This window comes from Lycium barbarum, chromosome 2 (assembly GCF_019175385.1).
Source record: "Lycium barbarum isolate Lr01 chromosome 2, ASM1917538v2, whole genome shotgun sequence".
Taxonomy (NCBI): domain Eukaryota; kingdom Viridiplantae; phylum Streptophyta; class Magnoliopsida; order Solanales; family Solanaceae; genus Lycium; species Lycium barbarum.
Genome location: NC_083338.1, coordinates 134,981,697 through 135,125,875, shown reverse-complemented (window position 1 = coordinate 135,125,875; position 144,179 = coordinate 134,981,697). Strand labels below are relative to the sequence as shown.

The 144,179-nt window shown below is 36.6% G+C and overlaps 5 protein-coding genes and 2 pseudogenes across 7 annotated transcripts in view; 4 read left to right on the top strand and 3 right to left on the bottom strand.

The window, feature by feature from the left end:
• The first annotated feature begins 31,045 nt into the window (after nt 1-31,045).
• LOC132629622 (small nucleolar RNA R71) lies at nt 31,046-31,139 on the top strand (annotated as a pseudogene).
• Nucleotides 31,140-47,796: 16,657 nt separating this feature from the next.
• Nucleotides 47,797-98,305, top strand: LOC132627417 (midasin). 2 transcript variants are annotated; one of them, XM_060342760.1, is made up of 77 exons: nt 47,797-48,179; nt 50,271-50,614; nt 50,858-50,942; nt 54,133-54,407; nt 54,736-54,942; nt 55,214-55,374; nt 57,809-57,918; nt 57,999-58,118; nt 59,373-59,445; nt 60,174-60,296; nt 60,374-60,458; nt 60,531-60,627; nt 60,713-60,838; nt 60,913-60,969; nt 61,064-61,240; nt 61,323-61,448; nt 61,522-63,273; nt 66,272-66,339; nt 66,411-66,606; nt 66,767-66,871; nt 66,968-67,273; nt 67,712-67,905; nt 68,012-68,066; nt 69,053-69,203; nt 69,710-69,783; nt 70,230-70,377; nt 70,919-71,017; nt 71,165-71,265; nt 71,395-71,484; nt 71,561-71,626; nt 71,756-71,920; nt 72,008-72,215; nt 72,303-73,198; nt 73,352-74,848; nt 74,982-75,165; nt 75,243-75,311; nt 76,314-76,396; nt 76,483-76,734; nt 76,830-76,965; nt 77,045-77,130; nt 77,215-77,297; nt 80,434-80,572; nt 80,665-80,766; nt 81,252-81,378; nt 81,501-81,655; nt 82,989-83,102; nt 83,955-84,116; nt 84,302-84,481; nt 84,602-84,790; nt 84,912-85,013; nt 85,102-85,326; nt 85,440-85,559; nt 86,743-86,824; nt 86,915-87,045; nt 87,160-87,321; nt 87,532-87,607; nt 87,717-87,829; nt 89,503-89,582; nt 89,652-89,765; nt 89,921-89,989; nt 90,115-90,271; nt 90,809-90,969; nt 91,046-91,146; nt 91,253-91,485; nt 91,655-91,909; nt 92,227-92,445; nt 92,539-92,697; nt 92,821-93,045; nt 93,227-93,517; nt 93,651-93,797; nt 94,679-94,882; nt 95,005-96,708; nt 96,782-97,063; nt 97,171-97,350; nt 97,433-97,531; nt 97,647-97,772; nt 97,886-98,305. In XM_060342760.1, the coding sequence occupies exons 1-77, from the start codon at nt 48,075-48,077 to the stop codon at nt 97,916-97,918; spliced, it is 16,353 nt and encodes a 5,450-aa protein (XP_060198743.1). In that variant the 5' UTR covers nt 47,797-48,074; the 3' UTR covers nt 97,919-98,305. The 2 variants fall into 2 exon arrangements, with proteins under 2 accessions (XP_060198743.1, XP_060198742.1); XM_060342759.1 differs by having other exon boundaries at nt 85,437-85,559.
• A 1,252-nt stretch (nt 98,306-99,557) lies between these two features.
• Nucleotides 99,558-100,982, top strand: LOC132627416 (16.9 kDa class I heat shock protein 1-like). Its single transcript, XM_060342758.1, has 2 exons — nt 99,558-99,841; nt 100,469-100,982. The coding sequence occupies exons 1-2, from the start codon at nt 99,613-99,615 to the stop codon at nt 100,738-100,740; spliced, it is 501 nt and encodes a 166-aa protein (XP_060198741.1). The 5' UTR covers nt 99,558-99,612; the 3' UTR covers nt 100,741-100,982.
• On the bottom strand, nt 100,468-103,716 carry LOC132627415 (uncharacterized oxidoreductase At4g09670-like; annotated as a pseudogene).
• Nucleotides 103,717-104,264: 548 nt separating this feature from the next.
• Nucleotides 104,265-107,081, bottom strand: LOC132627414 (uncharacterized oxidoreductase At4g09670-like). Its single transcript, XM_060342757.1, has 2 exons — nt 106,551-107,081; nt 104,265-105,191 (listed from the first exon to the last, which is right to left on the bottom strand). Exons 1-2 carry the CDS (start codon nt 107,013-107,015, stop codon nt 104,571-104,573), a joined length of 1,086 nt encoding a protein of 361 aa, XP_060198740.1. The 5' UTR covers nt 107,016-107,081; the 3' UTR covers nt 104,265-104,570.
• A 14,558-nt stretch (nt 107,082-121,639) lies between these two features.
• LOC132627412 (uncharacterized aarF domain-containing protein kinase At1g71810, chloroplastic) lies at nt 121,640-139,151 on the top strand. 2 transcript variants are annotated; one of them, XM_060342755.1, is made up of 21 exons: nt 121,640-122,070; nt 122,364-122,408; nt 125,511-125,549; nt 126,368-126,538; nt 126,651-126,803; nt 126,982-127,017; nt 128,815-128,858; nt 130,128-130,218; nt 131,248-131,289; nt 131,374-131,482; nt 132,415-132,529; nt 132,616-132,665; nt 132,772-132,850; nt 134,375-134,425; nt 134,550-134,691; nt 135,361-135,405; nt 135,614-135,718; nt 135,850-135,891; nt 136,703-136,882; nt 137,841-137,957; nt 138,583-139,151. In XM_060342755.1, the coding sequence occupies exons 1-21, from the start codon at nt 121,711-121,713 to the stop codon at nt 138,685-138,687; spliced, it is 2,121 nt and encodes a 706-aa protein (XP_060198738.1). In that variant the 5' UTR covers nt 121,640-121,710; the 3' UTR covers nt 138,688-139,151. The 2 variants fall into 2 exon arrangements, with proteins under 2 accessions (XP_060198738.1, XP_060198737.1); XM_060342754.1 differs by having other exon boundaries at nt 121,641-122,070; nt 137,838-137,957.
• A 1,524-nt stretch (nt 139,152-140,675) lies between these two features.
• The window catches only part of LOC132627413 (NAC domain-containing protein 17-like), a 4,230-nt gene continuing 726 nt past the window's right edge, over nt 140,676-144,179 (bottom strand). The window contains exons 2-3 of the mRNA XM_060342756.1: nt 141,428-142,630; nt 140,676-141,139 (exon numbers count right to left, since the gene is read on the bottom strand). Of these exons, the coding sequence (XP_060198739.1) occupies nt 140,760-141,139; nt 141,428-142,630 (1,583 nt within the window). The 3' untranslated portion in view covers nt 140,676-140,759. The remainder of the gene's footprint in view (nt 141,140-141,427; nt 142,631-144,179) is intronic.

Here is a 144,179-nt window from a genome sequence, read left to right as displayed (position 1 = left end):
AACAAGTCCTTATTGGGACACATATGATGCGAACAACCCGAATCTAAAATCCACTCATCGTGAGAACTAAAATTATTTTCAGCTACTAAGAATATAGCTCCTTCAATCTCATCAGCTGCAACACTTGCTTCAGCAATGTCAGAATCCCCGTGCTCATTTTTCTTTTCTTTTTCTTTTTTCAACTTAGGACACTCAAACTTAATGTGGCCCTTTTAAAGACAATAACAGAGATAATAGGAGACAAAGATTTAACGTGGTTCAGTCAACACCACCTACATCCACAACCAAAAAAGGAGCAAATTTACTAACACCAACGAATACAAAAGAGAGTACAAAATTAAAGTAATTAAATATTCTAATATCCCAAAAACCCCAAGAAAATAACCTTACAGGATCACTCCAAAGAATGGTTCACACAAGTGTTTCCCAACACAACTCTCTTACAAAGTACTCTCTATAGAAGAACACAAAGTCAACTAAGTTCTTCTCAAATTGGTGTGTCTTCAACTATGGGAAGCTCTTCTATTTATAGCAAGAAGTACTTGGTCTCCAAGTTTGATGCCATGGGTAATGTCATGAACAAATGTATCCACCACACATATTAAAACTTGGTGCCCAAGTTCATTGCTAATAGGCTTATGCCTATATCAAAATAAAGGCCATATTACAAATCTCCACCTTGGCCTAATTTTGAGTGATATAGTAATTTTGCTCCACCTTCTTCAAAACGCTCCAAGGGGCAAATTTCACAATTTCATGAAGTCAGAATTAGACAGATCTCTGTCTGATGTCGAAACAGTAGCAATACCTGTAACAGCAGATCCCAACAACGTATATAACGTCCCAGACTTACTTGCCTTCATAACCACAAGAGCACCTCGGGAGACTTCAAGAACTCCACCTTCACCTGTGTATTTGCACCCAAGAGATTCTAGAGTGCCCAAAGAGATGAGATTTTTCTTCAACTCAGGAACATATCTAACATTGGTGAGAGTTCTCTGCACACCATCGTGCATTTTGATTCGGACTGTACCTTTTCCAATAATTTTGCAGGCAATATTATTGCCCATCAAAACAACTCCACCTTCAATAGAATCATATGTAGAAAACAAGTCCTTATTGGGACACATATGATGCGAACAACCTGAATCTAAAATCCACTTATCGTGAGAACTAAAATTATTTTCAGCTACTAAGAATATAGCTCCTTCAATCTCATCAGCTGCAACACTTGCTTCAGCAATGTCAGAATCCCCGTGCTCATTTTTCTTTTCTTTTTCTTTTTTCAACTTAGGACACTCAAACTTAATGTGGCCCTTTTTATGACAATAATGACACACTAAATTGTTGTATCTGGACTTTGCATCAGATTTACTCCTAACAGATAAACCAGCCGCCTGATTTCCACTATCTTCCCCAGTAATATCTCTATCTATCTGATCTTTAGATTTCAGCATAGATTTGATTTTTCTATAAGAGATAATTTCTTTCTCATAAAGTATAGTATCTCTAAAATGCTTAAAGGATTGGGGTAGGGAACATATTAACAAAACGGCTTGATCCTCTTCCTCAATCTTCACATCTATATTACTCAAATCCATAAGAATGGAATTTAGTGTGTCATTATTGTCATAAAAAGGGGCCACATTAAGTTTGAGTGTCCTAATTCTACACTATCCCGAACTCCTGATCCTAACATATATATATATATATATATATATATATATATATGAAAAACAGTGAAGTAACACTTATTTTGGTCAACGGGTAACTAGTCAATACTGTAACACACATACACACACACACACACACACATATATATATATATATATATACTAGACGGCCTATGCCCGTGCTGCGCACGGGATATATATGAAAAACAGTGAAGTAACGCTTATTTTGGTCAACGGGTAACTAGTCAATACTGTAACACACATACACACACACACACACACACACACACACACACACACACACACACACATATATATATATATATATACTAGACGGCCTATGCCCGTGCTGCGCACGGGCCCAACACTTTAGATTATAGTGCATTTATGTGTATGTAGTTGTTTTTTAATAGTGATAATATATATATATATATATATATATATATATATATATATATATATATATATATATATATATATATATATATATTATGTTCAAAACACGATTAATATAACATTGTAGTTTGTGCTCCGTATCTAAAATTTTATTATATTAATGTTTGCTATGAACACAAAATCAGCAAATTTATTAATATTTTTAAAAGAGAAGACTTGTTTAAAAGGAAACTATTTTCTTCTCTTTGAGATAAAACAATAGCAATATTTAAGCATCAGTTGATACTTTTAATTTTAATTCGATTAATTTAAAAGTGTAAAATACTTATTATTTTTTATCAAATTTTGATTTGGACAATTCTAATTCAAATTATTAAATTAATTTTACATGTTTAAAACAAAACAAAGTAGAAATTGATTTTTTATTTAAACGAAGAAATACTATTTTTTAATTTTTAGTAAATATTCTCGGTTTAACTCATTTTACTTGTCATGTTATCTTTTGCATGGTTTTTTAAGAAAACGTCGATTAGAATTATAATTTGACTAATTTACCTTATTCATTATTTGATCTGCCTTTGATATTTTTTTTTACGACATTAATTTCTTTTCACATTTATTAGAGTAAGAATAAAAATAGAAAAGTAATTAAATTATATCTTATTTTAAAATATAAATATTTTAAGTATATTTATTTTAGTAAACATAACAAATAAATGACATGGCGGAATAGCAAATACAACAGTTTAATATCTAAATTAGATCTCGGGCTAATATAAAAAAAAATTGTATGGTTTGACTACTTAACCTTTTGAAGAAAAGCAATTTCATCGATTGACATGCACGTGGTAATGAATTCATCATTATTGACTTAATGAGATACATTGGAAATTACATGAATATTGTTTGATTTTTTAATAGGGGTGCACCTTTTTTTTTAGACATTATTAATTTGCACTATTTTTATGCATATATATATATATATATATATATATATATATATATATACTATGTTCAAAACACGATTACTATAACATTGTAGTTTGTACTCCGTATCTAAAACTTTATTATATTAGTGTTTGCTACGAATATAAAGTCTTCACTTTTTTTTAACATTATATTTTTTTTAATATGGGGTTCACTTTTTTTTTTTTTTTTTTGATATTGCTTGATTTTGATATATATATATATAACTTTATTATATTAGTGTTTGTTACGAATACAAAGTCTGCAATTTTGTTTTGACATTGTTTGTTTTTTTAATATGGGATTCACTCTTTTTTTTATATTGCTTGATTTTGTTAATATGGAGTCCACCTTTTTTTTCCCGTGAGTTTGGAGATGGTGGGTTCCACTTTATTTACTTCTTTTTTTTTAAAAAAATATTGGTTGGTGTTTTTTTTATTTTTTAATATTGGTTGGTGTTTAATACGGGGACCACACTTTTTTTTTAAATGCTTAATTGGTTGGTGTTTTTTTGAATTTTTTAATATTGGTTGGTGTTTAATATGGGGACCACACTTTTTTTTTAAAGTATTTTAAGTATGTTGTTGTACAATAATTTCATTTGGTCCCACTAATGGGTTGATACGCATGTGGCAATAAATCCATCATTATTGATTTAATGAGATACTTTGAAAATTACATAAATATTGTTTGATTTTTTAATATGAGATGCACTTTTATTTTTTTGACATTGTTTATTTTTTTAATATGGGATCATTTTTTTAATATTGCTTGATTTTGTTAATATGGGGTCCACTTTTTTAATCCATCATTATTGATTTAATGAGATACTTTAGAAATTACATAAATATTGTTTGATTTTTTAATATGGGATGCACTTTTTTTTTACATTGTTTTTTTTTTAATATGGGATTCATTTTTTTTAATATTGCTCGATTTTGTTAATATGGGGGTCCACTTTTTTTCCGTGAGTTTGGAGATGGTGGTTTCACTTTTTTTTTTTTTTTTTTTTTAATATTGGTTGATGTTTAAGTGGGGCCGACAAAGTTGGCAAAAATTTATTAATAGACTTATTCAAAAGGAAACCATTTTCTTCTCTTTGAGATAAAACAATAACAATGTTTAAGCATCAGTTGATACTTTGAATTTTAATTCGATTAATTTAAAGGTGTAAAATATTCTATTGTTAATGTATGTAGATTGGGCCTAAACAATACCTATTATTTTTTATCAAATTTTGATTTGGATAATTCTAATTCAAATTATTATATTAATTTTATATGTTTAAAATGAAACAAAGTAGAAATTTGATTTTCTATTTAAATGGAGAATAGTATTTTAATATGGGATGCACTTTTTTTTTACATTATTTTTTTTTAATATGGGATTCATTTTTTTTTAATATTGCTTGATTTTGTTAATATGGGGTCCACTTTTTTTCCGTGAGTTTGGAGATGGCGGTTCCACTTTTTTTTTTTTTTAATATTGGTTGGTATTTAGTTGGGGCCCACACTTTTTTTTAATATTGGTTGGTATTTAGTTGGGGCCCACACTTTTTTTTAATATTGGTTGATGTTTAGGTGGCCCACACTTTTTTTTTTAGTGGAAACGGACGACGAAGCATGGGTGGTCTATGCCCGTGCGCACTTTAGATTATAGTGTATCGATATATATATATAGTTGTATTTAGATAGTGATAATATATATATATACACGAAGCATGAATTTTGTGCTCCGTATCTAAAACTATATACATTCGTATTTGCTACGAAAATTTATTAATACTTTTTAAAAGAGAAGACTTGTTTAAAAGAAAACTATTTTCCTCTCTTTGAGATAAAACAATAGCAATATTTAAGCATCAATTGATACTTTCAATTTTAATTCGATTAATTTAAAGGTGTAAAATACTTATTATTTTTTGTCAAATTTTGATTTGAATAATTCTAATTCAAATTATTAAATTAATTTTACATGTTTGAAACGAAACAAAGTAAAAATTGATTTTCTATTTAAACGAAGAAACACTATTTTTTAATTTTTGGTAAATATTCTCGGTTTAGTTCATTTTACTTGTCATATTGTTTTTTGCATGGTTTTTTAAGGAAACATGAATTAGAATTATAATTTGACTAATTTACCTTATTCATTATTTGATCTCCATTTGATATTAATCTCTTTTTACATTTATTAGAGTAAGGATAAAAATGAAAAAGTCATTAAATTCTATCTTATTTTAATATATAAGTATTTTAAGTATGTTGTTGTACAATAATTTCATTTGCTCCCATTAATTGATTGATACGCATGTGACAATGAATCCATCATTATTGATTTAATGAGATACTTTGAAAATTACATAAATATTGTTTGATTTTTTAATATGAGATGCACTTTTTTTTTTACATTGTTTGTTTTTTAATATGGGATTCATTTTTTTAATATTGCTTAATTTAGTTGGGGCCCATACTTTTTTTAATATTTGTTGATGTTTAGGTGAGGCCCACACTTTTTTTTTGTTGTTGTTGATGACGACGAAGCAGACCAAAATGGCCCCAACTCGTGCTTCTAATTAGTTGGGGCCCACACTTTTTTTAATATTGATTAATGTTTAGGTGGGGCCCAAATTTGTTTTTTGTTTGTTTGTTAATGAGGACGAAGGAGACGACCAAAATGGCCCCAACTGGTGCTTCTAATAAGTAGTAATATGAAAAACAGTGAAGTACCGCTTCTTTTGGTCAACGGATAACTAGTCAATACTGTAGTTTTAGTCAATGAAATTTGTTTTGACGGAGGAATACGTATAACAATATCTTTTGTCATGCCTTTAAAAAAAAATGTATCACCAAAAGTCATAGGATTAATTTCACGCGTTATAATTGAACTTTATCCGTTATATCAATAATCATGATTAAAGTTATTGGATGTTACTTGTTAATTGTTATATCAGTAAAGTTACAAAGTTGTTCTTCGATTCGTATCATTAGAATCACAGAACCATGCATCAATTTCTCATAAAATGTAATTCTTAATTTTTAAAAAATCTCTAACTTACCATTACCATATCTTAAACTATGAATAACTAAATAAAACATTAAAAATTAAAAAAAATTGCGTTTAGAAACTGAATTATTATGTCACAACTAAACATTTACTACCATTTAGCCCCTAAAGTATTATCCTATTACTTCGAGCCCCTAAAATTATCATGACTATTCTTGCATTGCAGCATCTGAATTGGAATACATCCGAAAACACCAAACTGCAATTAAATTAGCAGAATGCCTTTGTGAAAAACTACAAATTTCAAGCGAGAAAAGGATCAACTCTATTGTTGGTGGCCCTCTCCTTCAAGCTACACGTTTCAACAGTTACAAGCTTGTTGAAATTATTGTGAAAAAATTTCCTTCATCAATTTATTATTGCGACAAAAATAGGAAGAATATACTTCATGTTGCAATAGAGAATCGCTGCACAAATGTCTATAACTTGGTCGTTCAAATGAGTCAACATAGACATCACCTCATGACTTTAATTGATTAATCTAACAATACAATGTTGTATTTGGCTGGAAAATTGTCGGATTTAAATGAACTAAATTGTACTTTTGGGGCGGCTCTGCAGATGCAAGAAGAATTGCGGTGGTGCTACCTACACTGAGCAATATGGAAATTTAGTTTACAAAAGTTAATTACTAGTCCAAATTGCTTTTATTTTGACCGTGAATTCAACGTCTATTTTGCCTAATGTAGCAGAAATCAATAAACTATTTTTTGTATCAAAAAGTAATTGGATTTTGTCTAATTAAGTATCACAAAGTGTCACTAAATATTATTTTTACCAAAAAGTTAGACAATTTTGCGTAAATATCATATAAATTAAAATGTCTATTTTGTTTCCTCCTAATGACTATATGTGATGCTTAGACAAAGTTGAGTGAGTTTTTTTTTGTTACAAAAAATGTGTTAGTGACTTTTATGATATTTGGTACTTGGATGAAGCTGAATATTATTACGTTGAAAAAAATCGCTTAATGACTTTGATACAATAAAATGAAAATTTAGAAGATCATTTATGAAATTAAGCCCTTAATTTTTAGTCTGTTATAAATAATGATACTTTTCTATATTTAAGTTTGTTTTTACTTTAAGCTTTTCATTTTATCTTAACGACAATTAACAACCATGTAAATATGATGATATATTTAATATCACAAATTCTGGAATTTCTCTTTCTTTCTTAAAATCTTGTCCAGTCAAGTATGCGTCATATGAAATGAAATGGAAGAAGTATATATACTACATAATAACTTATTAAACACCATATTTAGAGAAGTGGAGAAGTGTAGGAATCCAGCATTTCGTGGCTGCAAATGTTGTCTAACATTGCATTTCTATATTATATGTTGTAGGTAGGGGTGTACATGCACTGGGTTGGTTCGAATTTTTTAAATACTAAATCAAATCAATTGCGTCGGGTTTTTAAATTTATACACCAAACCAAACCAATAAAATTTGGGTTGTTCAACCTCGGGTTTTCTTGGATTATTCGATTTTCTCGGGTTTTTCGTATTTTTTTGGGAATAATCTTGATACAAAACATAAAACTTTTACTTCAAATATTTCTTTAGTCCTAGTAAGATACAACTATATAATTAAGGTGTTTCATAAGAAAATAATACAAAATGTGAGAAGAGTGATGACATTGTATTAAAATATTCAACAAAAGATAATAAAATCGGTTAAAATAAATATTGCTAATTAATAAGCCATAAATAAAATGGTCATAATCTAAAAATACTAAGTCATGCTAAAATAAGTACGGCTAATAAGTATTAATTATATGACAAGAAAAAAAAACTTAAGTTATGTATTTTCACTCTCTAAACCAATTATGCAAATCTAAAGAATAGATATCCAACATTATTGTCATTCCTAGTGGTAAATTGAATTTCTTTTGTTAGTATTAGTGTTGAGTTGGTTTTGATTTGGACTTTATACATGTTACTAACATTCATAGGATATAAAACTTACTTACATTCAAAATTTTAAGTTCAAGCTTGAATAATATCATAAGTAATAGATAAAAAACTACAAAAAAAATTTAAGAAATATTTATAAATTACATTACAAATAAATATTTTTATGTATAAAATATTTTAAAAATTGAATACATGTAATGTCGGGTTAATTTGGTTCGGTTTGACTTTTTTTAGCTAAAACCAAACCAAACCAATTATGGTCGGGTTTTTTTTTCCAACACCAAACTAAGTCAAATCAAACCACTAATTTGGTTCTTTTCTAGATTTGATTCGATTTATCGGTTTGGTGCGGTTTGTCGGTTTATTTGTAAACCCCTACTTGTAAGCAGTGAAGCACATGTTACCACCTTCTTATTATGAGCGTTTAAACAACAAGGGTAAAACTGCTCATCAATTATTTACAGAGCAACATACAAATCTGAGAAAATAAGGAGAAAAATGGATGAAAGAGACAGCAAATTCATGCACAATTATAGCAGCCCTCATAGTTACCATTGCATTTGCTGCAGCAATAACATTTCCAGGCATCAAAAACTGCGAAACAGGGCTTCCAATTTTCTAAAGAAACGGATTCTTCATCCCATTCGCTTTCTCCAACACAGTATCACTCTCCACTTCATGCATTTCACTATTCGTGTTCGTTTCTATTTTGACTTCTCGTTATGTAGAAGAAGATTTTCTTTGTGTTATTCCAAAGCGCTTATTATGGGGACTTCTTACACTGTATGCCTCTGTAGAAGCAATGATGCTGAGCTTTGGTTGTGCTCTGTATTTTGTGTTGAAGGACAGCCAAATCGTGTTTTATGCAGCGTTTATAGTAGCTGTATTGCCCATCTTAGCGTTACAGCATTGGCGAGGTCCACTTATTAATCATCTGTTTTTTCTAGTCAAGAAACAAAAAAAAAAAAAGACAGTTCTTTGAAGGCATAGAAGATCTATATGTAGCATTCTGATTTCTAAATGTATTCTTGTTTATTTTTATCGTGTCTTTGAATTTGTGCGTGATTTAAGTAAGAAATTGCGCTTCACTTTTTCGTGAATCTTTCTCCTTTTGTGTTCTTTTCCCTTCCAAAGAAACCATAACCTTAGAATATATTGACCCTTGGTGTGATTGAATTTAACATTGACCCCTACCTTAGATATTAAGTTAAAATTCAAAAGGTAAATGCAAGGAGGAGAGGATAATAAAACCTAACCTCTTCAAAGCCAATGTTGAGTTGGACATTCCCAATTCTTTATAGTTGTCAAGTTTAGAGAAAGCAGCTTCTACAAGCATGAGAGTAGCTCTATTTACACGTTCCCATCATTTTATAGGAGCTCCAATTTTATAGAGAGCATCTGTTATTTCATTACCTTCTCCATAACACAGTAACACCTGCAATTGGTGCTGTTGGATCATATTATTCAGCATTTCCACCATATCCAACATATTTACCAACAGAAGATAGTCTATTTCAAGTGTGATATTTGTGAATTCAGTCCCAACAAAGGAGCTTGCACCTCAACAGTATGTTTATACATAATTGAATAGCAGGGTCACAAACAAAGGAATGGCTACCGGAAAACAACAATGCTAAATAAGAACTCAACTGCTATCCAAAAAACAGAAGGACAAGGTGCAAAACGAAACAAAACAATAAAGTCCCCAAAAGAACAACATGAAAACTTGACAAAGGCCTGACCATGCAGTGGGATAGTGAAGAATGCCAAAGACAACAAGGATGAAGATGGCTCTACTCAGGTGCTATTGCTGCAGCTGCTGCTAGAAAAACAAAAGGAAGCAGAAGGAAAAGGAAAAAGCAATCAGAAACCAAAAAGAAATAAAACCACAAATGAGCAGAACCAACAAAATATCCAGCAAACTGTCCAGCAGAAGCAGAATAAGAAAGAGAGCAAGAAAGACAAGGAGAGGAAGAAGAAAAACAACTTATCAAATCACTGTTGTGTCGTGGCAAGACACTGCGTTGAAAGCGATTTTCGGACCGACCGCAGTGCAAATCGTTTAGCCCGGTACGCTCCCCAAGGTTCCACAACACTTTCACTAGTGGCTGGAAGTTTGGAGTTTGCACAAACTTGTGCCCTGAAACCAGAAAAAAAGATAGAAGACAAGAAGTATTTTTCGGTGTATTTCTAAGAATACCTCCGAACCTCTTTTTATAGGTAGATGACAATAGAGTCAAGAACAGAAACGTAGAATAATGGGTGACTTAATTGAATTGGGCCTCACGTATCTCTCGCGCGCCGGGAGGGAGGGTGGGGGGGCATATTGACCCGTTTTGCTTACGCAGCCCAATTCTCATGTGTGGGCGACTCCCTTATTCTAGCTCATTTGGGTCCGGAACTTTTGTAACCCAAAAATAAAATTTTGGAACCAAAATAACCCATTAAAAAAAAAAAAAGGCTTCACGCACAGAATCTATGCGTAAAAGGACCAAAGTGTACATTTACACTTAACTTCTTTTACGCACAGATTTTGTGCGTAAAAGCACTGAACCCCTTCCTTCTTCCAGCCTTTGTTCTTTGAAAATCACTCAAAATTAAGTTTTTTTTTCATGCTTTGACCGAAGATTAGTCACATTTCTAAACTCCAGAATATAAATATTTTATATAGAACTTAATATCTTTTTTAGCGCACAATAATGTCGGCTCATTACATCAGGTATACTTATATGTTTGGATCGTCATTTTAGGGATTGTAAAGTGCTCTGAAGTAAGTTTGGAAACTTGTTATCTTTAAGTTTTTTTTCGTACTTTGACCGAAGATTAGTCATGTTTCAAAACGTCGGAATATAAATATTTTATATAGAACTTAATATTTTTTTTAGCATACAATAATGTCGTTTCGTTACATCAAGTATACATATATGTTTGGATCGTCGTTTTAGGGGTTGTAAAGTGCTCCGAAGTAAGTTTGGAAACTTGTTATCTTTGAGTTTTTTTTTTTTTCGTACTTTGACCAAAGATTAGTCACGTTTCAAAACGTCGGAATATAAATATTTTATATAGAACTTAATATTTTTTCTAGCGTACAATAATATCGTCTCATTACATCAAGTATATATATTTGGATCGTCGTTTTAGGGGTTGTAAAGTGCTCCAAAGTAAGTTTGGAAACTTGTTATCTTTAAGTTTAATTGTCATATTTTATAGGGTTTTAATTAATCTAGGACGTCGCATGAGTAATTTTTAATCAACAATAAATACTAAAATAACTAATTACCATTAAAAAAATAATACCCAAAAATATATATAATATTAATAAAATGTACATTTTATTTACAAATACACAATCTCCTAAGGCCTAAGGCCAACCCCACCACCCTCATTATCATCAGGATCATCTCTCCTCCTCTTAATGACATGATGATTTATGTCATGATCATCCTTTCTTCCCTTCTTCTGGCCCTTGGTGAAAATATGCTTCCTGTGGGAGACGGCGGCGGTCGAAACCTTAGTAGCCTCATTAGATGCCTCAGGAGATGACTCAATCGAAGGAGACTGGACCACAGGAGCAGAAGAATGAACCTGAAATAACATATAAACAATTTAATTTAGATTTATCATAAACTAAACATAAAATAGCATATAAACAATTATTTAATAAATTATTTCATTGTAAAAAAAAAACATGTGTGTCGACGGCCTCCTGAGATGGCTGGTTAGAGGACTCCTTAGCTGGCTCCTCAATGGTCTCCTGAGCGTAAAAGAAGCTAAGTGTAAATGTACACTTTGGTCCTTTTACGCACAGATTCTGTGCGTGAAACCTATTTTGGTTTCTTTATTTTTTAATGGGTTATTTTGGTTCCAAAATTTTATTTTTGGGTTACAAAAGTTCCGGTCTCAGCTCATTTATCAACTCAACAAAGGACTTTTCATTATAAAGTACCACCTATGAGGGACATTTTGCATTCATGAAGGATAAAAGATAAGTGAGTGGAAAAAGAACCCACGAGTAAACTTTCACTTTGCATGAAGAAATTACTAGCATAATTCTCACAGGTTTTGGCAGTCTTTTTAGTAGTGTTTCTTTCATAATAAATAAGGTAGGGGCCTAGGCCAAACTTTTTAGTAGTGTTTTTTTCAGGGTGGATTATATTAAAAAAAACAAGGGTTACGAAATACAATTCATGTTCTTATAATTCTAAATTCAAATACAGGTACAATATTGAAGAAACCAATTACTAAATTGTATCATATTATATTGTAACGTACTGTACTATTTTGATAAATATAACATTTGGATAGATTGTAGTACCTTTTTTCGTCGTTACATAATATCACACATTAGCAATTTAAAAGATTAACCTACAAGAAAAGTAAGGTACTGTATACGGTGAATACCGGATACGAGACAAACAGGAGGAACGAAGCCGGAGCAAGGAATGGGAATGGGGTGGCGATATCGTTCGCCCTAGACCGGGGTAATGCTTGAACCGGAGCTGGGCATGAGCACCGACAGGTCTGCCTTCGACATCGTTAGAACATCCAAGCTCGATGACCCGAGCATTTGTGGCCATTAGTCCGAGTAGCCGTTGGTCCGTGTGACCGGTGTATGCGGGCCACGCACCAGTAGCGTCCTGCCATAGTCAACTACCTACCTTGCGTGTGTCAGGCGGCGCCGTCAGTCCAATCCCACCAAATCCGTGCAGAACAGTCCTTGTTGTCATTATTTTATTAACTCATATTGTAGGAGAACCATGGGAGTGTCACTATAAATAGGGCATATCCCCCGCCTTTGGAGGGGTTGGCTCCTTTTACTTTCCAAGAACACTTGTAATAGAAGAATTCATATATACAATCTCTCTCATTATTTGATTCGGCCAAGGCCACTCGTTATTGTTGTTATTGCATTCCATCCATCAAGTATCATACATTATACACAGACATTTGTGTTATTAGCCAACTATCATCTTTATCCGTTTTACTAAGGTGCTCTCAAATATTCACTTTCTTTATCCAACATACATCAAGAACAAAGCACGTATCCTATACCCATTTACAAATTTAATTGATTATCCGAATCCGGGGTAAACAGTTTGGCGCCCACCGTGGGGCTAGGATAATAGTGGTCTTTGGCCTTGATTTCTACCATATTCATCAAAACCAAAAGCGTCCCTACCCATCTCTGTGAAAACGGTCCGAATGGCTGACGTCGAACAATCCGGTCATGTCAATAATACCGAGATCGTGGCGGAAAACGAAGGGAGCGGGCTGCGGGCATTGCCGAACCCCGTTGATCCGAACCCCGTTGATTCAAGGGAAGGACTCAACCGGCAAAATACCGTAGATCAAGAGAACACCGCCATACCGGCCACCGATCCTCTCAACACTCACCATTCCGTTACGTTATCCCGGGATCGGGGCCAGAGAGAACCGGGCGCGCCAAATGACGGCATTAACTTACGTTTAATTTTTGAAATGTTGCAGGAGCAGAGGGCGGCAATCGCCGAGTAAGGATTAGTAATTGCCCAACTGCAGAGCGGAAAGGGTGAAGCAGGGCCGGTAAAGGCTAAGGGTACAGTCGGGACCGGAAGAAACGAAGTACGAATGGTTGAGAGCGACGGCTCCGGAGCCGGCTCCTCGACTGAGGTCCTAAAGATGCTCGAGACTTTGGCGAAACAGGTGGATTCGACCGAAAAGAGGGTCGAGACATACAATTCTCGGGTGGACCAGATACCGGGGGCTCCACCTTTACTGAAGGGGTCGAATTCGAAAAGGTACATCCAAAGGCCTTTTCCACCGAGTGCGGCCCCGAAACTGATCCCGAAGAGGTTCAAAATGCCCGACATACAGAAGTATGACGGCACCACGGACCCGCACGAGCATGTGACCTCATATACTTATGCCATAAAAGGCAATGATATGGAAGAAGATGAGATCGAGTCGGTATTGCTGAAAAAATTTGGGGAAACTCTGTCGAAGGGAGCATTGACGTGGTATGACCATCTACCCGAGCACTCGATCACTTCTTTCGAAATGCTCGTCGATGCCTTCGTAAAGGCACATGCCGGTGCCATAAAGGTGCAGGCCCGTAAGGCCGATATCTTCCGGATAACTCAAAGGGACGATGAGCTACTACGGGAGTTCGTCACCCGGTTCCAGAGGGAACGGATGGAACTACCCCCGGTGCCAGAAGAATGGGTCGCACAAGCTTTCACAAAAGGGCTCAACATGCTAAGTTCAGTTGCCTCGGCCAAGTTAAAGGAAAATTTGCTGGAATACGAGGCCGTGACGTGGGCCGATGTCCACAATCGGTATGAATCGAAGATTCGGGTAGAGGATGATCAGTGCGAGCTCTCCCCGGTGAAGTTAAAAGTGGATAGAGGTTTCGAGAAGTCGAGGAAGGGTTATGAAATGAAGTCTGAATCGTCAAAAGAGAGGTTTCGGCCATACTCCCACTCGGAGAGACCAAACTTCAGGTCGGAAGGGTCGAGGGAGAGCCCAAATCACCTCTCCGGTCGAGGTAGCAAGCGGGTCGAGCGCCCGTCAAACAGCCGGGGACTCTCGTTCAGGAGCGACGCCGGGAGTTCCGTCAACCATAGGGGTCCACCGAAGATTTTGGAGTAAAACTTCAACGTCAATACCTCGGGCCTTGTATCAGCCATCGGCCGAGTACCGGATGTGCGATGGCCGAAACCACTGAGGTCAGACCCGGGACAGCGGGATCCTAGCATGGTGTGTGAGTATCATGGAACCCATGGTCAAAAAACTGAGGATTGCCGCCAGTTGAGAGAAGAGGTGGCCCGGTTATTAAAAAACGGCCACCTTCGAGATCGATTGAGCGAGCAAGCCAAAAATCGCTACAAAGAGCGCGAAGCTCATCGAAGGGTCGAACCGGTCGAACACCAGCATACGATCAACATGATAGTTGGGGGTATTGACGTCCCTCGGGGACCGGTAATGAAGCGGACCAAGGTCTCAATTGTTCATGAAAAACGCATCCGAGACCATTCGACTAGGGGCTCTATTTTCTTCGATGACGAAGACGCGGAAGGCATCATTCAGCCGCACAACGATGCACTGGTAATTTCTGTACTTGTCTTTAAAACTAAGGTTAAACGCATTTTGGTTGACCCAGGTAGCTCGGCCAACATCATTCGATGGAGAGTGGTCGAACAGCTAGGGTTGCTTGATAGGATTGTGCCGGTAGCTCGGGTACTCAACGGGTTCAATATGGCTAGCGAAACCACGAAGGGAGAGATCTCGTTGCCCGTAAACGTGGATGGCACCATTCAGCAAACAATGTTCTATGTGATCGAAGGGGATATGAAATATAATGCGTTATTAGGCAGACCTTGGATACATAGCATGAAGGCAGTTCCCTCAACACTGCATCAGTTGCTGAAATTCCCCACTCCGGAGGGGGTGAAAACCATTCGGGGCGAGCAGCCCGCAGCAAAGGAAATGTTCGCAGTAGACGAGACAGCTCCCCGGCCCGAGAAGCCGGCTCAGGAAGAGAAGGGAACAACTGGAGGGCAGGTCCCCCAATAGCAACTAAAGAGCACTGGACCGGATCCAGTACATGAAGAGGATGACTTCGGGACGCCCAGGTCCTTCGTCACTCCGGATGACTCGGACGCGACCAAGTCAACCGTGGAGGAGCTGGAGCAGATCATTTTGTTCGAGTTCTTACCGGACAGAAAGGTATACTTGGGCACGGGGCTTACCCCGGAGCGCAGGCGTAAATTAATTGAATTTCTTCAAGCTAACGCCGATTTCTTTGCATGGTCGCATATAGACATGACAGGTATATCGCCGGAAATAGCGTCACACAAACTCAGCTTGGACGAAAAATTTCAACCGGTGAAGCAAAAACGAAGGCCCATGTCAGAGCAAAAACACGCCTTCGTGAAAGACGAGGTAACAAAGCTTTTGAATATAGGCTCCATCCGGGAGGTGAAATACCCGGATTGGCTTGCTAACGTGGTGGTGGTGCCCAAAAAAGGTAATAAACTTCGAATGTGTGTCGATTATAAGGATTTAAACAAGGCATGCCCGAAGGATTCATTTCCATTGCCTCACACCGACAGAATGATCGATGCGACGGCCGGACATGAAATGTTAAGTTTTGTCGATGTTTACTCCGGGTACAACCAAATCTGGATGCACCCGGAGGATCAAGAGAAAACATCCTTCATCACCCGTTATGGGACTTACTATTATAACGTCATGCCTTTCGGATTAAAAAATCCCGGTGCAACTTACCAACGCCTAGTTAATGGGATGTTCGAAGAACAAATAGGGAAAACAATGGAGGTTTATGTTGACGATATGGTTGTTAAGTCCCTGGAAACAGAGGACCAATTATAGCATTTGCAGGAAACCTTCGATGTACTCCGCAGATACAACATGAAACTCAACCCGGAGAAGTGTGCCTTCGGCGTAAGGTCCGGTAAATTTCTGGGGTTCATGGTGTCAAACCGGGGAATTGAAATCAACCCGGACAAGATCAAGGCCATCGAGGACATCGAGGTCGTGAACAACATAAAGGGGGTACAGAAGCTCACCAGGCGGATAGCGGCGCTGAGTCGCTTCATTTCGAGGTCCTCGGACAAGAGTCACCGTTTCTTCTCTTTGCTCAGAAAGAAGAACGACTTCGATTGGACACCGGAGTGCCAAGAAGCCTTAAGGGAGTTGAAGAAGTATCTGTCCAGCCCCCCCGTTACTGCACACACCGAAGGCCGATGAGCCGCTTTTTCTCTACCTAGCAGTCTCCGAAATGGCGGTAAGCAGCGTTTTGGTCCGAGAAGAATCAGGTACGCAATTCCCTATCTATTATGTAAGTAGAACTTTGGGGGATGCAGAGACCCGTTATCCCCATTTGGAAAAGCTGGCATTAGCATTGGTAAGCGCTTCCAGAAAGCTCAAACCTTATTTTCAATGCCACCCCATATGTGTAATAACCACTTACCCTTTAAAAAACATCATGCATAAACCTGAGTTATCCGGTAGATTAACAAAATGGGCTGTAGAAATTAGCGGTTACGATATCGAGTACAAACCTCGAACAGCCATCAAATCCCAAATCTTGGCCGATTTTGTGGCAGACTTTACCCCGGCCATGGTCCCCGAGGTCGAGAAGGAAATTTTGCTGACCTCGGGAAAAATCACGGGCGTTTGGTCTCTACATACGGACGGGGCCTCGAATCTTAGAGGTTCCGGACTCGGGATTGTCCTTAGGACCCCGGCCGGGGAGGTCATCCGACAGTCCGTTAGAACTGCTAGACTGACTAACAATGAAGTCGAGTATGAGGCTATGATTGCAGGTTTGGAATTAGCTCGGAGCATGAGAGTCGAAACAATCGAAGCAAAGTGCGACTCGCTTTTGGTCGTGAACCAGGTGAACGGCGTATTCGAGGTAAAGGACGAACGGATGCAGCGATACCTCGAAAAAACCCAAGTGGTACTTCATCAATTCAAAGAATGGATCATGCAGCATGTACCAAGGGAGCAGAACAGCGAAGCCGATGCATTAGCAAACTTGGGATCCTCGGTCAAGGGGGAGGAAATCGACCTCAGGGCAACGGTGCACTTATCGAACACGGCCATAGAAACCGGGCACGCTGAAATATATACAATGGGCTTGACCTGGGATTGGCGCAACAAGTACATCGACTACTTGCGTGATGGTAAGCTCCCAAATGACCCGAAGGAGTCACGATCGCTACGGACCAAGGCTGCCCGCTTTTGCTTGGTGGACGACCAACTGTATTGATGCTCATTCCTCGGTCCTCTAGCCAAGTGTTTGGGCCCCGGTGAAACGGAATACGTGATAAGAGAGGTACACGAGGGAACCTGTGGCAACCACTCCGGTGCAGAGGCTTTGGTTCGAAAAATTATCAGGGCCGGTTATTACTGGAACCGGATGGACGAGGACACGAAAATTTTTGTCCGAAAATGTGACGGGTGTCAGAAACATGCTCCGATGATTCACCAGCCCGGGGAGTTGCTGCATTCGGTCATCTCACCTTGGCCTTTCATGAAGTGGGGAATGGACAATGTGGGTCCGTTACCTCGGGCACCAGGTAAGGCCCGTTTCATTTTGTTTATGACTGACTATTTTTCTAAGTGGGTTGAAGCGCAGGCCTTTGAAAAGATAAGGGAGAAGGAGGTCATCGACTTCATATGGGACCACATCATCTGTCGTTTCGGCGTCCCCTCCGAGATAACCTGTGATAATGGCCCTCAGTTCATGGGTAGCAAGGTCAACAGTTTCCTCGAGGGGTTGAAGATCAAAAAAATCGTGTCAACCCCGTATCACCCGTGTGCAAACGGACAGGCAGAATCAACGAACAAAACAATAATCCAAATGAGCACGAGTATGTTCGGTCTTTTCTTTAGACCGGGGGGATTGCACCGAATGCCGCTGACCCGAGATAAGAGAAGTGTATCCGTTGACCCGGTGTCTCCGAACCAAACTCAACGTGGTTGTTAGTCCTGTTTCTCCAAGTCAAACTCACGTGGTCGTTGGTCCGATTACTTCATGTCTGAATTGAACGTGGCCGTTGGTCCGGTTAACCAGTTGCGGTGCTGCCACGCGTCAAATTCGTTATGTCATTTTGTACTGACAACCGTACGGATGTCAGATCGTACGGTCCTATCTTATCCTTTTAGGGCTTCTTTATTCTAAAAGGCTTTGTATTGTATTCAAGGCCCATGAAGCAAACATATATATAGAGGACATTTTCCTACTTAGAGGGATTGGCTTTTTCAAATATTGAACATTGTAATAGAAAAATATATTGAATCTCTCTCTCTTTCTCTGATTTTAGTCCGGATCTGTAGTTTTCATTGACTGTTCATCCATTCAGTACTCTCTCTCTCTCTCTCTCTCTCTCTCTCTATATATATATATATATATATATATATATATATATATATATATATATATATATATATATATGTAGCTTAATCACCAATATCGATAAACCTATTCAAGGCATTAGCACATATATCGATATATGTTATAGCAAACAAATCCATATATATTTCGTATCAACCAAAAATAGATTAAAATTCATCTACATATCCTATACCTCGCTTACAAATTCAATTTTTACCGAAATTCGGGGTAAACGCTATGATTATTTGCTTGTGCTTTATGTGCATAACTTAAGTATTTACTAATGTGAGCCAACATGAAGAAATGTAGTTTACAACCCATCTGTGTTATATTTAATATTTGATATGTTAACTGATGACTTAATACCAACTCTAGCCTTCCATATTACTGTTATCTGTAATACTTGATGGCAACTAAAAGTAATTTGACATGTTCAACATGTGTGATTACTAGGATCCGTAGTTGTGTTATTGAAGTTGATGTTCATTAATAAGCATTAAGTATTATGAGTACTGACTATTGATTGTTACTTCATAGTTGTGCAGCTGTTTGAAGAAAGTTTAATGTGATGTTTATTATAAATCAAGCAACATTAAGTATCCAACAAGCAGCAGCTAACCGTGCAAATCAAATGACGATAGGATTTCTAACATTCGGAATATTACTCCTTTGAGCCTGTTTGGATGGGCTTATGCCTATAAGCTGCAAACAGCTTATAAGCTAAAAAAAATAAGTTGGGTAGTCTAACTTATTTTTTTTGGCTTATAAGTTGTTTTCAGCTTATAAGCTGCTTTAGATAAGCTAAGTCAAATGGGCTCAATTATTTTTTTGAGCTTATTTTAAGCACAAAATGACTTTAAGCTGGCCAGCCAAACACTCAAAAAAACTGAAAACAACTTATAAGCAACTTATAAGCCAATCCAAACGGGCTCTTTATCACTTAACTATTGAAGAATGAAACGTGATATTTGTCGCACTTCCATATTTTACTTTTCAGTTGTCTGCTTCAATTTGGATATGTACTTATAAAAGAAATTGATTACGTGTCTCCTAATCTGAGCCGTATCCTTTGCACATCTAATGTATCTTCTAGATTTTTCAGCAGTGTAGAACATTCTGGCTCTCACTTCTTGCTTAAAATCTCAAATTCATCTTTTGCTACTGCTTCTCTTTTGTTTATGTTGATAAAACTTCAGAAATTAGTCTTTAATCTCATATTTCATAGCTGTCTTCGATCTCTAATTTTGCAGCGGCTCCTCTCAACCCCTTCTTCTCTGAGGAACTTCTGGACAAGGTAAAGTATGTAAATAGAATTTTCTTTAAAGAGAATGATTTGAGTCTATTAAAGTATTTTTTACTCCGATATTGTGCCAGAAGTAGTAGGGCTATTTTTGAGTCTATAAAATTATTTTTCTGCTGTATGAGTACTCATTTGAGGTAATTTCTTTGACCTTTTATATGAAGTTCATATTTGTTTGACGCCCGACTGATTTTTGATTGATTACCTTTTAATTTCTACGGTCAACCAACTTATGTGGAATTACTGCTTTTTTCGAAGATTTATTAACCACTTTTGGTGTGCATTACAACCAGTGCGTCTTAGAACTGTTGCGTCCAAATGCACACGCAAGTGTACGTGGTCGTACAAGTAATAAAGTGATTATATAAAATCGGATGTCGAACCCACAGAGACTTATGACCAATTTTTCACGAAAATAAACTATTCCTTACTATCTATGCAAGTGAAGAATAAAAGTGTTGGTTCTTTTATAACTAAATGCTAGTATGTAATCGACTGATAATGTATCCAGAAATTGTGCTTAGAACGTAATTGAGAATGGCTTTAATCAAGATTTTAGAAATATTCCAGGGTCCTGGGTGATTCACCAATCCTATTGAGTCAGTCAAGTATCACACCTTAGCAACTTTGTTCACAATAGCTAATTAACCGGATAATTTGTCTCGTAGTATTCTTCCGAACCACTACTCGCCGATTCACGATAATTCTCCTCCTATATTCCTATGGTATCGACTTATCAAGAATGCAATAAGAGCACGGTATATAATTGATTGCGGTAACTAAGTATATTTCTATCCTAGTCACAAATCCTAGCCCAACTTTTAGGGATTTTCATATCACAATCTCATTACTTCTTCTCCAAATTAACAACGTCTCTCCCAAGCACGTATATCAATGAGTAAATAGAACTTAACTGTTGCGCAAACAATCAAGAGATTAAACACAGAAGTAGTGAAGCAATTGCATACGAACAAGATACTAAGAATGAAATACTTGTCAAACGTCAATATTCATGGCTACGCCACAACCCCAGAATTTAAGTGTTTAGTTACACATGATTTGGTAAACGAAAGAAGAATTCATGATTAACTTAGGGTTTTTATGAAAAGAAAAATAATAGAAGAGGAATAAAACCTAGAGAGAGTTTCACAAGTCTCAAAATTCGTCCAAGCCGTCGTTCTAATGTTAAAAACGGCTATTTATATCCTAGGGTAAATATGAGATAAGTTGGCCAAATCCCGATCTGAATAGGACAACTGACGCCTCTTGTGCGTTGGCTGTGCGTCGCATGACCAGCGCATGATCTCCTTTACGTTCTTCTCGTGCGGCGCATGACCACCGCCTGGTCCTTCTGAGAGTCAGGAAGGGTGTTTTTTGCGTTGGCTGTGCGGCGCATGGCCAGCGCATGAGGCCCTTCAGTGGTCAGATTTTGCCTTCAAGTGCTGGAACTTCCTTCGCAACGTTCAATCAACGTACACAGCCTCGGAATCACTCAAAACTGCCCGGAATCCCCTTCGTTGGTCCTTGTTGTACCTATTCATATAAACATACCAACATAAGCTCATATACAACAATTCGCATTCAAACTTGCGATGAAAGTGCTAAGAAGTAAAGTGTAAATGACACTAAATCTAGATATTTGTGCCAAATATCAACACCCCCCACTTAGACTTTGCTCGCCCTCGAGCAACCACTTATCCTACATTCCCTAGTACTTTACTTAGCCATGCCACTCAAACAGGTCTACATCAGAATTCGGTGGATATACAGGTTTCGAAATTGCATTACCATACACATTGAGCCATTCTTGACAATCATGCCACTGCTTCAAAACCACCATGTTCTTATGCTTCAAAATTTTAGCAACCAAAACTCTCAAGAAACGATACGTTCACAAACATGCATATGACTCCAGACACCACTCAAGACATAAAGGACCTGTTACTTGCCCGAGAGGGAGTACTTCATCCGTCTCCTATTAATTACGTGTCCTCACCCAAAAGAGAGTTGTCCATATCTCACACAAGGTAAACGACTTATTTCAATGGACATAAGATGCAACAATATCGCTCACTCTCACAAATAATATCTAATGCTCAAACATGACGAACCATAGGCTTGCCCTTAGTGTAACCGTTCAGCAACTTAGAGTGAGGTGAATTTAGGATCACTTAGGACTTGTATGGTTGCAATGTAGGCTTAAGGGACGGGTAGGTTATATTTTGGAACATAGTGACTAACCTCCCTAAGCACTTTTAATACCTTACAATCATAGTTTATTTCTACACCATCCTTCATCACCCATAGCATTCACCCACATGCTACCCATTCTATCTTATCAACACCCATTCATTTTCTCAAGTTTAAGCATCCTCTTGTTTTTGACAGCCTAGTGGGAGACGACATTACGAACGCAGATGACAAACATGGACAGTTCCTGTTTTGCAGTTCTTTTTTTGTTTTTTTATTTATTTATTTATTATTATTACTTCCCACTAACCATTATCTACCCTTCATAAACACTCATAGACTTCATTTTTAATCTTCCCTTAACTTTACATCCTAACTCCAATTCAATAAGTAACCATTAAAAGTGCCTAAGGATTAAACAGGGATCAAATCGGGTCAATAAGAAGAACGAGAGTAGGCTAATTGGCTGTTGTAAAAAGAAAGGCTAATGGCTCAATGGGGTTGACTAGGGATATACATACTCAAAGGGTAGGCAAGCAACGTTTCAGACTTTGGCTAACAAAGAAATGCCTAGATCACTTCCTAAACTTCTCACTCAATTTCGCTTCACAAACACCCCGGGCAAGTTCGCGTCATCATTATCAAGCATGGATCATACCAGAGTTTCCTCACATCACACACAGCACATAATCAACACAAAACAAATTCATACAACCATCCATTCAAGCAACTATCACAAATCGTGCCTAGTGGGTCATACATGAGTCAATGCAGTCTACTACAGAAATGTTTCGAGGTAGGTTGCCTATTTTTAAACATGTTATTTTTTTTTAAAGATGGTCAAGAAAAACTCATGGTTTCCACATTCCACCTAACCTGAGCACCTAGAATTCGAGTGGTCTAACAGGCTTGACTCCTACGACTCTTCTAAAAAAACTAAAAAAATCTAACTCGGTTCAAAGGTCCCCCCTTAGGAAAGAACCGAAGTCATAAGAAAACCCAAGGGGGTGGATGGTGTGTGCCACTAACGAGGGACTCAAGAAGCTACCAAGAAAATCTAACACAAGAATTTTTTTTTTTTTAAAGACTCATACACTATCAAAAAGAAAACCTATGGCAACTTGATCACCACCCTTAACCTCAAAATGTTGTTATAAGGGACGTATTTCCCACCCCACACTTAAATCATGCTTTGCCCTCGAAGCATATAGATGGAAAAATTTAAAAATAAAGTAAGGCAAGAAATACTCCCTGAGGCCCACTAGGGCCTAGTCATCATCTTCATCATCCTCAGCCTCGCCACCAGACGGCTCGGTATCTTCTTCCTCATCATCCTCAGCATCCTGTGCCTCGGATTCTTCTTCACTACCCTCCTCCATCTCAACGGCTATGAGATCCGCAGAACACAAGTCCTCATCAGCGGGCAGCCTGCCCTCCTCTCCAATGAGCACTCTTGAGTAAGTGGTATGGGGACACTCCGCAAACACACTTGAGATATCTAGCTCAAACTACTCACTAGCGAGTACCGCCATCTTGTATAGTTGTGTTAGCACGGTCGATTGAGCCGATCTTTCTTGTGCTGGAGTCAGGTTGAACTTGCTCTGCTCAGGGCCTTTGACATTAGAGATGTCTATCGGATTATCTGGGCATTCAAGCACCCTGTCATACTTGCTCTCCAAGTGCGGGACCAACTTCCTCAGATATGCTGTGAGTGTATTTCCGAAGCTGAGCTTGAGGGATTTGCCTTCTCTGATGCGGATCATATCCTGAAGCATCCAGTATCCAATGTTGATCGGCTGCCCAGTCAAGAAGAAGTACACTATTTCCACTCTCTCCTTCAGCACAGTGGTGAAGTGGCCAAGAGGCATAATGCGGTAATTTAGGAACCGCAGCCACACACGTGCCTCCTTCATAAAATCACCCATTAGCATCGTCTTGTGCTTCCTCGGATCCTCTCGGTATCTTGCCCACTTTGCCATGGATTCAGGGCCACACAAGGTTTCCCGAATGGCCTTATAGTCAGTCCTTTTTCTGAACTCGAGCAATGGGCCTACAGGATGGTGTGGAACCCCCAAGTGTGCACACAAAGTGGAGGCTGTCAACGGCACCCATTCACCCCTCAATTGCACGGAATGATGAGGCTCGCCACCCTCTGTTCTTGCCAAAATAATGTTGGAGTACAGCTCCAGAACCATGTCAATGTTTACCGGCCCTGGGTTATCAAATACCGCGCTCGAGCCCATTCCGACTATTTGATTGTAAATTCCCCTGAAATTTTTCTTCACGCCACCTTGTTGACAGGCCGTTCATGCACATATCCATCGGCCAAGGGGAACTCTTTGTACCATTCTTCCGCCAACCCAGTCCCATAAAAGGTAGGTCGAGGCCTCCGGGAAGAGGCCCGAGGGACAGGGACCACTGGTTGCTTTCCACTGCGAGTTGTTGCCCCTTTCTTCGTGGCAGTGTGCTTGCCACCTCTACTTCTCTTGGAACCTTGTGACGGGCCTGACTCGTCCACTTTACCCTTGCCTTTGTTTACCATTGTACCTGTGGAGATTAAAAACACAAACATCTAACTTCGTTAGCAGATTTTAAACCACGTGGGGTCGTGAAATGACCCCACACTTCTTGCAAGTCGTGTGTTTGTGCAAGGAATGATCATCTTTCTTGATGTTCGGGTATTCTCATGGCTTTTAATGACACTCCAATCACGACCCCACACTTACTTCCGACTATGATACACAAAACTCAAAACGAAGAAGTTAACTAAAAAAAAAAAAATAGCGTAAAACGACAAACTTAATGAATTAAAGACTATCCTACAAAACAATGAAAAAGCATGTTGAATGACCTATGAGTGTTCATGGCAGTACCCTATGGTTGAAAATGTTGTTTCATGTTGATTTGCTACTCAAGACTTCACAAAAATCACACGACAATTAATTTAGGAATTTCATCAAGCAACTTGTGGGCATAGAACTATCCCTTGAAGTTTTGCAACAATGGAGGGTTGTAAAACCCTCCCTTATGTTTGGGAATCATTGTTCTAGCATCCAACAATCTTTACAAACAACACAATACCAAAAACATCCATACAAATTCGCCCAACCCACAAACCCTAATTTCTCAATCTCTCAACACCACAAACAGGGGAAAGAAAGAATGGGATTTCATTGAAGAAAACACGCGAATTATTACCTTGTGTTGTGGAGGAGATGATTGACACTACTTCCCTTGGAGTTGGAAGGGATTGGGAGAAGGGCGTTTTGGGTGTGGGTTCGGGTGGGAGCAGGTTTAGAAAGAGGGGGGGTTTGTGAGAAGTGAGGATTAAATGGGGGTGGCCGCATCTTATTCTTTTTAAAAGAATTCGAACTGGGCCGACCCGTGCGTTGGCCATGCGTCGCATGGTCAGCGCACAAAGTCCCCCTTTCTGAAGTTTATACTTAGAAAAATTTTAGCTCTGATTACCCTTCATGTGTTGTCCATGCGTCGCATGACCAGCGCACAATACACCCTTTTCTGAACTTTACACTTAGAAAAATTTTGCTCTGAGTGCTACTCATGCGATGGCCATGCGGCGCCTTGTTATCGCACGATACACCCCTTTCTGAACTTTGTACTTAGCCAAAATTTTGGCCTGCTTTCCCCTTGTGCGATTGCCATGCGACGCATGGGAATAGCACACACAAACCTGTAGCTGTTTCATTAGCTACTTTGCGCGTTTCTTTCTCCTGCTCATTAGTTGGACTTGCAACATGAACACACAAATGACATATATGTTACAAAGTTGGGTTGCCTCCCAACCAGCGCCTTAGTTAAGGTCGTGGCACGACGTTTTTTTTTTTTTGATTTTAAATTGTTACATTACAAACTCGGGTTGCCTCCCGAGAAGCGCCTGAGTTAACGTCGTGGCACGACGCACTTCCTTATTTACTCATCATCGAGGAGCACTTGCTCCTTTTCCTTATCAAAATTTCTGCCCCAATATCGCTTGAGGCGTTGTCCATTGACAAGAACTTGCGCACCCCATCCATAGTTTGTATTTTGACGGCCCCATGGGGTGTGATTTGCGATACCACAAATGGGCCAGACCATAGAGACTTAAGCTTTCCCGGAAACAACCGCAGCCTAGAGTTGAAAAGTAGTACCTGCTGCCCTGGGGCGAAGTCACGATGCTGTATATGCTTGTCATGCCATCGCTTAGTTTTCTCCTTGTACAGCTTTGCATTCTCATACGCCGCCAGTCTGAATTCATCAAGCTCGTGTAGCTGCAACAACCTCTTCTCTCCAGCCAAGCTCATATCAAGATTGAGCTTTTTGATTGCCCAATATGCTTTGTGCTCTAGCTCAACCGGCAGATGACATGCCTTCCCATAGACTAACCTGTAAGGAGAAGTTCCGATGGGGGTTTTATATGCTGTGCGATACGCCCATAAAGCGTCATCCAACTTCATTGCCCAATCCTTCCTCTGAGCGTTCACATTTTTCTCTAAGATTTGTTTTACCTCTCTATTTGAGACTTCTACCTGTCCGCATGTCTGTGGGTGGTAAGCTGTAGACACCTTGTGCTTTACCCCATATTTCGCCAGAAGGTTCTTCAGCAAGTTGTTGCAGAAGTGGGCGCCCCCATCGCTGATCATAGCCCGTGGAGTTCCAAACCTTGCGAATATATTCTTTCGCACAAAATTCACCACCACCTTCGCATCATTGGTTGGAAGAGGGACTGCCTCTACCCATTTTGAAACATAAACGACAGCAAGCAGAATGTACCTGTTACCGAAGGATGGTGGGAATGGACCCATAAAGTCGATGCCCCAAACGTCAAATATCTCTACCTCTAATATGTTCGTCAGAGGCATCTCGTGCCTCTTAGAGATGTTTCCCGTTCATTGACATCGATCACAACTTCTAGCAAATGCATGGGCATCTTTGAAGAGGGTGGGCCAATAGAAGCCAGACTGTAATACCTTAGCCGCAGTACGATCACCTTGAAAGTGTACCCCATATGGGGAAGAATGACAACTCTCCAACACTTGACCCACCTCAGTCTGTGGAATGCATCTCCTCATCAGCTGATCGGTTCCTTGCTTAAACAAGTACGGCTCATCCCATATGTAAAACCGTGAGTCATGATATAGCTTCTTTCTCTGCTGTGAAGTGGCTTCAGGTGGGTACACCCCACTTACGATCAAGTTCACAATATCAGCGTACCATGGGACTTCAGCAACAGGAATTGCAAATAGTTGCTCGTCAGGGAAACACTCTCGAATTTGCACATCCTCCACAAAATGGTTATGGTTGTCCAATCTGGACAGGTGATCTGCGACTTGGTTCTCCACTCCCTTCCGATCTTTAATCTCAATATCAAATTCCTGCAACAGAAGAATCCACCGAATCAACCTGGGTTTAGCATCCTTCTTGTTGAACAAGTAGCGAATAGCTGCATGGTCTGTGTAAACAATAACATGTGTTCCCACAAGATAGGACCGAAACTTATCAAACGCATAAACCACAGCTAGTAGCTCCTTCTCTGTCATAGTGTAATTCGATTAGACAGCATCTAACATCTTGCTAGCATAGTAGATAGAATGAAAAACTTTCTCTCATCGCTGTCCCAGCACAGCCCCCACAGCGTTGTCACTTGCATCACACATTAACTCAAATGGCAAGTTCCAGTCAGGTGCAATGATTATTGGTGCAGTTACCAATCTCTTCTTTAGACCTTCAAAGGCCTTAATGCATGCATCATCAAATAGGAATTTCACATCCTTCTCAAGTAGTCTGCACATCGGACTTGAGATCTTTGAAAAATCCTTTATGAAGCGCCTGTAGAATTCTGCATGCCCGAGGAACCTGCGCACACCCTTGACTGATATGGGGGGTGGCAGCTTCGCAATGACCTCCACTTTTGCACGATCAACCTCCAGCCCTCTCTTTGAAACCTTGTGCCCAAGGACTATTCCTTCTCGGACCATAAAGTGACATTTTTCCCAATTCAAGACCAGGTTAGTTTCTTCACATCTTGCCAGCACTCGGTCTAGATTCTGCAAGCAAACCTCAAAAGAGTTCCCGAATACCGAAAAATCATCCATGAACACTTCGACGAAGTCCTCAACCATCTCTGAAAAAATAGCCATCATGCACCTTTGGAAAGTCGCAGGTGCATTGCACAACCCAAATGGCATGCGTTTGAAAGCATATGTGCCATACGGGCATGTAAACGTGGTCTTCTCTTGATCCTTCGGAGCAATAGCTATCTGACTATATCCAGAGTAACCATCCAGAAAACAATAAAACTCTTGCCTGGCTAACCTGTCAAGCATTTGATCTATGAAGGGAATAGGATAGTGATCCTTTCTGGTTGCCTCGTTCAGCTTGCGGTAATCCATGCAGATTCTCCACCCAGTGATTGTTCTAGTAGGGATGAGCTCGTTTTTGTCATTTGTCACAACTGTCATCCCTCCTTTCTTCGAACGCATTGCACCGGGCTCACCCACTTACTGTCCGAAATGGGAAAAATAATGCCTGAATCTAACCACTTGATCACCTCTTTCTTGACGACCTCCTTCATCACCGGGTTTAGTCTCCGTTGATGCTGTGCGCTAGGCTTATGATCATCCTCCATGAGTATCTTGTGCATGCACAGCGCGGGGCTAATTCCCTGAATATTAGATATATGCCACCCCAATGCTCTTTTGTAGGACTTCAATACTTTGAGACAAATATTAACTTCTTCGATGGTCAACTCTGCTGCCAATATCACTGGCAAGGTATCCTCCTCGCCCAAGAATGCATATTTCAGATGTTTGGGCAGGGGCTTCAACTCCAACTTCGGAGGCTCTTCAATTGATAACTTCGGAGTTACCCCCATTGTCCTGTCTAAGTGCTCAAACTCACCTCCCCGAATATAAATACTCGCCATATCCAGACTCTGCACCATCTCAAACGCCGCAGTGTCACCAAAAATATCATCCCCCACCAAGGCTCTCTCCAATGGATCATGAGAAGTGAAGAGTGGCCTTCGTGTATCATCATTCAGAACAGTGATGGCGGACAGCTCCTCATAGATTGCAGGCATCTTTAGAGCTTGGTATACATTGAAGACCTCTACTTTATCATGTACTCGCATGGTAAGCTGCCGAGCAGCTACATCAATAAGTGCTCTCCCTGTGGCCAAGAACGGACGCCCCAAAATAAATGGGACTTCCGGGTCTGGCTCGAAATCCAATATCACAAAGTCAGCAGGAATTATCAACGACCCCACTTGGACCAATACATCTTCAATAATGCCTTCGGGTCTTGCTAACGATCTGTCTGCCAGCTGAAGAACTATAGTGGTTGGTCTAGGCACTCCCAGACCTAGCTTCCGGAAGATAGACGAAGGCATCAGATTTATACTTGCACCTAGGTCACAAAGTGCTCGAGCAACAACCTGTGTCCCAATAGAAATCTCAATAGTGAAACTTCCGGGATCCTTCAATTTTGTGGGCAACTTGTTCTGAATACGAGAAGTGCACTCCTCAGTAAGTGCAACTGTGGCATACTTTGTGAAACGGCTCTTGTTTGCAACAATATCTTTGATGTACTTAGCATACTTTGGAATACCTTGCAGCATATCAACCAAGGGGACGTTCACGTTTACCTGCTTAAGCAAATCAAGAAACTTCTTATAAGTAGCCTCTTCTTTCTGTCTTGCCAGACGTTGAGGGAATGGAGGCGGTGGCTTTGCAACCACAACCTGTGGTTTCAAAGCCACTGGTGCCTCGACTGCCTTCTATTTTTCACTTGTTTTTATGGCAATCTTCTCTTTTTCAGCCTCCACTCGACCAGTTCTCTTTGATGTCACTTCCTCTAATTCTCGCCCATTTCGCAGAGTTACAGCATTGCAAGGCTTGGGATTTACATCTGTGTCACTTGGAGGTCCTCCAAGTGGTCTGGTATTTTGTGCACCAGCTATCTGTCCCATCTGCCTTTCTAAATTTCGTACAGCCAAATCACGATTCTGATTATCTGCTATCAACTTCTGCTGGTCTAGCATCATCTTCTGCATGTCACCCATCATCTTTTTCATCATCTCTTCCATACTGTTTGTGGGAGCTTGAGAAGCAGGTGCTAACTGATAGTTCTGCTTCTGATTACCTGGGTTGTCACTCCACCTGAAATTCGGATGGTTCCTCCAATTTGGGTTGTAGGAATTTCCGTATTGATTGTTGCTTCCTTGCCCCTTGCTTGCATTACCCACAAAGTATATGGACGCGGGATTTGCAGGGCATTCATCACTGTTATGACCCTCTCCGCAGACATCACAATAGGCTATGGCTTGCTGCACTGCATGTACCTGTGGTGGTGCTTGTGCCACAGCCAACTTCCTGAGTTCGGTGCGCATGGCATCAATCTGTGCTGATAATGTTGTAAAATTGTCTACTTCGAAGACACCCGGTGCTTTCCTAACTGAACTACTAGCTGCATCATCCTGCCAGTCTGGAGTGCTCTGAGTAAACCTGTTCAATAATGTGAATAATTCTTCATAGCTTAGATCAAGAGCCTGCCCTCCTGCAGCAGTGTCAAGTGATGACTTATGTTGGGCATCCAGACTCTCAATAAATGTGTGTGCCAGAACTTCATTCGTCTGATGGTGATGAGGGCAATCTCTGAGAAGACCTTTAAACCTCTCCCAGGCTTGATACAAATTTTCTCCATGTTTCTGCCTGAATGACATGATCTCCCTTCGGAGGCGAGCGGTCTTTGCTGGCGGAAAGAACCTAGTCAAGAATTTCGTCGCCAAGTCATCCCACGTAGTGATAGAATTGGCGGGCTCTGCTAATAACCAGTTACTTGCATTCCCCAATAGAGAGAAGGGGAACAGTGTCAGTCGAACATATTCTTTCGTGACCCTTCCAGTAGCAAAAGTATCCACAATCTGCAGAAAGTATGGATGTGACGCTGAGGATCCTCATGTGACATTCCCGTGAATTGCCCACTAGAGTGAAGAAGTTGAATCATAGGATGTTTCAGCTCAAAGTGCCCTTCGATGGTGGGCTTGACAATGCTTGAAGTGACATCTGCCACCCGAGGCACTGCAACCTCTCTCACTTTCGCCGGTTGATCATTAGCCATGACCACATGTAATTATGCGACAGCCTGCGGGTTCTGCAATAAATTCAAATCTCTCCTACGCCGATTGAAAGTACGTTCAGGCTCAGGATCGAATTCCTCAAGATTGTTTTGACTCGCAGTCCTTCGCATTCGAGTAAAGTACTTGTAATCAGGAAAAAGCTAAGATCAAGACGTTAACACTTGGATAAAATAAAGCAATAAAATTTATTATGGCAAAAATAATTGATTTCTAAGTCCCCGGCAACGGCGCCAAAAACTTGTTGCATCCAAATGCACACGCAAGTGTACGTGGTCGTACAAGTAATAAAGTGATTATATAAAATCGGATGTCGAACCCACAGAGACTTATGACCAATTTTTCACGAAAATAAACTATTGCTTACTATCTATGCAAGTGAAGAATAAAAGTGTTGGTTTTTTTATAACTAAATGCTAGTATGTAATTGACTGATAATGTATCCAGAAATTGTGCTTAGAACGTAATTGAGAATGGCTTTAATCAAGAATTTAGAAATATTCTGTCACGACCCAACCCCGTAGGCCGTGACTAGTGCCCGAACTGGGCACCCGAACACACTCATCCAATCCGAATCACATACAGATAGCGTATACAGGCACAAATATCACACGCTGCCTCACATTATATCAAACTGTCTCAGACACATTTCAAACGCAACCAAATATGTACATATATATCAAAAGCCGACAAGGCTATCAAATGGCGCAACGGCCCAAAACATATACAAATGCACGTCGACAAGGCTGCCATGGTGAGTGGGATCATACAAACACACCTGTACAGAAGTAGGCACAACCCACATATACGTCTACAGACCTCTAAACAGACCAACCAAATCATATGGCGGGACAGGGCCCCGCCGTACCCCTGAACAAATATATACATATGCAAATAACGCATATATATACCAAAATGCAGGCTCCGGAATGATAGGAGCACTCCAAACAGCAGAGGAGGGTGTCCTAAACCGGAGGATCACCAAACTGTGCGTCTGTACCTGCGGGCATGAAACGCAGCCCCCGAAGAAAGGGGGTCAGTACGAAATATGTACTGAGTATGCAAAGCAGAGGATACAGGAAACAAATCTGAGGCATAAACGAAATAGAATTGCAGAAAATAAGTGCAAGCCCAAAGTATCAAAATATTTATTATCAAAATATAAGTCATGCATAGGGCACAGAGAATATGGTCGCCCGCCCGTCAATGGCGCCATAACACAGCATAACACCAGAAGGTTTCAAATCTCCGTATCCCCGACACACATCATAACACACCCTAACGCCATACACAGCATAACACCAAATATAAGTGGAACCCGACCCTCTAGCGAGTGGCTCGGTGGACCATAAACACAGCATAACACCGGAGTATATCAAAGTACGCACGACAACAAAACTGGCCCGGGACTCGGCGAAAGATATAACAGAACGCACGAACAGAGTAGTGCGGAAACCAAATGCATATACATAATTAAATTCCAAGTCTCGACAAATGAATACTTATATATATATATATATTGAGATCGGAAAGCTCAAGGTAAGTAACGAGTCTGTCGGAATTAGTATATAAAAATATGAGCCTTTCAACAGCTTATGGAGCAAACCAAACGAAGCCTTGAATTCATAAGCGAAAAATCCCCTCTTTCCATCATACAAAATAGATTAAATAAAACAAGCAGAAGAAGACTCGGGCTAGTGGGCCCGCCTCGGGTCAAGTCGAGGTGACGGAGGTAAATCATGAACATTCAACTTTATGAAGTCATCTAAGGAAGTTTCAAAGAGATTCGGTGACGTTTATGCGACTTTCGAATATTCGATCACTTTTCCAACTAAGCATAAGTATTGTAATTCAATTCTATTGAATGAATAGTACCCAAATTCTAACTCGGTTTTCTAAGAATAGAATTACCCCCGAGACTCAAATCTCAACTTAGTATAACTAAGACATGCCAAAAGAAGATGAGGGATAGCTTTACATACCTTTTCCGCCTCCTATACGTCTCCAAAGTCAAGTCCCAAATTCGCCAAAATCTACAATTTGGTCACATTTACCAATTGTGAGTTATAGCTTCTAAGAATTCAACTTAAATTCATATTTGTCTACCGAAATTTCGGCAGCACCTCCCCTATAAATTCAACATCCCGAGAATTTGCTCTGCCAAAAATATCAACAACAACAACACCACAATACCAACAACATCAACAATCATCACAAAATACATTATAACATAACTATTCTTCCTTTCTACATAATTCAACAACTTCCATTCCAACTCCACAATTTCAAACTAATATCAACATTTCCATGTTCATTTACTAATTCAAAGTCATTCAAACATAATTCAATAACATTTCAAGCAATGCTCATAGATTCAAGCATTCCCGCCAATTCCATATTCCGTCCAAAATCTCCACAATTTTAATAAAACTACCAAATCACATTGTCTTCTTCATAATTCACTATCAATAGCAATAACTCACATTCTAACATCTTACTTTCGCAATTATATAAAAAATCATATAAAAATCATATAATTTCCCATAACAACATACAATCAATTTTCCATGCTAACTCAAATCGTTAAATCTTTATTTACGTCATACATACCATAACGACGCCACTAACCAACTAAATGAACTTCACTCCAACCTCCCTCCACCACACCATGGCTCACGGCCATGTCACACACACACACACACACGGCTTCACACACCCACATCACAACTCTAAAATTCTCATCTAATTCCAATCATTTCAACATATATGCTTACTTCATAACACAAAAGAATAGAATTCTTACCTACCCATACCCACATATATTCGGCCATATACATACATACACACCCACCAAACAAACTTTCATTTTACCACAAATTCTACCCATTTCCATACACTACAACATAAATAAAACTTTATAACATAACTTAAAGGAATCAATTCTTACCTTTCTCTTCAACTTCAACTTGTCGAAACGTTGCTCTCCCGCTAAACTAATTATGCCAAGTTGTAGAGGGCCTTAAGCTTATCAAGAATTCAAGATGGAAGTGATTCTTGGATCAAAATCTAAAGGCTTGATATATATATTTTTTTTCCTTTTTCCCTATTCGGCCGAATGGCCATGGAGTTCTTGAGAGTTTTTTTTTTTTTTTTTTGTGAGAACTTCTTGAATCTTCTACTAGAAGATGACTAGAGATCCCTTTATTTTAATTGTCACATGCAAAGCACATGACCATCCTTGTGGGCTTGGGCCAAGCCTCTTGGCCGGCCACCCCCTTAAGTCTTGGGCCTCATTTTTCTTAAATTTTGTTGAGCCCAATTTCCTTCTTCCGTATTTCCGCTTCAAAAAAATTTCATGAATATCACACATATGTTAAATAGAATACAAACATAGCCTTATTTCTTACAAGGCAAGATTAGTCCAAATTTTCAAATACGCAAAAACACGGGATATAACATATTCCAGGGTCGTGGGTGATTCACCAATCCTATTGAGTCAGTCAAGTATCACACCTTAGCAACTTTGTTCACAATAGCTAATTAACCGAATAATTTGTCCGTAGTATTCTTCCGAACCACTACTCCCCGATTCACGATAATTCTCCTCCTATATTCCTATGGTATCGACTTATCAAGAATGCAATAAGAGCACGGTATATAATTGATTGCGGTAACTAAGTATATTCCTATCCTAGTCACAAATCCTAGCCCAACTTTTAGGGATTTTCAGATCACAATCTCATTACTTCTTCTCCAAATTAACAACGTCTCTCCCAAGCACGTATATCAATGAGTAAATAGAACTTAACTGTTGCGCAGACAATCAAGAGATTAAACACAGAAGTAGTGAAGCAATTGCATACGAACAAGCTACTAAGAATGAAATACTTGTCAAACGTCAATATTCATGGCTACGCCACAACCCCAAAATTTAAGTGTTTAGTTACACATGATTTGGTAAACGAAAGAAGAATTCATGATTAACTTAGGGTTTTTATGAAAAGAAAAATAATAGAAGAGGAATAAAACCTAGAGAGAGTTTCACAAGTCTCAAAATTCGTCCAAGCCGTCGTTCTAATGTTAAAAACGGCTATTTATATGCTAGGGTAAATATGAGATAAGTTGGCCAAATCCCGATCTGAATAGGATAACTGACGCCTCTTGTGTGCTGGCTGTGCGTCGCATGACTAGCGCATGATCTCCTTTACGTTCTTCTCGTGCGGCGCATGACCACCGCCTGGTCCTTCTGAGAGTCAGGAAGGGTGTTTTTTGCGCTGGCTGTGCGGCGCATGGCCAGCGCATGAGGCCCTTCAGTGGTCAGATTTTGCCTTCAAGTGCTGGAACTTCCTTCGCAACGTTCAATCGACGTACACAGCCTCGGAATCACTCAAAACTGCCCGGAATCCCCTTCGTTGGTCCTTGTTGTACCTATTCATATAAACATACCAACATAAGCTCATATACAACAATTCGCATTCAAACTTGCGATGAAAGTGCTAAGAAGTAAAGTGTAAATGACACTAAATCTAGATATTTGTGTCAAATATCAACAACATTCTATTTTACCATTATCTGGGTGTAAATCATGTGGGAGTATAATGGACAATGTCACATTGCATATGTCGAACTATTTGCCATTAGCATTAGCATGTACGCCTAATCATTTGAATAATAACAAACAACAGGTACGCCCAATGCCTTTCTAATTAAGGTTAGAAAGGTTAGCAAAGTTTCAATGGTGTGCATATCTCCAGTTGCATGTTCTTATATGTATGATAAGTTGCATAAATGCTAAGTTCCTTTCCACTTTAACTGGACCTTTGTGCTTTATATTTATTGCATCTTCTCATTTTTTCCTAAACATAAACTTTCTCCTTTCTGTTCCTTTTCTCTGTTATGCCTTTGCAGTTTTTCACCTTATTTTTTTGGAAAGTCTTTCACATGATCGTAGCAGCTTCATATGTGAAATGCCTTCTCAAAATTTACCTTTTTTGTGTAGTCATATTAGCGATCTTCTTACAGAAACTTATATAAGCAGAAGTAAAGATAGAGTTGCTTTCACACTCTGTTGCTAAAAATTAATTTATTTTCCCTTGACCTTGACCCACATCAGAAGCATAAATATACTTGCATAAATTCATCTATGGTGCTTTCCAAAGAAATCTTCTTTCCGGCACGCAGAGTTCTATGGAGCTCTTAAAAGGCCTCAAAAGCTATAAACTTACATTTAACTATGTATGTTGTCTTGATGCTATGAATTGGAATTATTTTCATGGTTATCATGCTTGCATTTTAATTATATGTCGACAGGATTGATTATTCATTACAGAAGAAAAGGGTTATGTAAGCCATTGATAAGCTGGAGAGTAGAACAAAACACTTTGTTTACCTCTAGATTAGCATTCAGCAACTTAAAAGGGTAAAAAAAATTCAATTCTTTGAAAATGTGTGTGTGTGTATTTCTATATATATATATGAATGAATTCCTCCTCTTCACAAGAAGGAATTCTCTAGCTGATCAAGCTTTCAGTAGTTCCTTCTTGTTAACACCATAACTTTGTTTGGTTAGAAAGCAGCAGGGTGGCTTTTGGATTTGTCAAAAGGGACACAAGCTCATCTCTTAGCTTCTGACCAATATGAAATAACTGGAATTTTTCACAAAATTCCCTCCCAATAACAAACTTATAAAGTTCATCGCAATGTGCTCAATATTTCTCTTGATCCTTCCGTTACCTCACCAGTTATCGATACAGTAAAAGACTCAATCAGAAACCTGAAATATTCCGCGATTAGAAATACTAAAAAATATCAGTTGTGAATGAGGCTTACTTCTTGTAAGAAATCAGCTACTCCTTTTATTTCAGGGCAATTGAATCCATGTACTTGAAGAACTCTAAATTCTAAACTGTTTTCACGAGAATCTTGGTGAACAATTTTTCCATCTGATAGAAGAGCTATGTCATCAAATAAGTCATAAGTTTTTGGTGCAGGCTGTAGGAGTGAGATCACATTAGTTCTGCGAAGATTGTGGATTCATTGCCTAATTGATTTCATTATGTGATTCGTTCCTCGCATCACCACCAGGGTAATTGCACGTACATTTATAATAATAATTAAGCTTAATTATCACATTTTTATTTTATTTTATTTTATATTGTTGGTGTTCCGTAGTTAAATAGACAAAATATTTATATAATCTAGGCAAACACTATGGGCAGGGGTGGGGTGTGGGGGTTGTGGAGGTGGGAGCTATTAAGGGTGGGGTGGGGGTGGGATGGGTTATGCTAGAGGAGGGGGTGGAGTGGAAGACTTATGAAACTTGTTTTCTTTACTTTCACCAAGAAAGTCATTTTCCTCATTTTTAATGAACTTGTTTTCATAGAGAAAATATTTTTCAAAGATATTGATCAACCAAACTTAAAAAACTTGGAATTTTTTCCCTACCAAACACACCCTAAAGGTTAAAGATCTGAACTTTGTTAAACATTTGAACTTTTTTGTCTTTTCTTTTTGCAGATTTTTGGTGATAGCCAATGGATTAGCTGCTGCTTACTCTCTGATTCAAGTTTTAAGGTGCATTTTGAGTATGATTAGAGGAAGTGTTCTTTTCAACAAACCCTTGGCTTGGGCTATTTTTTCTGGTGATCAGGTACAAGATATTCCTATTTAGTTTTTTTGCTTCCCTTTGATGAAAAGGGTTGATTAGTTAGAGTTTATAATGGTTTTGTTGTTCTACTTTCTTTTGAAAAAATTGATATTCCAAAGGTTCCTTAATTTTAGAACAAGAGATGATCTTTTAAAGCTCCACTGTTGGTGACTCTACTTTAAAAACTCAAGAGGTGGTTATTAAATTAGCCCTCTTATAAACAGTTGAATCTTTGCATTGTCTTTGAGAAACTGAGGCAGCTGAAGTCAGGCATATCCTCTTGCACCTTTTTTAAATAACCATGGTGTCCAGGCTAGCTTCATATCCAGAAAATTCAGGTGCTTTCACTGCTACATAAAATGTGTGAGTAATTTGGTTGCACTCTTTCTATCATTTCGTTTTTGTAACCGAAATGAACTCAATTGCTGACACCATCATCAAAGCAAAACAAAAATCACTTCCAGTTCAAATAGTTCCTTGCATTCTCCTTTTAGAGCACTTAAAGAGTTAGAGCATATTCATGTTTTTGCTCATGTCTCGTGAATGTTCCCCTTCTTTGCCTTTTCACTTTACTTGATATTCTCATCTTGTGCTAGAGATTGTTTCATGTTGTCTTCGCTGCTTGGTTTGAACAGTTGTGAATATTAACAGAACTGGAAATCCCATAAATTCGGGAAGAGATGCACTTGGATATGGTGGTGCATGATTGATTTTTGTTACAAATTCATTTCTCATTGAGTTCATGCACGTCAGCCACTTATTGCTATTGTAAGATTAGTTGATATAAAGAATGTGACTCTTACACCTATTAGTATATGATGTAGCCATCGACGTATATTTTGTTCCAAAGTGTATATAAGTAACATCTAACAATTGCTACGTGAATGATGTATATATCTGATTTATCTGCAATGTCTTATCAAAATAAAGTTGATCTAAATGAAAGTTCCTTCACGTGTTACGGGCCATCACTATTACTTTACTTTACTTTACTTTACTACTATATAGAAAGGTGAGTGTGGGCACCTTTGGTCGTCCGTTAGCACTTTTTCGTCGTCCGTTTGTGGGTCCAAAAACAATTATGAGCCCACATATTTTAAATAACTACTAATATTTAAAAAAAAATTGTGGGCTCACATATTTTAAACAACTACTAATATTTAAAAACAACTACTAATATTTAAAAAAAAAAAAAATTGTGGCCCACATATTTTAAACAACTACTAATATTTAAAAAAAAAATGTAGGCCTCATATTAAACACCAACCAGTAATTGGAACCCACCGCATCCAAACTCACGGGAAAAAAAAAGTGGATTCCATATTAACAAAATCAAGCAATAATTAAAAAAAAAAGTGAATCTCATATTAAAAAAAACAAACAATGTTAAAAAAAAGTGCTTAGAAAATTAAACAATTAAATCAATAATGATGGATTCATTGCCACATGTGTATCAACCCATTAGAGGGAGCAAATGAAATTATTGTACAACAACATACTTAAAATACAAAAATGCTTAGAAAATCAAACAATTAAATCAATAATGATGGATTTATTGCCACATGCGTATCAACCCATTAGTGGGAGCAATGTTATATTAATCGTGTTTTGAACATAGTATATATATATGCATAAAAATAGTGCAAATTAATAATGTCCAAAAAAAAAGTGCACCCCCTATTAAAAAATCAAACAATATTCATGTAATTTCCAATGTATCTCATTAAGTCAATAATGATGAATTCATTACCACGTGCGTGTCAATCCATGAAATTGCTTTTCTTCAAAAGGTTAAGTAGTCAAACCATACAATTTTCTTTCTTTTTTTATATTAGCCTGAGATCTAATCTAGATATTAAACTGTTGTATTTGCTATTCCGCCATGTCATTTATTTGTTATGTTTACTAAAATAAATATACTTAATATATTTATATTTTAAAATAAGATAGAATTTAATTACTTTTTTATTTTTATTCTTACTCTAATAAATGTGAAAAGAAATTAATGTCGTAAAAAAAAATATATCAAATGAAGATCAAATAATGAATAAGGTAAATTAGTCAAATTATAATTCTAATCGACGTTTTCTTAAAAAACCATGCAAAAGACAACATGACAAGTAAAATGAGCTAAACCGAGAATATTTACTAAAAATTAAAAAATAGTATTTCTTCGTTTAAATAAAAAATCAATTTCTACTTTGTTTCGTTTTAAACATGTAAAATTAATTTAATAATTTGAATTAGAATTGTCCAAATCAAAATTTCAACCGTCGGTCACAAATGGGAATAATCATACGCTATCATAAGCGCTTCTAATTTCTTTGGAGATTCTCAATGTTTGATAAAAAATAATAAGTATTTTACACCTTTAAATTAATCAAATTAAAATTGAAAGTATCAACTGATGCTTAAATATTGCTATTGTTTTATCTCAAAGAGAAGAAAATAGTTTCCTTTTAAACAAGTCTTCTCTTTTAAAAAATATTAATAAATTTGCCGATTTTGTGTTCATAGCTAACATTAATATAATAAAATTTTAGATACGGAGCACAAACTATAATGTTATATTAATCGTGTTTTGAACATAATATATATATTCTGTCTCTCTCTCTCTCTCTCTCTCTCTCTCTCTCTCTCTCTCTCTCTCTCTCTCTCTCTCTATATATATATATATATATATATATATATATATATATATATATATATATATATATATATATATATATATATATATTATCACTATTTAAAAATAACTACATGCACATAAATGCACTATAATCTAAAGCGTTAGGCCCGTGCACAGCACGGGCATAGACCGTCTAGTCTAGTATATCGAGCGGGACTAGGCCCATTTTTTGTCAATTTTTTTTAGAAAAGGTGTTGTCTTGATGGTTGGCGGTACTATGCAATATAAGTACACCATATAGTTGGTTGCATGCATGCACTATGTAGTACTTCAATCGTACTCGTGTTGACAATATACATTCATGTTATACAAAAATAAAAGAGCACAAATAATAGATAAATTAAAATAATGATGATAAGAACATAAGGTCATGATTGGGAAAATAAGATGGTGTTTTTGCATAATTTTTATCTATAATAACGTCTGAATAAGATTTAGACATTAAATGCTACTATAAACATATAACATTAATTCACTATAACAATGAAAAAAAAAAGTTAATAACAACATCATTATAGAGAATTCAATGTCAATATTCAAGTTTTCACATTAATGGCTTGACAAAAAAATTTACACTTACAATTATCTATTGAAAAGAGAGAGAGAGGAATGACGTTGTGAGGCTAAATTGCAAAATAACAATAACATACCCAGTATAATTCGACAAGAGGGGTCTGGGAAGGGTATAGTATACACAGATCTTACCCCTACCTCAGTAGGTAGAGGGATTTTTTCCAATAAACCCTCATCTCAGGAGAAAGCATATCAAATTAAGTCAAAAAAGGAAATAACGGAAGTGAAGAAACCATGGCAAGATAACTAGAGTAAATATGTACTCTAGACTCTAGAGATCATAATAGAGGACATTAATTTCTTCTATACCTCAATAGTCGACCAACCAGCTTTGCTCTTTCTGCTAAAGACGCTGCCAAGTCCAGGTGTTGAAGAAGACACAGCGGAAAAGAATGGGAATAGCGATCGCACAAGTGAAAAGATAGGGACCAAAGCAAATAGGGCCAAAGGAGGAAGAAGCCATCTGTTCTTCCCGATGAGCACAAGATACAACGTCGCACAAAAGCTAATGTTCATGAATGTTATGGAGGCATGCATGCTTTGAAGTCCCATAGATAGACTGTCTGGCAAAACGTGCGAAAAAGCCTCTTCCGCTTGACGAGAAGTTAAAAGAGAAACAAATGCTAATAAAGAATTGAAGAGTGATATTCCGTTTGAAACGGCGAATAAGGTGAAAGCCCAATTTTTTGAGAAAATGGGATACCCATTGTCCTCATAATAGCCGCCTGGAACTGTAACTGCTGCGGCAAATGCAATTGTAGCAACAAGTCCAGCTATCAGCGAGCATCCGCTTGCTGTTTGTTTCAACCATACGTCTCCTTGTCCTTTTAATCTTACATGTTCCTCGGTAAGTACTTCATGAGCAGTTTTGCCTTCATGGTTTAAAATTTCATAGTAAGAATGTGGTACCTTCTTCACTTCCTACATATATTACATGCATAAAAAACACAATATCAGTCAAAAAGCGGCAGCTAGGAAAGGTCGTATTCATATGCCTCACATCCCCCACCCCAACCCCAAATCTAAATATGGTCCCTGAAAATTTTGAGACTAACATTTACTCTGCTCATTTTCTGTGGAGTCTTCCCTTACTAGTAAAGCTGTTGCCATATAATTAATTATATTTTGAATTTCTAAAATAACAAGTTTTTAGACTAATTATTTTTAATAACCATGATTACTAAAAAAGACATAAGGAAATAAAGTCAAACTCTCGCAATTTTTAACCTTAATGACATTCCTACTTTTATAACCGCAAAAACATCATGATATGTTTAATTAAGATCATAAATTCTAAAAATTCTTTTTTCCTTTCTTCAACTTATACTCCCCTCCAATGATATCTTTTTCATGACCACTAGTAGAAAGTATTTTTTTTTTTTTGACCTTCAAATGCACTGGTCTTTAATTTTTGCCCCTCAAATTGGTGGTCTTTAATTTTTGCCCTTCGCCTAATACCATGAGGTTTGGGATTCGAATCCCGACTCAGTAAAAAAAAAAAAAAAAAAGAACCGCAATGTAGAGTTTCGTAGCAAAGTTAGGCCTTAAGTCGGAGTTTTACAAAATTCCAACTGAGTAAAAAAAAAATTGTGTTAATGCAAACCTCTATCTCAAGGGTAGAGTTTGGCTTATGCCTGATGACAAAGAATCGATCAAACTGATTAAGAGAGTTTGACTGCAAGCTCTTGCTTAAAACAGAGTTTCAAACTATGTTTGAAGGCTTAACTTTGGTCAGAATAGGCCTAACTTGGCTACGAAACTCTACCTTGTGAATTTTTTAAAAATCTTTGACTGAGCGAGAGTTCGAACCCGAAAGCAAAGGGTTTTAGCGAATGGCAAAACTTAAAGACCACCAATTTGAGGGGCAAAAGTTAAAGACCACCACTGAATAAGTACAATCGTGCAAATTGCCTGTAGAAAGTTGGATCACTTGCTGAGCAAGGATACTATTTCTTAAGTTATCACCTTAAAAATGGGAAAATTGATATGTATGCATCACTATGAATACTTATTGAAAGAGTTTTAGCTAAAGATTAATTGTAGTCCAAAAAGAAAGATAGTAAATAGTCAAATCCTGATTTTTAGCAATACTGCAAGATTTATGCACCCGACACTTTATTGGATTAATTCCTTTGATCATCTATTGTCACATCACCTCTGGAATTAGTGAATTTCAACGTTGCACCACAGAGATCCTGTTAATTCATTAATGGCAAAATCATACAAAAATCTCATTCTTGGAATCACAATTAAACTTGAATGTGAAACTTTAATAGTATATTTTGAGTGATGTATTTGAAATTAGTTGGAAACACCTAGACAAAGTTATACGAAAAAACTAAGGAGGATTGAGGTGTTCTCAACTGGTTTGGAGTTAAAATCCAGATATGAAAACGTCATTGTGACATGTGTATATCATACAAAGATTTTCATGGATATACATTAACTAGTGGCATTTAGCCCGGGCTTCCTAAGATAAAAAGTTAAATTTGTAATTATTTTTTAATTTTCCTTGCTCTTTGTGACATTAAGTTATACAAAGATTAGTTTGATAGTTTCGGCAAACCCTAGCACGAGCCCAAAACTAAGATTAAAAGTTAAATTTGTAATTCTTTCTTATTTATTCTCGCTTTTGTGATATTAAGTTATTCAAAGATTACTTCGATATTTTCTGCAAACTCTTAAAAAATAAAGACTTCCCGTATATTTAGATTGCATAAAAATATTTAAAAATTGAACAAAATTTCTTTTTTTGCCCTTAATTTAGACCTTTTTTTACCTTCAAAGAACTACGTGACATAAAGTCCTTAATTTCTAACATCATCTAATATGAACTACAGCGTTTTCTTCCAAAAATAAGAAAAAGGCTTAATGCATATGCAGCCCCCTAAATTTATCTTCTTTTTTTCATTTTGGCACCTCAACTAAGTGTTGTTCCTATTAAACCCCTAAACTCATCCTCAAGTGTGACTATCAAACCCTCTAAATCTGATTTTTATTAGAAGCAAAAATTAATTTATGGTAATGAAGGTGAAGTAATATTTTGGACGTGTGGTAATCTATTTTTTAGGTCATGCATGTGTCGGTTTCTACTGGTTCTGCTCTTTCACTGCCAGTTTAATTAAGAGTTTACTCTTTTTTCTCTCTCAATTGCTGCTAGACTTAGCTAAAAGATGACATAATTAAATTAGAATATATATTAGCATGTTGCTACATTGAAGATAGAATACTATATAAGTCGGATTGTGTTTGATAAACACACTTGAGGACGAGTTTAGGGGTTCAATAGGTACAACACTTAGTTAAGGTGCCAAAATGGAAAAAAGAAACAAGTTCAGGGAGCTGCATACGCATTAAGCCTAAGAAAAATAGTATGGTTCTAGAGACATCAATTATATATGCTATATTTATTTTTTTGTTGACATTTTAATGAGGTTACTTATAAACAGAGACAACTTTCAAATAAATAAAACTAAAATTTTACACTTTACTAATATTTGCATATGGCAATTAATTAAATTATAAAAAGTATATTGAAAATGAAGAAAATTAATTACTTTTCTTAATATAATTAGACTTTCGTTTTACTTTCTAAAAATCTACGGATGAGAAAATCCATTTTTTCCTTCTGTTAGTTTAGATGGATTTTTTTTAAAAAAATGTACATTTTAATTATTTTTTTAAACACAAATGAAGAATCAATGCTTCATGATTCATTTAATCATGTTCCTTATGCTAACAAACACTGCCTAATATTTTTTTCACCTACCCAAAAAAAAAGATACACAAAAAACATATAAAGTTTACTCCCTTTTGTCACAAGTTGTTTGACATTATTACTGCCCGGAAAACTAAAAAAATATTTCATTAACTACATATTTTTCAAAGATGTTCTCAACATTTAAACTACCTCATCAATTTCAGATTATAATTTCTTTTTATGTACTTTTAAGTGTCAATATATTAAAAAATATATTTATGAATTTATACCAAAAATTAAACTGACTGACCGCGTAGTACACCTTGCATTATTTTTTTAAGATGAATGGAGTATAAACTACAACATACATTGTTCGTTATGCATAGAAAATATTATTAAGTATGCGTACATCAAATTTTAAAAATAAAATATTATAACACACCAAATAATATCCCAAAAAAAGTTAATTTTGTTAAACATGACCGATATGGCTAATCAACGTACAAACCAACACAACACAACACAACATGCCAATGAAAAATTCGAATTTCAATATTGTTAAAAAATGATTAGATAAAAATAAATATTTTAGGTAACAATATCTAATCCAAATGAAGACCAATTTTATCTGTTAAATTTTTTAAGTTTCACAAAGAGTTGTAAATTAGAGAAATTTCAATTTTTGTGTGCAGAACATGTTTTAATTAAGGTAACTGCAAATGTGGTGTATTCTCTCATTCAAATTATGCATAGTGACATGTTTTTTTTAATTGACTTCATGACAATTCACAATTTCTTAAGCGTTTTAAAAGGACTTTAAAAGTTTCTAAATTTATCAAAATTAGGTGTGGCACCTCAAGTAATTAAGAAATAAAGTGGGAGTAAAATAAAATATATGAAGAAGTTAGTACATGTTACACCACCTTAAAAAAAAGTCAGTCTAGGGAGTTTTGTATTATTCATTTTTTTTGAAGTGCCTAAATATTTTTAAAACACCCTATAATAGATGAAACAATATAAGACAAATATAGAGATAAATTTGGAAGAGGCAACCTTTAGTTGACAACTCTTAGTTGTAATGTAATCAAGACTCTAACTAAGGATTACAAAAAAGTTACATTAACCCTTATTATATATAGTAATATACTTTGATAAATGACGCGATAAACAGACATACTTAGTGATCTATACTAACAAGCATGTTGATATATACAGACATATAAGGGTTGATCCACGAATAAAGTATTCTTCTGCCTTGGTTTTCAATCTGAAAATCATCTCTAATTCACCTTAAATCATCTCCAAACTTCTCCGACAATGATATTCATGCTCCTTAAAATGATTCCAATAAAAGTCAATATCACCAAATATAAACAAATCTTATATACACATATCTAAAAAATTGAATCAAGCTTTAATGATATTTAATGGTGTTTCAGTTCCTTCTTCAAAATTCTTTTTCACAAATTAGTAGAAAACTCTCGTTAGGAGAGAATATTAAGTAGCTAACACATATATTTTGAAATCCTACACAAGGTATTAAAAACGAAGAAGCAACACATTAATTTCTTTAATCCCGTGAAACTGATCCATTAATTTCTTTAATCCTGTGAAACTGATCGTGTAAATTTATCATTGCCAAAATGTGAAATTAAGTCCGATTTTGATGTTGAAAATTTGAAGACAGCGAGGTTAAAAAAAAGATGAACTTCTTTGGAGGGTTAAAAAAAGGGAAAATGATATATATCGATACTTTTCGTTATCTACAAAACATTACAATAAATTTACAAAATATAACGGATCTTCATTTTTCATACTTTTTTTAATTATTTTTTTTATTTAAAAAAATGATTTTTTTTCCGCTCAAGGCTTGAAAAATTCAGTCAATTTTTTTGTGTATAAAAACTATATGAAAAACATATGAAATGTGTATATATATGCGAAATTTTTAATACAGCTTTCATACACAAATTTTGAGCGAACTTTTTAAGCCTTGAGCGAGATATACACATTTCATACACAAAATTTTGAGCGATTATTTTAAGCATTAAATATTGTGTGAAAGTCGTATATAATGTTGTTGTAGTTGTGTTATTTCTCCAGAAACATAACATGAACTTTATACACAAAAAATGTGAGCAAAATTACAAGCCTTGGAGATATACATATTTCATACCATTTTTATACACAAAAATTTGAGCGAAATTGTTAAGCCTTGAACCATTTATACATATTTCATATAGTTTTCATACACAAAATTTTGATTGAACTTTTTAAGTTTTGAACGAGATATGCACATTTCATACACAAAATTTTGAGCAATTTTTTAAGCCTCGTTTTTTTTTTTTTTTTTTTAAGAAACCTTGAGTTAAATTTTATATATATTTTGTAAGAAATCTATTGCTATGTTTTGTAAATTGAAAAATTTCGTTATATTTTGTAAATACGTTTCTTAATTATATTATGTATATATATAGGTCAATCACCCTTAAAAAAACGACAATCGTACTAATAATTTTCCTTTTGAAGGTAATTCCCTATAGTTTTCCATGTTCATGGTCTATAAAAGGGGAAAAAAAAAAAGTTGAGCTATTTCGTTCCATTAAATAAACTGATTGGTGCTAAAATTTCTCAATATTTTCCTTCGTAACGAACAACCAAACACTCCTTTAATACTTCACCGACCCAATTCGTAAAACCCTTAAACCCAGCCGAAACATATAAATATAAAAATCAAACTAAAAGCGGCAAAACAAAAATCGTTAAACCCTAAACCCTAGTTACTGCCCAAAGCTTTTTATCCCCTTCATACTTGTCCATTCAGCTGTAACCAACTTAGAAGAAAGAAAAAATTGATTTTAAATTAATATCAGTTCATATATATCAAGAAACTTCAAGAATCAATAGAGAAAAAAAAGGAAAGAATGTCTTTTGATGGGAGTTTTCGTGTGGATTATGAGCTCCAGCGGTTTCTTTTTCGTTGCCCTGAGCTTGCTTCTATATCCCAATTCGATTCTTTATTAAACAGGGTAAAGAAAATCTAACATAATTATTTAATTTTTGTGTTAAATATCTTTCCTTGAGTATGAAAGTTTCAGTCTTTGTTAATTAATACAACAATATAGTCAAGTCTAACATAATCAACTAATTCTTATGTTCAGTATCTTTTCTTGAGTTAATCTTATGCTTCTATATCCCAATTGGATTACTTATTAAACAAGGTACTGAAAATCTAACATAATCAACTAATTTTGCGTTCAATGTCTTTTCTTGATTATGAAAGTTTCAGTCTTCGTTAGTTTTTTTTTTTTAGTCTTTGTTAGTTAATACAACAGCATTGTTAAGTATTTTACATAATCAACTAATTCTTATGTTCAGTATCTTTTCTTGAGTTAATCTTATGCTTCTATATCCCAATTGGATTACTTATTAAACAAGGTACTGAAAATCTAACATAATCAACTAATTTTGCGTTCAATATCTTTTCTTGATTATGAAAGTTTCAGTCTTTGTTAGTTAATACAACAATATAGTCAAGTCTAACATAATCAACTAATTCTTATGTTCAATATCTTTTCTTGAGTATGAAAGTTTCAGTCTTTGTTAGTTAATACAACAATATAGTCAAGTCTAACATAATCAACTAATTCTTATGTTCAATATCTTTTCTTGAGTATGAAAGTTTCAGTCTTTGTTAGTTAATACAACAATATAGTCAAGTCTAACATAATCAACTAATTCTTATGTTCAGTATCTTTTCTTGAGTTAATCTTATGCTTCTATATCCCAATTGGATTACTTATTAAACAAGGTACTGAAAATCTAACATAATCAACTAATTTTGCGTTCAATGTCTTTTCTTGATTATGAAAGTTTCAGTCTTCGTTAGTTTTTTTTTTTTAGTCTTTGTTAGTTAATACAACAGCATTGTTAAGTATTTTACATAATCAACTAATTCTTATGTTCAGTATCTTTTCTTGAGTTAATCTTATGCTTCTATATCCCAATTGGATTACTTATTAAACAAGGTACTGAAAATCTAACATAATCAACTAATTTTGTGTTCAATATCTTTTCTTGATTATGAAAGTTTCAGTCTTTGTTAGTTAATACAACAATATAGTCAAGTCTAACATAATCAACTAATTCTTATGTTCAATATCTTTTCTTGAGTATGAAAGTTTCAGTCTTTGTTAGTTAATACAACAATATAGTCAAGTCTAACATAATCAACTAATTCTTATGTTCAATATCTTTTCTTGAGTATGAAAGTTTCAGTCTTTGTTAGTTAATACAACAATATAGTCAAGTCTAACATAATCAACTAATTCTTATGTTCAGTATCTTTTCTTGAGTTAATCTTATGCTTCTATATCCCAATTGGATTACTTATTAAACAAGGTACTGAAAATCTAACATAATCAACTAATTTTGCGTTCAATATCTTTTCTTGATTATGAAAGTTTCAGTCTTTGTTAGTTAATACAACAATATAGTCAAGTCTAACATAATCAACTAATTCTTATGTTCAATATCTTTTCTTGAGTATGAACGTTTCAGTCTTTGTTAGTTAATTCAACAATATAGTTCATATAATTTGTTTTCAATACCTTTTATATTGAGTATATAAGTTCTATCTTTTATTGTTGATAGAAGGGGGAAAAGGGAAATTCTTTTTTCTTAAATCCTGCCGTCTTCGATTTTCCAACACTGAAAAGGGACTTCATTTCACAACTTGGCAATCATAATCAGCTAATTTCTGTGTTAGCTATCTTTTTTGAGTATGAAAGTTTCAGTCTTAGTTAATACAACAATATAGTTAAATCTTACTATAATTTTTGTGTTCAATAACTTTTATATTGAGTACAAAAGTTCCATCTTTATTGTTAATGGAAATTCGTTTTCTTAAACCCCGTCGTCTTCTATTTTCCAACACAGAGAAGGGACTTTATTTCACAATTTGGCAATCATAATCAGCTAATTCTATGTTCAATCTCTCTTTTGAGTATGGAAGTTTCAGTTTTTATTAGTTAATACAACAATATAGTTAAATCTTGCTATAATATTGTGTTCAATACCTTTTATCTTGAGTATGAAAGTTCCGTCTTTACTGTTATTAGGGTGATAAAGTTACAGAAGAAGAAGTGGTGAATGCCGTGGGAGAAATTGTGATACATCCAAAGTATACAATCCCTCTGGTTGGATGTTTTCGCCCGCTAGCTCGGAAAATTGTGGATAGAGCTGTTTCCTTGCTTAGTTTGGTACCGAATTTGAGGTGCAATGATGATGGTGACTTGATGGAGGTCGATCAAGAAGAAGATGGTGGAGAAGTTGAAGATTTAGATATTGAAGATAGTATTCATATAATTGATGTTTATGCTAAAAGAGGGAAGGGGTTTAAGCTTCATGAACTAGCTTGTCTCGCTTTTTGTAGAGCTCATGATTTGGTCCGTTCGTTATTGAGGTAAAGTATATTCTTCTGTTTGGTCCTTGAATCAAATCATGAAGTTTATTTTGAACAATGGGATATCCTACTGAATATGGATGATATACCATAAGTTAATAATCCACAGCACTTGAGTGCTGCCTTATTTAAGTATTATTTGTTTAGCTGTCCGCGGTAATCGAGGATAATATTGTATACCTATGAATTGCTTATGCATTTCTGTCTCAATTGTTATAGTAACAAGTGTTTCCCTTGGCGCAGGTCTGTCTTGGGTTATTTTGAGTTTGCTCCCCCTCCATTCGAAAGGTTTAGACAGAGGAAATCAGTTATGGAGGCAGTTGGTCTGGTATTTTCTTTCTTAATATATAACTTTTGCTCCATAATTTTCTCTGTAATTCTCATTCTGAATTTGTCTTCTTCTGTCTTGTCATTAAAAGCTAATTTTTGACACCATCCCTCTCCTTAGTTTTCTCCTTACTCCAATGCGACTGCTTGGTCGTTACATTCAGAAAACACTATGCTTGTACCAAGACTGTAGATGTTGATTGCTCCTGAGCTTTGAGGATATCAGTGAATTCTAACTTGAGAATGATGACCAAGATGTCTATGGTGTTTCTTGATTTTACAAAATTTTGATATAAACCAAATTTAATTGATAAGAGGAGTGTGGCATGACCTGGATTATGAGCATTATTTGTTGTATCCAGTAATTATATACTTATATGAGTTGTTGGGTTAATAAAGACTTCAAATTTGGCTTGCGTATGATATGGAGTATGTGCTAGTTGTGTCAGTAGCACTTGATGCAGTGTATGAGTTGCAAAAGAAACAGATAAGAAAAGGAGGAAAAGCTCCAATTTCTTACTAGAAGCATGAGAATAATTCAGAGGTGGGTGATGAATGAATAAAATAATACTTCCTCACTCCCACCGTCCCAGTTTATATGGCCTCAGAGTTTAAGAAAGTAAGGACTTTTGAAACTTATGGTCTAAAACAAGTCAAAGACATTTGCGTGGGGTAGGGCTATAATTATCTCATTATCTCATTATTAAGGGTAAAATGAAAATCTTTAAGTTAAATTATTTTTCTGATAAGGTAAATAATTTATTAATTAAATGATTTTTTGACAAGTTAAATAATTTTATTAATTTTAAATTTAATTGTTCTAAATATAGAAAGATGTCATTCTTCTTAGGACACACTAAAAAGAAAAGTGTGCCGCATAATTTGGACGAAGGCAGTAGCTTTTGTTCCATCAGTATGGCCCTTTCTGAAGTAAGGAGATATTATTGTCTTGGTTGTGGACTTGTGGCTTCTATGTCCTTTCCTAAAGTTCGTAGTTATTTACAGTGGTGGGTGGGTGTTGTGAATGGGCTTGTTTTTTTCTAGTGCTTTTTTCTTGTTCCCCTTAGGTTTATTTGAATTTGTCCTTGTATGATAAATATTTTAAATTTTATATGAAGCAAGTGAGTGTTTCTCACTTGCCTCCTCATAAAAAAAAAGCGTTTCTCGCTCGCCTAATTTCTTTTCTTCTTGCATTTTAAGCAGTCAAGTAGCCCACTTTGGTTTTGGGATGGTTTGTTGTCTCTTTACATGATCTGAGCATCAAAGATTGTGTTCTGTAAAATAACATAAAAAGAAGAAAATAATAGAGCTAGGCCCAATCATAATGTTGATTACAGAATGTTTGAGCCCCTATGTTATATTGTCCACGTATCAGATTCTGGGTGTGCAAGGGTTTTTAGGTGTCCCAAGTTCGCCCTCACCTCATGAGCTAGTTTGAGGTTGTTAGGCTAGAGCATTGGGATTTGCCCAATGAAAACAATTCGAAATACCTCGAATTTTTTAGAACAGGTCCAAGTCAAATAGCAATGATTCGAAGCACTTCTTTTTACACTATTTCGGAAACCCAAGGACTCAATCGTATGGATATGTAAAATACAGGATTTCCAATCCTAGCAGGAAAGGGAGGGAAACGGATACTCAATTTAAAGTGAGTAAACAGAATTCCATACTCGATCTCATAGATACATATAGAATTCTGCGGAAAGCCGTATTCGATGAAAGTCGTATGTATGGCTTGGAGGGAGATCTTTCATATCTTTCGAGATCCACCCTACAATATGGGGTAAAAAAGCCAAAATAAGTGATTTTAGCCCTTATAAAAAGAAAACTGATTCTTGAACTCCTTTCACGCTCATGTCACGTCGAGGTACTGCAGGAAAAAAAAACAGCAAAATCCGGTCCAATTTATCGTAATGGATTAGTTAACATGTTGGTTAACCGCATTCTGAAACACGGAAAAAAATCATTGGCTTATCAAATTATCTATCGAGCCGTGAAAAAGATTCAACAAAAGACAGAAACAAATCTGAATCTACTAGTTTCTTCATTATTTGCAACAGTTCTTTACTTGGGAGGTTGGAATCTTTCTATTCCATACATATTTGTTCCTGAGCTATTTGGCATAAATAAAAGGGGTAAAGTCTTTGGAACACTAATTGGTATCTTTATCACATTAGCCAAAACTTATTTGTTTTTGTTCATTCCTATTGCAACAAGATGGACTTTACCGAGGCTGAGAATGGACCAACTATTAAATCTTGGGTGGAAATTTCTTTTACCTATTTCTCTAGGTAATCTATTATTGACAACTTCGTCCCAACTTCTTTCACTGTAAAAGACCACAATATTCTAGATTCACGACTTGTCTCAAACAAGAGAAAGAAACAAGCATAAAATCTTTTTTTATAGATATTCTAAATATGCTCCCTATGATAATTGAATTCATAAATTATGGTCAACAAACAATACGGGCCGCCAGATACATCGGCCAAGGTTTCATGATTACCCTGTCCCACGCAAATTGTTTACCTGTAACTATTCAATACCCCTACGAAAAATTGATCACATTGGAACGTTTCCGAGGCCGAATACACTTTGAATTTGATAAATGGGACCACTCTGAAGTGACGTGAGGTACCACTTGAGTTCTTTAAGTCCTTAGCATAGGATTGGACTTTCTTTGTGGGAGCGGGCTATCATCAATAGGTATTTGCATTAACTCCTTCGTTCAGAAATATTATGGTGCAACCATAATAGCAGTGGAGCTTGTTTGTTTTAATAGTCACTTTTTGCTTCAAAATTTTCTCATCTATGAAAGTTTTTTGGCAAACCTTGCTGGTAATGAGGTATATGTGTGGCAAATACAAGCTGAAAACTCACCTATGGTCTATATACTAAGCGCTCAAGATTTTGTATATCTAGATTAGGATGGCTGCTAGTTGTCTTTTGAGCTTTACATTGTTTACACATTGCTAAATTGAGTACCTTAATTATTATTAGATTGTTTTCTTATGCAAGTTTATGATGATAAGTTGCTGTTAGTCCTAACTATGTGGTAATTATTTCTCCATTTGGATTCAAAATTTCCTTATTTTCTGTGGCTTTCTTCTCTCTATTTTTGGGTACAAGTATTATTTTAACCCAATTTAGCATAGCAAATTTTATAAGCTACCTAACTACTCTCTTATTAGGATGGAGCTGGTTTGCTGAATGCAGTACGAGTTTCACATCGTCTCCTTCTAGCAGAGCCTGAAGTTTTCGCCACGATGTGGGACTGGTCTTGCCTTTTGGACAATATAAGTCAGTTTCATGATTACTATTTGGGTAAAGATGAAGAACCAAATAGAAGTACGTGTGACATAATATGGTGTGGGATAAGAATACTGTCAATACTTTTGAAGTTAAATGACCGAGCTATAGCAAAATTCAATCTCTGTTCTCAAGAAGCGTGTTCCTCTTTACTGCGGTAAGTTATTGCATTCTAATTCATTGAGTAAATGTTCTCAACTGCTTGATGTAAGTCACAGCAGATCCTTTGTTTGAAAAGGCTACTGGAATTGGAGTTAGATATTTGATACCCGATGCCTGCTAGTTTCTTGGTTAATGCTCTAGTTTTGTGATATGAATAATATTTCGACTTCAAGAGTAGTTTTTCCTTCTTTCTGGATTCATGCTATTCTTCCATGCCAAGATTTGAGTAGTATGATATGCGGCATTTCATCTAATTATTAAAATTTGGATCTGAAACTTCTCACACGTTTTCTCACGTTTGAATTGATCTTTCAAATCCACAGCTGGGAAGAATATTGCCAGGATGTAGCACTGGAGAAAGCTGCCTGGTATCTTGAATCCTCACATAAAAATAATCGTGACTTAGCTGGTGGAAGCATGGGATTGAACAGATGTCGTTCATTACAATCTTCATCCTTTGATTCTTTAGTTCCATCCTCCTCAACCATTTTGGAGAATGGGCTGTTAAAGGGGGACAAGAAGGTGACATGGTAAGAGCAGACCTAATAATAGCAATCTCTGTTATAATTTGCTTGTAATTGGGCTGTATGCGTTTAAAAGTTGGCATTTACGTTGGTGATTCAGCAATTGGGGATAGTTCGGAAGTGGGTCAATTACAAAGTGGGGTCCTTGAGATCCTTTCTATCATTGGGGTCCTTGAGATCCTTTTATCATAGACCTGTAACTTTCTGGATTTCTTTGTCCATGCTGCTGCTTTGTTCCATAAATAGCATTTAACGTTGATCTTTTTAAAACATGCAGGGATTGTGGGAAACCTTTCATCTTGACTTCTGCTATGCGGAAGAGCTATGAGATGGTGTTCCTGGCTTTTAGTCAGAGGTGGCCAGTTCTTTTGTATGGCCCTGCCGGTGCAGGAAAAACTGCATTGATTTCAAAGTTAGCAGAACTTCATGGGGCTCGAGGTATTGTTAGCTGCTCCTTGTGAAATCAATCATCAATAGCATATGTATATTTTAGATAATGGAAATATTTTTTGTTGCTTGATTGTTGGCTGTGGATGTTTGGTTGAGCTTGTAAAGTTAATGTACTCGACTTCAAGACCAGAGGGATGTAACAAGTAAAAAAGACAAAAACTAGTCATGAAGTTTTTGAAAAAGGTTAAAGTTCGTGTTATTGTTCATTTCAGATGTTGATATCTATGGAAAAAAGTCTCATGTATTCTTTTCCCTCATTTAATGTGGTTAATTTGAGTCTTCCAAAAGAATTAAATAAAAAATGGCAGCATGCATTTTAGTAATTAAATTTAGTTTATTCCTTAAGTGACCGTTTGTTTCACTTTATTGAGCTTCGAATCTGAGTCATTCGGATCTCAACCTTGTAAATGCATTGTGCCTCTTTTAATTTCATAACTACACTTATTTTTCTGAACAAGTCTGATTCATCCGATCTTATATGTGTCTTAAAATCATTAAGACTTTCAGTTAAAGTTTCATGTGAAGATGTGCTGTAACCACTGCTTTATGAACCTCCACCTGCACCTCCAGCTTTCGCAGCTCATCCCACTGGCAACAACCACCACCATTGATCATCTCCGTTTGCTGCTAGCCACACCCACCCCCTGTCACGATCACCATATAACCGACAACATTAATCAACCAGGCACCACCACACAACCACCCCCACCAATCACCTCCACCTCCAGTGATCCATTACCATCACTCGCCACCACCACCAATCAACTCTATGAAAGAATTTAACCATCTGATGCTAAACGTTAAGGCGATGGGTCAGAGTAGCCCAAGATTATTTAAATTCCTTTGAAAACCCTTGCACAATTGATGAAAAACAAGTGTAACATTTTCTAACGGCCTTCCTTGCGTATAACACAGTTGTGGGACTTGCACTTGGATTTGAACTTTTTCTTCTTCTCATTTCTCTGTCTTTTTTTGAAGTAGAGAGAGATAGGTCAATATGAGTGAGCCTGGAGTAAAAGCAGATGAATTATGCTCATTAGCCTAATGAGGGGCCTCTAGCAATTTAGATGGTTCGATGAGTTGAATATACATATATGTGGGGTGGGGTTGTTGGTTGCAGCTCCATTGTTTGAGTTCAGAGGGAGAAACCAAAGGGATAGAACACGAAGAGAGAAAGCGATCGTGCAAATCGGCGCACCAAAATTTCTCTGCGGTACCTTGTGAAAGAGCCATAACCTTGGGACTTGAGTAGCCTAATTCCGTTTAAGTACCTTCAGAAACCCTGGATGACCGATGAGGAACAAGTTAAACATTTTCTGACACCTCATTGCCAGCCTCCACTTCACGACCTCCACCAGCAATCACCTCTGCTGCTAGCTACCGCTACCAATCACCACTGCATAGTCATCAGCTCTGGCCATTATTGCACTACCAGCACCCCTGGCAGCTACTCCCCCCGCTACCGTTGACCACAAACATTGCTAGTAACTTTTAGAGTGTGCTTCATCAAATGTTTGAGTGAACAGTCATCAAAAAATGTTTGTGAGTGAACCAGTAATTCATGCTTCAAGTTCTCTATTTCAAAATTGAAGTTGAAATACTGGTCAAAATTGTATAACATATATTCATTTACAAATAATATTTCATTTCCGAAACTGCTTTGAAATGCGTTCTTTTTCTTTATTTGAGCCGAGGGCATATCATAAACCTCTCTACCTCCGCAAGGTAGGGGTAAGGTCCGTGTATACACTACCCTCCCGGACCCCACTTGTGGGATTACACTGGGTATGTTGTTGTTGTATATGCAAATGGCATCTATGTCCAAAAGTCTTCGAAAATATAAATTAAGATTCAAACATCTTAATCTTAAAAAGAAATCAAACGTGGCCTTAATGTAGCTAAATGTAGTATAAGCTTCTGTTCATGAAGTCAAAATTAGTCAAACTGTACCGAGGAGGCATCTGATAGGGTAGCTAAATTTAGTACCGTATGACCCTTGAGTAGGTTTTCTTCATCTCATCATTCGCTTTCTATATGTTCGTGGATCTTTGTTGGTCCAGTCTGTTGATATGGCACAATTTGAGGACCAGAGTTGTTTTTATATTCTTAAACATATATTGCAAAAGACTCATTATATCTTTCACAAGCTGAATGTGGTACCATCACTGGATAGTCAAGTTGACATTTCTAGATTTGGAATTGATTTATGCATTGTCATAAAATTTTGAAAATTGTAAGTTGGATAGACATTTGATTCCCAAGTTTGAATGTGTACTGGTACAACATGCGAGTATGATTGTCTGTAGTCATCTACTTGCATAAACTGCTAACTACGCTTTTGCTTATGGTGCTTTGAAAAAGCTCTTTGTTCGTTCTGACTGTGTCTGCTGTTTTCTTCTTGATTTTTTTTCAAAAATACAAGTTTTATTCCTTCACATGGATGAGCAAGTTGATGGTAAGATGTTAGTTGGCACTTATGTCTGTACGGAGCAACCTGGTGAATTCAGATGGCAGCCTGGTTCACTTACCCAGGTTTCTTACTCGTTTGAGAAATCAATAGGTATTTCATTATTCCTACCTTGTCATGGAGTGAGGATTATTATGATGTGCAGGCTGTTTCCAATGGATTCTGGGTTGTCTTTGAGGATGTTGATAAAGCACCTCCTGATGTTCAATGCATCTTATTGCCTCTGTTAGAAGGCGCAACTTCATTCTTCACTGGGCATGGAGAGGTATTTTGGAATATTACCTTTATCTGTTCTAGAAGATTTAGTGTTATCATGGTTATCCTTTGATGCTTTTGACTGCATGCTGCTTTGTCTGAATTTGCTAATTAGCTTGATAGTTTATGTTTGTAATATCTTGACTCTCTTGACTTTACAATCCGTTAAAAAGCATATTATGAAGGTAAGTGGTGCCCTACTCTTTCTTATTGTGCAGTTTCGTATAGCTCTTCAACTAGCTTCTTGGAAACATCTGTTTTATTTCAAGTTAATTTTTTTTTTTTTTTTTGTAATTTTCAACCATTCATATGGAGTGCTAATATGTATTTCTTAATAACATTATTCTTATGCATATTTATGCGCGTTTAAATCAATTTGATAGTGATATTGAGTGTCCACTTTGATGATTGAAGTAGGGAGTGTCCACTTTGATGATTGAAGTAGGGAAGATGAGTCAGAATATTCTTTAGTCTTTACTTTTGAATGGAGGTGATATTATTTTTCTTCCCAAGCTGCCATTCATTGGACAAGTTGTGATTTTCTAAACTATATCTTTCCCATAAGGAATATATTCAGTAGCTTTAGCCATCATTATTCATATTCCATTTCTTGACAAATCTCAGAAAAAAAAGGATGTTAACAGACAGTGTGTCCATTTCATTCTTCTGTATCTTGCCTGTTTACCGGGGACATGTCCCTAGATAGGAGGGTATGGAGGTCGAGAATTAGGATAGAAGGGTCGTTGGTAGGTTCCCTTGCCAGTATTACTGCTATTATTGTCTTACTATTCTATTCTTCCATTATATTTATTACCTATTGTTCCCTTTGCTTCAATTATTGTATTATTTGTTGTTGCTACTGTTCTTTTCTCCATTATTTTCTATATGGCCCCTCCACTGCTGTATTTCCTTTTCTTACTGATTTTGATACGCTTTACTTGAGCCGAGGGTCTATTGGAACAACCTCTCTACCTTCACAATGTAGGGGTAAGGCTGCGTACACACAACCCTCCCCAGATCCCACTTGTGGGATTACACTGGGTATGTTGTTGTTATATCTTGCCTGTTTAGTTAGTTAAACAGATGATGTTGCTGTTTGCCGCCACGATTCTTCGTTCAAAAGGCTAGGCCCTTTTTTTGGCCTTCATGTTCTAATTGGCCCTTGCATCCTAGCATTCACAAGTTGATTGGTGAAATGCTATACTGCTTCTTGTGCATATTATTCTGATCATGAAAGAACGCCAACACGTATGAACCACTGCAGGGAATCCGAGTGCATGAAGGTTTTCGGCTATTTTCCACGATGACAAGCACTAAGATAGATATATTTATGGAAGGTTGGTATCATGACTTATAAATTTTGGTTTACTTATCCATATTCTATGTACCTAACAAAAAAATAACATTCTTCTTATACTTGTCTGATTTTTTCCTAGTTGCTAGTATTTGGATTCTGTCGTTACCCCAATCTTTCCTCAGCCTATTTGTAAAAATCAGCACGTGCTCATGGTTTCGATGCTCGCTGAGAAATAGATTCTGCATTCTATAGTTGAACTTCTTTTGCTGCTTGAGTGCCTCTCAAAAGTTCTGGTCGACTTTCTTTCTACATGTTCGCACTGTGATTACCTTCAATTAGAAGTAAGTTTGGGACCTCGAAGTTCTCAAAGCTCTTTCCAAAAATACCTTCACCACTGTGTCAGTCACTTGTGTCTTTGGGTGGTCTGGTCTTCTCCAACAATTGTGAGTCTTTTTCCAATTGTTGGCTAGCATTCTCAGACCATGAGTGAAGCTAGCTCCAAATTTAGAAGTGACAAGATTCTGATATATGACAACTACAAGCGCTTGTCCTTAGAATTTGTCAACTTTTTTTTGTAGCTCCTGTTAAAGATGGTCTCTAATGACCGTTTGCCATGGTACCAATACTAATGTTTTGCTGTTAATGTATTGGTGTCGATAAGACTTCATTTTATTGCAAAATGTATATCTTTTTATTTATTTTGCCCTTTTCTCATTATTTTTGGGTTACTCTCCATTAGAAGTTGAAAGTGGCATTGTTCTTTAATAGGTAAGAGTTCTGTTAGTGCACTTTGGCGGAGAGTAACGATTGCACCTTCAAGTCATCAGGACTTGCTGAAGATTGTGAACAAGTGGTATCCAGAATTGGAGTCTCTGGCAGCAGAGCTTATTGGTATAATAGATCTAGTTGTTCTTGATAAGTTGTCTACCTCTACAATGTCTATTTAATTCTTTGGCCACATCTTGCAGGAACGTTTGATAGAGTTAATGAGCTAGTAGGATGTCATTTTGGAACTGGTGCCTTTTTAAGTTCTCATGGAAGGTTTTCACTAAGGTAAGCTTTGTCATGATCCCTCATCTGAATTTGTAGAATATTATTGGCTATAACCTTGCGTTTCATTTGCAGAGATCTTCTCAAATGGTGCAAGAGAATTGCAGGTTTAGGTTTTCATTTTGACGGGGATGGTCTTTCAGCTTATGCACGCGAAAACATATATAAGGAGGTCTAACATGATAACTGATGCTCATTTCATCTTTCCTTGCCAAATATTTCAGTTATGCTAACAGGTGGATGATTTGACTCTGTAGGCTGTAGATATCTTTGCTGCCTTTTCAACTGCTGAAAAACGGTTGGCTGTAATGAAAGAGATAGCTAAAATATGGTCAGTAGGAGCCGTGGAGACTTTATACCCCATTAATAGGCCTGTTATTCAGGTATTTGTTATTTTGTAATGTGATATTTTCATATCTATAGCAGCTTCGTTTTCTTATTTGCAATGTCTCTGCAGGAACTGGCATCTGATTTACGTATTGGGAGGGTTCTACTTAAGCGTAACCAAAGGGCTGTGAGTGAACGAACTCTGAACTATTTTTGTTCGTTTTTGATAAAGCATGATATTTTCTTTTGTTCCTTTCTGAAGTTCCTTCTGATTGTTATAGACCTGGGAAGAGAAGAAGCGTTTCGTTGAGATTCGTAATTTAATCCACGTTCTTGAGAGAATAGCTTGCTCTGTCAAGTATAATGAGCCAGTTCTTTTAGTGGGTGAGACTGGTACAGGGAAAACCACTCTTGTGCAGAGTCTTGCGTCGAGACTTGGTCAAAAACTTACAGTCCTGGTATGTTCGGGAAAGATCTATGAACAAGAAGATTTGAATTTGCATTTAACAGCCTCACTGACTGATTTATATAATGTTGCAGAATTTGAGTCAGCAAAGTGATATAGCAGACTTGTTGGGTGGATTCAAACCAATAGATGCTCAGTTCATCTGTATACCCCTTTACAAGGAGTTTGAGAACCTATTTACTACTACATTTTCTTCCAAGGTAATTTTCGAGATTTTACTTTTGTAAATGTTGTTTCGTTCAGCTTAAGCAATATAACATTTTATTGTTTCAGGAGAACGGAGATTATCTTGTACGTTTAAGGAAGTTTGTTTCTGAAAAGAATTGGAAGATGTTATTAAGCGTATTTCAGAAAGGTGTCCGAAAGATGATTGAAATAGGAAGATCTGGGTCCGGTACAAAGCGGAAGAGACCTTTGGCTGATGAACTGATAAAGGCTTGGGAAACCTTTTCCGTGAAACTAGATAAAGCGCGTATGCAGATTGGTGCTTCTGGTGGAATGATATTTTCTTTTGTAGAAGGAGCTTTTATTTCTGCACTTAAGAATGGTGAGTGGATACTGCTTGATGAGGTGAACTTGGCTCCTCCGGAGACCTTGCAGCGAGTTATCGGTGTTCTTGAAGAGGAGACTGGATCTTTATGTTTGACTGAAAGGGGTGATGTTGATTATGTAAATAGACACTCGAACTTCCGCATATTTGCCTGCATGAATCCTGCAACTGATGCTGGGAAGAGAGACTTGCCCATTTCGTTAAGGAGCAGATTTACAGAATATTTTGTTGATGAGTTGTTGGATGATGAAGACCTTTCTTTGTTTATTAGTCAGTTTATTGATTCAGATCATTCAAATAGAGAATTGGTCAGTAAAATTGTGCAGTTCTATAAAGCAGCCAAGAAGCAATCTGATGATAAGTTGCAGGATGGTGCTAACCAGAAGCCCCAGTATAGTTTAAGGTCTCTTTACCGTGCGCTAGAATACACAAAAAAAGCAAAGAGAACTTTTGGACTTCCAAAAGCCCTTTATGATGGTTTTTGTATGTTTTTCCTGATTGCATTAGATGAATCAAGTGCAAAATTAATGAACCAATTGATTGCTAAATATTTATTAGAGGGCAAAATACCTCCACAGATCTCCTTTGATGCTTACTTATTAGATAGAGGAAATTCAAGGTCTGATGATTTGGTGGAGAGCTATGTTTTGACTAAGAGTGTCAAGGAGCATATTAGGAACCTGGCGCGTGCCATATTTGTTGGAAGATACCCAGTTCTACTTCAGGGGCCAACATCTAGTGGAAAGACGAGCCTTGTCCAGTATCTTGCTGCGATTACTGGTCATGAGTTTGTGAGGATCAATAACCATGAACACACTGATCTGCAGGAGTACCTGGGTTCCTATGTTACTGATGCAAATGGGAAGCTTGTCTTTCATGAGGGCGCACTTGTTAAGGCGGTTCGAAGTGGTCATTGGATAGTTCTAGATGAGCTGAACCTTGCCCCATCGGATGTGTTAGAAGCTTTGAACAGGTTGCTAGATGATAATAGAGAGCTTTTTGTCCCTGAGTTGTGTGAAACTGTCCGAGCACACCCAAACTTCATGCTGTTTGCCACTCAGAATCCACCTACCTTATATGGTGGTCGCAAAATGCTTTCACGAGCATTTCGCAACCGTTTTGTGGAGATCCATGTTGATGAAATTCCAGAAGATGAGTTGAGCACAATATTGACCAATAGGTGTAAAATCCCAGAAAGCTATGCTAGGAAAATGATTGCTGTCATGAAGGAACTGCAATTGCATAGGCAGAGTACTAAAATTTTTGCTGGAAAACATGGTTTCATTACTCCACGCGATCTGTTCCGGTGGGCTAATCGTTTCAGGGAATTTGGGAAGTCCTATGAAGACCTAGCTCGTGACGGTTATTATTTGATGGCTGACAGACTGCGAGATAATGATGAGAAAAAAGTTGTCCAGGCAGTTTTGGAACAGCAGTTGCGGGTTAGACTTGCTGAGGATGACATGTACAAGCAGGTTTTATCTCTTTTTCCTCTCCCTACTAATGCTGCAAAGTACATAATAATAAGTTTTTAACTCTTATGGTTGTTATTAATGCTAGGGGGTTCTCTAATTTAATGGGGTTTTCAGTTTTACCTCCCTTGACTTTTTCAAAAGATATTGCAGAATATTCTCATAATGAAATCAGTTTTTGCTTGATACTGACTTTTTAAATGTTCAAGAGCAAGTGTCAGCACACCCTTTGTGCGATGATATATACAAATGCTGCCTTTCTCAAAAAAAGAGCAAGCCTGTTGTTGGTTTTTTTTTTTTTTGGGGGGGGGGGAGTGGTGGTGGGGGAACTGCTTTCCTTTTTTTATTTTTATCGATTAAATACGATTTGGGCACAAAATCCACCCTTATACAATATTCCCCCCCCCCCCCCCCCCCCCCCAAAAAAAAAAAAAAGAAAACCTTACAGGATGATATGGTTTACTACGAATGAACAAAATCCTTCTCTGTTCCATCAAAGGCTCTTCTATTTCTTTCTATCTAGGGGGACTGTATTATTTTCTTCCTGAATTACTAGCAATACTCAATGCAGTATATTCCTGGTGATGTTTCGAAGTTCATTACTTTTCATGAAAGAGTAAAAGATGGAATCTATGTGGGTGAGAGAGAGAGACAGGGAGCAGATAAGGCTGCTAGGCGGACAAGCTATGATGGGGTGGGGAAGAAGAATGAATAAAGAAATGGTATTCGATTAGATGGAAATTGGTGTGGCGGGGTCATCACTCCGTGATCAAATTTTATTTTTCAGAAGCAGGTGACAACCTTAGGTGGGAAGAAATTGTAGTTAAGGAGCTCTTGCATTAAGCGCGCATGAGTCTATTCTTATTTTAGTTGGCATTTGATAACACTTCGTATTCTCATTTTTTTTAATCAACTACTAAGACCATGATCAAAGGGAACTTTGCTGAACTATGCATGCAGTTGAATCGTTGGATCTGAGTTATTTATTAGGTCGATCTCATATTCTTCGATTGTCTTATGTCACTTGTTTCAAATCAAAGACATGTCATAATGACCTTTCGCGTTTTTGTGTGGATAAAGTAACTATTTACTGAAGTTGTGAGAAAAAGACATCCGTAAACGGTAAGTTTACTAAAAAGTAAAGGTTGCCTGCATAAAAATATGGTTCTCTACAAAAAACATACAATCATATATGCGCATGGGAGTCGAGTTAATCAAGATAAATGTCATGTCATAATCTGTTCAAAGTCGTATTCCACCGTTTCAGATGGCCTTCTATTTGTTTGTGTCCACAGTACGACATGAGTGCCAAGGGGGTTACATTCCAAGCTATATTTCTCCTCCTATTCCTAAGTGCTCTGTTGTTCAGGATTTGATTTGATATTATTTGTTATACACTAAACATTTAGAACTATCCACCAAAGCTGGCTGGTCTGCAGTACGCAAACATTTGCACATGAAGCACCAAGTAACTTACTAGTTTGCCTTTTCAGATTTTTTGCTGTTATTATTTCTCATCTTGTCTAAGATGAACTTAATTGTAGCAACATGATCAGTAGTAGCCACAATGATTTATATGGAGAACGATCTCCTCCTTGATTAACCTAGTATAGGACTTCATGGAGAAGAGGCTGCTCTCCTTCACCTTCCATCTCAAGAAGGTGCTGTTCTGATAGGATAATATTCTGTCTATAGAGCAAGTGCCCCATTTGACCTTGTAATTCCTCCATTTCCTAGGTCTCGTAAGTTACTCCTAAACCTTAAATTACATATCCTTTTCCTGTTTTGTTCTTCATAGACCTAGTGAATGATTACCTCTCTCTGGCTCGAGTTATGAAAGTCCACATGTTATTTGAAACTTATCGAGTCACCACAGCACCATTGATGTCTACAGAAACTAATTTTGTGTCCACTACATGCCATGTAAGTGAAGTAACGGCTGAACTCTTCCCGTTTCTTCATGCTGCTTCTCCACAGACCACATGCAGAGAGTGTGGTGACGTTGCTCGTCCTCCATCCCCATTCCCAATAACAAATCTTGCCGCGATTACGGTTCTCTAAAGTGCATGATCTTTATTCTTGGACTTCCATAGCCACTTCCCTAGGATTGTGTTGCTGACCGTCATTAAATCTCATGCGTTAAGCCTTACTCTCCTGATGGGTTAGGTGACCACCTTTCAGTTCACGAAGTGGAATTCCTTGTTCCATCGTTACTGTTTCATAGAAATTCCACTGAACTTTTCCAACTTCTCAGTAACACTTGCCGGTGCACTCATAAATGACAAGTTGTACATCGTGAAGCATGAATGAGTACTCTTGGTCAGCCTCCCTTGCCTCCTTTTTATAGATATATCTTCTATGATCCCTCGAGTCTCTTATCAGCTCTCTAAATCATTGGAATATCTTGCAATTGAACACCTCTGCGGAGCTGCTAGTTTCTCAGTGTTGTGCACCCTTCCTACCGGGACAATCTCATAATTTATATTGATTTCAACCTGATACTATCTGGAACAAAACTAGTACCTTGACTCGGGTAGGATAATTGACGTGTGTCAGATTTGCTTTCATCTCTCTTCTATACTCCCCCCGTCCCAATTTATGTGGCACTGTTTGACTTGGCACAAAGTTTAAGAAAGAAAGTAAGACTTTTGAAATTTGTGGTCTAAAGCACACCTTAGACATTTGTGTGGTTGTAAATCATTTCATTTATTGAAAGCAAAATTTTAAAGTTAAGTTGTTTCTAGTTATAGAAAGGTGACATTCTTTTTGGGACAGACTTAAAGGAAAGTGTACCACATAAATTGGGACAGAGGGAGTACTTGTTTAATATTTCACCTTTTTCTGATTAGGGTTAAATGTTCTAAGATTTTTATATGGTACAGTAGAAATGTAGAATGATCCTTCTAGTTTACTTGGTTCTGTATACGCCCATGATAGTATGTGAAAACTGATTGCTACCAAATTGCTTGAATACACTGAGTGCTAATTTTTTGGGGTGCAGGAAGGAGGAGGCGGAGATAAGATCTTGGAGTCCGGCAAACATTCAGGAGTCACAGGACAGCTGGATAAGTATGTTCTGTAAAGTAGTTAATCTTGAAGTTCTTTTGGCTGTGGTTAGCTTCAACTCTTTTTTGTTGCAGAATTGTTTGGACTAGAAGTATGTGGAGGTTGTACTTTCTTGTTGAGCGTTGTTACAAGCTGCGTGAGCCTGTTCTCCTTGTTGGTGAAACGGGGGGAGGGAAAACTACTGTTTGCCAGCTGCTAAGTATCATTTTGGGTTCGAAATTGCACATTTTGAATTGCCATCAATATACAGAAACATCTGATTTTCTTGGGGTGAGCTTGCTTGCCCTGTTTCTTCTTTGATTGCAAAATTTGAGTTTATTGGTCGTCGTAGATTCTATCATCTGATTTATTGTCACTGTTTATGTATTTCATTTCATTCTTTCTATGTTTATCTTACGACAATGGCTGTTTATTGTGATACCCTTACCAGGGTTTCTATCCTGTACGAGAAAGATCGAGAATTGCTACAGATTTCATGCACCTTTGCGAGAAGTTGATGCATTCCAAGGCCATTGTCAACTATCCTGGAGATACTGTATGTTTATTTCCATCCCATATTCTGGTATGAGAAGAGATTCTTTTCTTTCATTATATAGACACTGATGTTTCTTGTCACATATATGCTCTGCAGATAATTTCTTCAGATATTAATCAAGCTTCTTCCACTCTTCATAAGCTGTCTGTGATTTTAAGTAGTTACAGGCAGTGTCTAGTTTGTCATCCTGATGTAACTAGTCAAGACGTCGACTACATTGGACAATTGAATTTGGACTTAGTTCAACTGCATCAGAAATGGCAGACCATTTTTATGTGGCAAGATGGACCTCTTGTTGAAGCGATGAAGAAAGGAGAGTTATTTCTTGTGGATGAAATCTCTTTAGCTGATGACAGTGTACTTGAAAGACTAAACAGCGTATTGGAGCCAGAAAGGAAACTGGTGGGTAACTTATATGGGTTATACAGATAATGCACATATGATTTACATTTGAATTCGACTGCCATCCAAAATTAAAATGCTAAAGTCAGGTCTTATACTTCATAGGTTGAAATTAGATATTACTGCATTTGTATCAAATCTTGCATCATCTGTCATATTTCTAGGAGGGTCCGGTGCTGTTGTTTTGATGCAGTTTACTATGCTTTTTTTTTTTTTTTTTTTTTTATGTTCTAGACTTGTACATTTTTTATGACAGAGCTAGCTTATGCTACTGGTTTGTTTCGGCCCTGTGTTCCCAGCTTGATTCTCTTGCTTCCTCATCACATCCCACCATTTCTTATCTATCTTGTTAAGTCTGGTCAAGTTTCTTTTGATTATCCGTTTCCTTTTCCTTCAGTGCTAATTTGCTCAGTCATTCTATATCTGGTATTTCTGCAGTCTTTGGCTGAGAAAGGAGGGTCTGATCTCCAGAAAATAACTGCTCATCCCGACTTTTTTCTACTTGCAACAATGAATCCTGGTGGTGATTTTGGCAAGAAGGAGTTGTCTCCTGCTCTTCGCAATAGGTTCACTGAGATATGGGTACCACCTATTAGTGAGTTGGATGAGCTTAAAAGTATTGCTCTAGAGAGGTTTGTAAATGCTAGGTTTTTATTGTCCATCAACTCCTAAAGATGGCTTGCTTCTCATGGCTTGAAATAAATGGTCTTATTTAATTTGACAAACTTCGTTTTGCAGCATTTCAAACGCAAACTTTAGTGTGCTGGTAGATCTTATGATGAAATTTTGGGAGGTATGCAGTTTCCTTATATTATATAATCATATTTTGTCGTAAAGGCTTTGCATGCCTGCATAGCCAGTTCTACTTTTATCCAAGCACCACTCGGGCTTATAGCACGTGAAACTCATCACTACCTCATAAGGGCGTGAGACCATAGCACGTTACACAATGAAATAAGAGGTCTTATTTGGGGTCAGACGTAGTTATTTACTGGCCAACTGTCTGAAGGTCGCATATATTTGTGTCGATTTCCTTTATTCTTGGTACCGAATATGTAACCTCTTTTTGCCAAATTAATTGTCCTGCTTCTTTCTGGGTTTGTCCAAACTATGCTTGTTGCTTGATAGGTAAATTTATTCCGACACGATTCATTACTTCTGGTCTGTCATCAAAAGGTTGTTACCATACCTGCCTTATACTAATAGACGCTCAGCCTTTTCAAAAAGATTATTTCATTTTCACTTTTATACTACTTTGATTGAACTTAAATAACCCTTTAATTCTAATTTTTTTAATTTTACCTTTATAGTTGTATTAAAACAAAAGTAGGCACCTGAATTGAGATGGAAAGAATTTCTGTTATCTTTGTCAAATTAAAAGCAGTCGGAGCGTATTCTTGCTGCCAGTGTTATGTCAACTGACAACATAACCGCTTCAAGCTTAGAAGAGGTAAGCTAGAGCTTATGTCAAATCGTCAAGTCAAGCTGAAGCCCTTTGGTTCTGAGCTGAACCATCTTGTGCTAAATTGCACCTAAAGCTATACTTTGGTTGTGGTCATTGTATTTTTGATGATTCTTTGTCATTAGTTTAGTTAAGTTAGCTTGATTTCTGTTACGGGTGTTACTCAGTTAGCTTGATTTCTGATACGAGTGTTACTCACTTGACACTGTTTGCAAAGGAAATCTAGTATTAACAGATGCAGTATCTCCCCCTTGTCCTTTTTTAGCACCTTTTAATCTTCATGACATTTAGTTTGACATTCTTTTTCTTAAATTCAGTGGTTCAACAATTTACAAACGGGAAGGGCGCTTACCGTGAGAGATCTTCTATCCTGGGTATCCTTTATTAATGTGACAGAGAGAATTCTTCAACCAGAATCTGCGTTCCTACATGGGGCGTTTCTTGTTCTGCTCGACGGCCTAAGTTTGGGTATGTGAACTTGCTAGCTTCTCCACCATTAAAGCTTTCTGTTATTTGGTTTAGCAGTATTTGAAATGTAGGTTTTGCATGTAAGAGTCATGACATCAACCATCTAGTACTTACATCTCATCTGTTGATGCACTGTTATCTCCTCCACTGGTTTTTTATTTGCCTGTGAAAACTTATTGCATATGCATGCTTGGGGGTGGATGCCATTCTTATAAACATGGCTTCTGCGTTACAGTTAACCAATATCAAAAAAAAAACAAAAAACATGCCTTCTGCTCAAGTTATCTTCTTACTATCTTGTTGCTCAATTATATCAGCCCTACCACTAGTTCAATTTCTAGAGATCTTTTCTGTGTATCTTGAGAAAGGATGTGTATTCTTGTATAGGTTACCATGAGCCTTTTACAACGTTGTTCATATGTTCCTGCTGGTTGACAATGTCTGTTCTGCTACCGGGAATTTTGTTTCTCTATTTTGCTCATTCTGTTAGTACTTATTTTACTCAGGTACAAGTATTTCAAGGACAGATGCTTCAGGGTTGCGAGAGAAATGCCTTTCGTTTCTTTTAGAGGGACTAAAGGTCTCATCTTATACTTCTTTACATAATAAACTATTTCCTTTTTTTATCAATCTATTTGAAAGATTTTACAGATTTAAACGTAAAAAACATAGATACAGTTAAACATTATTTTGCAGTCTTGAATGGTGGCTCTTCAAATTCCTGTCATCTCTAGAAAGGTTAAACGGATGAGGGCCTTCTAGAAGTGCTTTCTGTTCTCACAGAAGAGTTAGCTGGGATCCACCTTTTCAATAGGAATGATAGGATTAGTCTATTGTGTCGAAAGCCGCAGAGAAGTGGAGGGGAACAGAGATGATCATAATCTAGTAATTTTCCCAAGTTTGCTGTCCCTTGGGAAATGAAATACTACTACTAGATCATCCTGGTCTTCACATGCTCTTTCGAGGTACTTGTGCTGTTTCTTGTGACATTTCTTTCGTAACAAGTATTGCCTTTCCCCATTGTAGGAGCTCAATCTAAGTTTTGATTGCTCAAATATTTCCATGCTGGTGTCTTATGGTTGGGCTGATCCTGGAAGGTCTGCTGTTATAGGGTGCACTGATACAATGCAATGTGACAATCGCTTTGGGATTCCTCCCTTCTATATTGAGAAAGGTATGGTGTACTGGGTATGATCTAAACATTATCATGAGAAGTTCGGATGCTGATAGGAAAATAACATAAAAAGAAATCACTGCTCTACTGCTTTTAGTCACTTGGGTGGAGACGGTGTTATGATTTGTTAGTACTGTACGAGGAAATAGCTATATTGAACAAAGGGCTCTAAATTCCAGAGAAAACTTTATTAGTTTTTTAATGATTGTAACTTATTATAGCTACTAGCACTTGCTTCTTCCGTGCTCCACCCACTTTTTTCACGTCAAAGTCTTGTCAGAGTAAGGCTTAAGATACTCCAGATGCATTCTGGACATTCTGAAAAAAATGGGCTGAAGTAGTGATCTCTCAAGAGATGCCAATTCCTGACTAATTTTAGTTCCTGCAAGGTTTTTCCACTCAGATGTGTGGCAAAACCTTGTACCTCACTATTTATTCATTTTGGATTGTCTTTGTGTGTTTTCGGGCTGACAGTTAAAGGTGGAGACAAACACTTACGCGTTGCTTCCTTTTTAACTTTGTTACGCTTAAATCTTGCTAGGTGGCGATTGTTTTGCGGGTGAAAAATTCGAGTTTCTAGCACCAACGACCCGCAGGAATGCATTGAGAGTGCTACGTGCCATGCAGCTTGCAAAACCTGGTACACTTTATTGAATAAGGGAATTGTTGTTCCCTTTTGTTTATGTATAATATATACGCATGCCATATTTGCTGCCACTCTGAAACTCATTCCAAGAAATCCACTGGCCTTTGAAGTTCTCTGACTTTGTAATTTCACTCTCTCTAGTTCTGTTGGAAGGGAGCCCTGGCGTTGGAAAAACAAGTCTAATTGTAGCCCTTGGCAAATTTTCCGGGCACACAGTAGTACGGATCAATTTATCAGAGCAGGTCAATAAATCTATTGGGTTCCCACCTCCGATTTTTAGTAGTTCTCTTTTTTTTTTTTTAAAAAAAAATGTTGAAGTATCTCTTGGGTAATTATGTATTTTTACTGTATTTGGACATTGACATACACAGACAGACATCATGGACTTGTTTGGGTCAGATTTGCCTGTTGAGGGTGATGAAGGAATGCAATTTGCATGGTCTGATGGAATTCTTTTACAGGTGTGTTTATATGCCTTCAGTAGAATGGCTTGCTTACTCAAATCAAAATAATCTGCGTAAATTGCTGTATTTCCAGGCTCTAAAGCAGGGATCATGGGTGCTTTTGGATGAACTGAATCTTGCTTCACAGTCTGTCTTGGAGGTCGAAATCTACACTTTACCTTCATAATGTGTTAACTATGCAACAAGTTTAGTTTCTTTTCAGTTGGTATCTTATTCTCTTGACTCCCTCAGATAGTTAACCAGGTTTTTTATTTTACAATGAAAATAGGGGTTAAATGCTATTTTGGACCATCGGGCTGAGGTTTTCATTCCTGAGTTAGGTCGCACTTTCAAATGCCCACCATCTTTCAGAGTTTTTGCTTGTCAAAATCCTTCAAATCAGGGTGGGGGACGGAAAGGTCTTCCGAAGTCCTTCCTCAACAGATTTATGAAGGTCTGCCTCGCCACTGTTTAAAATTGTCTGCAGTACATAAGTTAATGAATGAGTTACTAGTAACTATCTTATGCTTCCTGGTTTCAGGTTTATGTCGATGAGCTAGTTGAGGATGATTATCTTGCTATTTCTAGTTCGCTCTATCCAACAATTTCACGTTCTCTTCTCTCTAAGCTGGTTTTATTTAATAAGAGATTACATGAAGATATAATGTTGCTTCACAAATTCGCTCAAGAAGGATCCCCTTGGGAGTTCAATCTTCGAGATGTAATTCGTTCCTGTGAAATCATAAAAGGTTTGTTTTCTTGTTCTTGATAGCCAATTCTCATTTCAGTCACACTCACACAGGATTGACCTCAAATACATGAATCTCGCTTTACAGGTGCCCCCAGTATATCAGAATCTGATTGCTTTCTGAATCCTGTTTATGTTCAAAGAATGCGCACAGCTGGTGATAGAGTGGAGGTCTTAAAGCTTTATGAAGAGATATTCAAAATGAAGCCCAGCATAAACCCTCATCCTCGGATTCAGCTGAATCGCAAGTATTTGATTGTTGGGAATGTTTCTATTGAGCGAAATTGTTACCTGTCACCTGGATTGTCCAATAGCGAGCTTAAAATTTTGCCTGGCTTCCGCAATAGCTTGGAAGCTGTAACACAGTGTGTTAAGAACCAGTGGCTATGCATATTAGTTGGACCTGCATCCTCTGGTAAAACTTCATTGATACGGTTACTTGCTCAACTGACAGGAAACATACTTAATGAATTGAATCTTTCCTCTGCAACTGATATTTCTGAGCTCCTTGGAAGCTTTGAGCAACACAATGCTGTTCGAAAATACCGTCTTGCCATTGCTCGGGTTGAGTCCTTTATAAATGAATATTGTGGTCTGCAGCTGGAATCTTCATGCAAGGAATTTATGAGGAGAAAACAGCTGTTTATTCTGTGGCTGTCCTTCTTATCAAGCATCAAGCATGACCCTCCAACAAGTTCTTGCTCTTCGTATGTTGATACTTGGAGGACAAAGTATATTGAGTCTGCTTCTACGTTGGTTAACATTATTGAACATCTGAAGTTGGTGGTTGAGGAAACATCATTGCCTTTGTCTTGGTCGATGAATGACTTGGATACAATTCTTGCAATGGTTAAGAAATTTGAAGTAGTTCACTCAAAAAGGACACATTCCTCAAAGTTTGAGTGGGTAACTGGCATGCTTGTAAAGGCTATAGAAAATGGAGAGTGGATAGTATTAGATAATGCAAATCTCTGCAACCCAACGGTTCGTACTCTCTCTCCCATGTCTTCTGTTCTTCTTTTTAACTTTTCTTTCCTTTTTTTTTTGGCAATCTCTATGGCGTGTAAAAATATTTATGCTTAAGTTGCTGCTTCTTGTTTCCAATAGTTATTTGGGGCCTCCTCTTGATTTGTGCAGGTTCTTGATAGGATAAACTCTTTAGTTGAACAATCTGGATCCATCACTATTAATGAATGTGGAACAGTGGAAGGAAAGCCAGTAATTCTTCAACCCCACCCTCAGTTCCGGATGTTTCTAACAGTGAACCCTTTAAATGGTGAAGTTTCACGTGCAATGAGAAATAGAGGGGTTGAAATTTTCATGATGGAGCCTGATTGGTTGTTTGATGACAAATGCACTGCAATTGAAATCGAGCTTGAGAATGCAAAGAGATTTATTACCCTTTCTGGGGTACCTTCTGGTAAGTTGGTTGATTTTATGGCCAATGCCCACATGAATGCAAAGGTTGAAGGTGCACTGCTCAAAATTAGGATCACACTTCTTGAACTTGCACGCTGGGTGCAGTTATTTCAGCAGCTTCTTACAAATGGCAACCAGTTCTCATGGAGCCTGCAAACAAGTTGGGAGCATACCTATGTTTCTTTATTTGGTGTTGACCGAGGGAAGAGTATTGTTGATCAAGCGGGAGTTCCTATTTCTCTAATACCAAAGTTTCAGGACCTTAACTCCTCTCAGGCTGGCTTGTTATCTTTACCAGGGGGATGGCCAGCACCCTTGAAATTGAGGGACTATCTATTGTATTCAAAAGAAACTTGTATAAGGCAAAATTGCATGTACCTCGAGTTCCTGGGAGCGCAGACTGCCTGTTATTCAACTTCTGCTGCATTACACAATGCACTGCCTCCAACTTCTGTGGTTAGCTCACTCGTGATGGACACAAGGCTCTTGCATGCCCTGATGTTTCCTAAAGATTCAAGCTGTCAAGCTGCTGTCTGTGGCGGTTCAAAAGAACTTAACTTTGATTTAGCCAGGGAAATGTTGTTGTATGCTGCAAATTGGGCATTTGAACAGGCTACGGAAAGTGATTACAAGCTTTATCTTCTTTGGTTTTCCCATGTTGGTTCTCTGTTACAGCAACATTCTTCATTCTTTAGTTTTTATGCCTCTATTCTGGCAAAGGAATTGGAACATCCAATATGGAATCAGATTTTTGGTTGTCGCCGTGAGATTGTCTCTCATACTTTGATCAATATGGATTCTTGTCCGATACCTTTACTTTCATTAGAAGTGGTTGATTTAATACCAGCTGACAATGTGTTGAAATCCTTCAGTGGAGTACTTGTGAACGCCATTAAGAGTGTTAGATTACTGAGGCTTAGCCATCTGCAATGGAGCACCGAGATAGGTTACAAATACAGTAGTGAAACAGAGCTCTTTAAACCTGTTTTGAGATCTCTTCAGGAGTTGGAGAAGAAAGTGCTTGAAATGTTTGTCCAGTCACCTTCTTTTGATGTGCTGTTCCAGTTGTATAGTAACCTCCTTGAACATCACACTATACTATGGACAGGCATTATTACTTCTCAAAACGAGTGCTTGCTAATTTCTTGGAGATCTTTGATGAAGGAAGTTTCAAAATTGTTGGAGTTTTTCCCAAAAGAAGTAGAGATGTTTCAGGTAAGTTGTCTTGGTTTAGCTTGTCACTTTTTGCCCTCTTTGCTATGCCTAATTCTTAATTTATTTGCTTCTTTGTTCTCCTTTTGTTTTATGACAATGAATTTTCACTCTGTTTCAACTTCTACTTATGTAGAGAGATGTAACGAATTTGGATAAGTTCTCAGAAAAATGGCCTTCACAGTCGCAAAAGTCCTTGTTGTGGGTCCATGGTGGTCATCCGTATCTGCCTCCTTCTGCTGAATTATATGAGAAATTGTGTCAGCTACTAAGCTTTTGTGAACGACTTTGGCCGGGAAAGAGAGAGATCTGCGAGCTAGGTAGTTTTTCTTTGATCATTTGGCTACACTTTCTGTTCTACTTTCGAGTTCTATGTCTGACTCAAATACTTTTGTAGCAACGGATGATGTAATTATTGAAGCGGCTCCATATTCTAATCTAGAACTACGGTTCCTCGCCATGCAAGGTACACTTCTTATGATTTGATACTGTTGCTATCTCCTGTGACCTGGTCGCATTTCATTGCCTCACATTTTATAATGGTAACATTTCATTGCCTCACATTTGTGCTGTGCACAAGGGCGAGAAGTGGGTTTTCACTATTTCAATTGATTGTTCTTGTCAAAGTTTCTTGTCTTATTTTGTTTTGGTAATACATTCATGAATCGGTTAGTGAAGTAACAAGATAAGGATCTAGTGGTGGTGTGGTTGGTTGGTTAGTTATATATAGTTGTGGCTCATAGCGGTTAGTAATTTGGCTTGATTTTAGGTTAGCAGAAAGCTTTTAAAGGATTCTGCTGTGTATTTTAAGCCTCAATATTTTTGTTGTAGACCTACAATAAATAAATAAATGTGTCTCTGTCTATTTTTTTAAGCTTTTAAATCACATTTCAACATGACAACAACATACCAAGTGACACATTTCAACATTGTAGTAAACAAATTCTTGGAATCAATGTAGACTTAGCTAAAGATAGGGCATAATGGTAGAAAATCCTTTTAGATGATATCTTCTAGTTGGGAATAGGTTTTAGTCATATTAGAGAACATCTGTTGTTATCATTATTTATATATATTTAACTTGTTTTTCACTTTTATTTTTATTTAGTATTTAAATCTAGAAGTGAGTATTCATATACCGACCCCAACTTGTTTGGGACTGAGGTGCAGTATATCAAGGTAGACTGGGTTCTGAGGTTCAAATCTCATTGCCACCCGTTGCAAAAGAATTTTCACGCGCTTGGCGCAAGAAAAAAGATTCAAGCCCGCATGTGAGCGGTTGTGTTGAGAGCTACAATAAACAAATAATGTGATGACCTCTTCTAAAATTGATTTATGTGTCATCAAATATTTGTTATGTCTGGTGTTTTAATCTCTCCTTGCAAACTTTAGATCATAATATACACTTGGTGATAGGATGTTTTACTCGTGCTGGATCTTTATCTGACTAAATATGATTCTTGTTAAGGTGTCTGTATGTCATCTTATGTCATGGCAAAAGTTGATGAAAATGGTGTCAGACCTGTTGAGCAGTTGGAGGAGATGTACCAGGTTTGTTTTTTTAACCATTTCCTTGTCTTCATGTTCATTGTGTGGATTATTTAGTATTATGGTAAGTGTATTCATTTCTTATGCAGATGCTTTCCAGAAGGTTTGATTTTGAAAAAGAGAAGCTGGAAGAGAATTTGAGGAGCATTAAGCAAGCCCCAAGAACATCCATTCTACCTGCTTGTTGTGTCTTTTTACCTGACATGTTCTGTCGAAGGTCTAGCTTTGATTGTTGGCTAGAGACTCTACCCATAGTTGATGATGCCAGTTTTTTCCTTGATACAAGTCTACTTCAGCAACTTTCCATAATCGCTTTAGCTGATGGGCAGGAACAATACAAAGTAAGATTTTCTCTTCAATGTGCTGCTCTAACTACCCTGATATACATTCATGTGGTTCACCCTGTAATATGGTATTGTCTTGTCCAATGAAACAGGGTTTAACTGCCTTGGCTGGCCTTATTGAGTCTGCAATGACTTTTTCTTTAAACTTCTCGTCAAGGCCTCCAACTGACTTTTCACCTCACCAAAAAATTTTGTGGACCTTAGATGCTTGGGAATCTATCTATAGAGGTCAGTAAAATCTTTGTAAATTGATCATTACTTTATTATAATATCTACCTACATAATTCCTTTTCTCTGTTTCAAACAGTGAGTGAGCAGATATCCAGTTTTGTTCTTGAGATGTGGTATATATGGCATTTATCTTTGTGGGCATTGTTGCCATCTGTTGCTGAGGTAAACAGTTTGATGCCTATATACTGCATATAGTTTTACATCTTCCAGTATAACATCTGTATTTATGTTGTTCCGGTCCTGCAGAACCCCTCATGGCATAAATGTGATGATATCCTACCTGATGAGCTGTTTAAGCCTTCAAAAATGACAGCAATTCAGAAAATCCTGTAAGTTGATTATTTGTTAGATTTGTGGGCGGCAATTCGGCTTGGCTGCGCCATATTTTTGTACCAGTAGCTAACTACGTGCTGAATGTAGTACACATGAGAGATACATATATAGAGTGGAGAAAGAATGAGAATTGAGAAAGAGATATATGTGTGTTTGTGTGTGTATATATATAGCGCGAGGAGACGGTGTTGCTGTTTATTTTTCAGTATGGTATTTTGACAAGTTTCATGTATCTTGGATCTGATGTCTTATATTTCTGTGTGCTACAGTTTCTCATGGTACTGCAAACACTAAAACAGACCGAACTCCAGATTCTTTAAAACAAAAATTTAAGTTTTATTGATGAAATCAGCACTAAGCTGGTGTTATAGATTTCATCCAGATAAAGCAGAAACCAAAAGATAATCCCCTTCCAACTGTGCAGGGATCTAAGAAAGTCTACCAAGGTTCAACATCATATACCAGTTCTCTATTAAACCAATAAATGATCTGCAGTCAGCTTTTATTTTAAAAAACATACTATAGTATCTTTTTGCCTTCAAACGCCTTCTGTTTCTTTCGTTCCATGAAGTCCACCAAGTTGCATTTGGGATAGTATGCCAGGTATTCTTCATCTTCTTACTTAGGCCCTTCCTGTTCCTCCAGCAGATAAACTCGTGTTTAGTCTTGGCATTCATTACCCATGATAGTCCCAGAAAGTTGAAAACTAGCCAGCATAGTTGTGATCTAATGCTGCACTGCAAAATAGGTGGCTGATACACTAGGTGATCCGCTTCCATGGCCATGAAGAAATAGATCTGCTTATGGCCTTGTAGCATGATATATAGTGAAGTCACTTGCATACCAGAAAAGTTGATCCACACCTCCTCCATCTCCCAGCATTGAATTGTCTTCTGAAACATATTTTCCACCTGTTCCTTCTCTGTTGTGTGCCACAGTTAAGTTTGATTCTTGTGCCATGTTGAACGAAATTGGAATTGCATCTTTGATTCTAAGTGGTGTACCTATTGTCTTGCCAAGAAGATGTCTCCTTCCATTGCCAATCTTGTATCCAATGTTCTGAAGAAAATTAACCACAGTGATCTGATCTGTTTGTGATTGTGGGCATTGCTTGGGCCAATCTAGTGAATTCTCAGTCCATAAGGTCCACCCACGGCCCAATCTTGTGCAGCACTTATTCATTAACCCAAATTTCCCTTTAACCACTGTCCATCATAGAGAATTTCATCCTGTTTAAACCCTTCATAATCATTTCATTAAAAGAATTGTGTTGTACTTGCCACAAAAAGTCTCTTCTCACTTTGGGAATTCTATTCCGTACCTCATTGGCTCTGGGAAGAGGTACATTACAAATGTTGGTATCGAGTCTGGGACACTTTTTCCGAGTAATAGATGAGCTTCCAGTTTGTCAATATTTTTCGCATCTTTCTATTACCTCTGGGAAAATTGTTACTGGCTTTTATCTTGCCTCTAGTTTAGGAAGCCCCAGCTACACTGTAGGGAAGTTTTCTGTCTGCATCCCAACAGCTGAATCCTCCATGCCTGCATCCTCGTCGCAGCAAAGCCTGTCTCTCTGAGTCTAGTAAAAATGAAACTTTCACAGGTCCGATAGGAGCTCATCAAACTGAACATGTAGATAAAGTCTTGTGCTTGATAGGTTCATTTCAGTGCTTTTTCTTTGAGTGTGCTTTACCACACCCCTTTGAGCTTCATTTACTAGAGTAGTGTGCTTTTCTCCCAGTTATATGCAATACTGAGACTACTTTTTGAGATAAAGGTAACTAATGTTATTAATGATCAAAACTCAACTTCCAAAGTGAAATTGAGCTGTTGAACATTACAGACTCCAAAAGTATAAGAGTTATCCTGTCCAGAAATCTACTGGCTCAAACATTGCCAATTAAATCTGCTAGTTGTCCTACATCCCCCCACATATTCTGTTTACACCAAAAAAAGAATAAACTAAGACAATTCATCCTAATATTCTGGAGGGGATTGCTAGTGTCTTGAGTTCCTTTCCTTCCAAATTGCCCACCAGTCGTCCTGACTATTTCTTCTACCCGCATTCCTCCAGCTGCACAGAAGCTCCATAGTGGAACTAGGCACAGCCCAATTTATCCCCAATATACAGAAGTACATTTGCCACGGATTTGTAGTTGTCTTACACTGTAGGAAAAGGTGCTCATTAGTTTCACTTTACATATAATGAAACATCTTGAACAAATCTGAAGACCTCTTGTCTGTAACTTATTTTGAGTAAGGCATGCTTTCCTGACAACCAACCGCACAAAACAAGATACATATACTGGAATATTGACTCTCCAAATAAGCTTCCAGGGCCAAATCACATTTTGGTGACTTCTGCGATTACATACTGAGACTACTACAACAGGCAACGAGCATGATGCACCTTATTTGGTCTGCTTCTGCATCATAAAACATTAGTGTCTCGTCATTGAGTAAGTATGAAATACTTGAGCTGCTTTGGTCTCCACATCTCTAATCCACCCGCTGAACAGCAAACTTTAGCATTTTACTTGGGCCTTCCATGGCTAGAATGAATAAGAAAGGGGAAAGAGGATCACCCTTGTCTTAAACCTCTCTGTGTTGCAAAAGCCTTCAGGTGAGCCATTATTGAGCACTGATCTCTTCACTGTGCTAGTCCAATGATTTACCAGTTCAACTGTTCCGTCTCAAGGCAGTTTGATCAAGAAGTCTCAGTTTACATATTAGTATTCTTGTCCTAGGTGAAGTTGGTGATACATTATTTAATCATATCATATACATTCTGGATATTATTTGCAATTTAGTTCTTCGTCTGTTTCATTTTATATGTTGGTGTTTGACTAGCTATGGAGTTTAAGCAATAAAGAAAGAGTTTAGGCCTTAGAAGTCTTAAACATGCCATGACATTTCGTCATTATAAAAGCATTTCTTTAAGGATAGAATGGGAAGTTCAAATTTAAAAAGTTTTTAGATAGAGAAAGGTGTCTTTCTTTTGGAACAAACTAAAAAGGAAGGCGTGTGATATATAGGGGAAAAAGGGAGTACTTTTTATTTGAAGACTTCAATACTCTTCCTTTTGAAGCTGAATCTTTTTTTTCCTAACTTCAAACTTTTCATTGAGCTCAGGAGTGGTAGATTTTGTATCAGAGATTACCCAATGCATAGCCTCAAAATGAAAGCTGCTTCCCGTTATCTTTGGCAAGGTTCTGTGGAAGTAGACACAAAGGATTTTCTTTTCTCGACTGCTCGGTCCCTCTTCCAGCAGGTATAGTCTCCTTTAGTTTGTATGTGTACTCTTCTCCAAATTTGTGTGATGTGAAATTTGTAGTTTATACTTCCTGCTGCTTGTGCTTTCAGATGATATTTGCTCACAGAAAGTCTTTCGAAGCGGAGAAGTTTGCTAAAATCAAGGCTTTCTTTCATTTTGCTGCCCAAAAAACAGAAAAAAGGACCATCTCGGTAGTTCTTTTCCTTTGGACCAATGTCATTATTTTCTTCCAGAGCTGCTATTCTATGAGATAGAAACTAAAGATCCTTTATCTTATTTAAAAGAATGTTCTTGTAACTGAATATGGAAAATTGGTTCCAGTTGAATTTTCAAATCTGGGATATCCACTTATATATTTTTATTTTAAGAGCCCGTTTGGATTGGCTTACAGCTTAAAGCTGTTTGCAGCTTATAAGCTGAAAAAAATAAGTTGGGGTAGTCCAACTTATTTTTTTTGGCTTATAAGCTGTTTGCAGCTTATAAGCTGCTTTAGATAAACTAAGTTAAATGGGTCCAATTATTTTTTTGAGCTTATTTTAAGCATAAAATGACTTTAAGCTGGCCAGCCAAACACTCAAAAAAGCTGAAAACAGCTTATAAGCTAACTTATAAGCCAATCCAAACGGGCTCTAAATCCTAAGTTTATTCATAACCACTTTCCCTTTTTATGTCATAGCAAGATGATGTACAGATCATGCTTTCCCTTCTAGCATCATCAAATCACAAGACAATCTCCTCAAAGAAGATGAAACCTTTTATTGTGCCTCTGCTTGAAGGATTGTATCTCCCATGCTCATCTGAGGGTGAGTGCGTTGGAATTGTCTTTTCGCGGAGTTTCACAACACTTGTTAGTCGTGTCTTTTTTTTTTGGGTCTAATGTCTATCTTTTTTTTTTTTTTTGGTTTTCTCGCTGTTTCTCTTGCAGGCTTCATGAATAGGATAGGACGTGTATGGTTGCTGATTGGGGCCTTCCGCTACCAGCTTCTGATTTGCTGCACTGATCTGGATCCAACTGCAAAATACAGATTAAAGTACTCAAGAGTGGTGGAAAAGATATCTTCTCTTCAGCTTGAAACTCAGGTAGGGGATATCTTCTCTTCAGCTTGAAGCTCAGGGATCAATCATTTTTTCTCTGTTCTGGAGTTGTCTGTACTCTACCCTAATTATCATTCTTGCTATATGCCTGTTTAACAATGTGGGAGGGTATAGTGTAGAATATTTAGACGTTTTAATATGCGTGACATCCATTGAGACATTTTCTATTTGCTAGAGTTTTCACCAAATGGTGTTGGGGAGTTAAACAATTATATTGGAAGAATTATAAATCTAGATGCATACATATTTGACTTACTAGACTCTTTACATGTTCAGAGGAGATGGGTCCAATCGCACTGCAGACAGTAGCACCCTGGTGCTGCATAGATCAATAAAATATTATACTTTCTTATCGCCTTCAACCCCCCTCCAAAATAAAAAGGAAAGAAGATGCATCTTGAACCAAATTGGTAAAATTTAACATAATTCATTAAAGGGGAAGGGTGGAGCTTTTAACTCTTTATTCACATTCAATATGTTGTCGCCAAGGCTCTTGGCTACAATGTTTGCACTGTTCCAAAAATCTTAGTTTGACTGTATAGATAATTGAAAGTTTGAGTATGTAACTCCGATAAAATATATTAGATAGTTGACATAATTCAGATTAGGGGGGTAATATAGTTGTCTCCGGTATATAGTAATTCATACATTCGTCCATGGATTATAATCAAGTCTCAGCCATGCTAATCTCATCTGTGAATTATGTTACCAAAAACCACCTTTTAGCCTTAATTTCCAAAGGATGTGCAAAGCCATTTTTTCTTTTGAGCCGAGGGTCTTTCGGAAACAGCCTCCATATCTTCCGAGGTAGGGGTAAGGTTTGCGTACACTTTACCCTTCCCGGACCCCACATTGTGGGATTTCACTGGGTATGTTGTTGTGCAAAGCCATTTCGTGGGCTAGAATCGACCAGATTTTGCAAAATGTAGTAACGGAGTTGGTACAGTGGAACAGTAGAAGTACTAAAAGGATTGATTGACATGAAATTGCTAAACTGTCATCTGAACGTGTGTGTCTTTTCCTGGCTTAAGAATTGAAACGGGAAAACAATGTATATGCGTTGAATAACTTTTCGGCATTCGTTAGGATGGCTTATGTGATATAATCATTCTTAGGCTAAATCGGGGAAGTACCCCACAGATGTTAAACTTTCCTCTATTTTAAATGTTTAGTGTAGATCTTAAACTTAAATATTTTACGTAAATAAGAATGCAGGTTTATTTTGATCCCTCATTATATGGGATGGATTACATTCTAAAAATAGTGTGCCAGTGGTATGCCTTAATATATCTGTATATTTTATTGTTTCGACATCCAGGTACGCAGTGATTGTGTCCATTTGGCTGGATCTTTTCAGTTGAGGGAACAGGATAGAGATAGATCTATGTTGTTGGAAGATCTCCATGCTGAGAGGAAAAAACTGCAAAGCAAGGTTAGGAACTTCCTTAATTATTTCAGTTTGTTCTTATCAATTGTTGTGTGTGTAGTTTTCACCTGCTTGCAACTTTCCATACAGCATCTTGTCTAAGGTAAGTTAAGTATTTGGCGACTGATAAAGGGAAAAAAGGGGTAAAAATGAGTATCTATCCGCACTTACCCCTGGTCCTTGTGCCTTAATTTACAGTGTTTGGTGACCCGAACACATTCAGTAGGCAGAATATTTCACATTTACAATAAGAACAATGCATTCCAATGTTCAACAGTTTGGGGTCATCATAACTTTACTAGTTTTGTGTTTGTTGTCTGCCTACAACCATCATTCCCTTTATGTAGGCTCGGGACTGTTGAATATTGTTGAACATAATTGGTTGTTCACAGCTTGAATCTTTTTCAAACTAATGACCAGCTTCAGTCTTACAATTCTTTACACTCAATTTTTTTTTCACTCTCTCTAGCAACTTTCGTTGTCGCTGTTTTTTATTTCTCACTGATCCCACTTGATCACTTACTTCTTGCTTTCTCTTGTTTTCTCAACTCAAGAGTGATTAAAATAAGTTTGGCTCTGGGACCAATTTTAGAAAATGGACCCAGTGGCCACTTTTTAACACCAAAAACTAGCTCCTGAGGTAAGAATTGTCCAAGACCATATAAAGTCTCAACAGGCATTCCCTTAACCAATGCGGGACACTCTAACAAAGTTACACATTTATTTTTTCTGCTGGTTGTTTGGTAGTGTATATATATGAGCAAGTAGTTCTAATGAATCTTTATCATTTCTTGGAAACATGATTTTACGTGGTCCAGATATATTCATGCCTGATGGATTTAGTGTGCCTTCTATCAGATTGTTTTCCGCTCTGAACCTGAGAAATTCAAGGGAATGATGGCAGAATGCAACAGCTTCTTTGAGACTGTCGTCAAAGAAGTTATGACTGCTGTTGGTTGGACGCAGAATTTTAAAAGCATAAGTGTGGAAGAGATATCTGGCGAAGTGTGCAACTGGCAGGTAATGCTTGTTCCTGAAGTAGATAATCGTCTATTGTTTTCTATTTGTTTTGGTATGTTTCCTACACATGTTATCACTGGAAAAAAAATAATCTTGTTTACTCTAATCTATTTCAATTGATTGGATGAGGCTGTGTTGGAATAGCAATTTATTGTACAATGTCATACACTGAGTTCATATTGCAGCATACGGCTACAAAAGTAATAGAGAAGTTATCAAATGAATACTCCTCATATATGGATGTAGTTCAGCCAGTCCAGACGGCTATATATGAAATAAAATTGGGATTGTCACTGGCTTTTTCCGGTGCCTTGAGTGAAAAGTATCTGGAGGAACTAGGGAAGTTTGATATGGAATCTGTTATGGTATTGTCTTTCATTTCTTTTCTCTTCTTTCTTTTTTGATAAATGCTTTTCAATTCTTTTCCATTGAACTTTATTTTCATTTGTAATTTCTTTTAATACTTTTTCTGCTATGGTCGAAAGGCTGTGGTTTATGGCTTTGTGAGATTCCCAAGGGGGTGTGCAGAAAAATCTGTTTCTTTTAATGTTGACAAGAAGTGCACTGAGCTTTTGTGCTATGATATTGAAGTTCCAACAAGCATCTCCGCTCTAGATTTAAATTTGCTGGATAATCTTGTCAACCATCAACGGAGAGTCAATACTGATAGTAAGGTATGTGACTCTTTTTTATTCTTGTGACTGAGTGTATCTTATAACGAGAATTTTTTTGTAATGTCTTCTTCTTTCGGCTTCTCATGCTATGCTCATTGCGTTACACTTCCAATTTTTCCAGGTGTCATCCTTGCAACTGAGAACTGAAATGTATCAAAATGTTCTGGTTCGCGTGTTGCATTCTGTTGTTGATGCCCACTTCATGGATACACCCTCCTTTAAGGTGAGGACGCTTGTTGCTGATTGTTGGATGTTTGTGCTTTGTATTTTTTATCCCAACATCATATGAACATAATTTGATATTTTTTCAGCTAACGGATAGGATATTTGATGAGTTAGCAAGCAACTGGATGCAAATGAAACTTCAAGTCAGAACAACAGAAGAGAATAGAGCTCAACAATTTAGGTTCAAACCACGTGCATTCAAGATAGATAACATTCTTGAGACTGACATATCAACTCTTGGTAGTTCAACTTCAAACGAAAGTTTCTCAGAATGGCAAGAGTTCCACTCTAGAGAAGAGTCTTCTGAGAAAGTACGCATACACTGCTGCTTTCTTGCTTTTATGCATCCAGTCATGGATCTTTGCTCTACTGTATCTCTTTTCATTTGATTATCAGTCTTAATGTATCTCTATCCATATAGCAGAATTCTGATGAAGAACCAGAAGCTGTCATGGACGATTGGAACTATATAGAAGACTCCAGTTTGAACGACATGATCCACGTTCACAATGAGTTATTCGGTTCGACTGATATTTATCAATCTGTAAGTATGCTACTTGTATGTATCGTCTTTCAATCTATCAGAGAGGGAAGCTTTAAGCTGGACAAAGTTTGTCTTTAGAATATATAAATATTAAATTACTAAGGAGCTAGAGTTCATTTGTTGCATTTTTATGTGGAGGTGGAATCATTTCATTGTCTGTGACATGTTAGGTTCTGATTCGACGATGAGGTATCTCTCTTCAAGCATGTAGATGCAACTTTACCTGACTGATAATTAGTGCCTTTTGATTTATTAGCACTCCTTCGTATTAGTCTTAATATCATCATAGATGCCCTGCACTACAATTTCATATAATTGTTTCCCACTTTCCTTTATGGTATGTTATATAGCTATTTGGAAGTATGTGTCTTAACCATGGGGAAGTCAATAAGTGTATTCTGCCTGTATGACTGAACATGATATGGTTCTTGTCCGTCTCAACGCGAGGAATTATTTTATGAATCCAAGATGACACAATTTGTACGAGAGCTATCAAACCTTCAGATATTTCAATGTTACAATAGTACACGAGCTATCAAACTCTCAGATATTTGGTTGATACATTGCCGTTCAGTAACTGAATTCACTTTTATTGTCATGCTTGAAACTAACGCTCATGCAGGAAGTTCTAATCTTATGTCTAATGCCTATTCATTCTGTACCATCTTTTCCTATTTCAAAAAGGATTAGCTCGTTTCTTTCAGTAGTCCAAAACATTTAGAATAAGGTAGAGCTAATGTTTCCATTCCTATTGACCTAAATTATTAAGCTAGATGAAGTTTAATGAAGACCTGCTCCTTGCTGTTTTCTTATTTCAGCCTTACTCGCTATGTGCTAAGTTTTAATCTCTGAACTTCCTTACGGGGCATGGCATGAATTATTTAGATATTTCTATTTGCATCAGAAGCTCAATTAGGCACCTATAGGATGTCCTTAGAATTGCAGACACGTATTTGTAAAATGCTATTCTTTTTGTTTTTGTTTCTCTGTATCCATTACATACTGGGGAAAAGCTGTTGATCACAAAATGTATGTTCTCTGTCTCTTCCTTAGAAATGCACACACTTGCGTTTGTAAAATGCTATTCTTTTTGTTTTTGTTTCTCTGTATCCATTATATACTGGGTAAAAGTTGTTGATCAGTATTTTTATGGTTAAATACTGATCATGGTGCTTGAATTCAGCCTGGACGTTTCCATGTATCTGATGCGAGCAGATTGTCTTCCTTTACTGACTCTTACTTGCTGGGAACAAAAATGATTAAAGGTAAAAACCAAGGCAACGGTTATTCTGTATGCTTTGGTTGTCATTATAATGGGAAATTGGCTAAGCTCTGTGGCATCTTTATGTTTGCAGATCTAGAAGGTTTATCATCTTCCTCTTTGGACGCGAAAATTGCACCAGAACACTTACTTCGCCTATGCTTAGAGCATGAAACGAAGTTCTGTTCATCAAATAAGTCAACCCTAAGATACAATTTTTACAAGGTTTTGATTGTTGATTTCATACTTCCTTTAAAATGCGTCTGCTTCTTTCCCCTCCTTTTGTTACACCTTATCAGGACATTCACTTCAAAAATGTTCTTCTGAATGATGTATTAGGAACCAAATTTCTCTATGTTGGCTAAAATGGTGGATCCATTAGCATCTCTTAAACAGAGAATTACTCTACTTTTGGAAGAACGGGATGAATATGCTCTTCAGAGAATCTTGGATATAATTGCAATGATCTTGGCTATGCCTCTTAGCACCCCATTGGCTAAGGTAGTGTATTGTACTATCATTTTTTAGTTTTGGAGAATGGGTTTTCATATTAAGGTGGAGAAAAAAATTGATATGTTCATTCTCTCTCTTCATCGTCTCCCCCTTTATTCTTCTCTTTTGGGGTGTTATTTTGGTTATCTTTTACTTGCATGCTCATGATGTCTTGTGAATTGCTGGTCAAATTCTCATTGTTTCTTTCTTCCTTTGAAGGCACTCTCCAGCTTAGAGTTTCTGCTTAGCAGAGTTCGTATGTTACAGGAAACTGTAGCAAAATTTCCATTGTCTGGTAATTTACAAAGCCTTTTTTGGATAACCATCTGATGATGTTGTATCATACTTTAGCTTTATACCTCTCTATAATCTTTCTGCCTTTTTTAAAATGTCTGTTTCCATAGATTATTTGGACCCCATATTTTCTCTGGTGTCCTCATGGTATAAGTTGGAATTTGAATCCTGTCCTGCTCTGCTTGATGAAGTTGAAGATCAGTTTGAGAAGAATGCGGGGAAGGTAACTTCTTTTTCAATTTTTTGCTTTCTTATTTACTCAACCAGTCTCCCAGCATGCATGATTTCTGCTTTGGCTCTTTCTCTCTGAAAGACTTCAGAGCACTTGAACTGCTGATATGAAATGTTGCTGGTAAACCAAAAGCTTGTTGTCACAACTATGCAGAGTAAGTCATGATAATGATGTGAGCTGCGAGTCCAGTGAAATTTATGTTATGCAGGTCAAGTGAAAAAGCTACATCTTAAGGCTATTATGAAATCTGGTGATTTCCACAATATATTGTTTTTAACTCAGGTCTGCCTGACTAACAATGCATATAACAGAAACTAGTCACTTCCACAGTATAATGCCATCCAAACTTCAGTATGCACTTCTGATGAAAATAATTCTATGAGATAAGTTGATAACCTTGGGTAGAATTTGCATGGACTTATAGGTTACGCTATTGGAAGGTTGTGGACACTCCTGAATTTGAATTCTACGATAAAAAAGGGCAGCCCGGTGCACTAAGCTCCCGCTATGCGCGGGGTCCGGGGAAGGGCCAGACCACAAGGGTCTATTGTACGCAGCCTTACCTTGCATTTCTGCAAGAGGCTGTTTCCACGGCTCGAACCCGTGACCTCCTGGTCACATGGCAGCAACTTTACCAGTTACGCCAAGGCTCCCCTTCAACTTATCTCATAGAATTCTTAATATTAGAGTGAAGTAGCCAATACTATTCTCTTGGATGGGTGATGTAACGGTCAATCAATGGAGTAAAAACAATATGATATTGTCCTATGACTTTAAGTTATCAATGAAATTCTTTGAGACTTGTTTCAATATCTATGACTATTATCTGCTAGCTCTTGTCAAGGATGTGACAGTAAGTTCTATTGCATCTTCCAAAAGGGTTAAGTGGCAACGTTACCTTTATCCAAAAAAAAGGGTTAAGTGGCAACCATGAGACTAGTTTTTGACACCGATGTTACTTGTGGTCTGCATTCTTTGATAACTAGGAGTTGGGAATTTCAACAATTTCATGTGGCACCGGTGAAGTGCCACATAATCAGAATTCTATAGAAATCAGATGTTGAGGTAAACGGTTTTCCGTGCCAAGTAGATGATAATCACCTCTCCCCCTCGCCAACTTAGATGCATAAGCTGTATGCTCGATTTGAATTTCTTTTGTCTGTGTAGTGTCGGTGTTACCAGAGGACTTCTTATTAAGTTACTTGGTGGCTTAAACATATTTGATTTTGATTTAACCATTAGCTCAAAGCAAAGTGCCACATAATCAGAATTCTATAGAAATCAAATGTTGAGGTAAACGGTTTTCCATGCCAAGTAGATGATAATCACCTCTACCCCTCGCCAACTTAGATGCATAAGCTGTATCCTCGATTTGAATTTCTTTTGTCTGTGTAGTGTCGGTGTTATCAGAGGACTTCTTATTAAGTTACTTGGTGGCTTAAACATATTTGATTTTGATTTAACCATTAGCTCAAAGCATGTGACTGTGCTTATAAGCAAATGAAGTTTTACTCATCTGTAGTATGGTCTTTCTATCTGCACATCTGTGTTTCTTTCCACAGTTGCAGTGTCTTTTGGATGCTATAAAATTGAAGAATTTGCAGTTTATGTTGTTGGATCACTTTTTCCTTGTATCATTTGTTGATTTTATCCTCAAAATGCAGTTGTGGTTCCCACTATATTCAGTTCTTCGACGTGAGCAATGTGCTGATACTGATGAATACAACCTATCTACAATTAGAAGGCATGTACACTCTTGGTTTTCTCCTAAAATTTAATACATTTTCGTCGCTAATGCTTGTCAAACATTCAGCCTGAAGGAGTTTATTGAGATGTCCAGCATCGGTGAGTTTAAGAAGCGCCTTCAGCTGCTGGTCGCTTTTCATGGGCATATAAGTACTGGTTTAAGGAACGGAACCTATTCAAGGTAGAGATAAAATTCTCTTTTATGTATGTGAACGTGCTTCGATTCTGTAATTTCAAGCCACTATATGGCATAATGAAACATGATAATCTTGCACGAACTCTGTACTTGTGTGTGTATAAATAGTTGAAAATGCTGATTGGAGAAAAATTGTGCAGCCTTTTTCTGGAAGAAAGTGTTAAAATCCTCTACAACAGCTTTGGCTTCTATGCACAATTCTTGCCAATGTGAGTTCTCTACTGGCCCGTTATAGAAGTTGATAATCCACTTCAGTCTCTTTTCCATCATGTCTATTTAAAGTGATATTTCTTGTTTATTCTAATTTTTCTTTTCTGTCTTTTTCTTGGGCAAGGATTTTGGAGCACATTGGAACCAATAGAAAGAAAATTGAGGCGGAGGTAAATGAGCTTGTTAAGCTATGCAGATGGGAACGCCTTGAAGATTACTTAAGCATAGAAAGCTCCAGGAGAACCAGGCAGAAGCTCAGAAAGATCATGCAAAAATACACTGTGAGTCATACTATTTTATTGACTCATCTCAAAGTTGATTTGTTGTCTCTCCATTTGTTGCTGCACTATTGGGACTGGAATAAGTGAAATCCACGGTAGGTGTGTCCCTTCTGGCTTGAGTTTAGGTAGCTCTTGTCTGATGATTTCCTTGTGCATCTGGAAAATTTAATAGTTAACTCAGGTGTTCTGTCTTGCTCTTATTGCCTCTCTTTCCTACTTTTCTACTTGTACATTTAATTAAGCACCCATTACTCTGAGTTTGTACTTTGCCATCTTGCTCTTTAGAATCTACCTTTGGGGCAGATTATGATGTCAGTGTTCTGCTATGCTTTGATATAACCAAACTTAACTTTCTAATTTTCTTGCGTTTTTTAAGGAAAGTTTATTTTTGAGCTTGTGAACATGGAATACAATTGTCAATTCAAATTATTTTAACATTATAGTGATACTTGTTGCATTCTTTGCCAATTGAAATAGTTTATCTTTATGTAAATATTTGTTTCAGCTTTTCTCATACATTTTGATTTATTTATGTAGGACCTGCTGCAGCAACCTGTTATGCTTTTTATCAACCAAGAAGCAAAACGAAGTGGGATAAATCCCCAAAGTATTGATGAACCTAGTCCCTTGGATTCTTTTGAAAGGAGCAGGGCTCTTCTAAATATTGTCCTAGATCAGAAGCAGTCAAATGTGGACAGGTGGTATTGTCTCCATGTTGATGTCTTTTAGTTAGTTTCCTTGAAGTCTTATTAACTTCCTGCTTTTCAACCACAGCCCTTCATGGTTTTCTGATTGGTGGAAGAAAGTAGAGAATGCTGTACAAGGTTTGCACCTCGACGTATCGAGAGATACTGATCTGTCTAGGGTCGTAAAAGGTTAATTATCTTCTTTTCCTTTTGAGTGTGTTGGTTCAGGCAACATATCATTCCCTTTTTCATGTTGTTCAAGATACTGAAAGTTGCATAGTTCAAAATCAATCAGGGGTTGCAAGTGTCATCAAGGATGGTCAGGGCTTCAAGTCTTCATGCCTGTTATATCTGGATGAGTGGAAGCAACTCAGGCAAACAATTGAGGAAGTATGTGTTACTGCTAGAGACTATGTTGATGTCTGGGCGGATGCAAGCAAGAAAATGGGGAAGAGAAGAGTATTCTCAGAGTTTCTGAAGCTCTTGGACAGCCGTGGTCTAACAAAGCACAGAGCCTTGTTTATGGAGGTAAATATAATTTAGTCCATGGTCTTCTGATAATATTTTCCTGCCCTTATCGCCATCATTTCTACATCCCAAGTATTCATTTGGACTTCAATTTTTCCTTGTAATTTATCATTTCCAGCTTCTGATCTGTTCTAGCTTTTATTCTGATGTCCTTTTTATTTGTGTACAGGAGCAATGGAGAGTCAATATATTAATGTGCTGGTTCCTCCAGCCGTCTTATGATGTTCGGCATCTGCTGCTAACACAAGGTCCACCGGCCTCTAAAGATTCTGAAGTTAGTCGCGGACAGCTCCAAGGTTCACTAGATGAAAGTTTGGAAACCAAATGGAAAACGGCTAACCTGTACTATTTTAAGAGCATCAACTCAGTGCATGTTTTGCAGCAAATTTGCCTGAGTTTCCATAAGGATTTTACTCTTGAGCAGGTAACATATGTTAACTTATGTTACTAAAAAAATATTAGTTTAGCATGTCAATTCTACCTCTTGGTTGATTAAATTTGATAATCCTGACTGCTGAAACACCTAGGTAGAGTAATGGATACAGAGTATCCATAAAGCCGATTCCAACGACTTTGGACTGAGCCATAGTTGATTTGTTGATTGATGAACCCCATTTACTGAGTCAATTCCGTTTTATATTAGTTTTACTTGCTCATTCAATTATTTATTTACTTTGGGTTGTTTTTATTTTAGCATTTGTACCTCTTTCTTGGTTATAATCTTACTTTCTTGAAATACAGGTTAACAAGTCAGGATCTTACATTGACCACCTCACTAGCATTCAACAAGAGCAACGGGAGGTCGCATATGCTTTTTCTCAGCGTCTCAAATGTTTGAAAGAATTGTTGTTGCCTTTGGCAAACTTATCTTCTGGTAATATCCCTCTCACGAATGCGACACATGATCAGCCATTCGCCAAAAATCAGGACAGCATATACAAGTGTCTATGGCAACAAAAGGTAGGCTAACTTCTTTGTCTGAATTGAATTTCCTCCCCCCCGCTCTCTCCTCATTTTGATGGGTAATTAAAAGTTTAATTTAAAATTTTGCAGCAACTCTTTGATAACTTGTACGCCATGTTGTATGAAGAGCGCTTGTTTGTACAAACTGTCGAAGATTGCCATTTGAATACTTGTCCAAGTGTTAAAGACAGTGCAATGCAGATTCGCCTTTTCATTGAAAAACATTTGGCCATCGTCCAGGAATCTAAGGTTTAAATACTCTTTAATTTGTCCCTATTTTCAAATAGATATCTGTACGTTCTAGAACTTCTTACCCTCAGACATGCTATTCAAATGTCAGTTGCATTAACTAGTTATGGGAATTTATGGCAGGATTTGTTGGATGGTCATCTTATTGTCTTTCATGGAGTTGGAAGAACGGAAGAAACTCCATTGCATCCTATTGCCATCACGAAGGACATGGAGCAGTTGGTATATAAGAATTTTGCTTTAGCCAACGAATTTGAGGTTGACTTTCGTGCTTTCCATAGGCAAGACGGAATTGGAGCAACTGTTAAGGATATCCTGCTTGGAAACTTTGAGAAGATATTTGAGAAGGTCTCGCAATGCTCTATGCTTTACTGGCAGTAACTTCTAAATAGTTTGAGAACTTTAACCTGATTTTGCTGACAAGTCATCAAATGATTTTGAAGTGTTTAATTGTGATATTTAGAATATAGTTGCATATATTATTGGCTACAAAATGCTTTCCAATAATCGGAACTTTTAACCATTTCAGACCAAGTTCATACATAATCAGTTTGAATCAAGAAACACGTTTGAAGAGAGGGCCCAAGATTCCATCCACTATACAGGAGATATCACTGCAATTCAAGCTGAATTTTGTAACGCGTTGGAGAATACATATAGAGCTATCATAGAAACTTTGAATGGTCTTGTGCCTTTGAAGAATGGCCGTGCTCCGTCTGATGATGTGAATATCAATGCATGGAAAATTCTCCTCGAGTCCGCAACAAGGCATCTACAATCAGACCTTAGTGATCAATTAGTGAAGACTATTAATCTTGGAGTAAGTGATATATGATCTTATTCATTAACCTTTACCATTTCAAAAAGAAAAGAAAAATGTATGGTCTTATTCATTATATCTGTCAGGTATAAATACCAGCTTCCAATTCTGATTTTCTCTCGTTTTTATTCAGGGAGAGTTATTGAACCATTACAGCGCCATAAATGCGAATTCCTATTCGGATGCCAGAGCACATGTAGAAAATCTGTATTCATTGTTGGATGTGATCATTGCCTTCGGTGATGGTCTTCTGCATGATTTTCTTATCATGCATAGAATGGTGAGTTTGGCGTGATTGTCCTATCCTGTTTCTGGTTATATGGTGATGTGTGCTTAAGGTCCATATATGAATGCTTCTTCCGATCAATTTTACTCCCTTAGCTCCCTTCTAAAATTTATGTATTCGTTTTTTAATGCTGATATTACACCCAGCCACCCCCCAACCACACAATCCCCCCAAACACACACTCACTCTCTTCTTTTACTAGACTAATTATTTTGCCCCATTTTAAAAAAAAAAAAATAGTGTAATTTGGTGACCTGGTCGAATTTCAACTTCCTTGGTAGATTGACTGGTTGATGTAGGATCCAAGGTATTCAATCAATGTTTATGTTAAGATTAGATGCAGTCAAAAACAGGTCTTCATTAAACTGCAGCAACCTTAGGGTATGCACTTCTCGTTTTGCTATAAGAAATCCTTGTGAGTAGTGGGTACTGAGAGCAATAAGAAACACAGTTAACTTGAACTAAGAAATAGATTCTATCGTGCTCAAGGTAGTAAAGTATAGATGGTATAGTGTGCAGGTAGTAAGATAAAGGACTTGTTACTGTATAATGTATCCCATGTTTGTGGGAACTTAGTATATAAGTGGAGCAAAAAGAACTTTTTGAAATGGGAAGTTCCTCTGTTATGTAAGATAAGCTAGGCTGAGTTTTGACCAAGTGGGATTGAATTTATTTATCGAGAGAGAGAGAGAGAGAGAGCTTATTAAGCAGCTAGACTAGTTTAATAGTAAAATCAGTTCTTGGCACACTGGTTCACACACTTTCTGGACTAGAAGACATTAGCGGAGACTGTATGTCGGAAGCCTAGTTTTGTCTCTATAGCTACTTTGTTTCACAAATCATTATTTGTAAACTTTTCTCAATTATTTTGACAGCTATCTATGATGACCCATGTGCTGGCAAACATTTTTGCTTCACTATTTGCCAAAGGTTTTGGTACAAAAGAAGAGGACACAGATGATGCCAACCAGGATTTAATTCAAGATAAAAGTGGAACAGGTATGGGTCAGGGTAGTGGAATGAACGATGTCAGCGATCAGATAAATGATGAAGATCAGCTCATTGGCACTTCTGCTGATGTAAGATATGACAAGCATACAAGTTATCTTTTGCTTTCATTTTTCTCTTCCAATCTGTTTCTCTTTAATTTACAATAAAAGTAATGGTATGGTTCACACCTTCTCGGTTCTTTTTTTTTTAGAGAGATGAAGAAAGCACTCTTGGTGACGCTCCAAGTAAAACTGACAAAGGAATTGAGATGGAGCAAGATTTTGTTGCTGATACCTTTAGTGTAAGTGAGGATTCTGCGGATGATGAAGAAGGCAATGAAGAAAATGAAGAACTGGAATCTGCTATGGGGGAAACTGGTAATCAGGGTGAAGCAGTTGATGAGAAACTATGGGACAAAGGTGAGGATAATCCTAGTACCATGGATGAAAAGTACGAGAATGGCCCATCAGTAAGAGACAGCGGTATCGACAGAGAGCTTCGAGCAAAAGATGATGCTGCTTCAGCTGATGATGAAGCTGGAGGACTCGATCTTGACAAATCAGAGGAGCAAGCTGATGAAAATGGAAATGATGAAACCTGCGAAGGGATGGAAGACATAAATATGGACAAAGAGGATGCATATGCAGATCCTACTGGATTGAAGCTTGATGAGCATGATCAAGGTCCTGAAGATGATTGTAATATGGATGAACCAGAGAGTGCTGAACCGATGGTGGAAGATGATTTGGACCAGCAAGGCAACCCTGCTGATGAAAATAATGAGGGAGGTGAAAAAGCTGATTCAGATGCAGCTTTTGATGAAGCGGACCCTGAGCTGTTGGATGAAAATTCTGGAGGAGCTGGTGAAGAAGGTGATCATGCAAATGACACAAAAAAGGAACTAACAGCACAAAATGGGGAGATGCTGCAGTCGGACACTTCTCAGTTTGTGGGTGATAATGTCCCAACCGGTGTGTCTGCGTCTGAGCCTAGAGGTGAATATAATCAAGCAAATTTAAAAGATGCAGCTCCTGAAGCGAAGGGATCTGATGTTGGCGGACTTCAGCATGACCTTGCTCCCATGAGAGGTTTGCCTGATGCCTCTATGGTTGAAACCATGGCTTCTGACTCTTCAAATGGACAAAAGCTGGGCAGGGATCAGCCTGAGAATCCTTTACCTCCAGCTGATTCATCACATCAAAGGATTCAGCCAAACCCTTGTCGTAGTGTGGGTGATGCCCTTGAGGGGTGGAAAGATAGAGTCAAAGTCTCCCTTGACCTCCAGGAGAACGAAGCTCCAGATGAATTGGCTGCTGAAGATGCAAATGAATATTCGTATACTGCTGAATTTGAAAAGGGAACAGCTCAAGCGCTTGGGCCAGCAACTGCTGATCAAGTGGACAAAAATGTACATGGAAACGATCTTGAAAGAGAAACTGTAACTACAGAGAGAGAAGATGACATTTCTGAAATGGAGATTGAGACGCAGCTGTCTGAAGCACATACTGTCAGTAATTCTGCATTAAATTTCAGCAATGACAAGGGCGAGGGATCGGAGATAATGAACACTGAGGAGCAACAGGAATCACCATCTGAAGTTGATATGAGAGCTGATACCGGTATCCCCAGTTTGTCCCAGAGTTTGGTCTCAGTGAAGAGGACCTTTTTGTCGGAGGACATTAATCGGCTTAGCGAGCTGTCGGTAGGTGATGACGACCTGGGCAAGGCCCGTAACCTTGAGGAGGTATCCAATGAGATGAGAAAGAATGCTGCAATTCTCTGGAAAAACTATGAACTTCGAACGACGAGGTTGTCTCAGGAGTTGGCTGAACAGTTGCGTTTGGTAATGGAACCAACTTTAGCTAGCAAGCTCCAGGGAGATTACAAGACCGGGAAGAGAATTAACATGAAGAAGGTAATCTTCAGTGACTGATGTTTCCTTTTTAATGGAGAGGATAATATTCTAATCTTGTACTATCTACTGCCAGGTAATTCCATATATAGCAAGTCATTACCGTAAAGATAAGATATGGCTAAGGAGAACTCGACCTAACAAACGGAACTATCAAGTGGTAATTGCTGTGGACGATTCCCGCAGCATGTCTGAGAGTGGTTGTGGAAGTTTAGCCATTGAAGCATTGGTGACTGTTTGCCGTGCGATGTCTCAGTTAGAAATAGGACAGCTGTCAGTTGCAAGCTTTGGTAAGAAGGGGAACATTCGCATATTGCATGATTTTGATCAGTCATTCACTGGAGAGGCTGGTATTAAGGTTCGTCTATATTCTCACACATGCTTCTTCCAATCTGTCCCAGTTATTGGCTTGGGTCCTTTTGATAAAAGGTGATCCGACATATTCTGATGTTTCCTTATATACAGATGATCTCTAGTTTGACCTTTAAGCAAGAGAACACAATAGCGGAGGAACCCATGGTTGATCTTTTGAAGTACTTGAATGACATGCTTGATGTCGCGGCTGCTAATGCACGGCTACCATCTGGGCACAATCCGCTAGAGCAGCTCGTTCTGATAATTGCTGATGGCTGGTTTCATGAGAAGGTAAATTTCTTTGGTGAAGTGTCGATGAAGTTGATATCTATCGCAATATTGTTTGCTCATTTTATTTTTACTTTTATTGTAGGAGAACATGAAACGCTATGTCAGAGATCTCCTGAGCAAAAAGCGAATGGTCGCGTTTCTTGTGGTGGATAGCCTACAGAAATCCATATTGGACCTTGAGGTAACCACTGATTTTTTTTTCTTTTTTGCATTAGGTCCTCGATCTTATTACTTTTCATGGATCTTGAAGTAAGAAAGTTTCCCAGCATGATTGGTTCTTTCACCCTTTTTTCCAGGAAGCTACCTTTCAGGGTGGAGAAGTTAAGCTTTCAAAGTATTTGGATTCATTCCCATTCCCTTACTATGTTGTGCTCAAAAACATTGAAGCACTTCCCAGGACGCTTGCTGATTTGTTAAGACAGGTGACTATACTACAACTGGCAATTGCTCTCTTTCAATTCGAGATTTGTTTTACGAGTTCTGATTATTGTCGATAACTAAGTACTAATCATGATCATGGTTTTTCAAAACGCAGTGGTTTGAACTTATGCAACACTCGAGGGAATAGGTTGCCAAATTTTACGTGTCAAAACCCCGAGAGGGATATACGTGTACATAATACCTTTCTTGGCCTTTTGGCTCATATAAGTGTACAGATGATAGCAGAAGCTTGGTAAATCACATCCTCGCAATCCATCTCCTCACCGGATGACAAGACAGTACAGCTTTGCTTGGCTTGAGCTTTATTTTTTCTGCTTTCGGAGGGGGTGAGGGTGGTGGAGGGACGAGTGTTTTTGTATAGCTGTAAGGCAAAATGTCCTCTTCCGACCTTCTTGTCATGTTGTGACTATATGGAAACTTACAGTATAGTGCAGAGGTTTAAATATGCAAAGCTTTATCTTCTGATCAGTTACGTGCCTTGAAATTTAATGATAAACAATCTGGTGGTTTTTTTTTTTTTTTTTTTGGTGCCGATAAAGCTTTTACAAATTCATGGGAATCCCAGATTCTAGCGATTCAATCATGTAAATGTTCTTGCTAAATCTTGGTGACGCGGAATGCAACTTTGACAAGGTGAAACATGAAGGAGTATTAAGCTTCATCATTTTATACCCGAACACTAAAATCAATGAGAAAAAGTCCAAATGGTTCTGTTGTTTTTTACTTTGACTTAAAATAATCCTTTATATTTATGTGGAACTCGAATAGTCATGTACTTTAATTCCAAACCGAACTTTCATTAGATTTGTAACAAAGACTAATCTGACATTCGACTCACCGGTTTTGTCCAAATTCAAGCCCTTATTCTTGCTTCCTCTCATGTACGACCAAGGATCAACTTTGTTCTTCTCAATTAAAATATCTTTTAAATCAGAATCGCATATCATAATCTTATCAATATTGTACTGTTGCATGATCAAGAAGCTAGCCATTGTGAGCATTGACCCATTGTTAGGAACAATGCTGTAAAAAATGGAAAACATTTCTGTAAAGTAACATACCATGCTTGCATTACACTTGGCTCTAGCCTTCATGAATAATGAACTCAAAAGATTCCTCGATATTCCATTATTGCAATTTATTTATTAAAATCTCTCTACCCCTTTCCTACTTTGATTTGACAAATTTGTACATTGGAGTCTCGATAATTTAGGAGAAGAATGAATTTTTTCTGTTTCTTGTTTAACAAAGTGATGATTTTTCCTTTGCTGAGCAAATATTAAACCTCACGTGAGGTTGTCTCAGTTAAATACCAACCAGAAGTTTGCATCACTTTGTTAAAAACATATGGATAATTAATGCTCCACATAAAAGATGTAAAACAATGTTGATCCAAAGTGCCAAAAAAGTGAAATATCTTGGACCTATTCTCCAAAATAAATCCTGCTAAAGTCCTAACTGTGATTTTAAAAACAAACATGTACTTTCTTTTTCTTTTTTGCTTCTCTTACTTGGACTTCAAGAGCTGTCACTTGCTCATCTGTTCAAAACTTATCCTCGGAAGCTAGAACTATGCAGCATGCCAAGTTATGAATAACGTTAAAAACTTTGTTCGGGTTCATCCTTAACGTATATACGTGTCATAACGAAGTAAACGTGGCTAAGATATAAGCAACCAACACATATTACAAGTGACAGCAAAACGTAGACATACCTTCGAAACACACAAATATATGCATTAGTATATATATATATGTAAGCCATTTCAGAATATACAACAAAGTGCTAGTAAGAAATTGGTGGTGTAATTGTGAAAATATTATGGCTTCATCAGTAGGACCATGGATGGGTGGTGGACGTCGACGTGGAGGTGGAGATTGGGCCAGCCCATTTTCTTCTGATTTATGGGATCCTTTTGGTGTGGGCTTTGGTGGTGGATGGGGCTTGAGGCGTAGTGCTGGTGGGGATGATGATGTTTCTGCCTTGGCCCATGCTAGTGTTGATTGGTGTGAAACTGATAAAGCTCATGTTTTTCGTGTTGATCTTCCTGGTTAACCATCCTATCTCTTCATACTTCTTCTTCTTTTGTTTCTTTCTGCGTACTAAAAGAATTGTTGTACTACGAACTACGAAGTTGATGCTCTTGAGTGAGTTAGTTTTGTTATACTTGTAGTGTGATTTTGAGAGGACGTGTAATATTTAACATTTTACTTGTGTTTTTTTTCTTTTTCTAAGAAACAATAAAAAAAAAAAGAGTTCCTTGAAGTTCAACATAGAAAAAGTAATTTTCATGAAGTTTGTGTTTGGACTCCAATATATTGGGGGGGGGGGGGGGGGGGGGGGGAACTGAAGATTTATGAAAGTTAGTGCTTCCGCCTTCCTGTACCCCAACTTATGATGTTCTAATTTACTTAATACTTTTTATTATAAAGGGTCAGTTGAACAAAGTGTATAATGTATGAAAAAACACATTTAGAATGTATGTTAAAGTTCACAGAGTTTAGATAATTCTCGCAAAAGTGAAAAATCTCACCTAAATTGAGACGGTATATAAGAGCACTTCTTTCAAGTAAGTATTTATGTAATGAGTATTTATATATTTTTCTTGAATTTCAAATGCTGAAGTAGGTACTCATTGAAGTAATATTTATATTCGTTGTGGCTTCTTAAATGGCAGGGGTGAAGAAGGAAGACCTGAAGGTGCAGATTGAGGATGATAACATACTGGAGATAAGTGGTGAAAAAGTAAAAGAAGAAGAACAAGGCACTGACAAGTGGCACCACGTGGAGCGCAGCCGTGGCAGCTTCCGTCGAAGATTCCGGCTGCCTGAAAATGCCAATGTGGAAGGCATCAGTTGTGGGCTTGAGCATGGAGTTTTAACTGTGAATGTGCCCAAGAAGGAAACACAAGAGGTTCCAAAAAATGTGAAGTCCATAGATATTGCTTAGATTACTTGGACTTGGGTTTGGAGTAGTGTGTAGTATTACTAGTTTGGCTTTGCTTTCCTTGTTAATAGTGTGTGTAAGTTTATAATGTGTGTATGTAGAATAGTGTGTGCCAGTTTATAATGTGTGTATGTAGCGCCTTTAAATAAGTGAGAGTCGATGCTATCAGTGTATATTTTTGTTTTTTTCGTAGTTTATCGGTTGTATATACTAATATATGAAATCTGTTTTTTGGCTTTTTTGCACATATGTTTCCTAGTATGTTGTCCAATTAAATCACGTCATGTGCCAAGCTGATTTTGATTAGTTCACAGTTCAGAAATGGTGGTGGAAGATTGTTTGGCAGATATGGGATTTTATGTAAACGGGGAAATGGATGAACATAATTCTTTACTCCCTATTTTCTCGTTTATTTTCAGATCTAAAATAAAGATCTTAATGGAACAGAGCCTTTTAATCTAATGAACTCGACGTTCTTCTAGGCTTAGGCTTGGATATCATCACCTGGTAAAAACAGAGAATATGACAAAGCAGCAACTAATAGACAACCTCAACAGGTTCAAAACCTTTCTCAATTGATGCTTTGACAGCATCCACCACAAGTTGTGTCTTTCTACTAATTATTGGCCACTTGTTCTCTGGTTTACAACATTGCCCTCTGATACTTTCAACAAGGTTAGAGAACTCCTTTACCATGAGAGCCTCTTGAGGTAGATCTGTGCTGACTTCTTGCTCACTTGGTGCAGGATATATCGCTAGCAGAAGTTCACCAAACTTCGAACCTTCCACCGTGTAAAATGGAGCAACATTTTCTTGAAACGGAATTACAAAGTCATGGACCCGCAGGTTTCCGTGGTTCCACTAACAACGATATCCATGGACATATTGGTTAGAAATGAACAATGAAAAGTTGCTACCCTTCCATCTTTCCAACTCAAAGAAGCGCCACAAGATAGGATAACTCCAGCTTCATTTAATTCTGGATCGCGCAGAGCTGTTACTGTTTTGGGCAGTTCGTAATCAGTAGCCCACAATATAGCGCGAATACTGTACCAACCAGCATCGCCTAGAGCGCCCAGGGCATCAAGATCGGGCTTCACACGAATGTGACTCAGCGGGGGCAAGAAAGGTAAAAGTGCTGTGTACCTGTTAATAAAACAGAAGATCATCTTCAGGGATCCATACTCGAAATTCAAGTCCATACTTGGATTAAAGAGGAAAGAGAAGTTGGTAGGGAAAGGTAGCAAGATCGATCATAAGCTTTCATTTGGGTTCTCGCAACTCCCATTTAACTCTTACTTTTTTTTGCATCAATTCTACAGAACGCACTAGAATCTTGAAGTTAATTTGGAATATGCCACCAATTAGGTAGGTAGGCATAAAACAAAGCATTGTCACCCCACACATCCATCGACAGACGACAGCCCCTTAAACTTGTCTATAAATTTCATTTAGACACTTAAACTATGACTTAATTATTTTAATTGATCACATGATAAAGTGTTTCCATTATACACTTCCGATCCAAATTTTAAAGAAACTCATATGCATGCTCTCTAGTGCACATTACGTTAGGTAAGTTAACCACTTGAACTTTGTGTTTTATACCCGCTACATCAAATTTGAGAATCTATAATTAAAAAGTCCAATGGCCCTTAGTCCAAAACACAAGGCCATAACTTGCAATTCACTTTAGGCTTACGATACAACTTACATCCATATTGGACATTTTCGCTGTAACCAAGAACTTGAAAGCAGCGAGAGGGTGAAACTACTACAAAGAAGCATGTGTAGAATATAATGTTAGAGGAAGATAAAACATCTAACAGAATTAACAAATTGCAGTAATCTAGCAAATTTTTACTCCCTAAACAGTTCATCATAGGCCATATTCCTCTGTTCCCCGCCTTTCCAACAATAGTAACTATTCACTACCACCTTTTTATTTTTATTTTCAAATTAGCAAAAAAAAAAAAATGTTCAAAGTGGATCATAAAATCAAACAGAAAAGTAGTCCAAACGATACAGAGCCGTATCTCAGTAGTTTCACGAGTACAAACAAAAAAACAGAAAATATACCGATTTGAGCATTCCAAAGCGTTGAGAATCAGACAGGAACTCCTTCATTTCAGCAGTACGAGGCTGATGCATCCATGTACTGCACTCCATTCAATTCACTCCTCCAGTATCACATCCAACTCCTTCACGTTTAACGCAACTGGCTTTTCCAGCAAAACATGCTTCTTCTTTTGGGCTGCCAACACAGCCCACTTTAAATGCAGGCTTGTAGGAAGAGGAACGTAAACAGCATCAACTTCCTGGTCATCCAAAACGGCCTCATAACTCCCGTAAATTTTCGTTGTTGATGGATAATTGTTTTCTTTAGCAAAGGCTGTTGCTTTTTCGATCGTACGGCTGCCTATGGCGGAGCGAGTGTGATGGCGCGTGATACTTTTCGAGCTATATTAGGGCAACCTAATATGCCGAAACGCACCGGTACCCGTGACTGGCGGACCATATATTTGTATTAAAATTTTTATCAAATATGTACAAATTATTAATTAAGAATCCATTAATTTTAAAAAAAAAAAAAAAATTCCGAACCCATAAGCTTCGAATCCTATCTCCGCCTCTAGTGACTGCTCACACATCTTTTTCTACTGTGGCGCAGTGAGTTCAAATAAGTTTTGGCCAAGTGATGACTGAACACTGAAGTAATGCAATGGCTTTAATATATTAATAGAATCTTAAACGTGACTTGAACACAACTTAGACACTTTCCGTTTCAATTTTTGAAAAACATTTGCACTTGTTCTCAAACATCTATTAATGAAACTTTTAGCTTATTGAGACTAATTTGTATTATTAAAGGATGTGACATATTTTAAGTAATTAACTTATCTAGTAATATACGTTTAAACATAAAAAATAAAAAAAAAATAAAAAAAAAAAATTTAAGTCGAAAGTAATTCGAGTTGCTAGGTATCTCCTTCACCATCCACCTACCTATGATTTGTGCAAAAAGAAAATGATTCACCTACTCATGGTCAGTTGAATGGTTTTTGAGATTCACAAAAAACAAATTGTATAGGTACAGTGATCTAGTTCGTACGCTAATACCATATTTTAATCTGTTGTAGCATTTTTTTATATGCTCCTAAGTATTATTTATCAAGAACCGTTATTAAAGTCTTTAAACATTAAAGTAATTGAACAGTTGAAAGTCATAAAAAAAGAAGACTTCCCAATTTCCGGTCTTTTTATACAGTCTTATCTGTTTATTATTTCTGTATATCTCGTATAAAATAATACATATATTCTCACATAATTTTATGATCAATTATCTTTTATCTCCAACCAAATATTTTATAATTAGTTATGCGACCAACCATCATTTTTTCTTATGAAGCCAGCCACACATTTATCTTGAGATGTTATTGGTGATCCAATTATAAAAAGAAAAATAACAAGAAGAAAGCAAAAAAGAACGAAAAAAGAAAAGAAAAGAAAAGAAAGGAGCAAGTACCTCGAGATCAAACTACAGAATTAGTAAATTATCCAAGTTGAACGCAAAGAAGAGTACAAGTTGGATAAGGTCTTTACCACTAGACTATATTTTTCCCAAGTCTTGTATGGTGGCATATTACTAGTAAATAGTAACCATTCCAAAGACTCAATACAAGTTTGACACACTGTCAACAAACTGAGATTACAATATTGGAAGAAGCCAACATCGCCTTTATTCAGAAATACAACAGCCAAAATACACTAATACAGCATTCAGATACAACAACATAGCATTCGATTTCGCAGAGAACATAATAACAGACAAGCTAATAGACAACCTCAACAGGCTGAAAACCCTTGTCAATTGATGCCTTGACAGCATCAACCACAAGTTGTGTCTTTCTACTAATTGTTGGCCACTTCTTCTCTGGTTTAGAGCCTCCTCCTTTGATACTTGCAACCAGGTTAGAGAACTCCTTTACCATGAGAGCCTCTTGAGGAAGATCTGTGCCGACTTTTTGCTCAGTTGGTTCAGGATGAATCGATGTACAAAGTTCACCAAACCTTGAACCTTCCTCCGTATAAAATGGAGCAACATTTTCTTGAAACGGAATTACAAAGTCATGGACCCGAAAGTGTCCTTTGGATCCACTAGCAATGATATCCATGGCCAAATTGGTTAAAAACGAACAATAGAAAGTTGCCACCCTTCCATCTTCCCAACTCAAAGAAGCGCCACAAGATAGGATAACTCCAGCTTCATTAAATTCTGGATCACGCAGAGCTGTCACTGTTCTGGGCAATTCGTAATCAGTAGTCCACAAGATTGCACGAATACTGTACCAACCAGCATCACCTAGAGCACCTAGAGCGTCAAGATCAGGCTTTACACGAATGTCATTCTTAAGAAATTCTGTGTCACCAAGATAAGCAAATGTGCTGTGCACCTGTTAATAAAAAATAAGACCATCTTCAGGGATCCCTACGGGAAGAGTCAGTGCCCATATATACTTGGATTAAAGAGCAAACAGAAGCTGGGTAGGAAAAGGCAGTAAACTCAGAAGCCTTCACTTGGGTTCTCGCAACTCTGATAAAGTATTCTGCATCAATTCTGCTTTCTTTTTGTAGACACCTAATTTTGTTAATTTTTTTTTTTTTTGTATGACATGAGAACCTGCAGCTGCTACCCTTTGGGTGCGCACAGAGTAAACCCAGCTCCTGTGTAATAGCTCGCAAACCATACAGGAGAGATAACCCACATATGCAAGTCCCGTGCGACGAACTTGACCCAAAAGGCAAATCCCCTGCTGTCGTAGACAAGGCACCTAATTTTGTTAACTTCTTTCCTTCTAACCATATTTTAGCGTCTAAATATTTTTTTCTTAGGTTGAACCTCACTTTTCTTTTTCTTTTAATCACTAAAGTCTCCATCTCGAACCTCGAGTTGAGATATCATATAACCAAACGTATAGTACATTATAGGGGAGTCAATACTTTCTCTATACTACAGTCTACATTACAGCTTTGAGCATGTGCATATTGAACACTTCTACCACATAAATCGAGGATGAAAACTTTACATTTGACAGATTACCCCAAAAAAAGTGCTATACTCAGTTATCATTTAGCCTTTTCTTGGTCGGATCCTGAAGTTGGCATTTGCATTTAATCGGTATTCAGAGTAGCTTTTACACGCTTTGAAAAGGAAAAAGCTTCAAGATTTACTTTTGCACTCACTTTTAGTTAATTTCACTTTAGATGAAATTGGTAATTACCAAAAAACAGTCTCACGTGCTATTTTTCGGATTTTATGACATTAGTATTTTGAGCTTTAATTAGCTCTTAATTTGTTTGTTAGCAAAGGAAAATAGAAAAAATAGAAAGAAAGAAAAAATACTCCTATATGGTTTCGTTTAAGTTAGTACTGTACGATTTTAGGCCTTAGGCTTTCAATGTAATATATTGAATGCTTTACATTTTGTTCCAATTATTTGATTTTAAGTTTGGTATCGTTATTTAATTCTTATGGTACTTTCTAGTTTCTAGTTATTTAAGTAATTCTTACAGTACTTCCTTTTCGTCTCCAATAAAATTAATCCACCTCATTACCCCCAAAAAATCCTTATCATTTTTCACGACTCTTCTATGTATTTCCCACCAAATTAAAAGGACCAGCAATAGTAAAATTTGGGCCCCATTTTTTCCGATCACTATAATTGTTTTTATCGTCGAATCAAAACACAATTACAGTAGTACTTAGTACACAAATTAAAAAAAAAAAATTAACCAAAAAACAAAAAGATTACCGATTTGAGTTGTCCAAAACGCTGAGAATCAGAGATGAATTCTTTCATCTTAACAGTACGAGGATGATGCATCCACATAGTAGAATCCATATACTGCACCCCATTCAATTCACACTCCTCCAGTATGATATCCAGCTCCTTCACGTTTAGCGCAACGGGCTTTTCCAGCAAAACATGCTTCTTCTTTTGGGCCGCCAATACAGCCCACTTTAAATGCAGGCTTGTTGGAAGAGGAACATAAACAGCATCAACTTCAGGGTCATCCAAAACGGCCTCATAACTCCCGTAAATCTTAGTAGTTGATGGATAATTGTTTTCTTTAGCGAAAGCTGTTGCTTTTTCGATCGTACGGCTACCGATTGCGCAGATAATAGCGTTTGGAGCGAGTGTGATGGCGCGTGATACTTTGCGAGCTATGTTAGCGCAGCCTAATATGCCGAAACGTATAGGTGATGACCCTGCCATTTTATTTTATTTTTTTGTTAAAGAAGGAAAGTGTGAGGAGTGTGGATAGTGGAAGAGAAAATCAACTAATGATATTTATAGTGTGAGGAGGAGTCCCGACCCCCAAAAAAAAAAAAAAATCTTTTGAATCAAAATACACCAAAAAAAAAAAAAAAGTTAAGACAAAAATACCTTTAGCGCATTAAATGACTTAACCGTAATGGCGCGGTTAAGTCCTTTAATGCAGTAAAATACTGCGCTAAAGGTACCTAACAAAAAAAATAAAAATAAAATTTTTTATAACGCAATAAAATACTGCGCTAAAGGTACCCAGTAAAAAAAATAAAAATAAAAATTTCTATAACGCAGTAAAATACTATATTATAGAAACAGTTAAAAAAAATTGGCCAACTTTATTTTTTGCAACACTTAGTGTTTTTTTCCATACTTTGACCAACGATTAGTCATGTGTCAAGATTCCGAAACGTTAATAGAACCTGATATTTTTTTCTGCGTACAACAATGTAGGCTCAATATATCAAGGATACGTAAATGTTCGGATGGTCATTTTAGGGATTGAAAAGGTACTCGAAGTAAATTTTGTTTGAAAACTTTAGATTTAAGTGTATTTTAGTCAACTTTATATGTCGAGAAAATTAGTCAGCTTTATTTTAAAAAATTGAAACCACAAAAGTGAAATTAGCATTCACAGATACATTGCCCCGGAATTTTTACGTTAAAATCTATTGCGTATCATCGTATTATAAGTAAAGAAAACTAAAAACTTCAAGCCAATTTGGAAGAAAATTGAAATAGAATAGGATAACAAGTGTTTTTTTAAAAGTTGGCTCGGCCAAACCGCCTTGTGGCCGTTTGTCTGCGTAGATCACGAAAAAATACGCAAGATCAAAAAAAAAATCGCGTAAAACGGACATCCCAGCGCAAAGTTATGATTATCTAAAGTTTGACCACTTTACAACTTTTCACCTTATATTTTTTAGAATTAGATTTATATTCAAAATAAAGTTATGTCTTGATTAAAAAATAACACGCTTAAATCAAAACCTTAAAAAATAAAACACTTAAACCTAAAGTTTCCAAACAAAACTTACTTCGGGTGCCTTTTTAACCCCTAAAACGACGATCCGAACGTTTACGTATCCATGATGTATTGAGCCTACATTATAGTACGCAGAAAAAAATATCAGGTTTTATATAAAATATTGACGTTTCGAAGTCTTGACACACGAATAATCGTTGGTCAAAGTATGGAAAAAACACTAAGTGTTGCAAAGAAAAGATTTATTAAAATAAGATGCTGCGATCTTTTTATGAAAAAACACTAAGTGTTTTTTAAGTGTGTTATTTTTTAATGCGTAAGTTGAAAAAAAAATCGCGTAAATCGGACGTCCGAACGCAAAAAATCGCGTATATTCAAAATAAAGTTACGCTTTAAAAAATAGCACACTTAAATCTAAACCCTAAAAATAAAAAACTTTAAGCTAATGACAACAAGTCTTCAAACAAAAATGGACGTCTATGTATATAGAACACTTAAACCTAAAGTTTTCAAACAAAACTTACTTCGGGCACCTTTTCAACCCCTAAGATGACGATCCGAACGTTTACGTATCCTTGATGTATTGAGCCTACATTATTGTACGCAGAAAAAAAATATCAGGTTTTATATAAAATATTGACGTTTCGGAGTTTTGACACACGACTAATCGTTGGTCAAAGTATGAAAAAAATAACCAAGTGTTGGAAAAAATAAAGTTGACCAATTTATCATTTAAGCTATTGTTTTTGTCATATAGGAATCTTATGAGTAGCAGTAGTTGTAAGGTTTAGAAAAATATGGACATTTTTTTTTATAAGACCTTAGATCCCATGATTTTTTAAGAAAGTCCTTGAGACCTTCTAGTTTTATAGATTATTTTACAGAAAACTCTTTTATTGTAAATATAAAGGACTTGTACATAAATATTATTTACACATTAATCTTTAGGAGATTAGTATATAGATGGGGTGACCATTTATTTATAAATCAATCAAGAAAATCATTCAAGTCTTGAATAATATAAAAAAAATTGACAAATTTCTCATCTTCCTTATAATCTAGCATATTATTAGTAATTTTGAGTATAGTAAGGCTTACTTAGCATATCAAGAACCATGAGCAAGTCGTGTATAAGAGCATAAGTAAGTTGACAGATACTGCACGGTATGCTTAGTCGAAATCTAACATCGTGACATGTCCCAAAATATGGAATAAGGGCTATGTATAATATAACTGAAATTCGTGTCAAGTCTGAGAGTATTTTTATGATTTTTCCTAAAAGAACTTTAGTGATGTCAAAATGATTTGTTTGTCTCATTCACATCAAACTTAATAAATTTAATTTTAATATTATTAAAAATGATCATTTACAGAACGTTGGATAAAAGAGTAAGAAATTAAAACATTTAAATAATAAATACAAAAAAATATAAATAATTCTCCCTCCGTCTTAATTGACTATGTGGCTTGATTTGAAGTACTAGGGTCAAATTAATTAATATTTGGTGTGAATTCGGGTATAAATTTTTTAATCTTTTGAAACTAAATAAAAAGTATTACAAGTCACAATATGTAATTAGCAATTTAAAATATTTAGAAAGTATTTGAGAAAATTATGGTCAAAGAAAATATCCTTTTAACTCTTCAAAAAGTAACTAAGATGCATAATTATGTAACTAAGATGCATAATTAAATATCTTTCATTTGTTAATTTGATACAAAGATTGAGTAGTTTCACTTGAAAATTTGTGAATTAAACGTTCGTGAGTAATTAGAAATTTCAGTTGAATACATCTTCAAATTAATTCTTCAATATTTCACTCAAAACTTTTATTTGTCGCATGAACTGTTTACAAATACTAAAATTTGTACATGCTACTTTCAAGTCATTCAACTGTATAGCTTACTGCCTGTTTGTGTGTACGTTATTTGTTTGTTTCTTGACGTGATCTCCGTGTGGAAGGAAGCAGAACCATATGGTGGACTTCCAAGAAATGAAGGTCTAAAACACAATTAAATTTGGTAAAATATCCAAAAAAAAATCTTTAGCGCAGTAAAATACTGCGCTAAAGCAGTTAACGGCTCTGTTTCCGTGAACTGCTTTAGCCCAGTATTTTACTGCTCTAAAAGTAGTTTTGTAACTTTTTTTTTTGTTGAGGTATTTTAATTCACTTGATTTTTTATTGAGTCATTTTTGTTCCGGACCCTTTGTCAATTGATATTCCCATAAAGTCCAACACGTGAAACATAGAAGAATATGTCAAGGTTGAAATTTAAATTGCCTATCCTTTCAAGAATATGTGAAGTCTTTCGTTTGAATATTCAGACCATAATTTAAACTTGAAAAGATTTACAATAGTTGAAATTAGAAAAGTAACTAACCATTGACTTGAAAATAAGCTAAGCACGTAGAAAATAAGGCAATTCAAAATGTTAAAATTAGAGAGCACCTAGTACATCAGTTGTATTTAAAGGTATCAAATTTAGCTTTATAACTTTAGACAAGTGATCATTTATTTATTGACTTTATGTAACTCTCTTATGTTAACACCCCTACTCCTAGTGTACCAAGGAGGAATTAAGCTGGATTTTGATTATTTTTATCTTTTTAGTAATTTAAGTTTAAATTATTGCTATCCTTTTGTAAAAAGAAGAAATAAATATTAAAAGAATTGAAACGAAAGAGACACGCACTGAAGGAGAGAAGCGCCGACAGCGTGACCTCGCCGGCCTTCCAGAATATATTAAACATATTAAGTTGAAAGAGGATTTATTGTCCGTGAGAAAAATCCTTAAATATTGCAAAGAATAACCACATACCAAGCTTAGTTTTCTTAAAAAATGTTTATTTTTAAAAAGTGAGGTGTTTGATTATGCTTTTGGGATAAAATAAATTTTTTTGGGGAGTAGCAAAAACTGTTTTTCAAAAGTTAATTAATGTAGCTTTTTCCCGGAAGCATTTTTTTGAAAAATACTTTTGAGAAAAAATACACTTATTATAAGCATTTTTAAAAGTTTGATCAAATACTAATTGATGTTCAAATTTGAAAAAAGCATTTTTCAAATAAGCTCATTTTAAAAACTTGGCCAAAAATGTTATAAATCCATCTTAGCCACCTGTTTCGCATCTCATCATGAGATCATACGATTGGACGAACAATATCTCATCCCTGGGAAATGTGGATAAAATTTAACTTTGGAATGGATCGCCTCTCCTCCAGTATGTAGGATTTCTCCATTTTCTCAAATACTGCCTTACATTCCCGTTTGTCCATGAGAATTATTCACTTTTTTTCGAAAATATTTTTTTGACTTTACGTATTTGGCCATAAAATTTCAAATACAACTTGAAGTTGTATTTAGAATTTGGAAAACAACCAAAACTTGTTTAAGTTGTTTTTCACTTTTTTTCCCCATTTTTTCCACTTTCAATATATTCAAACAACCAAATATAGCACCTTCGGGTGTGGCTGAGTTGGTTTGAGGGGAGGCTTCCTTAAGGGAGGTTGCGGGTTCAAACCCACACCCCCCCCCCCCCCCAAATGCCTTCTCAGTTGAGCCTGTCGCACAGGGCTTGCCTAGTGCGGTTAACCTCCCCTGTGGGGTTTGCAAGCTATTCCACAGTGGGGGGTTTACCCAGTGCGCACCCAACGGGTAGCGGCTGCGGGTTTTCCTGGAGTTTCCAAAAAAAAAAAAAAATCTTTGCAAAAACTATAACACAACTCCATCTTCAACTCCAACTCCAAAATAAAGTGAAAAATATTTAATTTTCATGTCCAAACGCCTACTTAATTTGAGACATGTCTTTTTTCTAATCTAAAGGATCAGATTTATTTAATTAATCAGAAGTGTTCAATTATGGTTAAAAATTATTTTCTTCTCCTCTCTCCCTTCTCAATTTGAGAAAAAAATGTTTCTCCTGAATCTTTCTAAGAAATAGAAAAGTGTAGAACAAGCCACTTTTAGGCCGCAAAAAAGTTCCTTCAATTTTTCATTTTTGGAGTCTAAAAGCTCTAATTGTCTCTTACGACTTACATAAATAATGACATGGCACAATGATTGATTTTTGAGTTCTTGTTGGTAGTGTTGTTTCTTGTAATGGCAATTTTTCTAATTGATTTTGTCATTTTTCGAAGTGATTTGGATTTTTGAGTTCTTGTTGGTAGTATTTGTAATTGTGACAGGTAAAACGACACTTGGATGAATTCTTGGAAGTATGGATTTTGCATCTCAAAAAAATTGTTTGGCCACTCTTACAAAACAATTTCCCCGAGATAACTTTTTATGGTTATATTATCGAAATGTCGTACTCTCACATGTAGATTTTTTTCGAAAAAATAGAATCACTCGTGACTCTCCTCGTATCTCTTCTAATTCAGTTGTTTGTCATCTCTGGCCCATTCTATTTACCAAATATTTTTAGTTTATTTCATCCGACAACTGCACATTTTTAATACACCAAGAATAATATGTACTGAGAACTTCGATAAATTCTTCTTTGGTACGCGCTAGTCATTTGCAAAGCTTTTACAAATTCAAATAAAATCTACATAAATAAAAGTTCAGTTGTTAAAATAGGTGGAGCAATATCTTAGATCCCAGTTAATATGGAAATGTGCTCAATCGATTGATTTGAGTTTTTTATTTTAAAAAAAAATTGATAATCTTGCAGTATTTGCGGTCACAACTGTTTGTGAATGTAAATCGCTTTCCTAATTCTATACATTTCCCACTCCCAACCCCACCCCACCAACAGTTTCAGGCGTATTTGATTTCTTTAATTTTTTTCCTATAATCTGAAGATTATAAAATACAGTTATGTAGTTTCAGCATACAATTGAACATGTTACATGCTGGTTGGAGGAACTAGTTGTTGATACAACAATATTAATTTCTTTAATTTATTGGGGTTACATTTTCTCCGTTCGGTTTCAAAGAAGGACAAGATTTTGGGAAAATCACGAGATTCAAAATTCAACTAGAAAAGAACTACTTGTCCATACAACTAGCTGCCAGTTGTCACCTATGTTTTGTTTTTTTGGTAGAAAAGTTGTCAGCTATCTCTTTACACGAAAAACACTTTTCAAGGATTTGAATCAATAGAAATTATCCTTGAAATTACATATTCTTTTTGTATGTTATGAATAATTTGTATTGGAAAAAAAGATGTTAAGAAAAAGGTAACTATTCACGGTCGGGTGAGATGGTGGTGGGGTGAAAGTGGAAGCAAGATGGGGCGTGAAAAATATGTTATACCCAACTCTCTTTTACTAACGATGGCGGAGCCACATAGAGCCAAGAGTGGTCATCTAAACCCCCTCGGCAGAAAAAAACACTGTTTTTATAAGATTAAAATTATTTTTTATGTGTATATAGTAGATGTTGAATCCTCTTAGACTTCTTCATATGTTTACTTTTTTATATTTTGAACCTCCTCGAAGGAAATTCTGACTCTGCCACTGTTTATTAAGCTTTCTGATTTCTTTCACGCTTTAAATTACTAATATCAATGAAATCTACTTTATAATTACATTTAAAAAAAAAAAAAATCCCGTAACATCTAAGAAACAACGTGGGGCTCTAAAGGATTCAAATTGCATCCCCTCTTTCCCAAACTTTTACATTATTATCTTTTAAAATTCAAATTCGTCCAAATCCTTGCTCTCCTCTTTTTTCTAGATTTGTGGATTGCTACACGAAGTAACAAATACACCAACAACATAACATATTCAATGTAATACACAAGGGAGGTCTGGAGAGGGTAGAATCAGAGTCGGTCGTAGGGTGAAGCCCACAAAGCATGGGCTTTAGGCTCTCACCTTTCGAGGACTCCATTTTGTACATAAAACAGTTCACCTTTTGTAAAAAAAGAAAAAAAAATGTACTATTGCATTGTTTTATTAAAAAGGAAAGAGAACTTGTTAAACCACTTATTTGACCAAAAAAAAGAAGCCCTAAATTCAGATTTTTCGAACGTATAGATAGTGGATGTGACAAGATAATTATATTTTCTCTTTCACCTTTTTCAAGATTGTGAAAAACTTTTCTACTTCCTTTCTTTATCTTTATAAAATACTTTTCTTTCTTCTCTTTCCAACAAAAACTTCACCTTTATTCATCTTTATTCCTCAAAAATATTTTCTTCTTGACAATATCCCCCCCCCCCCCCCCCCCCCCCCGAGCAACTATTCATGGACATTATGGGGAAACCCTTTACGAAGGAGATACATTAGTTACATTTATATATGAAAAATTGAGATCTAGTGATATAACACAGGGTCTTCCATTGGGTCTTGGAAATAAACAAGAGAAAAGTGTGGCAAAAAATTATTAATCTACTTTCTGGAATATCAAGCAGTGTTGGAACTATAGGAAGCAACAAATAATTATTTTCTGATCATGTTCTATTATTTCAATTCTTTAGTATTATTTTTCATCTAAAGTTTAGTTTTCTTGATAATTTTGTGACTTAGCATATATTTCTCTATTATTTTTTATTGAGATTTTAATATGTCTACTAGAAAATGTGAATCCGGTTATTCAAAACTTTAAAAAAAAAAAAAAAAAAAAAAAAAAAAAAAGAAGAGAAGACTTGAATCTTTAATACAATCCCAAAAGGAGCTCTTGATAAATTTGTAACAAAATAAAAAAATATAGTAGAATGTTCTTTAGATAAACAAGTCACTAATCTAGTTGAATTAGATGGCAATGCCACTCAAGATAAAAAGGAGGGAACTAATGAAAAACCTAACATAGTGTAACATCTCGTAAATCCGAATTAGGTGTGAACGTATGAATCTAGTATAAAGGTGATATTTTAGCCATACGAATCCATTTGGGATGAACTCGGGTGATAAACAGTCATTTCGAAGTCAAACAAAAAATTGAAGTTCTTAAGGCCTTCTAAATTCGTCTAAGTCTAAGACAGTATGTACTTATGACCAGTTTTTGGATATTTATGTTAGGAATTTGGGAAAACTTCCTTCTTTAAAGTTGTAGATATTTGAAAGACCTTTCCAACGATATATTATGGAGGTCAACCGGACATCCGTACAAAGAATTATGGCCATTTTATTAAAGGTGGCAGAGCTGAATCTTCATTCATGGCCAGTTTTCGAGAACTTGCGTTAGGAATTTGGGAAAACTTCCTTCTTGAAAGTTGTAGATATTTGAAATACTTTTCCAACGTTATATTATGGAGGTCAACCGGACATCCGTACAAAGAGTTATGACCATTTTACTAAAGGTGGCAGAGTTGAATCTTTATTCATGGCCAGTTTTCGAGAATTTGCGTTAGGAATTTGGGAAAACTTCCTTCTTGAAAGTTGTAGATCTTTGAAAGAAATTTCTAACGGTATATTATGGAGGTCAAATGAACATTCATACAAAGAGTTATGACCATTTTACTGAAGGGTGATAGAGTTGAATTTTCACTGGAAATTTCACCCAATGTACGCCCAAGGAGTGTTGGACGTACTTTCAAGTACAGGCCATACATCCTAGGACGCACATTTCCCATTTTTGGCAGAAAACTCGTTTAAAATGGGTATGGTCTTATTTTGTTCCCATTTTTCATTCTCCCAAACCCTAAGGACGAAATTCTTCTCTCCCAAACTCAAGATACTCTAAGGTAAGTCATTCTAAGTCATTCCAAGTTAATTCTAACATGTACCCATGATTACTAATCAAGAATTCATCATTCCTAACCTAGGGTTTTCAAGAAAACCCACATAAAGATCAAGATTCTAGCTTTTAGAGTTCTTCTTCAAAGTTTAAGTTTTTAATTCAAGTTTTGGAGCGATTAATGTATGTAGGGTGCTATCTACGTGTGGGAAAATCATTGTTCTTCCCCATGCTTCTTATTCTATAAAGTATGAATCTTTACGAAAACTAGGGTTTCTACACCATGTTCATGACAACCCCAGGTCTATGTCCATGAATAGGTTATGCATGAATTGCTATTATTCTATCATTGTGTTCTTAATAACTCCATATGATTATTGAGAATCTATCCGTAATCCATGAACACCCATATCTCGTATTCAATGGGTTCTTGCATGCATGTTTTTAAATAACAATCCTTATTTCATGAATATCCTACATGTTTACAAGTTTTCATGCAATGATATTATATAATTATCTTCATGTCATGATTCAAGATACATACATGCTAAATACAAGTTATTTCATGAAACCATGATTACAAGTTATTTCATGAAATCATGTTTACAAGTTATTTCGTGAAATCGTGATTACAAGTTATTTCACGAAAATCATGGGCTTCTTAGCCAACTATATCATGTTCATGTTTTTGGGAGTTGCACATATTGTCGAGAAGGTTTCATACTTGAAACTACGTATGCCAACGTGGGATAAGGATCGCTCCGCCCAGTAGGACGATTCCTTCATATTTTCTCCATTGAGGGATTTGGATCCATTTATGTCATGTTCACGTCTTGTACCCCGGTAAGGTACAGGATGGCTTAGCTGGTCGAGGCAGAGATCAAATGCCACGTGTCAACATGGTGGTCACATGTCGGTTATATTAATGCTCTCCCAACTTTTAAAATGTTTTTACCCATGTTATATATGTATTTATGTCCATGTGTGATACACATGTTCATGATCAGGTTTCAGTTTCAGTTCCAGCTCTCATTATGTTATTTCATGTGCCATGTTTATTTCATTCAGTTGCTTTACATACCAGTACATTCAATGTGTTGACGTCCCCTTTCTATTGCCGGGGGCCTGCATTTCACGATGCAGGTACAGATACATAGGACGACGGATCTACTCTATAGGACCACCCACGTATCAACTTTTGGTGAGCCCCATCTTCTTCGGGGTTTAGTCATTATTTACTTTATGTTAGTTATGCATTTAAGGTATGCTGGGGGCCTTGTCCCAGCAGTTACGTTTAGCAGTTCAGACTCATGTTAGAGGTTTCATAGACTAGACAGTTATGCTATGTCAGATGTTTAGATCGTATAGCCATCTTTGGCTCATTATCTATGACAATCCACATTCATGTTTTCTTAAAACAAGTATTTTATTTGATAATTATGATATCCCATGTTTAGGCTTATCATGTTTATGTCATATTCCGCTCATGTATGCCTCATGATGATTCAGCAAGCCATGTGGTTCGCTCGGTCACATGCAGTAAGGCACCGAGTGCCGTGTTACATCCAGGCCATGACTCGGGGCGTGACACATAGATCCTCAAGAAAATCAAGAACTTAATGAACCATATGATTGTATTCCTAAAGACATAGATGATCCTAGTTATTGGACTAATATTTATACAAAGTTGAGGGATCTATTAGTAGAAAAGGGACCAAATAGAATTATTGAGAAAAAATTTCCAAATGATAAATTATCAAGACATTTTTCAACTACCCATTATTTTAAAAAATTAGCAAATGGGGAAATACATGAAAGAAAATGGTTAGTTTATTCTAAAGACTTGGAAAAAGTATTTTGTTTTTGTTGTAATTTATTTAATACAAATTGTAGTATTAGTAACGCTAAACTAGCAAGGGAAGGTAGTGGAGATTGGAGAAACCTTAGTGATAAGCTTAAAGATCATGAAATATCAAACGAGCATATTATTAATATGGTGCATGGATTGATTTAGTAATGAGATTGCGCAAATAAAACGACTGATAAAGATGTTCAAGATCAAATCAATAGAGATAGAGAGTGCTGGAAAAATGTACTGTCAAGAATTATTTCCGTGATGAAAACTCTTGGAAAAAATAATTTGGCATTTGGGGGGGAAATGAAAAGATATATCAAGAAAACAACGAATTTTTTTTAAGTCTAACTGAAATGATTACAGAATTTGATCCAATTATGCAAGAGCATATCAGACGAATTAAACATGATGAAATTCATAATCATTACCTAGGATATAAAATACAAAATGAATTGATAAATTTGTTGGCAATTGAAATTAAGAATAAAATTATTACAAAAATTATGGAAACAAAGTATTTTTCAATCATACTTGATTGCATGCCGGATACTAGTCATCAAGAATAAATGTCTTTTATAGTGCAGAGTGTGCACAGTTCAGCAAACTCCAATAAAGATTACTAAATACATCTTGGAATTTTCAAAAATGGATGATAAAAGTGGAAAAGGTCTTTTTGAAGTTATTGTAGATGAGACAAAAAATATTGGACCTGATATTGATAGTTAAATAGGACAAGGATATGATAATGGATCTAATATGAAGGGGAAACGCCAAGGAGTTCAAAAAAAACTTCTAGATATAAATCCTAGATCATTTTATACTCCATGCGGTTGTCATGGTCTAAATTTAGTACTTTGTGACACGGCTAATTCTTGCACAAAAGCTATATTATTTTTTTGGAGTGGTACAATGTATATATACATTATTTTCTTCTTCCACTAAAAGGTGAAAAGTCTTAAAAGATAATGTGTTTAGCCTAACTCTTAAATCATTGTCAGAAATACGGTGGGAAAGTCGTATTGAAAGTATTCAAGTCACAAGATTTCAAACTCCACAAGTAAGAGATGCTTTACTAAAATTAGTAGAAGTTAGTGAGAATTCAAAAAACTAAAAGTGAAGCAAATTGTTTAGCAACATAAATAAACAAACATACCCAGTGAAATTCCACAGTATGGGGTCTGGGGAGGGTAAAGTGTACGCAGACCTTACCCACATCTCGAAAGATAGAGAGGTTGTTTTCGAAAGACCTTTGGCTCAAGAGAAAACATGACAAGAAAAGGTCAAATAAGCACAAATAGTTCAAAGTAATACGAAAATGAAACTAACGAAGCGAAAAAGCCATGATAAAATAGTCTGAGAAAAAAAGAAGCAGTAGCCACCACAGATCAATACGATAATTGAGGTACAAGAAACAATATATAGTTGCAAGAATCAAAGGACAATAAAATGAAGATCAAAACAGCGACTACTGGTACGAAGGGATACATGGGACTACCTACTAGCCTTCTACCATAATCTGAGTCCTGCATAGCCTCCTATCTAAGGTCATGTCCTCGGTAAGCTGGAACTGCGCCATGTCCTGTCTAAGCACCTCTCCCTAATACTTCTTCGGCCTACCTCTACCTCTTCTGAAACCGTTCACAGCCAATCTCTCACACCTCCGCATTGGGGCATCTATGTCTCTCCTCTTCACATGCCCAAACCATCTCAGCCGCGCTTCCCGCATCTTGTCCTCCACTGATGCCACTCTCATCTTGTCTCGGATATCTTCATTCCTAATCCTATCTCGCCTGGCGCGCCCACACATCCATCACAACATTCTCATTTTCGTAACTTTCATCTTTTGGACGTGCGAGTTCTTGAATGCCCAGCACTCCGCCCCGTACAACAAAGTCAGTGTCACTACCACTTTGTAGAACTTGCGTTTAAGCTTTGGTGGAACCTTCTTATCACACAACACTCCTGAAGCGAGCCTCCATTTCATTCACCCTGCACTAATACGATGTATGACATCATCGTCAATATCTCTATCTCCTTGTATAATAGACCCAAGTACTTGAAACTTCCTTTCTTTTGGATGGCCTGGGTACCAAGCCTCCCTTCCATATGAACTTGAAAATTTTGAATTTTTATCTGGTATGATATATTGTTTGAGGTTAACACAGTTAACAAATCTTTACAATCAAAAGATATGCACATTGATGTTGCCATAGATCAACTAAGAGGTTTGATTTCTTTTTTTTTTTTTTCAAAAATATAGGGAGGAAGGATTTATAACTGCTATGATTTCTGCTCAAAGAATTGCATCTGAGATGAATATGGAACCCGAATTTCATAGTAAACGTGTACTATAGAAAGAAACAATTTGATGAGAATGTTGATAGTGAAATCACAAAATCTCTTGAAGAATCTTTTAGAGTTGATTACTTCTTATACATAGTAGACCAAGCCATTTTTTGCTTCGCAATAAATTTGAGCAATTCGAAGCCTATGAAATATTTTGGGTTTCTATTTAGTGGTAAAAAATTGAGATCACTACATGATGAAAATTTGAAGAAAAAAAATTTGCCTTAACCTAGAATCTTCTTTGAAATATAAGAGTCACCTGATATTGATGGCTTAGACTTACTTCTCGAATTAAAAGTGCAAAAGGAGATAGTACAAGTAGATGAGATAATACTCTAATCGATATACTCAATCGGATAAAAAAAAATTGATTCTTTACCAAATGCCTATATTGCTTATAGAATAATGTTAACCGTTCCTGTAACAGTTGCCTCAACGGAAAGATGTTTTTCAAAACTAAAATTGATAAAATCTTACTTAAGATAAAAAAAAAATGTCTCAAGAGTGATTGATGGATTAGGTATATTATCAATTGAAAAAGAGTTACTAGAAGAAATCGATTGTAAGACGATTATTCATAACTTCGCATCTCAAAAAACAAGAAAAATTGATTTTAAATAGAATATATATATATAAAAAAAATATTTCCAATAGTATTGAGCCGCCTCTGGGTAGAGTGTACGCAGATCTTATCCTTATCTTGGAGGTAGAGAGGTTATTTCTGAAGACTCTCGGCTTGAGGAAAAGTAATTCAAAGCAGTTCTAAAAAAACTAAAATAACGAAAGTAAAGAAGTCATGACAAAATACTACTCGTATATATCAAAAGCATGACAAAGCAAAAACATTCGTCTCTTTTATTCAAAATTTTAATTTGAAATTTAAAGGAATAAAGTTAAATCCATCTAAATTCTAAAATAAAGTAGAAAAACATTCGTCTCTTTTCTTGCTTAAAATAAACGTGTACAAATGACGCCAACTGAATTTTAGTAATTGTCATATAACTTTTTCTCTCGTCTTGGAGAAGTAATATTCTGAAGTTCCAAATAGTTCCTATTTCTACACGTATCCATTGAGTTCCTCAAGGCCACGAATCCAATCCCGTCCTCCTTTTTCACCCCCGGTTCCCGATATTTCCAATTATCCTGTTTCGATTTTCTATAAGCAAATCTCAAATAATTGAAAAAAAAAACCATAAAATACCCCAACATTAACTAAAAAAATAGTATAAAAAGAAACTTTTTAAAAAAATCAACAAACATAAGCAAATACTCCCAATATATGTGATACTCCCTCGTTTCAATTTATGTGAACTTATTTTTTTATTAGTTTGTATAAAAAAAAAACGACCTCTTCCTATATTTGAAAATAATATACCTTTTTATGCAATGATTTATAGTCACACAATATATATGTGACTCATTTAGCACCACAAATTTAAACTACTCTTATTTCTTAAATTTTATACCTAGTCAACTAGGTTCACAAGTATTTTTTTTTTTCGAGAGTTAATTTGACTAAATTTTGAAGTTAAATTGTATTAGACTAACTCAATATTCTAAAATTAAAATTTATACATTTAAAAACTATAATATAAGTTTAACTTTTCTCATATTAATTTGATAAAATAACATATCTTAAAATGTTAGTAAAAATTCATATAGTTTGAATCTCGAGAGCCAATAAAAATCAGTAAATCTACACAAATATATATTTTTTAAAAAAAATTAGAGATATGATTATATTATGGACTACGAGTTCAACTTGCAGCCTCACATAACGGTCCTAACAGACACACCTACTCGAAAATACTACTGTATCTCTCCGCCACAAAATGCTACTCGTCCCGCCACAACCATCGGCGTTATTCACCGGCACTTCATTTTCCGACCGCCGTCTGTTCCGGCGGAGCAACTTCAATTCCGGCTCCCGCCGCCGTGTAACGCCGCCTGTTGCGGCGGCAGTTGCGCGGGAAGTAGATGATTTCACGAAGTACTCCGGCTACGTTTTCGAGCTGAATCCGTCCTATGAGGATTCTCTTACGGAATACAATATCGCGAAAATTGCAGCGTTTTATCAGAAGAAACCGTTGATTGTACTTCGTAGGCTTGTACAAATTGGCTCTACTTTAGGCAAGTGGTTTGCTGTTAGGTATTTGGATACTGTTAACGAACGCGCCGATGAAATGTTCAAAGTTAGTATTATCTCTGTAACATTTACTCTCTGCGTCCCGATTTATGTTATAATTTGATTAGACACAGAGTTTGAAAAAGAAATTAGTAACACTTTTGAAACTTGGAGTCTAAAATAAGTCATATATTTGTGTGACCGTAAATCATTTCATTAAGGGCAAAAGATAAAGTTTTAATATTATTTTTAAATATAGAAATATATCATTCTTTTTGGGACAAGCTAAGGTAGTATTAGAGTAATGCATCTTGGTTATGTGAAGTTGAATTAATTTAGTTTTGTTTTGGTTGCTGGCAGATTAGAGCTGCAGAATTGAGGAAGATACTATTACAGCTTGGTCCGGTAGGGCTTATTAATTGAACTTGCAAATTTTACTGTAATAATTCTCGCAATTAGCTTTCCTTTTTTTTTTTTTTTTTTTTTTTTTTGTATATTTTTAATAAGGAAGTGGCAATAATAAGGTGTCTGACTATTATTACTAGTAAGAAGCCAGACTATTGAGTAAAGACTAAGAGACTGAATTACAAATTAGTGAGTGTATACTTGATTCCGAGAATCTAACGAAAATGCAAGAGAAAAGATGCATCTGTAAGTGTTTTTCAATCTATTGCCTACTAAAGGCACTTCTCGTTAACATACTATAATTAGAAATTAGTGTGTGTATATTATAGATAGACTTGGACTTGACTTAGGGCTTGAAATGTAGTACTTGAAAAAATATTAAGACTACTTACTTACATTAAATTTTATTTTGGTAATCTTTTTGAATTGTTAATTGGGGTTTCTGAAAGCTTACAAGCTGTTGAAACTATATTAAATGTTTATGATCTTCAAAAGAACGTTCGTCCACTTTCAAATTAGTCAATTCAGATGACTGATAACAAGTTTGTTACATCCCAGGAACAACATTTTTAACTATTCCCATAGTTAGGCAATCACTTTCACTCTCTTGAGGATCACGTGTTTATATGGCTCAAACCTTCTTTTTCTAATTCTTTCTTCTTTATTACTTTTCTAATATTTTCTGCTACTAGATGCATTTTATGGCCATATTTTATTTGCATAAGTTTTAACTGTCAGCTAAAACTTCTTACCGCTAGCAATTCCTAAGAACAGTATGCTCAATGTGACAAATTCTAAGTTTTGGCGTGGATAGTGGTGCAGTGACCTTATTTGTAACAAACTAGTCAAATTTCAAACGGACAGCAGGCATTAGACTTTGGGGCACTACATGCTTGTGATTCCAATAAGCAATCATGTAAAACATTAATCCCGTAGACCATGCTCAGTCCATGGGCTAGACCATGTCATCCTTTCCAATAGGAACCTACATATGCTAGCAGCTAGCCTATGCATGTGAACTTAAGGTCCTTTGAACATATGCTACTTATTGAATCTTTGAAACTAACCCAAGTGGCAATAACTTGTGATTCCAATAAGCAATCATGTAAAACATTAATCCCGTAGACCATGCCCAGTCCGTGGGCTAGACCATGTCATCCTTTCCAATAGGAACCTACATATGCTAGCAGCTAGCCTATGCATGTGAACTTATGGTCCTTTGAACATATGCTACTTATTGAATCTTTGAAACTAACCCAAGTGGCAATAACTGAAATTAAACTCCTAGTTACATTACAAGCTTCCTAGGTAATCGACTCCATACAAAAGTAACTTTCTTATAAGAACTGATCAGAGGCATCAAGAGGAACTTGCAGCATGGTGCAAACTGAACTTAGCAATACGAATCAGCTCTAGCCACATGCTGCCTCTTCGGTGGCACTGCCATATTATGTATGTTGGTTACCTGTGCATTTTCTTTCCATGCTGAGGCTTGGATGATGTCAATCCCTAACTGCCTACCAGCTCTGCACAAAGTTCAAGCTGTCATGTTGAAATGTTTAATGGCTAAGGTCTTGGATAGACTAATCTGGAACCTTGGTCTCTGAATGATGGATGTGCTTGAGAGAATTCCTGCTCTCTCTGTCATATCTTATGATACTTTATATACTACTAGTTTAGCTAGTTACTTTATCCTTGGTTTTTTTTTTTTTTTGGGGGGGGGGGGGGGGGGGGGGGATGGGATGGGTGGAGTGGTTTGGTTTGGTTCCTTCATAGTCAGGCTTACTTGAAGGGCTTGTAAACCATTTCTACCAAATGAAAGTGTGGAAAGATTGTTACATAGACAATTGCAAAAGGATTCTTTTTGCTAATGGGTTCCCTCCTTTCTTGACTTGGGAGGAATGAGTCAATATATTACTTGTATGACTTGTAAGTTCTGAGGTGTCAGAACAGATTTTTATCTAACCTAAGAATGTTAATTCTTCATCCTCGAGCAGAAAATTGCATGACTACTCCTCCAAGTGGTTTGGTTTGGTTCCTTCATAGTCAGGCTTACTTGAAGGGCTTGTAAACCATTTCTACCAAATGAAAGGGTGGAAAGATTGTTACATAGACAATTGCAAAAGGATTCTTTTTGCTAATGGGGTCCCTCCTTTCTTGACTTGGGAGGAATGAGTCAATGTCCTACTTGTATGACTTGTAAGTTCTGAAGTGTCAGTCAGAACAGATTTTTATCTAACCTAAGAATGTTAATTCTTCATCAGAAAATTGCATGACTGCTCCACCAATAGCTTGCTTCTAATCTTTTTCAGTTTGAAATACAAACGCACATCGAATCACATTTTAGTACTGACAGGGAAAGATGAAATGTGCTAAAATGAAAATCAATCTGAAATGAGAATATTTGGACTTCAATAGGCAATTTTCGTCTATGAATTATATTGAATAAATTGGGATTTTCTTAGAAGGAAAGACAACTGGTCTTATTAAAGGTTTGGGGATGTGGCAAGTCATGATATATATTTTATTTAGGAGGCTCTTTCTTTGCTCTAAGATGATGTTTCTCTATGATTATAAACAAATTATTTTCTCTAAAACTCTCCTACTTCCTTCTTCTCCATCAGGAAACATATCTTTCTTTCAGTTAGTGAAAATTCCGTCTAGACTTTTCTGATCTACTCTGGCCTAATGCCTTTACATTTCCTGATTTACTCTAGTCTTCTGAGCGCTCGCATTAGTAATTTATAGGTCTGTACTAAACTTTTTTACGCTAAAATTATTGAAGCACAAAGGTGCAATTATTGGCTACCAGTTCTATTCGTATTATCTCAAAAAGAATGATTTAGACTCGTCCTTTTTCATGATTCGGACTCTTCCTTTTTCCTTTCTCAAGACTTTGCTATTTGTTATTATTTACTGCACATAATGCTACGTTCTGACTGATCTACAAGTTTCTTTTCCCACAATTCCTCTTTTTCTCTACAGTTCTTATTCTTACCTATTTTTATTTTTTTTTCTGTATAAATTTCTTGTGCATCTTTGTTCGATACTTGTACAATATTCCCTTTGCCATTATGATGAATTCTAATATGTTTTTTGCAGGCATATGTTAAAATTGCCCAGGCTATCTCATCTCGACCAGTAAGTAAAGCTTCGTTCAGCTATTCAGTTTCTCCAATTTTATGGATTCATTTCCACCCAACATCCAGTAATTTTCTGGGAAACCTGAGGGAATATTATTTCCCACCGGACTTGTTGATCTTTTGTAGAGGTTCTGGTATTGAATTATGTAGGATACAATAGGGAGCTTTTGCTCGTCATGCTTTATACTTAAAATTTCTATGACTGACTTCTCTTTAAAAGACGGCATTAGCTCCCCTTTCTTTTTCTGTTATTTAATATTTGTCAACAAGTTTGACAAGTGTGAACTTCAATAACACAAGGACTCACAAAATGAGAAATTCTTAGCATTATTGCAGGTAGCATGCTGGAACATATATTTATTTTGTATTTAGTTCCTTTTTGACTGGATATATGTGTTGGTTCCTGAAATTAAAAGCATCATGGAAGCATATTTTAGACCTGTAAAGAGAAAAAAAAAAAAAAGAAAACAAAGTGCATCTTTTACAATTAACGTGTCTGCTAAAGAAACTACTTGAAATTTAAAGGGTTCTAAATTTTTCATTCATTATTCACTCTCCTAGCTTTGCAACTATTAACGTCCTTAAAACCTCATGAACCAGAATTCTGAGTATGTATCCATAATGTTCATACCCAGAAGCTGATTCATTTTACGCAACTAATTCTTACTTCTTGTGAAATAGTGGGAAAATAAATTCAAGTAGCTCTATGCAAGGATTAATTGTTTGAAGTGCACACTCATTGTAATACACTCATTGTAATAGCATCCCATATTTCACTAAATCTAGTGATGTTAATCAGATTTATATTTCTTCTAGGATTTGATACCACCATCCTATTTGGATGAGCTATCTCTGTTGCAAGATCGGATAACACCATTTTCCTCTGAAGTAGCTTTTCAAATTATAGAGAAAGAGCTCGGCATGCCAATAGATGTGATGTTCTCTGAGATCTCACCTGAGCCTGTCGCAGCAGCATCACTTGGACAGGTCTGTAAAGCAGTGGGCTTCTGTTTCTTAGATTAAAATTAGGTGGACTCATATTGACTCTTAGTATAAGCCAAACGTGAAAGAAACTAAATGTGAGTTCCAATTTTTGAAGGTCTATCAAGCTAGGCTTAGTTCTAGCGGGGAAGTTGTTGCTATAAAGGTGCAGAGACCTGGAGTTCAAAGTGCAATCTCTCTGGACATATTGATTTTACGTTATCTCGCCGGATTAATAAGGAAGGCAGGAAAATTTAATACCGACCTTCAGGTACTACAATACAAGTAAATTCCTTGCTGAGAGAGAAAAAAAGATATGGGATTTGGAACACATAACATAAATGGTTTAGGCTGCTCTGCAATGTTAGCGTGAATGAGCATCTATTTCCAACATGACAAGACGTATTCTTTGCAATTACTTGACCAGCACATTTTTTGTCAATATACAGGCAGTTGTCGATGAATGGGCCTCAAGTCTTTTTCGGGTATGCATTTATATCTTAATCTTCCTGGGAAAATCTATTATGTTTGTGGCTTTCCATATACTTGCTCTCCTATTAGATGATAATTGACATCAAAGTCGTAAATCCCATGATAAGAAGCCCTTTGGTGTGAATGAATATGTTTACAGTATCTTTAAGGCCGTTTCTGTTGTCAACTAACTGGTCTAGTTTTATCTTGGGATTAAGGCATAGTTGATTGACTGTTAACTGATGTCAGCTATATAATTTGATGTCTTGTACTTCAATTCCTATCTATGAGTTTCAATATTTAGTGTTACTTTACGAATTCTGGATTTAAAATTTGGTTAACTGATCAAAACTTTCTGCTTTTTAAGTTCGTATTCTTGGTCATGCAATAGGAATTCTTTTTCCTTAATTAGCCTGTACTTAAGTTGTGCAAATTATTGTGGGTTGGGAAACACTGCCAGAGCATAGGCTTGGGACATTTATACAAAGAACTAGTTTCGGTCTATACATAGTAGACCTACTACGGAGACTATATTTCTTTTGAAAAGATGAATGGAAATTTATAGGGAGAAAAAGAAGGATCTCCACATTGATATTCACTTAATCAAGAGGAAACATATGATAGTGTCAAGGAAGAATCTTTTTGAGGAGTAAGGAATCCATAAATTACATATAGATGCATTGATGCAAGATGATCTGTCATGCATGTGACAATAGTTGGGGGAGATACAGCAGAATTTCCTTTACACCAAGGCCTTCCTTGATTTTGTACTTGTTTATCCTAGTCGTGGATGAGTTAACTAATAGTATGAAGGACGAGGTTCCATGGTGCATAATATATGTAGATTATACAATTGTGTTAATTGATGAAAGTAGTAAAGGAGTCAACCAAAAGTTAGAACTATGGATAAGCACTCTAGTGTCTAAGGTTTTTAGGTTAAGAAGGTAAAGAGTATATGATATGCAAGTTTAGCTTACATAAGAAGAATGAAGCTGAAGAGATACTAGATGAACGTGCATCCATACAAGATTGGAGAATTACATCTAATAAAGGATGCAAGAAGCACATAGAATTTAAAATGCGAAAAGATCACTTGAGATGGGTTTTCCATGCTCTGCATAGACCTACAGATGCAAGGTATAAAAGTATGACATTATGATGATTGACGATGGGGGAAAAGTTCGACTTTCACATGGAGGATAGTTTCTCAAATAACATAAAATATCTCGAAATTAATACAGATTTGGCTAAGAATAAAACAAAAGGGAAATAAGGTATCCATATAGGCAATACCAACTAGTTGTGATTAACGTAGTTATAGTGCGAGATTTAGAGATCCCTAATTTTCCTTGAGAGTTAATCATTAATTATTGAAACAAAATGGACATAGATAGAAAAATATAAATATAGATAGAGGATTCATTAAGCTGACCCCAACTAATTTAGGATTGAGGTGATACTTGATTGAGGATTGATTTAGTAGTCTGTAATCCAATTTTTGTGAGGTCATGCTGCACCCAAGAGAAATGGAGATGATGAGGGGAAAGTATCCACTTGATTTGAGCTTAGAAGAACATGTCAACATTCAACTACCTTTTTTACATGAACATTTCAGATATTTCCATGGTAATAAACCAGAAAATATTTGACCAGTACTAGTCTGGTAATTTGACCCTTCGATATTGTCTTAATTTTTCATTTTAAGTGGACTATATATATATATAATCAAAATTAACAATAACTACTTTTAATAATAAGGATGAATATTCTTAGTGCTTTATATTGAATACAGGTGATCAAATTGAATGCAGGAGATGGACTACAAACAAGAAGCACGGAATGGAGTCAGATTTCGGTAAAATAGTTGATCTATTTGACTGTGACCTGTATAAGATATCTGAAACCTGCATACCTATAGTCCACCTTTAATCCGGTCTCATTTAGAATGTGATGAGTGAGTTTGCATTTTTAAGAACCTTACGGATCAGAGATTACTTCCACTGTTTATTGTGGTTAACAACAAGACAATCAATTGGCTCCAGGTCTTTATCCATTGGGATACTGAAGTTTATGAAACTCAATAAGTTTTTATCATGAGATAAATATCCAAAATGGGTTAAAAAAATTCCTATGAAACTAGGGCTAATTTGTAGCATTCTGTTATGGATTAGCTATTGCAATCACTTCAGTTGATGTCATATTTTCTCGTCAAAGCTTTGTAATCAGTGATCCTTCTGCTGAATTAATAATATAACAATTTGCAATTTTAAGCCTTTTCTCTTAAATTAATGTGAAGAACCTAGAAACCTCTCTTACAAAAGTAAGATGTACAAGCGTTTTGTTTATGCATCTTCATTTTTATGGATTATGGTTTTGACCCTTTCCCTTCTGCAAGTTGAGGGGAAAATCCAAAAAGAAAAGAGAAAAAAAAGCCTCTAATACTTTTTAGTAAGCAGCACGTAGGCTGAGAAGTATTTCTTCCTATGTTCTTTAATGAGCCAATAAAAAGGGCAAAACTGGGAAAATTTTGGAAAACAGAGAGCGAGGAACTTAAGAAACTCCATCGACAAATCTTGCTTACTGATTTTTCTTTGTTTGGTTTTCTGATGCATCGAGACCAAGAAGAAATGAATCCTTTCTTCCTGCAAATGCAAGGCTAAGCTAATTTGGGACGTAATAAGAGGATGTCAAAAGGGTGAACAGGTATTTTAAAAAATAAAAAAAGAGGGAAGGGAAAATTCAGTAAAATAGTTGAAAACATGACAAATATAAGGCAAAAAAAAAAACCGTATAAAGGAATGTGATCTCAATCTGATGTAACCTGCACAATTATTTAGGATCAGGTCCATCATGAATGACCACTCATTGACTGTGTCAATAGAAAGTCTCCGTGCACCTTGTCAAATTAGTTGATTATCATTGTTTGTAGCATTCTCATCAGAATGACAATAGCAAAATTTTTGTAATTTCCAACAGTTTGATTATCTATGCTTCATCTAATATCATTAGTATCAGATTGTAGGCTATTCTTTAATTTGTGATTGCACATTCATGCATCAACTATGTTAATAGGGAACCTTATTTTATTAGCAATAGTCTAAACATTTCATAATTGCATGAGCAGGCAATTGTATGGTGCAATAAAAGATGTTGTGGTTCCTGAAATGCATATGGCAGAGACAACCCGGAAAGTGCTCACTATGCAGTGGCTGGAGGTAAAACTACATGCCAGGAGCTAAAATCTTACAGTCAAGTGATAATTACATTCTGTGAGCTCTTAAGTCTGTGACAAGTTATGTTAGGCGTTTTCTTATCTTTCCATAATGCAGTTAGTTTCCATAATGGAGCTAGCGTTCTTTCACACTAATGTCTAAGTCAACAAAGACAGGATTAGTTAAAATCCTGAATTAAAACAAATACTCCCTCTGTTTCAATTTATGTGAACCCTTTACTATTTGGGGAGTCTATAAGGTGGTTCTTTGACCACGTTTTCCTTACATTTTTACATTTTTTCTAAATTATTTGAATTATAAATTATCATGACTTATAGTACTTTTAATGTAGTACAAACTTGAAAAATCTATGTTAAAATTTAAGGTCAAAGTTATAAAGTTTGACCCTCGTACTCCGAAAAGGTTCACATAAACTTAAACAGAGGGAGTATGAATTTTGAAGATTTTCTTACGGAAGGGCAATGGTTTTGAGACATTTGGTCACTTCCTAATCCTTGCTTCTCAGATTGAAACATCTCTTTTTGTTATTCCTGTTGGCTTGCTGACAGTCCCTGACAGTCACTCCCTGCGGAAAGAGAACAAGATTACCTGATTGAGAGTTTCTCTTGATTAACGTATTCAATAATTGATGTGCATTACCTTCTGGCTGGGGGATAACAGTGCAGGATTAATGAGTTACATCCAAAGAGGTTTAATTTAGACTAATGTTCACTTGCATAAAATGTTTGAGAATCTTGTCTTTTCCTTGAAGAATTTCGTCTTTATCATTAATGGTTCGTTACGCTGAGATATTTTAGAGTTGAATAGTTGCTCCTAGCGCTAATGTGTTCTTTTTGGGTTCACTGACTTATGTATGCTCAACGTGGAGAGTGTCAAGTATCGTTTTTTTTTTTTTTTTTTAAAGTTCTGATGAGGTGGAATATCTTATAGCCAACAAATAGTGTATGTTGTCTCCTAATGTTATGAAGCTTGGACATCTTGCTCATGTTGCTACACGTTTTTCTTGGCTAGGGGCAAAAGCTGGCTGGGATCAAGGATCTTTATTTGGTTGAGGTTATGTCACAAAACTCATTTTCCTCAAAGTTTATCTGTTGTTCCACTTTGAACCATACTTTAAAGTGAACTTAATGTTTACAGGTAGGGGTTTATTGCTCATTCAGTCAACTTCTAGAGTATGGATTCTATCATGCAGATCCACATCCCGGAAACCTTCTTCGTACATATGATGGGAAACTAGCCTACTTAGGTACTTCATTGATTTTAATTTTTCTTTTATGCATGTAGGGTGTGAGCTATCAACTAAATATATCATGTTGGTAGCCTTCTTTACATGCTACTTCTCTAGTTATGTGACGGTAACCTTATGTATTGCTACTTTTCCTATATATGATGGAACCTTCTGTATCTGCTACTTTTCCTTTTTCTCTCACTCTAGCATTAGTTGCCTTTTTCTGTAAGAAGAAGGTAAAAACGAATACTTTGTTTAATATCATTAACTATCCTCAATGCTGGTTTTAGCTACGTGAAAATGCTGCTGGAAACGCGTGGTAGCTATCTTCCTGAAAACTCAAAGTAGCTTATGAATATCTTATGAAGTGTATATGTGAAACTGGTCATATACACTTGATTGTTCGTGATGCTAGCGAACAAACTTCTTTGGGTTGCTTTTGGTTGTCTCCTTTTCCTTGTAATTCTATTTGTTAGGGTTATAATCTCACATCGGGTAAGAAAAAAAAAAAAAAAATCTCGCATCAGGTAAGTGTTTGGGATTTGGTCTCCTTCTATCGTCTTTGGATAATCCTCACCACTTGAGCTAATTTTTGGGCTTAAGTTAAGCCGATGGTTATTTTCTTAACGTGGTATTAGAGCCAGACCTATTGGTGATGTTGCGCCATCCAATGTTGAGCTACCCAAGTTATAGTACTCCAAGATCCACATGTCCAGTCGGAGGGGAAAGGTGGGTTAGAAACCATATTGATTAAGTATAGTGGTTGCAATCTCCTTATATGGTCTTGGAAAATACTCACCATTTGAGCTTGCTTTTGGATTGACTTAGACCTACGGTCCATTCTCGTAACAGTTAGTCTTATGGAAATTTTGAATATTTAGTACCAGTTGAGTACCTTAGATTTAGCTACCTATCATTTTCTTTTTACTTAATCTTGCTCTTAATCCCAGATTTTGGTATGATGGGTGAATTCAAACAAGAATATCGTGATGGTTTCATTGAAGCATGTCTCCATCTAGTGAATCGTGATTACAGTGCATTGGCCAAGGACTTTGTCACTCTTGGGTATTATTAATATTTTCACTACTCAATGAGAGGTCACTTCTTAATATTAGAAAGTTGTTAGTGTTGATGCATATATTCTTTGACAGGCTTATTCCACCCACAAGTGACAAAGCAGCAGTTACAGAAGCTCTAACAGGTTTTGTCCTTTATATTGACATTTATTAGCTAAACAGTTAAATTCTAGACCTCAAAATTGATCTAATTGTTGGATACTTCTTTACTGATATGAACTTCCCTTTTAGGTGTTTTTCGGAATGCTGTAGACAAAGGAGTCCGCAATGTAAGTTTTGGGGATCTTCTTGGGGATTTGGGATTCACCATGTAAGTGCTTTCCATGATTTCTTCTTCAATTGAAATTGAATATATATTTGGTTTCCTACATTAACCTTTTATTATGTGATGTAATTTGGTCTTATATCACTTATGCGTAAATCATATCTATCTTCTAAATTGGTACAGAAGATGTATATGGAGTTTGCTATGATAAGGATAAACCCCGGGGAGGGGGACTTCTCTAAGTAAAAATGAAAGAAGGACGAAACATATTTGAAAGACGTGTCTTTTTAAAGGCATTGATCCTAATCTAATTCATCGAACATTATTTTAGTGGTCAACCTTGATCTGGGCTGATCTGATAGATTACTGAGAGACTAATACTTGTGCTTCTAACACCAAAATCTGAAGAGAGAATAGCCTGAACGCATAAAGAAAGAAGAGGAACTAGGATAATAAAAGCTAATACAGAATTAGCGTATGAATTCATTTTGATGCTTATACTCCTTACATTAAATATAAATAGGAAGACTGTAACATACTGCTTTCATTTTTTATTATGCCATTGCTAATGCATAGCCACATTAAGAAACCATCCTAGTTAACCTTAATGGCTCTTTTGATTATTAAAGTATGCAAGCTTTAACAGTATTTGCTGACATTCTTCTTGGTAGATGAAGTATGACCACCGCTTTCAGTAATCATCCAGAGTAATAGTAATATCTTGCAAAGTTGGAGTGATAACCTAGGAAATCTCAGCAGAGGAAAACTGTGAATCCTTCTCATTTGCCTAAGCTGTGGGCAGAGTTTAACTGGTGGGACGTAGCAGGTACTTGGTAGATTAATTGAGAACAGACAAGCAGGCTGGCTAAGACACCGCTGTTAAAAGGACTTACTTTGTGAAGTAATGCTTTGTCCACTGCCTAGAGGGTCATTCACCTGGGAACTTTGCTTTCTTTTACTTATGTCATGCATCATCCCACCAATTGCAGAATCACATTTGTTTAATTTTGTCCCAGTGTGATATTTATCAAGAATCTTTGTGATCTCATTCTCTTCTTGATTTTGACATATGGGTACGCAAAGAGTTTGAGGGCACAGAAATAGTATTCTTCGTCAAAATATTGATCAACTTCCCACATAAGTAGAACTAAATGCTTTGGTATTTGCTGTGACGAGATGAAGTGGTGATGGTCTTTAATTATCTCTGGAAACCAAAGTATTACCAGCGGAGTTGTGCGCATGTTGCACATTAGACTAAATGGCTCTTCGAAGCAGATGAACTTGCTTGGGAGAAAATATGGGAAACCCTAGTATTCATGTTGAAAGCACTGATGATTATGTTCAGAGAGGTTCTTTGTTGTCTAGATAATGCTTTAGCAGATATATGGCTTTTCTTATGATGACACCAAATGCTAGATCGATCATTTATTCTTTGCAACATTATTAATTTTATCATTATTATTATTATTATTGTTGTTGTTGTGTTGTTGTTGTTTTTGTTGTTGTTGTTGTTGTTGTTTTTATTATTATTATTGTTTTGATAAGTTTTGCAAAACTCTTTGATTGCAGGTACAAATTTAAGTTTCAAATACCTTCTTATTTCTCTCTTGTCATCCGAAGGTAATTTTGCATGAAAAGTTTCATAACAAAAAGAATCATTAGGGATTAGTTTGTTTTGTATTTGCTTGATCTCATTTATTTTGTTTGTGGCTGATGTTATTCACTGGTATTTTTGAGCATCTAGCCTTGCTGTGCTGGAGGGCATTGCAGTTGGCATCAACCCAGAATACAAAGTTCTGGGCAGTACATATCCATGGATCGCTAGAAAAGTCCTAACTGACAGCTCACCGAAACTGAAAGCTTCTTTAAGAGCACTTCTTTATAAGGTATAAGCAAATGAGGTCTCTCATTCTCTTTCTTAGCACCCATTCCCAGCCTTCCTCTTGCTGAAGCAACTTGACAGACCTCGTACTAGTTCATATTTCTGACCTCCATTCTGATTTTTGGTGCCACAGCGGAACCACTGACAATTAATTTTCCTAGAGGAGGAAAAGGTTAAAAATCTTTACTAGTCGTATTCATGAGTTCAGATGATTTAATTGGAAATGATCAAATGAATCTTCAAGTATGTCACACTTGTGCTTTGTCCACAAAAAGGGCCTAGTTCTCCTCCTTCAATATGTTACAGGAACTAGGGATTATAATGTGCAATGAACTAGGTTCCCATCGTGTATGGATGCAGCTATGCTGGAAATGACTTTCTTTGCTCTCCTTTTTCCTTGTTGTTGTGTTTGGGAATTATTAAGCATAGTACTTGGTACAAACTTGTTTCCAACTAACTATGAATACTTTGAAGGGGCATTCTTCTGAAAAGGAGATTAAAGACTAATTTATTAACCGTTAGGTAGAGAAATATCAAGCTTGAAGCCTGAGACAGTATACAGAAGTTTTACTGGTTGTTGATCCTATTAACTTTAAAAAAAAAAAAAAATGATAATTGCAAGTCCAACTGTTATGTACTCGTGATATACTCTAATTACGTACTTTGATTATAGGATGGTCAGTTCAGGATTGATCGACTAGAGTCACTCTTTTCAGAGGTAAGCTTTTTGATATGTTTGTACGTATCACTTTTATATTTTGTAAGCATATGCCTGACAGTTAATGAGTGTAAGTTAGAAGCCGTAGCTGAATTTCTTGTTTTCTTGATATTCGAGTTACATATGAGAAAATTGGAAAATTTTAAGTATTTCATCGTTTCACCATGTTAGCTTTTTGTTTCTGATATACAATCTCTCTTCATAACAGACTCTCCGTGCCAAGACAGAGAGAACCCTGATAGAGAAGCAAAATGATGGAACTGATTCGAAGGTCGTGATCAAGCAAATTCTTTCTTTTACACTTGATGATAAGGTATTCTATCTCAGTAAATATTACACTATTAAGCAGATCAGAGACTGGAATACAGGCAGAAAAAAAAGAAGGGAAGAAAGGAAGAAATACAGACACACTAATTAGTTCATTTTCATTTGTTTTATATTCAGGCTGCCTTTATCAGAGAAATTCTACTTGAGGAGTTTGCAAAGGTAAGGACTTGTGTTTTGATATTACAAAATGCAAGCAAACCTTTTATGAATGCACAATGCCTTCTTTTGACTAAATTCAAACAGGTGATGAATACCACATGGTAGCAGCCAGAAATTCTATAGCCTTGAATGTAGATGAATCGGAAAAGACCCTATACCAATATAATAGATATAGTTGTTTGCTTAACTATTTAGGAAGTTTCAGGTTCATAATTTTTCGGTCAATTTTTTTGATTTCATTGGATTCTAATGACAGACTAACTGTTTCCATCATTATCACGTGTAGCCGGTTATTGTTTCTAATTCTGATATTATTGACACTTGGGCGTTCTCATCTTTGTTCTTTTCCAAAAAATTATAGTTCCAGTAGAAGTACTAGAGAGAAAAAGATAATGGGAAGGTGAAGAGAAGTTTTGCTATCATGCTGGTCATTTTGGGATGGAAATGCATCTGACAATGCAAGACCCAATACCTTTTAGAACGTTAGAAACTGCTTAGTCATTGAATATGACATGGAAACTTAAAATATCCTGTCTAGTTCCCGTAATCAGTGCTTTTGATGTTAGAGTGTACCTTCCTCTGTTTGAAGTGGAATCTCTATAGATGCTAACGTGAATAATCTAAGAAACTAACATTGGTGAATTGCCACTTCATTTTTGATGTTTTGGAGAGTGGCTAACGTAACTCCTTTTCCGAGTTGGTTGAGTTTCTGCTGGTGTATCCAAAATTTCAAGAAAGTCTACTCGGTCACTGTCATTCAAGGCCTCTGCGCTTGTTGTATTTGGAATTTACGCTTTTTCCCAATTTACAGGGTATGGATGCACTTGGTGTTGCAACTCTCAATTCAGTAACAAATGCAGTTGCAACTAGGTTACCGTTCTCTCCCTCCCGACCATCTTCAATGACTGAAGAAGATATTACTAATCTAAGAAATTTGCAACGTCTATTACTGTTGATATCAGGACTTAGAGAGGACAAGAACCCCAGCATGGTAAGAGAATCTTGCTAGTAAAATGGATGCATGTTTTCTTGCAGTGATATAAAACCACCACGGTGCACCAATCTCCATTATGTGAAAATATCTCATGAAAGTGTTGATATGGATTTGCATGCACGTTAATATCACTATCCTGTTTACTCCTTTTAATATTAGAGAGAGACTACCCACAGCATACTCCCATAACATGCATGTATTCTCAAAGAAAACAAATTCAAATACATGCATAGATACATGAACAACTAGGATATAGGAGCTTGGAGACACCAGAGGCAGCATAAGTTTAATGTTGGAATCCAGTATTTTACTCCCATTAGCTTGTCGTCACAAACTTTACATGTCTTTCAGAATACTGAAATTCCATTGCAAATATGTATGTGGGCCCTTAAGTACCAACTGTTTGCCTTGCTTAGTATCATGACTGTAAAGAAATGGAAATAGGGCCTAACTCCACCCCAAAAACTAGGTCAAGATACATTTTTAACATGGTATCAGAGCTGGATCTATCCCAAATCTCGTTTCCCGATATTGGGTCATGCTCCAAATGTCCAGCCCTGGGCATGGGGGGTGGGGTGTGAAGAGTCTCACATCAGTGCTTTAAGGGATGGGTGGTCTCATTAATATGACAAAAATGCTTGCATCTTAGGTAGCTGCTGGAATCATGTTTATTGATGCATGCTAGAACATGGATGGAATCCAAGAATATTTTCCTCTCCAGCTGAGATTTCCGCTTTAAATTCACCAATCTTGGTCTCCAAGCTCCTAAGCTAGTTACTTAAGCTCCAATCTCCCAGTTACTGAACTGTTATGTTATCTTTACATCCTGTGCATACATGATTTAACTATGGATACCGCATTATTGATCATCAGCACCAAATTCATGTTTATTATTATTGCACAATTACTTGATATGTTAGTAAAACATGGACTTGTAACTTATTCTTTGTAGAAGGTTAATGGAGTTAGCACATCCAACGAGCAGATGATATCTTTGAATGGAGCACCTGTAGCCCTTCAGCAATTTGAAGCTGTCCAAGAATTTCTACCCCTCCTTTCAGTTCTACCTGAGGTAAATCTCAATAGATTTATTTTCTCCTTGATATAAACCAATTTTATACTGGTCGCCTCTGTATGATAGCAATGACATAGAGATCTCCATTTTCCATAATTCTAATCCAATCTTTTGGCTGGCGTTCATAATGAAAAATGTTTCACTACTTTCTGAAAAAATGAAAGGTGAAAGATGTCATGTAGGCTTAACTGCGTAAGTGTGCTTGTTGATCAGAAAATTGCGCACACTGCACACCCCTTGTTTACCTCCCTTACACAAACATTAATTTCCCCACCAGTAATTTAGGAAGCTGTACGAGCTGAGTGTGTTTTGAGTGTACGATTGCTGTCAGAGATTAGATATGTGAAGACAGGTTTTTGTAACGGTGATAATGCTTTTATAACGGTGATAATCCATTTTGATATGTTAGTTTTCATCGTTGTCCTCTTATTACTATATGAGCTACGCTTATTGATCAATCTCTTTTTTCAGTTGAACTCCCTTTGGCAGCAAATGGTAAATACGTGCCAAATGGGCTAATAGATTGGTTTGGGAGACACTTCTTTATAACTAAAAATAGATGCGCTATGCGAAGCCTATTTTAGCTTTTGTGTATTTACTAATGGATATGCATATTTTGCAGCTTCCCCAAGATATGCAACAACAGTTACTTCGGTTGCCTGCTGATTTAGCTGGAAAGCTGGCTTCCCGAGTCGCTGCAAGGACGTTAAAGAGGGTATTCTTGTGAAATATTTCGGATTATCATATTGTGGAAAAAGCAAGACATTCGATTTAGGTCCTCGTCAAAGAGCTTTTTGGGGTTTGTTGGGACTTGGGGTAAGCAATTATCTAGTCAAATTGGCCATTCCAGAATGAAGAGCTCTTGGTTGTTTTAACTTAAAAGACGGAGAAGCTCAGTCCCCTGAACCTTCTATACAGTTGCAAGCAATGCAACGTCATAAAAAAAATATAGGTAGTATAAATACAGTATGGAGGCAAAATGTTGCAATTCTCCTATTACAAATACACTCTGGTACCTTGCAAAATTTTACTTGACCTACTGATTTTTTTTCCTTGTACCATTCGAGCCCAGTGTACAAAATTGTCTACACCATAATGTAAAACCAATAAGATCTCGTGAATGAGCTGCAATGCTTGGTCACGAGAATTCAGTGTACGTATTTCTAATAGAATATCTTCTTTTTGTTCAAATGTTGCTACATTAAGGTGTTGAAGTAGCTTAAAGGCGCTATTTGCCTCACTGGAAAGGCGAAAAACACTTTTCCACAAGGAATATAGAGTTGCATTGGCTAATGATGCATGCGGTGGCTGATGGCATTGGTGGCTCCGGATCATGCATATTCCGGACTACTGTTAGCACATAATTGATGAAAACACCATAATATACGGGGAGGAGAAGATCAGGAGTAGTTTTCTGATGGCCACAAATGGTTGTGGCTTGAGAGAGTGAGATGCTCGTTGTCTTTCTTCTTTTCTTCTTTTATTTCTTGAGAGTTCCAGGCAATAAACCAGGGAAAAAATGTCGATGGCCATTGACAAAGGCAATGCATTATCCCTCTAATGCAACTGGAGCAAGAACCATATAATTGCAACATTGAATGCGTTCAATTTCCTCTATCACCTGCGAAATCTTCATAAAGCATCCATCGTGACACACACAAATATCCGTCTGGTTGAATCATACTACTCTTTATTTGAAAAAAGATCCAAGTAATTGAACTTCGCAAAGATTTGAGAAATAAAATTGTTAAGGAGGAGAACAGTTTAAAGTTGGAACTTGAATATGCGCAGTTTTAGTAATTGGTAGGACATTGAGAAACTAGAAATTACATAAAAGAGTATTGCAAGTCGTTAACTTTTCATAGACCGCGCTGTTGTCATACAACTATAGTGATAAATCCTTTATAGTCCGCGATATGGTTATACAAAAACTGCAGGATGGCAATCCCAATCCAGGTCAAGTGTATCTCAATAGTTTGGAGGTGCATATCCTACTAACTACGCTTTAGGCGAAAATCGGCTACCTCCCAGGTAAAAAATAGGATACCTTTTCATTTCTTTTCTCCGTTTCTGATGTTATAATTGTCTGCAATTTATTTGCCTTAGGACTCTCATTTTCATCATTATGAATATGGAGAATCATTGCTTATTCTTTGACAGCACTAATAAACCTTTATAACACCAGCTAGTCAAATATTCCGACTAAAACAAAACACTCCGGGCTATGCAATATTGATCCAGTAGAACGTATTATGTGCCTGCTAAACCTAAGGGGAAAAGAACAATCTACCGAAGCAAATTTACCAAGTAAAAAAGGCAAGCATTTACCGCGAATATTCAAGCTACGCCTAATTAAAACGCGTTAACATTAATCATACAAAAGATCAATATCTTCCACTGGAGTAGCTCGATCACTAGATATTTTAACAAAAATAGATAAGCGCCAATATAATATACTTGAGCCTCCAGCTACATCACCTCGCCCCTTCAGTGAGGATGATAATATTCATGAGCTAAAACCACAAAGAGAAACTGGAGATATATGTCAATATTTTGGGGATAAATCAAACGTATCACCCCACTTTTTACGCACAGTTATCTCCAAATCTCAATTTTATTTGTCTTTGTTTCAGGGATTTCTGCGGTCTACGGCCCGAGTTAGAGGGAGTAAGGGGAGCAGAATTGAGACGTTCATACATCAGCTACACTTGCCTATTATTGGTAAAATATGTGCTCAGCTTTCCATTGATACTGGCAAGAAGCCACATGATAAAATAGAAAAGCAAACTCTTCACATGTTTAAGACGATATATATCTCCCCACCATCTGGGCAGAAGTTCCTATTAACACCCACAAGATTGCACAAAGTACTCCAAGTAAAGAAAAACATAAAAATCCATATTTGGATTTGCCCGAACTACTTGAAGTTGCAGAGGTATTACCTGTAGCAACATTCATGTTCGCGACATTTAATTTCATCTTACTAAAGCTAGACATACGCTCAAAGGCCCTGTTAACTACTAGAGCACTTTCAGCAGCTGAAGCAGGAGTTGTGGGTATAGAATCCACGAAAGCCCACAAATTAGAGGAGAACCACGACTGCGTACCATCATCCTTTTTGGCTAGATTTTGATTAGCGCCCATAGGATGATTTGCCATATTATTATCATATACCACACCTAAACAACATTGCCAAAACTTGCTAAAGTTAGAAATAAAATCTAATACCAAAATTAACAGCAGAAGAGCTCTTGAAGCTGGCTCAAACTCCCCCATTTTCCACTTGGGCAAAAGAGTTCTTGCCACACTGAAGATGACATGGTTATTCAATACCATCCATCTGTCCAGGAGCTCCAGTAAGTCAGATAACATAGAGAATGTGTTTATACAAATTTGAGAAGTATGATAATATTATGGCATTAGCCAAGCAAAACTGTCAGCATTGCAATATGGAATTCTTTGAATACCTGAAGATGCTTGATGAACAACTGATTGATCTCCTTCAATGGGGTTAAAGACGTTGAATCCTTCATCATGTGTCCATAATTGATTTATCTGGTTTTCATGATTCAAGAGCATCTGCTGGTTGTTCATCATGTCATTTTGGAAAGTGCTCATGAATGTAGTGGAATCTGGGTATCCAATCCCGTTTACAAAGTTGTTCACGGATGGTTCAGCACTTTGCCCCACCATTGGTGTCTCCACATTATCAAGAAGCAAAGGTGCATCATGATACAGGTCGAACTCTGTTAAGCCATCAAAGTCATCAAACTGCACAATCTCCGGTTTTCCAGCAGGGTTGTCAAAGACTTGACTGTTTGGTGTTTGATTATCAAAGTTTTGGACACTTGGTTCGGGCACAAGAAGGTCATCCATCTCCAGAAAATCTTCCAGGAAATCCTCTTCCACCACGTGTAGTGGCTTTTCAGGATTCAAAGGAGAAGATGAGACCTCTGGTGCCTCGTGCAAATGTAACTGTGATGTGTCTGACTGTGTCAGGTCAAAGCTTGCCCTCCTATTATACTGCTGGCAGCTTGGGCCGGCGACAGCACAATGATTGTACAAATTAACTTCCCTCGAAGACTGATCTAGCAAGGTACTTTCAGTATCTTCCTCTTGTACAAATTGTTCCAATGCAAAATTGTTATCTACGGCAAAAGGCTCAAGAAGCACAGGCTCATACACAATACGGTTCAGCAGTTCCTCAAGTACATCATCAGTAGCAGGAACTACATTAAGGTGCTTTGCAGAATTCTCCTGCTGTACATGGACTTTGGAATTCGGGGACTCATCATCAACCCAGTCCTCCTCTCTAAATGGTGCACCGTATTGCTCACCATTCTTGGGGCCGGGCCCACTCTTCTTGAAAACCTTGTAAAGTGCATAGTAGTCCTGTGCAGTCTGGCACCTCTTCAGCTCGTCTTCATCCATGGTGTATTCATGCATCACCCAGTCTGTTCGTTCACCTACTGGTGCTCGTCCTCTATAAAAGACCAGCGTCTTCTTGACTCCAACAGCACGAGAGTTACATGTAATAATACGATCTTTTCCAGTAGCTTTCCAATACCCGTGCTTTGTTCCCCTGTTTGACCGTGCTCCATTGGGATATTTTCGATCTCTGGGACTAAAGAAGAACCACTGCCTGTCCCCAGTTTTTAACTTAGACAAATCTGCAATTCCAATTCGCAAAAGAAACAGTCAGTTACAAATTGAGAAGATTCAAACATGATCCTAAGTCTATCAACACAAATATGACTATCAGTCAGCACCAATTAACATCAGACAGTAGAAGAGAATAACATATCAGCAAAAAGCCATCAAAACAAAGAGAAACAGGAGGAGTTTAGAATGCAATATCTATGCATGGAACATTAAATGCATGTTAAGTACTGATGATGATAATTCCTCTCTCATCTTTCATAAATAAACTACCAAGACCTTAAATATGTCCTAGATCTCCATTCTTATTTCTCCATGCAAATTTCAATCACAATAACACGTGACTCAGAATAATTTTGTGATAAAAACTAATTTCCACAAATATATATTTGTCAAATAAACAAACAAAAAATCACAATAACTAACAAGAAACGAGAAAATTCAACTATATAACAAGTTTACTTCCACTTTATCCGTCGACCAGTAAACACCTTTATCCAAAGAGACAATTCAATAAAGCAAAATGGTAAATTTCATGCCAATCAACAAATTGAACACACAAATACTCCAGAGAAAATCAATACAGCAACCAGATAAATACAACCCACAAAAAAAAATCATAACATCAAAACAGTAACCAAAAAGCCACACTTCACACACCAAAACCCTACAAAACACCCAGTCACACATATAATCAAATCAAGTCAACACCCAAAAAACACATCAAAATCTCTTCTTTTTCTTCTTTTTTTTTAATTTTTTTTTTAAAATGAAAAAATCACCAGATAAATCACAACCCTCAAAAGTACAATCACAAAATCAACAATACCAAAACCACACACCAAAACCCTACAAAATATCCAGTCACACAGATGATCAAATCAAGTCAAGTCAACAACCAAAAAAACACATAAAAATCTCATTTTAAACTCATAACAAAATCTAAGAATTCACAAGTAAACACAAAATCAAAACAGTACCAAAAAAACACACTTCACCTATCATAACAATACAAAACACATACGCGCCCAGATAATCAAATCAAGTCAAGTCAACAACCAAAAAAAACACATCAAAATCTCATTTTTAAACTCATAACAAAATCTAAGAATTCATAAATAAAATCACAAAAATAAAAACAGTATCCAAAAAACACCCAATCACCAAGATATGATCAAATCATGTCAACATCCAAAAAAACACTTTAAAATCTCATTTTTAAACTCATAACAAAATCTAAGAATTCATAAGTAAATTCACAAAAATCAAAGCAGTATCCAAAAAACACCCAATCACCAAGATATGATCAGATCAAATCAACACCCAAAAAAACACATAAAAATCTCATTTTTAAACTCATAACAAAATCTAAGAATTCATAAATAAAATCACAAAAATAAAAACAGTATCCAAAAAACACCCAATCACCAAGATATGATCAAATCATGTCAACATCCAAAAAAACACTTTAAAATCTCATTTTTAAACTCATAACAAAATCTAAGAATTCATAAGTAAATTCACAAAAATCAAAGCAGTATCCAAAAAAAAACCCAATCA

Bases quoted from the DNA above. Each gene is read 5' to 3' on its own strand.
- LOC132627417 (XM_060342759.1), top strand. From the start codon at position 48,075: ATGTCTTTTGATGGGAGTTTTCGTGTGGATTATGAGCTCCAGCGGTTT. The intron at 87,608-87,716 runs GTAATTTACAAA...CTGTTTCCATAG, and splicing joins AGCAAAATTTCCATTGTCTG to ATTATTTGGACCCCATATTT. The intron at 91,147-91,252 runs GTTAATTATCTT...AAAATCAATCAG, and splicing joins TCTGTCTAGGGTCGTAAAAG to GGGTTGCAAGTGTCATCAAG.
- LOC132627416 (XM_060342758.1), top strand. From the start codon at position 99,613: ATGGCTTCATCAGTAGGACCATGGATGGGTGGTGGACGTCGACGTGGA. The intron at 99,842-100,468 runs GTTAACCATCCT...CTTAAATGGCAG, and splicing joins TTTTCGTGTTGATCTTCCTG to GGGTGAAGAAGGAAGACCTG.
- LOC132627414 (XM_060342757.1), bottom strand. From the start codon at position 107,015: ATGGCAGGGTCATCACCTATACGTTTCGGCATATTAGGCTGCGCTAAC. The intron at 105,192-106,550 runs GTAATCTTTTTG...TTTTATTAACAG, and splicing joins GTTTTGGACAACTCAAATCG to GTGCACAGCACATTTGCTTA.
- LOC132627412 (XM_060342754.1), top strand. From the start codon at position 121,711: ATGCTACTCGTCCCGCCACAACCATCGGCGTTATTCACCGGCACTTCA. The intron at 128,859-130,127 runs GTAAAATAGTTG...TTGCATGAGCAG, and splicing joins CGGAATGGAGTCAGATTTCG to GCAATTGTATGGTGCAATAA. The intron at 135,892-136,702 runs GTAAGGACTTGT...CCCAATTTACAG, and splicing joins TACTTGAGGAGTTTGCAAAG to GGTATGGATGCACTTGGTGT.